At 41.0% G+C, this 144,179-nt stretch overlaps 7 protein-coding genes and 1 long non-coding RNA gene across 9 annotated transcripts in view; 5 read left to right on the top strand and 3 right to left on the bottom strand.

The window, feature by feature from the left end:
- Positions 1–11,813: 11,813 nt before the first annotated feature.
- On the bottom strand, positions 11,814–13,525 carry LOC148909871 (uncharacterized). Its single transcript, XR_016120266.1, has 3 exons — positions 13,457–13,525; positions 13,180–13,365; positions 11,814–12,036 (listed from the first exon to the last, which is right to left on the bottom strand). It is a non-coding gene; the product is annotated as an uncharacterized LOC148909871 (long non-coding RNA).
- Positions 13,526–24,893: 11,368 nt separating this feature from the next.
- Positions 24,894–64,151, top strand: LOC116304838 (unconventional myosin-IXb). Its single transcript, XM_089032218.1, has 45 exons — positions 24,894–25,061; positions 25,885–26,918; positions 29,212–29,306; positions 29,428–29,490; positions 29,993–30,092; positions 30,589–30,689; positions 30,812–30,866; positions 30,950–31,021; positions 31,634–31,723; positions 32,024–32,134; positions 32,718–32,852; positions 33,202–33,323; positions 33,529–33,667; positions 34,214–34,304; positions 34,841–34,936; positions 35,282–35,322; positions 35,717–35,736; positions 36,370–36,453; positions 36,668–36,704; positions 37,509–37,643; positions 41,105–41,185; positions 43,760–43,870; positions 48,208–48,330; positions 48,409–48,558; positions 49,210–49,376; positions 51,157–51,252; positions 51,474–51,647; positions 51,901–51,955; positions 52,026–52,599; positions 53,351–53,499; positions 53,935–54,051; positions 54,382–54,539; positions 54,663–54,708; positions 54,884–54,919; positions 55,329–55,434; positions 55,725–55,813; positions 57,520–57,619; positions 57,935–58,015; positions 58,325–58,453; positions 59,201–59,306; positions 59,701–59,832; positions 60,547–60,673; positions 61,016–61,104; positions 61,722–61,885; positions 62,405–64,151. Exons 2-45 carry the CDS (start codon positions 26,091–26,093, stop codon positions 62,491–62,493), a joined length of 5,664 nt encoding a protein of 1,887 aa, XP_088888344.1. The 5' UTR covers positions 24,894–25,061; positions 25,885–26,090; the 3' UTR covers positions 62,494–64,151.
- On the bottom strand, positions 63,891–79,273 carry LOC116304839 (TNF receptor-associated factor 2). Of its 2 annotated transcripts, none has more exons than XM_089032221.1 (8): positions 79,017–79,273; positions 77,297–77,371; positions 73,736–73,855; positions 71,541–71,842; positions 69,945–70,292; positions 68,557–68,634; positions 66,349–66,426; positions 63,891–65,967 (listed from the first exon to the last, which is right to left on the bottom strand). In XM_089032221.1, exons 3-8 carry the CDS (start codon positions 73,842–73,844, stop codon positions 65,092–65,094), a joined length of 1,791 nt encoding a protein of 596 aa, XP_088888347.1. In that variant the 5' UTR covers positions 73,845–73,855; positions 77,297–77,371; positions 79,017–79,273; the 3' UTR covers positions 63,891–65,091. The 2 variants fall into 2 exon arrangements, with proteins under 2 accessions (XP_088888347.1, XP_088888346.1); XM_089032220.1 differs by lacking the exon at positions 79,017–79,273 and adding an exon at positions 77,553–77,631.
- Positions 79,274–79,578: 305 nt separating this feature from the next.
- On the top strand, positions 79,579–82,421 carry LOC148909870 (uncharacterized). Its single transcript, XM_089032219.1, has 3 exons — positions 79,579–79,995; positions 80,386–81,366; positions 81,502–82,421. Exons 1-3 carry the CDS (start codon positions 79,861–79,863, stop codon positions 82,405–82,407), a joined length of 2,022 nt encoding a protein of 673 aa, XP_088888345.1. The 5' UTR covers positions 79,579–79,860; the 3' UTR covers positions 82,408–82,421.
- An 8,348-nt stretch (positions 82,422–90,769) lies between these two features.
- LOC148909869 (uncharacterized) lies at positions 90,770–93,768 on the top strand. The gene has a single exon (XM_089032445.1). The coding sequence runs from the start codon at positions 91,303–91,305 to the stop codon at positions 93,766–93,768; it is 2,466 nt and encodes an 821-aa protein (XP_088888571.1). The 5' UTR covers positions 90,770–91,302.
- Positions 93,769–101,584: 7,816 nt separating this feature from the next.
- On the top strand, positions 101,585–102,895 carry LOC148909868 (uncharacterized protein F54H12.2-like). Its single transcript, XM_089032444.1, has one exon. The coding sequence runs from the start codon at positions 101,585–101,587 to the stop codon at positions 102,893–102,895; it is 1,311 nt and encodes a 436-aa protein (XP_088888570.1).
- An 11,795-nt stretch (positions 102,896–114,690) lies between these two features.
- Positions 114,691–116,614, top strand: LOC116295594 (hematopoietically-expressed homeobox protein hhex). Its single transcript, XM_031707163.2, has 2 exons — positions 114,691–115,143; positions 115,895–116,614. The coding sequence occupies exons 1-2, from the start codon at positions 114,822–114,824 to the stop codon at positions 116,188–116,190; spliced, it is 618 nt and encodes a 205-aa protein (XP_031563023.1). The 5' UTR covers positions 114,691–114,821; the 3' UTR covers positions 116,191–116,614.
- A 25,874-nt stretch (positions 116,615–142,488) lies between these two features.
- LOC116292170 (homeobox protein HMX3) overlaps positions 142,489–144,179 on the bottom strand; it is a 2,073-nt gene continuing 382 nt past the window's right edge. Inside the window, exons 1-2 of the mRNA XM_031699467.2 lie at positions 144,108–144,179; positions 142,489–143,885 (exon numbers count right to left, since the gene is read on the bottom strand). The exon at positions 144,108–144,179 is cut by the window's right edge and continues 382 nt beyond it. Of these exons, the coding sequence (XP_031555327.1) occupies positions 143,434–143,885; positions 144,108–144,179 (524 nt within the window). The 3' untranslated portion in view covers positions 142,489–143,433. The remainder of the gene's footprint in view (positions 143,886–144,107) is intronic.

The following is a 144,179-nucleotide window of genomic DNA, read 5'->3' as shown; positions in this document are numbered from 1 at the left end:
CGTAGTCTGTGTTTTCGAAGTTCTTATCCGCCTGCATCTTTTCTTGGTAGTTCTTATCCAACCAATCCCTGTAAGCTTGTCTTTTTTCATTCCAAGCTGCCACGTCTCGCTGATATTTCTCCAGCGCTAAGTCGTGTCTCTTCCTTTCGGCGGCCAAATCTCCGCCGCGATCGCCTCTAACTAATCTATCCAAATATTGACCACCATAATTAGCCCCTGTAAATGCTAAAGCTGCAATGACTCCACCCGCGACTAAGCTAACCATTATACATTAGGTAGGTACTTTTCCTTCCGTAGGTAATCCTTTACCATGATAGCCCCGCCTACGGCAGCGGTCATCTTAGCAAAGTTAGCGAAGCTCTTACTTGGGTCTTCAGTAAAGTCTTCTTTGAGCACTTTCTTACCTACCCAACCAATACCCGCAACGATGGAAGTAATGATAGCTGCCTCTTCAACAGTTTTCAACAACGCGGTCGACATTATATTACAAAGCGAGAAGGAAAATCTAGGTCGCCACGGTACGTGGTGATAAATCTACTCCATTTCAGGGATCTTACTTTTTCTAACCTCCACAGGTGCGTGATACGTTGGTGGTTCTACCTTTTTCGTTGCCCGCCATTGTAAGTAAAGGCTGCCTGCTGCTATAGCAACTCCTAACGCGCCAATGACGTACCCAGGATTAATGAAGGATTCCTCTTCCCCCACCTTTTCTTCTTTCTTTGCTTTATTCTTTTTATTCATCTCCGCGAGCTTCTTTCCCGCGGCAACTCTGCCTGCAGATTTAGGCTTGGTAATCTTCTGCTCCTCCTGAGGTTGTTCTTCGGTACCACTCATCTTATACTAAGGGACTTGAAGGACTTGACAAGTAACTTGATGACGACTTGACAATGACTTGGCAATGACTTGACAACGACTTGACTAAGTACTTGAGAATGACTTAAGGACGACTTGACTAAGTACTTGAGAATGACTTAAGGACGACTTGACTAAGTACTTGAGGTGACTTGACAACGACTTGACTAAGTACTTGAGGCGACTTGACTAAGTACTTGAGAATGACTTAAGGACGACTTGACTAAGTACTTGAGGTGACTTGACAACGACTTGACTAAGTACTTGAGGCGACTTGATCAGGTACCTCAGCAAGTGCTGCCTGAAAGACCTTTTCAACTTCTCTGCCCTTTTTGAAGTCCTTCCAAGATGTTCCGAAGGAACCTAGTACCTCCTTCAAGTCGACGTGCTGAGCTACGTGAAGTGCCGCAGAGGCGACCGCCATTAACTTACCGCACTTCAAAGACAACCACCCACAGGTTATCTTGAGTTCTTGGGATATGACATAGTCATCTCTTATGTCCTTCTGTAGTTGCTCCACGTCGTCTATAGGCAGTGCAAGTCCAAGCAATTTAGTGGCAAGTCGGATAGCGGAGTCTGCTACGGCGTCCGTGGTCTTGCTTGCAAGGGCGGCCTCGTACCTCTTATGGAACTTCTTAACCTCCTCTTCTGACAACTTATTAACCTGCTCATGGGTAAGTTCCTTGCCTATCATTTCTTTGCACTTCCCAGATGACACAAGGATGTTAAGTTGTTCCTTGAGGTTACTTTCGTCTAACTGCGTGGGGACTTCATCTAAGAGCTGCTCAATCTCCATATACATTAACGTCATAAGGAAACCTCAAAGAGAAAATCATTTTGGAATGTTGGTGCGTCTTTAAATGCCGCATGTATTCGTGCAGCTGTTCCTTGCTTATCTCGCCGCCGTAGTCGCTTAAAATGGTTTCCAGGTCAGACTTACTGGGTGTATAAAATACTACGAGAGAGCCTATGTTTTCCCTAAAGGGTTTAGAGACACTGGTAAGCTGCTGGGAAAGCAACCAAACGCTGATATTGTCGTGTCTGCCGCTGAAAGCGAGCTTCACTAATTCGGAGGTGCGTCTTTTTACGTCGTCCCCGCAGGCGATGTCATCCAGTATGAGTAAAGTCTGCGTATCTTTAGGGAATTGCTTGTGCCAGAACTTCAAATGGCTGGATAACTCGTTAGGATCTAAGATATCTACGAAGAAGTCGTCATCTTTCACTCCTATACCCGTCCAGGTGCGGTTATTCACGTAGGTGGGACAAAGCAGCACTATGTAGTCAAAGCGGTATCTAAAGGGTCCTAATAGCTGCTCTACCACGAACTGTGTTTTACCGCAGCCGGTGGGTCCTACTATCAGAGCGTTACAAGGTATGTGATCTGGGTCCATATATAGATGGACCCAGTGGAAGCAGTAAGAAGGATTGTCGCCGACGCAAAAGATAAAAGAGACACCATAGAAATGCAAAGGGAAGAGATAGACCGGTTAAAAGAGCGCGTACAGGAATTGTACGATGAAATGTGTGGTCTGAAGCGTGCAGAACGGTTTGGCGCGCTTTTGACAATGGCGGGCTGGGCTAAGGAGTCCATTAAGGACTTCATTCGATATCCCCCATAGATATATGGACTGCATTACGTGCGAACTACCTGCTGACTGCATAATCCCTCCCAAAACACCGATACCCAAACCGTGTAAAAAATACACCTGCCGTCACTGTAATAAGGTATTCTCTGAAGAAGACTTCGTTGGACATTGGTGTCCCGCGGATACTAAAGCACGAAGGACTTTAGACGACGCTCGAGAAGAGTAAGAGGTCGCAAAGAAGATCTTACTAAGCCCCGGCAAGGGGAATTAGCATAGGTCTTTCTTTTTTATTGTTATTTTGTTAAATGCTGCAAAGAGGTCTCAAGTAAGGACCTATTTTTTATTGTTATTTTGTTAAATCATCGTAATCGAAGAATGGTTAACATGATTATCTTTTTGCTGGTTTCAACGATGAGAAAGAATGATACCTCATCTTTTAATGGGGGCTTAACAAAATAACAAGAAATAATAGACCTTATCCTAAAACCCTCTTACAGGGTTTAACAATTTAACAATAAAAAATAAGGTATATATAATGAAGTGCGTGCAATGTGATAGAGCTTTTAGTAGCAAGCAGCGACTGCAATACCATCTTTCCAAGAAAGTCTGTCAGAAGACCATCAGCACTGTTTGCGGTGACTGCGGTAAGGAACTGTCCACAGTACAGGCCCTACGATATCACCGCGAGCATAGAGTCTGCCTTAAAGGTCATTGCCGCCGATGCGATGAACCCCTCTTCGAAGAAAACTGGCATAAATACCGCTGCCGACGTTACCACCTCGAAGAAGTCGTCTGTGAAACCCACGGCGATTTAGCAGAGCGATGTTGCCCCCTTGAAACCAGCCGGGCTTTAGTGCTGCGTAAGAAAGAAATAGACCAAGATTTCGTATGCTTTGACGACTACGAAGGCGTAAGATGGGAGAACCGAGAACACTGGGACGGCATCTGCGATAAATGTGGTTGTCAACGTAGCGAACAACATATTTGGTGTTGCCTGTACGAAGGTCCCAAGCCTTTAGACCATTACCTTGCAATACGAAAAGAATGGTCTAATATATGATGTTACCTTACGTCGCAGCGTTCGCAGGAGGAGCCTTGATTACGATATCGATTGATTTCATGTCGGAAAAAATGAGGTCCGACGTAGCAGACCAATACCTAGAAGCCCATATGACTAATCACACAATGGATTAGCCTCCGCCTTTCTTTCAACGTCGAACTTCCATCGGCCGTTGACTTTACCATAGCTACGTATGTGAGTGTACTCTTCGCCTTGCAGTACGTACCGTACGCAGTCAGGAGCCCATAAACTGTACTCTTGGCTGCCGTCTAAGAGGACCAACCTTAAACGGTTAATGTCCTCGAAGACGACGTAATTTTTTATTTTGTATGAAATGCCTTGTATTAATTCGCGCCAGTGAGTTTGTTCAACTATCATTATATTTATGAAATATCTTTCGGTGCGTTTGTAGCGTCTCCTGTGACTTGAAAGCCTTAACGCAGCCAGGACAAGGTATGCGAATGCCGTCGACGTAACGGCCGATTTCCCTGCAGATCAGATCGTAATCGTTGCTTACCATCGTAAGATAACCATTCATTTCATATTGCGTCAATACCGCTTTTTGCTTGTCGGACAATACGCCGTTACCCTTTGGCGTCTTCAGTTCCAGACATAACCCATTGTATTTTTTATGGGAGTTAAGAATTAGGATGTCGGGTTGACCTGCCTGGTAGCCCTTTTGCCAGCACGTTATCCTTTTACTGGTGGTATCTTGCAATTCCCCGAGTCCAGGTGCTAATAACAGCGTAGGGTGAAACCGACGCATGTAATCTACGACTTTCTTGTGCAGGTCGAACTCGTTCTCGATCTTGAAGACTAACTTGTTTGGACCATCCAACGAGTACTTTCCTGTCTTCCTTAACGTTGGTAGGACATCCTCGAAGACCCAATCTTGAAATGCCTCTGCCGTTGACAGTTTGGAGCTGAATATCAATTGATACAAACCAGACTCCGTCACGTACAGGGATCGTGGGTGCGAACCAGAAGGGAGGCGATTCACCTCTATTCTAAATTCGCTAAGCCTCTTCTTATGCTTATCCCGCACGTGGACTTTAATAGCATCTTTGGTGTCTGCGTAACCTAATGCCTTTGCTACCTCCTTTGCTTTAAAGTACAGCTTATCGCCTTGCACTATGCATTGCAGTTTAGTTTCGTTGTTTTCGAATACGCGGAGCATATTATACGTAAGGGATTTTTTTTTTTTTTTTTTTTTTTTATCCTTTCGCGAGCCTAGTAGGCAACGCTTTTTAGCTGATTCATTTCTACACTCAGTTGCGCGTCAGACACGACGAAGACGTAGCAGTTTATTTTTTCGCTGTCGCCGGCACTGGTGTTCTTGGTGCGTTTGATCTCCAATGTTATGCCATCCTGCGTATTTACCAACCGTAAACCCTGGCCATGTAGATCTTCGTCGTTAATGGTGCGCATGTCAATCCACAGCGCATACTTATCATTGAAGAATTCCTCAGGGCTAATTTGGTCACCAAACTTACGCATGGCCTCTCTGTACACGTCTGCGGGCCTTATCCCCTGGGAGTAGACCTTGTTTGGAACGCCGTTAATATTCACGCCGACGTTAGTAATGTTGGGGTTGTGAAAGGCCTCGGAGTCGCGCTTACCAGCCTCATAGGGCTTAGCAAACACCAGCATTAACCCCGTGAGACTTCTTCGGGGGAGGTTAATGCTTTGATTGATAACCTCATCTGTCTTATCCAAGAAGCTAAATGTCTTATACATCACTACGTGGTCGTAAAGGAACGCCTTTCCGGAGCTGTATTCCATGCCGGCGCTACGGGCCAGCTCTTCACTGTATACCGTTTCGTATTGTAACTCTAAGTTGGTAATAGAGTATGGGTGAACGGCTCCACTAATTGCGGTGGACATCTCTCCAAGGATGTTGGTCGTATCGGCCAAGGTTACTTCGAACTGTAACTCACTTAACTGCCTCGGGTAATACGCGCCATGACTCGTAATCACTTCGAAGTCCAACGGGATGATATACTTACTACCATAGGCCGTCTTTATTCGCTTCGCATCTGCTACTGCGGTTTCTCCGCTGGAGTCCGTGGGCTGTGTCTTAACAGGCGTGCGGACTTTACGCAGGATAAGACTACCAATTCCTTGTTCTATCCTTTGCGCGCGGTCGAAGGCTGTCAACCATAGGTCCTTATAGGTGGTATACAGATCGTACCTATTTAGATCCAAAAGTGATTCCCCGGCAAACTTGATTCTCATCTTAGAGACGAGGTTACGGCCGACGTTATTGACGCAACACCTTTCATCCGTAGTGCTTGGCTGCACCGCTAGGTCAAACCTTAGCGCCAGGGTGCCAGGAACCAATACTAGGTTATCCGTTAGGCGGGGTACGCCTACGTACAGGGTTTCCCCAGGTCTAGCGCTGCTGGGGGTGAATGTAACACGGTGAAAGGTGCGTTCTGCTTTCAGTCCGCCAACCTGCTTAGGTAATACGTTGGGGTTTAACTTTGAGCTTATCATATATAATGGAAGTAGAAGGAACGGATCTTGACCCCACCACCGAAGAAGGTCAAGTCGACATTAACGACGAAGAATACGACGCATGGACTAAAGGCGCGGAAACCGACCCCCTAATCTACGATATGGCTCTAGAAAACGCGTACGGTAGTAGGTGGAAAAGCTTCAAGGCAGCCTTGAATCGCATGTGGCAATCGAAAAACCACGGCAGCCCCGTCCCTGAGTACTTGGAGCTTCAAAACATAGAGCAGCCTGAGGCAGCCGCGCGGGAAACTGTAGAGTGGGCAACGCGAGAGTTAAGGATGCGTCATCCCCACATTGACACTGACGCGATAAGACTCACAGAAAAAGGAAACAAAGTCCTCATAAGCGTCAGAGACCTGAGACAACCCGACAAAGACCGCTGGACGAAACCACAGCTCCTTTTTGACGAAAATGGCTCGATCAAGGTTAACGTGGCAAGATTAAGGGGCTTTCAAGAGGCCGCCCGAAGCATGTTAGAAGGTATGGAAGCATTGAATGAAAGGATTGCGCTAGAAAAACGCGCTATCGAACTGCAAAAAACGTTAATGGAAAGGGAAACAGAGTATGAAAAACAAATACAACAGCTAACCGATGCTCAAAAGAAAGAAATCAAGGGTAAAAACGAAGTCATGCTACAATTCAAGCGAGAAGCTGAAACGGCTTTAGACGAAAGAGACCAAGCCAGACAAGCCTTCAATCTTGCTATGAAAGACCTGGATATCAATAATGAGGAAGCTAAGGACTTACGGACCGCCATAACTAGGTCTTTAGAGGAACGGCGGCAGTTGGTTGCCGAAATTAACACTAAGGAAGAACAAATCCGGCAAAGAGATCAGGCCGTCGAAGACCTGGAGGGGCAAATAGAGCGACAGCAGGAAATAATCAACGACCAAACCCGTCCCGAAGAGGAAAGGGAAGCAGCTCAAAAGGAAGTGGAGGCCCTCGAGGTACGCCTTGCGGAATTACAGGCGCAAAAGGAAAACCTGGAAAGAGAATTGGGGCTTACCACCAAGGAAAAGGTAAAAAGAGCCCTTTTGAAGTATGGCGTTCCGCTGGCATTTGCGGTCGCTATTAGCACCGTAGTAGGAGTTATCCTATCCGCGCTTAAGGCCACAGGCGCGGGCGTAAAGAAATTAGGCAATGGGCTGACGGACTTGGGAAAAAAGATGGCAGCCGGTCTTCCTGGGCTGCTGGGTTCGGTTGTTTCCTTGGCACTTAGGGCCGGCGGAGAACTGTTGAAGTTTGTAGGGAATAACATCTGGATCTTGGTCGTCGCTATTGGGGTGGTCCTCCTGAAGAAGATGAAGGCTTAATCTTCTCATCGGACGGTGTCCTGCTTTGAGGATAATGAAAGACAGTATTAGCACCACCCTGGTAATTTGGAACCAACGGCAACACACTCATGGTAGAAATGGGCTTATGACTCCAGGCTGCATTAGCGGGCCTGCGACCTATGCGATTTATCCCAAACTTGCCGTCATCAGAAGTGACTTGCAACTTAGCATATTTACAATTGGCTAGCATATGAAAAGTCACTGGCGTTAGGTCTTCAGAGGACCTAGTGTAGGGCTCCATCGAAAAATGGGTAACTTTCCTGGTGTTCGTTGAAGTTCGATAAGGAAGCAGGGGCTTATTATTCTCATCGATAAGCCTAAACCCCACATTCGCATGCGTATTTGCATTAATGCTAATAGTGCAAATGACCAATGCAGTGCCCCCAACCTCAACCCACAGTCCAACGTCATGCCAAGCGCCGTTGTCATATCCTTCTTCATCTAAGCGGTGGGTATAACGCGTTTCCCTCACGTATGGATTCATATATTTAAAGGCTCATTACCGTCAAAGTGCTGATGGTCATGTGGTTATAGACAGTATTCCTTTGATTTTCTATGCTATTTATGCAAACGCTCCCCGTGTCGTCTACACGCATTTGCAGCTTCACTTTCCCGTGGCAATCAGCAACCATGTGGAAAGTCCAAACGGAAAGATTCTCAGCGCTATTCGTTGGCGGCTCTACTGAGAAATGCGTGGGCTCTCTGTTATTCGTCTTCGCGCGCATGGGTTGCAATACTCCATTGTCGTCGCAAAAACGAAATCCTATGTTTGCATTACTAACGGCCCCCAAAGAAAGACTGCATAATATCAACTTCTTTCCCGAGTAGTTCAAATTCACGGACATGCCCGTGACATCAACCCAAGATGCTTGGGTGTATTTTTTCTCACCTGTGTAAGTCGTATAGACACAATCTACTCCAGCTACGTAGGGGTTGTTCATCGCCATATATAATAACTCAGACCAACACCCGCGGCTGCTAAGCCGGCTTTTAGTAAGTTATGGTCGTATTCCTCGGGTATCGTAGGCATAACATGGGCCTTCTTCGATGGTTTCTTAACTACGGGTAGCTTCGCTTCGTGTGACTTTTTTGGCTTCTCTACGAAGTGAGGAATGTTCCTAAGAGTGTCAGAGTTCACGTCGTTCACCCCAAACTTCATATCCTTAGTAGCTCGCTGCAGCTTGTTGTTATAACCCACAACGGAATTGGTGTTAATAACTAAATTACTTGGCATTAACCAACAACCAGGCGACAAAGCGTAATCCAGTCGCACTTTAGACTGCTGCACCGCTAATTGATATCTCTGCACCGATTTAGATATGTCATTTTCTATTATTGCAGACTCAAATAAAGTTAGGAATTCTTGTTGCGTTTCCTGTGAAGCGCCTTGGGATCCAACAATGGGGTTGCGGGTATTTACCTGCGCTCCCAGGATGCAGTACACGAATGCTTCAATGCTACGGTTAATCCTGGCTAGGTTCCTTAAACCTTTTCCTTTCATTAACACAAATGGATCCCAAGTGCCGGGGTAGTTCGTTTGAATTCTAGTAATTAATGAATTATTACCCTTATTACCACCCATATCACTGAACTCTAACTCATTACTTGGGTATTCCTGATGTCCGTAGTCAGCCGGCTTCTCACCATTGGCACCCCAAACATAAACAATGCCAAGCCCATGCGTCTTACCCTCCTTATAACGAAAATCTTTTTGCTGTGGTTTGAACTCATTAATTAACCTTTCCAGGGCTGCGGAGTCGTAGCGGTTATTCATTGGATTAAATACCCCATCTCCCGGTAGGGGTACGTTAAGCTCCTTCAACAACCTCCTTACCGTAAAGGCAACGTGAAACCGCATAAATGAAATGTGGAACATGTCCGCGGCAACACCACAGCCTTTAGTGGCAGCCCAAATAGCAAAGTTTAACTGCTGTGGCCAATACCGCATGTTGGGTCCTGCTAACCATTCCCTGGCCTCTTTACCTGACGTATGCTTCAACATCGTCTCTTTAAAGATATTCCTTACTACTACGTTAAATGATTGCTTACCCACTAAAATCTCTAGATGCGTTACCAATTTTTCAAAGTTGTTTACACCACCTTCAGCATCGTAAAATGGGTAATCTTCCGTGGTTAACAATAAGTTTCTAGGAAAATTAGGTGCTTCATGCTCGGGTTTTGGTGGCCTTTCTTTATGAACGGGGCGTACAATCGTCAATCGCTGCACCTGATCACCTACTTGCTCCAGCTTTGAATGTTCCAAGTCTGCATTGCTGTACATCCTGGAGCCGTTAAAGTAAATCCCATCGGGTCTCCTTTCGAACTTACTAGGGTCTGCATGCGGAAACATCTTCCTAAAGACCCTCCAGTTCCAGTAATCCCGGTTGTCGTGATGTGGCTGCTCCTCAATATCATTCCCAAAAGCGTCGTACATTAGTATATATAATGGATGTCATACCATCAGCGCCTCCACTCTATCCTGATTTACCTACAAAACCCAATGAATTGAATGCCGAGAACTTCCGCTTGAATAAGGCAAATCTAATCCTCGCTTACTTAGAGGGTCAAACGAAGCACTATGAGGAGGTCAGGAAAAAGTATGCTAGAGCCCGAAGCATATTACATAAAATCGCGATAACTTCCGGGTCCATGTCCGTGGCGTTAACAGGCACTGGCGTTGCTACTTCGCTTACTGGACCGGGAATAATCGTTGGAGTTCCTTTGGCTAGCGTCGGCGCCGTCTGCGGTATTATTTCGGCTGTTACAACAGGCGTTATGAAACAGTTGTCAAGCAAAATATCCAAGCATGACACGACAATAGCTCTGTCAAGGGCTAAAGTAAATACGATCATTGACCTTGTCTCAAAGGCTTTGCGTGACAGAAAGATAGACAACGCAGAATTCTCGCTTATCTTAGCTGAAGAAGACAAATACGAGAAACTAAAGTCGGACATAAGGAATAAAAAAACCATCGTGAAAGATCTTTCCGAGGAATCTCGCAAAAAGATCTACCAAGAAGCGAAAGAAGAGCTTCAAAGAAAGCTTGCTCAGTAAACATCTGCTTCGAAAAGAGCGTGACGGGATTCTATTTACATATCGAACGTCAGTCTAGAAAATATGCAAATTAGAGTGTAAGACATAAATATAATAATTTTCACATACATAAGCGTCCAGATGTGTCTGGCGTTCGCTTGTGATCGTGGACTTTGGGGCTGGGGAGGCCTAAAGTCCCGAGTTCGAGCCTCGCTGTAGACGCATTTGGACCGGTTGCTGTGAGTGAAAAAAAGCCTCCCCCACTCACAGCAACCGTGGGGGGAGGGGTAGAAAGTGCGATTCAACCCCGCGATGGGGGGTTTCGCGATTGGAAAAGTTGGAAAAGTCAGGGGGTGTCTCGGGACGCTGTCCGGAGTTCACCCTCTGGTGGGTCGTAAGAAAGATATATGTGTATGTACTAGAGGGCCTCTGGCGCGGGATGAAATAAGCCCCGTAAGCCCAAAATGCAAAAAAACCCCACTGGGGATAGCTTGGCGTTCTGCGCGATGCATTCCCCAGTGGGGTTTCTGGCAAAATAAACGCCAGTTTTGCATTTTTATTTTCTCGGAATCCATCCTAACAGGGGGTGGTTGGGGTCAATTTTGTAAAATATTTCGTAAATTACGTCAGGGTAATAAGGAATATCCTTATCCAGCCGACAAAACATCCACTCGGCTTTTGTCATATCAGAAACCTCAGGAATAGACTTACCGGTAATTTCAGACAAAAGATAGGGAATAGCTTTGTAATATTTCCCTAGTTTTAATTTTTTCAATGTCTTCCGTAGACTTTGCGGGGTTGGCTCTTCTAAGTGGTCTATGATTTTCTTCTTTACTTGCTCGTCAAGATATACCGGTCGATAACCTTGGATATGACTCATCCAGTCCCTAAAGTATTTTATTCTCTTATAAGGTGTTTTCTTACGACCTCCATTGGCGTAATATTGCTCTCTGGTAGCATTTGGTACGGCATTACGAATATTTTTACCGCACTCGTAACACTGTGCTGACGTGTCGTCTTCTATTTGCATTTTCTTACCACAACAAATATACTCATTTGGTTTAGTAGGTACAAACTTGGGTTTCAAGCACTTTACACAGAAATCATAAACAAACTCTTTACAATCTTCGCACTCCATATATAGACTAACATATTTGCGCTGTTGCCCCCAACCACACTTGGAGTGGGGATTGTCCGTAGGTGGATTTTTGACACGGGTCTTGCCCGTGTTGAGATTGCGCTGGAACCCCCATTCCCTATACTACTCTCTAAACCAATGATTTTCTTTTGTTCTTTAACAACTATTACAAACTAAATGGTCTATTTTCTTTCACGGTCATATGAAAATCACTCTAGTGCGTGAACTCTAATGTTAGAAATAAATAGTGAGGAAAATATGAACACTTAAAATGACATTACGCCAGGCAAACAAAGAGAACAGAAAAACTTTATTGTGAACAATAACACGTCAATATATAGTGTCATCCAACTCGCTAATCAGAGATCGACAACCCTCGCCACTTTGAAACGGCTCTTTCATGTGCCTTTGCCGCCTTGGTTACAGCCTCCGTCATTGTAGGCATCATTGCCATAAGCTCATCTAGTTGATCTTTCTTCTTTTTCTTCTTTTCCTTCTTCTCTGTTCCCTTTCCAGCTGTAAGAATAGGGACAAGAATACACCACGTTTAAATGAATAACACCACGTGCGATGAATGCGGGTTGAGTCGTTGTATTGGGGCTACGAATTAAATATTGGATATGCTCGTAAAAAGCTTCAAAACTCTACTCAGGAAATCTACTCAGCATATAGAAAATGATTTCGGGAGAATGTTAACCCATAGGAAATACAAACATAAAAATTACAAAATGGCTGCTAAATTGTGCGTTTGATGATATCAGTTATAGCGGCTAAACTAATTTTAAAGTGCAAAAAAGGGATATCGATAGGAGTCTTACTTTGATACCCTAAAAGATACCAGGAAACACCGAAAAACTCCAGTTTGTACACCCGAAAAGATACCCGACGAGTGTTACGTGCCAACTAGCCATTAGAGACTTTTAGCATGACGTTTTTTGCGAGATACCGCAAACCGCTAACCTCAAGATGTCACGTGACTGTGCTCCTGCCGTCACGTTCGTGGTTCGAGGTTCAAGTTTTTACGCCAAGATACCTCTTTTGCGGTAAGTGGTTTACCTCAGGAATTTTTAACTCACATAGAGAGAGAACTGACGTTAAAAGCTATTCATAAAGTGGCTTAACACATAAGGCATTCAGGGGTGCAGTTTTATTGTTCAATTTTTTATTTTTAAAGTGATAAATCATCAATGAAAATCAAACATGGCGCCCTCCATGCTCGTTTGCAGACTCGCAAAATAGCTCGTTCTTTTCTTACCTTTATCGAAATAGTCCATAATATAGACAGCTTTTTAGACATTTGCACTCATTTTGGATATATGTCTGAATCTATTGCCTTAATGCCCTAGAAATCATGCCTTTTCGCTGGCCTTCTATCCTCCAAGATATTTCGCTTCATTAAAAACCAAAATTCTTTCTACTGCTGTAGCTACCATTCCAAACTGATCTGTGTGGTGTGTTACTTTGTTTATAAACTCCATTCACAAACTACTGAATAAGCATTTTGAGTTAATGTCGGGATTGAAGATTACAATCTTCGTTTACTTATTATACAGCTGTTTGACTGTGAAGACAGCCTAATTATTCATTGTATGAGTTCGGTACATGGAAAGTGCGACGTTTGAACCGTGACTAAGATAGTTATTTAATTGTTTAACTTACCTAAACATCTCTTCACATTGGAATTCACTGATATCTTCAAGATTTATCCTTGGGACTTCACATTTCGGTTTTAGAGGAAACATACAATCGAGGAGAATTATATCTAGTTCGTCTTCATCACTGCTATCTGAGTCTGTGCTGCTATCTTCGTATTGCATAACGGTAAGAACATCATTGAAGTCTTGCCTACATTGAAGATTACATAGCAGCCAGGTTTTTATTGAATTAAATTTGTTTACTATATTTCAGAATAAGATTCAATAGATGAAACACCAACCTTGCTGCTGCCGCCATTTTCTTGAATGATGTGTTTACGTATTGCTAAATGTCCAAAGCGCATGTACCTCTAACTTCAAACCGCTGACCGCAAACTCCAGTTAGCGGTTTGCGGTATCTCGCAAAAAACGTCATGCTAAAAGTCTCTATTACCACAGGTAGCCCAAGCTTGGTTTCTGTGGTGTCCTGTTATAAGGAAATGTATGGGGAATCATCAAAAATTTCAATAAAATCATCAAAACGTGAAATAAAGCCTCGAAATTTTACCCTATCATTGAGAAATAGCACTTCTTTCGCTCTGCGTGGTTATTTTTTGAATTTAGCCCGTTTTAAGGATTTTTTTCCCCACCAGTAAGAAATAGGGAAAAAATCCTTAAAACGGGCTAAATTCAAAAAATAACCACGCAGAGCGAAAGAAGTGCTATTTCTCAATGATAGGGTAAAATTTCGAGGCTTTATTTCACGTTTTGATGATTTTATTGAAATTTTTGATGATTCCCCATACATTTCCTTATAACAGGACACCACAGAAACCAAGCTTGGGCTACCTGTGTACGGCTAATAATAATAACAATAGCGATAACAATTAAAATAATATTATAATAAATATATAATGTTGTAAATGGCTTCGTCGGCTACAAACAAATAATATCACTCATCCCAACAATAACCTCTTCGTTATTTTTTCAAGTATAATAATAAAAAACACTAGTCATTGCAGCTCTTCTTGAATCTTCCCCTATGATCTCCTATCGCTTTTCTCCTATCCAGATTACTACCTATCGTTGTTAGCCCCGTTTTGAAATAGCTGTTACTGCGGAAAACATCTTGAAAAGTTATAAGTCCTTATACGCAGGCATTTAGCTCAATAGTTATCTTACATCTTTTGTCCTTGCCTAAATAGCCCTCTCAGCTCATGGGCATGATTCGTTCATTTATTTATTTTTAAATAAATTAAAATTTAATTAATTTAAATAATTTAAATAATTAAAATTCTTCGATTGATTGTTTACTCACAACTTAGTATCAAACCCAAGATTGTCGTACCCTTGTTCTGGTTCCGCTTGCTCACTCAAGTCAACTATTTCCTGCAAGCAAATAAAGCTGCTTTTTCTCTCTAATGATCCCTTTTGATCTCCTTCTTCTTCTTCCATAGAAACATCTTGGCAACCTTCACCATTCTCGTCTGCTTCTGTTTTTGCTTCTGCTTCTGCTTCTGCTTCTGCTTCTGCTTCTGCTTCTGCTTCTGCTTCTGCTTCTGCTTCTGCTTCTGCTTCTGCTTCTGCTTCTGCTTCTGCTTCTCTGCGGATAACTGCTTCCACGACAAGGCTGCTCTTTTTCTTGGCTTCCGATACTTTATCGACTTTCTCATCTTCTTTTTCTTTTCGTGAACCTTGGAGACAACATTTAGCATCTAATGCCATGTCCTCTTGAGATCTTTTCAACTCTTCGTGAGGTTTCTGTTCATCTATGATTGGTTCAACTGAAGCTGACTTTTCTTTGTCTTCCTTCCTTGAATCTGGAATGTCAACATCTACAATTTCGTTCCTCCTCAAGAAAGTGCCTTCGTCTTGCAGCTTTTCTTCTTCGTTCCTTTCTTGGGCTAGTTTCTTGTCTGTACATGATACACCTATCGTTTCTTGTGCATTGTTTCTTGGGTCTTCCCTTTCATTACTCTTCCCAGACACAACCCCTTCCACAATGTCCTCTTTGCGACCTTCTTCTTTTCCTCTCCTTGCAGTTGCATCATCCTGGTTCCTCGAGATATCGCCTTGATCTTCTAGCTTTTGTTCCTCCTTAGGATTTCCAAGGTTTACGTCACTGGGCACCCTTTGGACTTTAAAAGGTGAGTCATTTTTTGTTTCTGAATCTTCTTGAGTCGAACTCCCAGTCCTTTTGTCTTCCTTTATTGCACGCGGTTCATCTTCAAAAACAATCTTCTTTCTGCAATTCTGGGCTGTACTCTCCTTAGCTTCAACTCCGGCGAGACTGTACTTCCTGAAGGCTCACATCCATCGACAGCTCCAATACAGAAGCTTCTGTTGCCACAGATAAGGGACGAGAGGTCTGTGTTGTTGTTCTTGAAGATAAATCTGTTTCTTTAGTAGGTGGTTCAGCACCTGTAAAGTAGCCTCCCTTTGATCTTGGAGATGCTCTTTCGTTGCGTTTCATGACCTTTGGGTCAAGGTGAAGGCGGCCATTACGATGAGACGTCAAACCGCACTGTGCAGCATAATCTAGGTAGGCGTTCCTTGCGAGTGGATGTTTTCGGAATTGACGAAGGGCGCGTCTAAAAGCCATTGTACGCCGAAAATAAATCAATGGCATTACTGAACTAGATAGAAAGAGAAAGAAATAAGAGAAAAAGGCGAACCAACGATTGCCCTCTATACGATCATCAACAGCAACATAGCTGTAGCCTGCCGCAGGAACTTTGCATAGCGTTTGTACTACCATGATCAGTGTGAGTGTGTTCACTGCCTTGGAATTGTTTTTACTACCTTTTCCGTGGATTCCCATTCCGTGTCGTTTATTGACTAACGTTCTACTGTTCTTTATCAATCTATTGGTCAGGAGAATGGCTACCACTGAAAATGCTTGGCAACTGGGAATGACTATTTTCCAGATTACTTGGTTTGGACCAAAAAGAAGACGCTGGTATGCTTCATCAGAAACATGTTCTTCCTCAAGGGTAAAGCTGGGAATCATGAACGCGAGTAACAAGGCTAGTAGAATGACCCATTTAGAGGCAATAAATACTTTTACATTCGTTGAGGACTTCTTGGATGTGAACTGTCTTCCATATTTAATGGCCAGAAAACAATCGACGATCTGGAAAATCTGAGAGAACAAGTCGTTAAGCAGAAAATAACGATGAAACAGCATGGCATACCATCTTGTCTGTCTCTCGAGATTTTTCTTCTTAGTCAGCAAGAAGAACTTCATAAAAATTGGAATGTTCACGACGGAGTCCAATAACTCGACTATCGTCAGGTCTATCAAGAAGTAGTTAGATAGACGTCGAAGGCTTTTGAAACGGGCGAACAGTATAAGCATGACACCGTTGTCAATTATACTAGAAATTAACAGAATAGACAACAAACCAATTCGGGTTTTTATGCGAAATTCACTGGTCGGACCAACCATGTAATCGTAATCTTCAGAAGATGGAGTAGTACTGTTTCCCTCCATGAACTTGCCGCGTCTTGAACTCCGAAGAAACGAAAAGAGTAGGTTAGATGGTTTAGATTCGCGAGGGGAAAATTCTAAAGGAAAGATATATATGAATTTGAATTTATCGAAGTGAAAAAACCAGAACTTAAGAGAACGTACGTACGTATCTGTGTTGTGTCAATGATCGCAGAGGCCAATTCACGGAAAGAAAAGCAAAAAAACTTCATCAGATCAAACAATTTTATTGGTGGATCAATAGAAGTCTTGTACTTTTGTGTCATTCGATTGGTTAATGTGGAGATATCTAATTAAGTCGGTAATTGTCACAATCTAGCTGTAGTATTAAGAGGGCTCCCACATACAATCAGGTGTTATATAACCCTTAATATGTGCGGTAATAGACCTTTTATGTATAAGACATATGTCTCATGTCTGGTTTAGACCTTTTGCATATAAGACACGTGTCCGTTGTACCAAGACGTCCCACTTATCAAGCACCGTGATAAGATAATGAGGGTTCTAAAAGCATCATTATCACCCTATGAATACATGCCATTGTTGATGAGCAATCTTACTATGCAAATTAACGGTTCTTTTAATTGGGTGAGGTGGGAGGGAATATTCTTCTTTTGTTTTGTTTTAATGGACGAATGAATGGAGGAAGAATAGTGATGAGTTGGCGACTGATTGATTGGATTCGTTTTTATTCCTTGTCACAACGAAAGTTTCAATAATATTACACCTTTTGCTGTTCATTAACCGCAAAGGAATATTCATTCAAGCGAAAAAGCATTATCATTAGCGCGAAGAGGCACACAATAACGCGAACGGAGTTTCAAGAGCGCGATGGAACTTTCATTAAGGAATTTAGCATAACATTGGACAATCATGAATATGTTTGTGCAGGTTCATTAGCGTTTTCGAAGTTTCATTAGCGCCTTTGTGCAATCAATAGACAAAACCACACATTCAATAACGGTTTTTGGACATTCATTAGCGCAATACATTAATGTATTGCGCTAATGAATGTCCAAAAACATTAATGCTTGAATGAATATTCCTTTGCGGTTAATGAACAGCAAAAGGTGTAATTCATTAGAAATCTTCGTCTTCTATTTCGTATAGTAAGGCGTTGAATTCGCACTCGAGCAGCAGCATTACGACGTTGTAAGTTCAGTATCGGTATTCTTATCCTTATCACGATTTCTTCAAATGTTTCTATGTTTCCCCGGTTAGATACTAAAATTCAGTATTCGTGGCGAGTTTATAAGGACACTGTAATAATCTCTGCCACCGTTCATTTCGGTACAAAAGACACCCATACAATCCAGGACGTCAAGTGGATATTCATCACGGCCAAACCCTGAACGACTAACAATGCTATGAAACACTGAAGCCATGCTAAAAATTTCAAAGGAAAAAACTGGGTATTGTTTATAATTCAGAATTTGGTATAATGTCAGAACAATCACTGGAATTTGACCAAAGAAAAAAAGGAAACGGTGGTGGCATATCTTTGATAAATAAATAACAATGGTGACTGTGGTCACTCAAACTTTCCAGTACAAGAAGGACACCAAAAAGTCGAAGATTGATAGCGTCCTGGACATGCTTCCAGGCATGATGGACAGCGTCAAATCAGCCGCGACGCCCATAAGTAAGCTGTCGCTAAGTGGCAAAATCTTTCAGATTCTGAATAAGGTATCAGTAGACCTTACTAGTTTCTATTTCCTCTCGGTAAAATTTTGGAATATTATTCCATTTGGTAGCTTAAACTCCTGGTCATCTACATACTTAGGCTGGTTTCACGACTAGTCTGTTTATTGAAACCACTGGTCTATTGATAAAGGTCTACTGATACCTTTATACATGTTTCATTCGTTTTTTCGTTTTTCTATTTTTAAGATTTCTTTTCGAACGATATTTTATAGATACGGTTGGCGTATAAAAGACACTTAGTCGAGTATAATTTAAATGAAACTGGACCATAAAGGAAACTGAAATCGTGCATGTATTGCGTAAGAAAAATTAAAAGCAAAAGAAATTTTGATATTTTGTTACGAATACATCAATGTTTAAAACAAAGATCTAGTAGAGTATTTCCATCATATCCGTAAAACGTTTCGTAAGGATTTTTACAAATTAGCTCGAGCTAGATAAAATGTAAATAACAATTTAAATACCATAAGATTTTTTATAGTATTGGCGACCATTAGCATTCCATTCAACACAAATTAATGGTAAATGAAGAGACAAATTAACAACAATGAAGTGGAGGCACCTACAAATACACAAAACTTTCTTTATAACAGGCATCCGACATTTTTGTTTCATGCTTTGCCCCTGGACACCCCATAATGCATTGCGATTGAAGGTGATCGCCTTATCACAAAAATGCAGGTTGTAAATGGTATTTGGGTATCATTTCACATTCATCTTGCAAATTCATATCCCAAAAACGTCTCTCGCGATGAATAAACCTTTCCCCAATTCGCTTGAAATGGAGGCGGTCCTTGATTCTTTTCTTTATCAAGGCCAGCCTCGACTTGAAACCATTTTGTGTTCGGGAAAGATCTATTGAATGCTAATCGACTCCATAACTGTAAAAACAGTCTTTTATAAGTGCCCCTTAACACAATGGCCGCAGTATCGTCGAAGTAGTCCATTGCTTTTAATGATTGTTTCTGATAAATGAAACACGAAATACAAAACACATATTTTTCAGCGTGGTAGTAAAAGGAATATACTCATTTCCACGTGGTAGTAAAAGGAATATACTCATTTCCACGTGCCTGAATAACAATGCCCGGGTATATAAGTGAGACATTTCGGGACACGGGACACATGTCTTATATGCAAAAGGTCTTTTTGACCCACTTTGTGAATTTCGTGATAGAATTTAATGAGCTCAGGAAACAAAAGCCATTGTTTGGCGAGTAAATTAAATAATGGTATATCAACGTCTTTATCTCTTATCGCCTACCCGAGTGAGACAAAGGATATATTATATAGATATCGATGAAATATGAAGGTAGTCATGACAACAGTGATATCTTCACATGTGACGGATATGACATCTTCACTGTGTAAATTGTACGAATGTTTAGGACACCGGATAAGTCCTCGTATTTCGCTCATCGATATCTATATAATAAACAGAATATTACATGACCACTTGGAGATACAAATTTTATCTTCTCGTGTTGAATATCTCTCAGTCGTTCGCTGCGCTCACTCGTGAGAGATACCATCAACACTCGAAGATAAAATTCGTATCTCCGCGCGCCCATGTAATATCCTCTATGTCAAATAAAGGAGACGACTAATGGACTTTTTAACCTTTATTTCAAGAACAAGACAGCGTAAACTACAAAATATTTAGTGCGTATTAATGATGAAGGTCATTTGCAAAACAGAACTGACTTTTTTATCGTGGCAGACTCAAAAACATTGTTCCCTTTGTGAATGAGGGTTTCAGTGTGAGAGAATCAGAGAAACAAAACCAAAAATTCACCCACTACAACTTATGACTGAAAACGGTATTTCAATACATTGAAGCTGTTGTTTAATACGTATTTTGTAAGAAACGCAATCTCCGATTACTCAAAGAAGCGCAACAATGTATAACGATAGGGAGAAAAGCACGAGGGTGCCTCCAACGTTCAGAAATGCAGCGATACGTTTTAAAGAATCCTATGTCGTGTTCCACTTTAATCCGACAGCTAGTGAGCTCCCTGTTCATCTCCTGTAGTCTTGGGTTTCCATTGATTTGGGCTCTTCTTTTAGGTTTAATCAGAGCAGGATGGGGAGGATAACCGTTGTCAGAAATAATATGGCAGCCAACAGGTAGATCTAGAGCACACTGCGGACCAATCCTTGGCATCATGTTAAATCCATTAGTGTCGTTGAGATGTCCGGGGAATCTAAAAATGTAGGGAATATAAAACTCAGTAATAAATCTAAAGCAAAACCTGGACGCATAGGCTGGCTTCACACCCACCGGACGAATTTTTAATCGTTCACTTTTATGATATTTCAGCAATAAATATCATTTCCAAGTTTACCAAAATAAAACAGTAGTAAGTACTTACGCAGCCGAACAATGAACTATCATCCCATCTGGAGTAACGATGATGTGGCTTGACATGAAGTGTTTCTTTTTGTCGCCTCTATAAAACATTGCCTGTCGTTGAGATGGTCGCCATATTGGATGAGTCGTTGCATCAATTATCCCAACACAGGACGGAAATTTTTTCCAGTGCCCCAGCCAACCTCTCAACTCTGCTAAAGTTGGCCAAACGACTTGTCGTGAATATTTCTCAAGTAGAAGAGAAACTATTTCTTGTATTGTTTTGCTTACATATGTTATGTCCACTTTAAACATCATGGCCAGGGTTTGCATTCTAAGATATCTTCTCAGCCAAATAAACACTAGGAGGAGTCTGTTTGTAATATTCAATCTTTGAACTCGTATCCTGCGACGGACTCTGTTGCGACGGTATGTCCTGTCGTGCAATATTATTGACATTCGCATGTCCACAACGACCTCACCAAATGTCTGAAGTGTCTCGCCAGTTAGATACCAGAATTTAATGGGAAAGCTAGCAATGTAATGATAATAGTCACGGCCTCCATTAGGTTCTGCGATTCCTGTAAGGCCAAATCGATCAATGACATCATTTGTTTTACACATGTCCAAAACGCGAATAATACATATCAAGACGAAGAAGATTTGACTGAAAAGATGAAACGGGAAAGCTGGGAAGTCATTCCCGGCATCTCGAAGCTTCAAAAATTGGAGGAGAACAAAGTAAGCAAGAATGAAGAACGTTGGCAAAACCGGAGGCGCCATCTTGTTTAGAGCGGTTGTTGAGAATTAGCTTTTCAGAAGATACAGCGTAGTATTCACGAGATTATATGCAATTCTGCTATCGTGTGTGCCAAAAATGCATAGGTAAGAGCATTGTATCGTGCTTGATGACAATAGCGTGAATCTACAATCGAGTAATTTCTCGGCTTCGGATATTTAACCTTGGCAAAAAATAATTAGCACATTATATTGTTCAAAGGTTATAATGTAGTTTTTGAACAAGTTGTCATCTCGTGCATGAAGCTCGCTTTAATTCATGACACAAGAAGGGACGAGAAATAGTGCGAAAAAGATCTGATGCTGACGCAGGTAAGACTTTGTCAAAGGAGGTTCATATTTTGTAACGACACCATAATAGGGGGTGTAATTGTTTACACAGCTTTTAGGATATGATTGAGCAGATTTGTCTTCGCATTTCTCTGTTTTGTGCAATATATGAAAGAAACTACACATTTTTTTTCAAGTGTAAGTCTGAGAGGCTCAAAGGTATGTTCACACTTAATTCTGTATAAATACAGCCTGGAGTTCATGTGTGTGGTTGAAGTTTCTTGGCTCCATGGAGGGAAGAAACATATTTCTCGAAGCTGCTTTTGCGGGAGAGCCTGTAGTGAATCCAGAAGACCAAGGAGACAAAGAGTTGGAAAGGCTGGAAAGGATTTTCTTTACGCCAAAAACCAGGCAAAAGCGAAAAGCAGACCGCGATAAAGGCAAGTCTAGCAAATCTGAAATAAAATCCAAAAACAGAAACCTCGAGCTACAGCTGGTAAGGGAAGCAGTGAGCAAAGTTGGATGTCTTCCCAAACGAGTACTTAGTTACTTTGAGCTTATGGCCGACCAGCTCGGTCCTGTCGAAAAGGCCTACTATACATCCATTGGCAACGGAACAGGGCCAACTAAACAGACGGCACTTAGGCGAATAGAAAGAAAAATAAAAGAATGGCAAGTCTCGGGGTAATTTCTTGATATACCAATTGATCATTCTGACTATAAATTCTTATTACTTTTAGTATTAATGTAGCTAATGAACTTGGTTTTTCCTTAATTTTTTAGCAACGACAAACCATCAGCCCCGGAGGATGTATACGAGAGTAGTTGTAGTGAAGAATCTTCGCCGATGGACATCAAAAACGATGCAAAGTGTACCTTGAAAAGAAAAGCAGACTATGGAAGGAACGGCCTTTATCTTGTTGAGGAAGATGAAAAAAGTAAAGCCTCTGATGCCAGAAAGTACACGGAGACCACAACCAAAACGGAACGTTCAAGATTTCTTAGTGAATTTGAAGAGGATGAATTGATTGCAGAGGAGGAAAAAGGTGAGATGCTATCCATCAGTTTCATTGCCATCATCGATATTATGTTCTTACGTAAGGCTTCAGAATAAGTACGAGGGAGTACGGCTCTTTTGAGTAATTTTCGGGTTGGGGTTGTGGGTCAGACCTAAAGTTATTTTTTATATATTCTTGCCTACATCATCTAAGGCTGAGTGAAAAGATTTAAGGCTCAATTATAAATTTTGGATCCATACCATAGTTGACAAGTTGAAACTTCGGGGTTATAATAACTTCGGGTAATAGCACAGGTAGCCCAAGCTTGGTTTCTGTGGTGTCCTGTTATAAGGAAATGTATGGGGAATCATCAAAAATTTCAATAAGATCATCAAAACGTGAAATAAAGCCTCGAAATTTTACCCTATCATTGAGAAATAGCACTTCTTTCGCTCTGCGTGGTTATTTTTTGAATTTAGCCCGTTTTAAGGATTTTTTTCCCCACCAGTAAGAATTAGGGAAAAAATCCTTAAAACGGGCTAAATTCAAAAAATAACCACGCAGAGCGAAAGAAGTGCTATTTCTCAATGATAGGGTAAAATTTTGAGGCTTTATTTCACGTTTTGATGATTTTATTGAAATTTTTGATGATTCCCCATACATTTCCTTATAACAGGACACCACAGAAACCAAGCTTGGGCTACCTGTGGTTTGCGCTGTATATTGTTCCGATAGAAATAAAAAGATAGTATTGTTTTCATACCATGCGTTCTTTCGGGCAAGTCTAAGGAAAAGTAATTAAAAACCTATCCCGGGTTTATAACAGCCACGCTCTCCCCTTTTGATATCCATTCCGCCCCCGGCTTTAAGAATCTGGGTTTTCCGCCGAATTTAAGAACCTACATCAAACAATGGATTTGGGAGTGGTTGATTTTTAATCTGTGTTTGCTATACTCCCTATAGTCATAGTTAACTATGCTATAGTGTTGTATTTTAATCCCCATTTAACCCCCTTCTGTCCTACCCATCGTATTCATTGGGAAAGATAGATCTATTTGAAGACCTACCGAGTCCGGCTGATATAACAATGATGGCAACCCTGATGAAATGTCAGACTCTTAAACTGTCTCATTAGAGTGCCGGTATGAGTCGTTATCTACATGGATGCAATGCTGATTTCACACTTGAACCAGTCAAGACGCGTGAGTCAGCCTCTCCTTTCTCTCCAATCAAAACGCTAGTTAAAGGGCAGTCACGGTCACGGCAGTGTCGCACCGCAGACTTTTTCTCCAAGTGATTAAATGTATACATAAAATTTGGAGGATATTCAATTAAAAAAAAGTGTTTGCCAATTTTTTTGGGTTGGCTTGCTGAAGCTCGACCTTTGGATGAGATATCCTTGTCATCCTTGGCAAAACAGCTTTATCTAAAATACAGACGTCAGATCTAACGCATTGTGCGAGAAGTAATAAACATATTTCATTATAAAAACGTGGAGGTTCTCATTTGAAATTGTGAAAAAGGACTCGACATTGAACTACGAATTTTAGCGAATTTTTCAAACACCTTAAATAAGCATAATGAAGGCGAGTTATAATGGCCGTGACAGAAATTGTTGCCGTGTTGTGACTGCAAAAAAAGTGGTTTTCACCCATTTCGCTAAAACTTTTCCGTCTCCCCCAATCGTCTTGTTTCATCTCCTTATTTCCGTGACAACAATTTTTGTATTATGTCGTTATGTCTAAAACCAAACCTCGTATTAAATAAAAGCTCGATATAACAGAAAGTCCACGATATAACAATGAACTAACGTCATAGCTGAGCCATGTGATGAGGTCACCAAGTTCACAGACGCTTCAAGGTGTGACACTCTCCAAGAGTTGGCGGTTTTTGGAATGTCATAGAAAATATTTTTTTCAAAGCAATTAGAGATTACCCAGCTTTGAAATTCATACTGTCCAAAGAGGAATAAATTTTCTAAGGAATGGTATCAAAATTTTAAAATAAACTTGATAATTAAGGTAGTTTAACGTGGGTTAATTTTAGGAAATTTGATGAAAATTTTGTAAGAACGATTGTTTGCGCATGCTGTTTTTGGCGATGACCCCTTGCCGACTTAGTGGCGTAGTTTCCGGTAGATTGAAAAATCATATCAGGTTTCTTTAATTTCCTTGACTTTTTAATGCCGAAAAACTCCTTATTGCTGGCTCTTTTGAAGCTCTACAGGCTTACAGAGGGAATGGATAAAAACTAGGTTGATAAAAGAGACCGAAGTTGATAAATACTTCAGATAAAAGGTTTGTATTGTCAGTACATGCGCCTCTTTGTAGACTTCATATGTGGAAGAATTCACCAATCCCACTATAAATATGTGCTAATTCTCTCTTTAAAACCTTTAAAGACTGGATTTCTTTTCCCTATAAATGCAAACATGTTTAAATGAGCTTTTATGAACCTCCAGGGAGCTTAGAAGATACTATTTCATTCATTCGTCGGAGAAATAATCTTGTATAATGTAGCGTGATTCTCTATTGTTTTATAACTTCAGTGTACTAAAAATTTACGGAATAAGTAGAACTATGCGAAAGGTTTATTTATCCCTGAACTCAGCCTCAGCGGTTCCGAAGTACTTTTAAAAATTCGTAAGTCCATTATAACGTTTGTACGGCTCGAAATTCGCTTGTTATCTGTTGTGTTTTGGTGTTCAAATATTTGCCTTCTTTCAGCTTCACCCTTAGACCTTTCATGTTGAAAAATTACAGACTGCGGTTAATAAACCTTTCTTTCTTATCGAATAAATAGCTATATTAGTGCTTATTGGCAAAGATAACGTCTTTCTGGTCGTAAATTATTGTTTCATAAGAGTTTAAGAACCCAAGTCGTAGTTTAGTATTTATATTTATGGTAATTTTGATCAAATAATTCAAGTCTTTGTCAAGAATCGGTTATATTTTTATTTTGCTATTGCATTGTATTATTTAATGTAAGATTACGTAGTTCGGCTATTAAATTTCCAGAAATGTGTCCTGTGTTGTGTGTTATTTTGGACATTAGAGACAACATTTATTGTGTCGTTTGTACATAAGCTTAATTATTTCAACATTTCATTTTCGTTTTCAGCTGTGCAAGAACGTGAATATTCACAAAACCTGATCATTACATCATAGATCATTGACTTTTTCCACAACGGAAATACAATATATCAGAAAATCTTCGAGAACTATTAATATACTTAAAATTTAGTAAACGGTAAAAACCATGAACTGCCATCAAAAGAGGTCAGATTCTGTCTGGGAATTTTCATATCAAGACTTGTGGTTGGCAAAATGAATATTGGAAGTCAGCATGTTTTAAGGATTTTTCCAGGTCTCTTAAGTCCCACAGTACAATCTACGGCCATCTCCGTTGGAGAGTTTGTGACTTCGCAAGAAGCCATCCAAGTTTGCCTCTCCAAGCTTTCTATAAGTGAATGCTCGGAGAATTTTGAACTGGTTGAAGTCTGCTATCGAAATAGTGTATTGGAGCATGAATCAGAAAAGGTTTTACAGGATTCTGATTTTCCAATTCAGTTAATAAAAGATTGGGAGAATCTTACACCATCTGCAAGAACATCATATAGATTGTTTATCAGAGAAAAGAAGCCACCAGATTCTGTGGAAAGTAAGGTAGAACCACTACGGCAAAATTGGATGGACTGTCACGAAAGTATCAGAACGATGCCGAATTTTCAATTTGATTTAGAATCAAGGCTTGATGATGATGATTTGTGTGAACTGCCAAATCTGGATGAAGGGATGCTTCTCAAGCACTTGCAAGAAAGATTTGAGGAAGGACGAATTTACACTTACGTAGGAGAAATTCTCCTGTCAGTCAATCCATTTCGGTTTTTCCCCATATATAACCCTAAATTCATTACGGCATACAATAACAAAAATCTTGGTACATTGCCACCTCATATTTTTGCTATCGCCGATATTTCATTTCATCGTATGTTGAAAGAAAAAAAGAACCAATGTATTGTAATCAGTGGAGAAAGTGGTTCAGGGAAAACAGAGAGTACTAAACTTATTGTGCATCATCTGACTGCATTGAGTCAGAAGTCGCAAGCTACTACAATCGAGAAAACTGTCCTAGGGGTTGGTCCTGTCTTGGAGGTAAGTTCTGTTGGATTAGTTTTCCTCTTTAACTCTGCTGTAATGGGTTATAGACTCAAGCTCCAAAATATTCTTATTAATTATACATAACTGTTATTGCTTATACAGTTATATAGAGTGTTTGACAGATATTCGTCATTAATAGCTGTTATTCACTAGTTATTTTCTTACTAGTAAAGAAATAGAAATCGGGGGTGCGTGCTGTGTCCTGTTATAAAGCACGTGGGGGTTGGCAGAACACAAGAGAAGTGTTAGGAGAAGCGTGACGCGTAGCGGAGGCGAGGGGGAGTGATTTTCAACCTGAGGGGGGAAGGGTAGGTTGTTTTTCACAATGATTGCTTGCTATATCAGGGGCGCTTTTAAGATATAGTCATAATATACAAGGGACTGCATGTGCTTAAAACCAACACAATTGTGATTGTATCTTATTGAAGTCGTAATATAATCCACATATGGTGTAATTAAAGGGGTGTCATAAATCAAAACATTGTTATATCTATTACAAGGGATTTGCCAACTAACCCACAAATAATAACCCTTTTTGGCACATTCTAAGATTTAAACCATTAGAGTTGCAGTGATAAATCATATCCATTGTATCTATATTTCAATTTAGTGCATAAAAATTTTAAATAAAAAAAATGTCTTTGATTAGAAAAAACTTTTTAGATTGGAAAAAATTTAGTTCGAAAAAATTGAAAAGAATTCTTATGAAGTAAATAAGGAATATGCCAATTTACTGTAAATGATTGTAAGTTAATATTGTCATTTTTATAACGCTACATCCATGTTTGATTAAAATTTCCATCATTGTAATTTACGTATTTGTAGATCAAACTAGGCATTATGCATATATCATAATAATTGGCCAATAGGTGGGCGTAAGATGACAAACTATGTTTTGGTTGATCGTTATTTAAATTACCAACCTGATATCTATTGGACAATCTGATAAAGCAAAGTGACAAAAAGCTATTGTCAAAACGGTTGGCAGATTAACATCACAATGGCAACATTTTTAAATATTATGTCTAGTTATAGAAACCAACACCACTCTATTTTTCCATTCTATCATTCTGTTTCCTTGGAACTATACTTTTTTATTGTATTCTATTTTCCATCACATCCCATTCTTTTCCATGCCCTTCTATCCCATTCCATTCTATTCTGTTTCATTCTATTCCATTCTATTCCATTCTGTTATAATTTTTTCCTGTTCTGTTTCATTCTACTCCATTTCATACTCACCTATTATATTATTTCTTTATTCTATTTTTATAGAAATTGAATTTATGAGAAAAACTAGTGATCCAAGATGTCATCGAATCTCTGTAGTTATTTAATTTCTTTCGATTCTATTCTGTTTCATTCCATTTCCACAATATTCTATATTATATATATTTCCACATATTGCATAACTACACGTTAACTTGGGCCCATTTGGTTTATCATTACTTCTAATGTGGTTGACCATTAAAACCACATGTTTTTAATGTATTAAAAGCTAAAGCGAGATTCCTGTCTTTCAATTTGTTTGTAGCTGTATTTCACGGCACTTAAGATTCTGTCATCAAATATCTTAACTAGTTTTTTTGTTTTTATTTTTATGATTAATGTGTTAAAAAAATTCTACATGTGTCAGGTGTAGAAAATATCTATACTGTACCTCCTCTAAAGAGGGGGATTGGGATTTTCAAGGGGTGGGAGGGTCTGAGGAGGGTGTATCGTGTAGTTCCAGAAAATATCCATACCTCCCCCTCAGAGGGGTATTGGAATTTCCAAGGGGTGGGGAGGGTCTGAGGAGGGTATATTGTGTAGTTCCAGAAAATATCCATACCTCCCCCCACAGAGGAGGATTGGGATTTCCAAGGGGTGGGGAGGGTCTGAGGAGGGTATATTATGTAGTTCCAGAAAATATCCATACCTCCCCCCCACAGAGGAGGATTGGGATTTCCAAGGGGTGGGGAGGGTCTGAGGAGGGTATATTGTGTAGTTCCAGAAAATATCCATACCTCCCCCCCACAGAGGAGGATTGGAATTTCCAAGGGTTGGGGAGGGTCTGAGGAGGGTATATTGTGTAGTTCCAGAAAATATCCATACCTCCCCCCACAGAAGGGGATTGGGATTTCCAAGGGGTTGGGGGGGGGGGGGGGGGGTCTGAAGAGAGTACATGTATGTTGTGTAGTTTTACAATATGCCCATAACTCTGCCAAAGAGAGAGTATTTGGAATTGTAGTTGCTAAAATAAACAAAAGAGAAGGTTTAATAAATTTTAAACTTTGATTCCTTGCAGGCATTTGGCAATGCTAAGACTGCTTATAACAATAATTCCAGTCGTTTTGGGAAGTTTACACAAATAAAGTTCAGAGAAGATGGTGTCGTGTCAGGGTAAGTTAGAATAACTTGTTATATTATTCCCAGGAGTATTCAAGCAATCAATTACTTTAATATTTTGTAATAATAATAATAATAATAATAGTATATAATGGGTTTTCCTTCTTGTGTGTAGTGCTGAACTAAGGAAATATTTACTTGAGAAATCAAGGATTGTTTCTCAAGCTCCTGAAGAAAGGTTAGTTTCTTGTGTGATTTTTTGTTCACAACACCTTATAGTAATAACCTTCCAACACCCTACTGACACCTTACCAATAATGTAACCAACAATCTACCAACACCGTATTTGTAACCTAACAACAATCTACTGACACCCTACCAATAACCTACCATCAATCTACCAACATCCTATCTGTAACCTACCAACAATCTACTCTCACCCTACTAATAACCTACCAACACCTTACCAACAACCTACCAATAACCTACCAACACCCTACCAACAACCTACCAATAACCTACCAACACCCTACCAACAACCTACCAATAACCTACCAACAACCTACCAATAACCTACCAACACCCTACCAACAACCTACCAATAAACAGTAAACACATTACCTATAACCTACCTACAATCCATCAATAATCAATAACCTACCAATAATCAGTAACCACCAACACTCTACCAACTAATAATTTTCTTAAAATTTCCTCTACATGTGTTTTTTTTTAAATAGAAATTATCATGTGTTTTATTATCTATTGGCTGGAGCACCACCAGAGCTTAAGGAGGCACTGTACCTCGCAGATCCCCAGGATTATTACTATCTTAACCAGGTATTAACAATTATCCATACACCCCTCACCCCCTCCCCCACAGAGGAATTTGGAATTTTCGAGGGGTAGGGGGGTCAAAGAAAGAACAAAATTACAAAGTTTGTATGGAAGAAAATTGGAATTTCTGGGTGTGTGTATGAAGGGGGGGGAGGGGTCTGAAGGATAATTCCTTCTTGGGGGGGGGGGGGGGTTTGGATAATTTCTGGAACTACACATTTACATTTTGATTGGAATTTGGTGATTTGATGCTGTCAAAACACCAAAGTGTAAAAGTAAATGGAAGTTTCCCTTTCATTTGATAAATGTAGAGGGTGACTTACTGTACTATTGACAGAATTATAATCAAAATTGGAAACACATTCCACATGCCTTTCACCAAAACAATGCATTTTTTATCGGGGAATTGAACTCTATTTATGCAAAAACTGTGCAGAAAGTTTCTATTGTTTGGTACACCTTGTCACGTGAGTGAAAACTCTCTTCATTGTGTTTTTAGAGTAAATGTTATACCATAGAAGGAATAGATGAGTGTTATGAGTACCTGCGTCTCAAGCAATCAATGGACATGGTTGGGTTCAGCACTGATGTACAAGAGAGGTAAGTACACAGCGGATTGGCAGGACGGACAGACAGACAGTCAGTCAGTCAGTCTATTAGTCACTCATTTACAAGAATCTTCATTTTCTCATTCTTTCATTCATTCATTTTTCACACTGCAGGATATTCAAAGCATTGTCAGCAGTGCTTCACATTGGTAACATTCGATTTGTCCAAGTAAGTACAGTTAGTGTCCCTTACTTATGAAAAGAACCCCCAAACATTCTGTATCTAATGATCTATGCTATTGGTTGTCATAGAAACCAGGAGATGAGGAAACTGTCGAAGTCCAAAACATACATATATTGAAGATTATTTCAGATCTTCTGATGGTGAGTGAATCTCTAATTCAATGAAGAAGAAAAAAATTGAACTGTCCAATTTTTATCAGTACTCTGAAACCACGTCAGGGCTGATCTAAGTCAGGGCATGGCTAACTCACAGATCAAACCCTGAAACAACCTCTGGGTTGATCAAAGTCAGGGCATGGCTAACTCACAGATTGAACCCTGAAACAACCTCTGGGTTGATCTAAGTCAGGGCAGGGCTAACTCACAGATTGAACCCTGAAACAACCTCTGAGCTGATCTAAGTCAGGGCATGGATAACAGCCTCACAGATCAGACCCTGAAACAACCTCTGGGCTGATCTAAGTCAGGGCATGGCTAACTCACAGATCAAACCCTGAAACAACCTCTGAGCTGATCTAAGTCAGGGCATGGCTAACTCACAGATTGAACCCTGAAACAACCTCTGGGCTGATCTAAGTCAGGGTGTGGCTAACTCAATTAAAAAATTAAAATTACCATATAAATTCTAAAAAGCTGCCATTTTATTGCCATGAGGAGGTGGTAGGGGGGGGGGGGGGGGGGGTGCTCCCACATTAGATAGTTTTCCCATTCATCATTCACTAACCCTTTTCTATGTTGTGTGTTGTGGATCAGGTAACAGAAGAGAAGTTGATAGATGTCCTGACGACAAGAAAACAAGTCACAAGAGGAGAGCAGTTCATCGTACCATACAAGTATCAAGAGGTATGAAACTTTATAGTATGTATTATTATGAAAAGGCAATCTCTATGGGCATATGGGATGTATGCTCTGATTGGTTGAAATGTTTGACAAAGCATGTTTATATCAGAGGACAGAAAATGCACTCACACTCAGCTCAAATGTTTATTCTATTTTATAAAAGTAATATGCCTCATGTTTTTGTCTCTATTGCTCTCAGCATGTTTATATCACAGTATATAGACACATACAGTACTCCATTTCAAATTTATATTTGTTAAACCAGAGGCTGAGACTTGACCCTTCTATTTCGTATATTTCCAGGCCTTAGCAACAAGGGATGCTATGGCTAAAGCTCTCTACGGTGCATTATTTGACTGGATTGTACTGCAAGTCAACCATGTGTTGGTGATTAAACAGCAACGTCACAAAGAGGTAAGCAAACATGCCACATGTATGCCTGATGTAAGGAGTGGATTCTGAGGGGCCCTGAGTCTACCTGCTTCCATCCCAACAATCTGTGGTGCATCGTGGATAGGCATTTGAGTTGATAAGCTGATGGTGGGACAAATAGTTAGTCTTGTATATCCTTAGTGTCGCTACCCAAATTCTCCTCATACCCTTTCCTTCAACCACTAAAATGCCTACTCTCCCCCCAAAAAACACTGCCCAATCTCCACTCAACTAGACCTTATCTGCACCACCATTCACCACAACCACCTTGTCTCTTTCCCACCACTACCCTAATTTACCATTGTACCCCCACCATCTCCACCCAAATTTACCATTCTGCCACCTGAACACCACTACCCAAATTACCATTCTGGTACCCAATTACCTCTACCCAAATTTACCATTCTGCCACCTGACACCACTACCCAAATATTACCATTCTGGTACCCAATTACTTCTACCCAAATTTATCATTCTTCCACCCAGCCATCACTACCCAAATTTAACATACCTCACATACCTCTGTTATCAACATTTAAGATGTTGTCTTTGTCTTGTCTTGTAGTGGTGTTCCATTGGTGTTTTAGATATCTTTGGATTTGAGGATTTTCTGTACAACAGCTTTGAGCAGTTGTGCATTAATTTTGCCAATGAGAAGTTGCAGTACTACTTCAACCAACATATTTTTAGGCTGGAACAAGTAAGAAAGTTAGCCATCAATACCACAAGAACCACCACCATTACTACCATCATTCATCATCATCATCATCATCTCTTGTCGCTGTCATCATCATCATTATCAGAATCACCATCATCATCATCATTATCGTTATCATCACCATCACATTTTCATCATCATTTTTTTTACAATCCATCATCTTTTTCATCATTGGCATCATCACCTGCCAGCAGTACCATTAACATCATCATCGTTGTCATAATCATTTATGATGCATTACAGTCTAAAATTTAAAAAAATGTCCAAAGTATAAGGTGAGTCATAAGTTTCAATTTCCGGGTTTCTCTAAGTTCTTTATTGTTTTTCAAAGGATGAATACAACAGTGAAGGCATCCTTTGGAGGAATGTTGAGTTTGTTGATAACTATGGCTGTATAGAGTTGATCTCTGGTCGTCCTACAGGAATCATGCCTCTGATTGATGAGGAGAGCAGGTAAGTTTTGTCTCTGTTTGTTTGTCTGTCCTCTGTGTCTCTCATAATGTCTTTCCATGTCTATCTTTCTCTGTCTGTCTGTTTGTTTTTCTCTCTGTCCGTCTGTGTGTATCAGACTTTCTGTATGGCTTTTTCTTTCTCTGCTTGTCTCACTGTCTGTCTGTCCTGGCTCACTTCTTCCTTTCATTCAAAACTTTTCTTCCAGTTTTCCTGGTGCAACCAAGTTCTCTCTCCTCAACAAGATAAACAAGACTCATTCAGCGAACCAATACTATGAGCTCTCACTCATAAATCCTTCATTCATGGTCAAGCACTACGCAGGGAATGTTGAATATCAGATTACTGTAATTATCAATAATTATTATACTTTAGTATAGATCTGTGTTTTGATTGGTTATGAGCAAGGTGGCCAGTGTGCTATCCCCGGGGGGGAGGGGGGTACTCCCCTATATTTGCTATATAGGTATGTGCTACCAAACAGGGTATGGTTTTCAGCGATTCTACTCTGGAACAGGGTATATAAAATCACGCTCACTCTGGAATAGGGCATATGAAATCACACTCTCTCCTCTCTGGAACAGGGTATCTATTTTCACAATACCGGAACAGAGTATGGTTTTCAGCAATCTTGCTCTGGAATAGGGTATGAATTTCAGCGATTTTACTCTGGAACAGGGTCAGGGTTCAGAGGGCTCAGCGGCACATCCCTACCCTAAACGGACAAGAGTACCCCCCCAGGGCGCTATCGCACATCACACAGAAACTTTTTGCCACCCTGATTGTTGCATGTTAAGTGTTTTAAATATGAAAATAATGTTGGTGCTAGTGGAGCAAATATTGTAGATATGACATGTAAATCATGTCAACTTGTATCCTCTATTCCCCCACAGGGCTTTCTAGACAAGAACAGAGATTTAATGAGACCAGATATACTCAGCATACTAAAGAGCAGTAATCTAAAGTTCATCCGGGAACTTATTGGTAAGTCATGTGATTTAAGTGTCAATCATGTATCTCTAGCTCCATCCACAGTATTGACCAAAACTAGGGCATTGGGGTTCCTGTGGTAAAAATAGGACTGGACACATTATGGTAGTAATATTCCATTTTACAGTTCGGTTCAGTGACCATGAATAATAGTTCCATGCCAAGGCTGGAGTTGCTGCGCATGATAAACTATAGTTTTGCTATGCGCGGAAACTCCAACCTCAACTTGGAACTATTATTCATGGTCACTGAACACAACTGTAAAGTGGAATATTTTCATGTTTTACATCGGAATGCAGCTCAATTTGGAGAACATAACAATAGGTTTCCAATTCTCCGGAAATTCTTTTGTTTTGTTTTCCAAATTTAGCTCCTTTGACGTCACATGCAAGGGGGCTATGGCACTCCACTTGGACATAAATTTATAACCCATATTACCCTCCCCAGTTTCCCCTCTTTCAGTTTTCCCACAAGAAACCCATCCAAGAGAGCAATAGTAATGGTATATATTTTGTTGGCTGTGTTCGTAGGTGCTGACCCAATGGCGGTATATCGCTGGTCAGTTCTGAGGGCATTCTTCAAGGCTGTACATGCCTTCATTGTGTCTGGGAGAATGTTCAGAACAAGTGAGTATATAGGTTTTGCACCATCACGTGTTGACAGCCATGACAGGAGGCACAACAATAGAGCCGTTTTCCCCTGGGAAACTGAATTCTTTCTCATGTAATTAAAATTAGACCAGATTCAATTTTTGTTCCTGCCTCCTGTCATGGCTGCCATCATGTGATGGTGAAAAGCCTCTGTAGACTGTACTATACTCTTGAGTATTGTTTCATTCTTTATTGCGAACATTTGAGATCATGAGATTTGAGATAAATACTCATGATTTGTTCATTTCTTTTTTTCCTTCCTTCTTTCTTACAATCTAAAAAAATGTAACTGATTTTGCTTGATATCTGTCACCATTTTAGATGGAAAAGCAAGCGAGAGAACAGCAGCTCGAAGAAGGAAGGTACCATGATTTACTCTTTTCATTAGTGTTAAAGATATGTTAAAGAATGTGAAGATATCAACAAAAATCCTAATTCGTATTGGTGCAATGTTTTCCCATTTCAGACCATATGTCATCCCCTAGAGTATGATTTCTTTGTTTAACGGATGTGCATTATAAGACACATGAATATGGATACATCTCAAACAAAAAATCTCATTCTTTAGAGAATGACATGTGGCCTTCTTAAGCATGAGCTCTGCAGCAAAGGGCATGCAAGGTGGAGCTGGGGAAACTTAAGAAGACTTGAGTGCGCTTGTGCTAGGCCACAGTTGATGATTTTCAACGCTGTCCAATTATCACCCACCAACATAGTTCAGATCATTTCATTAACATACTTGTTCGTACTTTTCAGGCTTCTTCCAAATCATTCAGGTGAGGTTACATCAGCCAATGGGCAACACTCTTAACTGGTCCATGTAGTTTAAAAGTACCCTCACGTTGATGGTACTCACTCTTCATTTCTTTATGCTCCATCAATAATAATTTCTTGTGAAGAGTTTAATTTCTTCCTTTTCTTCAGGGTTCTCCTTTTACCTCCACTTTTTCATAAAATCACAGGTGTGTCTAGGGGGATCCAGTGCCTGACCCATCCCCCCTTAGGATTTTCTTGCCATAAAGATCACGAGTGGGTCCAGGGGGATCCAGTGCCTGACCCAACCCCCCTTAGGATTTCCTTGCCATAAAGATCACGGGTGTGTCCAGGGGGATCCAGTGCCTGACCCAACCCCCCTTATATTTCCTTGACATAAAGATCACGGGTGTGTCCATGGGGATCCAGTGCCTGACCCAACCCCCCTTATATTTCCTTGACATAAAGATCACGGGTGTGTCCATGGGGATCCAGTGCCTAACCCAACCCCCCTTAGGATTTCCTTGCCATAAAGATCATGGGTGTGTCCAGGGGGATCCAAGAGTGCCTGACCCCACCCCAAGATTCCATTTCTAATTTTATTTTTCTATGAAAAAGTAAGAACTATGCACTCAATGATTCCCCTTGTCTAACAGGATGAAGTTACTTAATGAAGAAGAACAGACCATTCCTTATGGCGAATCAGCGTCTCTCTTCAGGAAAGCTTCCAAAGTCATACGGTATGTACAATGTATTATGGGCTTTTCAATTAATAAAGTGACTAACGCCTTCTTAGATTCCTCCATAATCTCCCTCGGCCATTGGACGCCGAGTCTGGGATAAAAGGCTGGGAAGAGTTTGGATGTTTTTCCTTAAAGTTACCCCATAGTATCCCATGGTTCTTTGCATTGAGGAGTATTGTCTTGAGTGTTAATCACCTGGTTCTGTTTGTAGGAGAATACAAAGTAACAAGTCAGCATCTCCTTCAAAGGTAAGACCTCTAGTTGCTGACGAAATGCAGCTGGCCTTATTGCGGTTTTGCTGCTGCTACTGCTGCTGCTGTTGTTGTTGTTGCTGTTGTTACTGCTGTTGTTGTTGCTGTTGTTGTTGCTGTCGTTGCTGCTGTTGCTGCTGTTGTTCTTGCTGCTGTTGTTGCTGTTGTTTCTGCTGTTCTTTCTGTAGCCCCTTCTGTTGCTGTTGCTGTTGGTAGTGATGATATTGTTGCTGCTGCTGCTGCTGCCTTTGCTGTTGCGGCTGTTGCTGCTGCTCCTACCGTTTCTGTGTCAATAGGTTGAGGATGTTGCTGTTGATGTTATACCTACCTCTGCCATTGTCGTTGCTGTCGTCTTTGTTTCGAGTGTTGTTGCTGTAGTTGTTATCATTGCTCAAAATTGTCTTCAATGCCAGGCTAACGTGAAAAAGCAAAAGCAGTTAAAGATTTTCTCAATTGGATTTGTGCCATTTCTTTTGTATTTTCATGTTAGCATCGCATCCTAGATAACTCTAAGAGGGATCTATAGATATTGCGATCCTATTCCAAGAACTCCTAGTAATGTAGATTGTCATACACCGAATCAAATTATGACGACCAATTTGAATAACTATTTTTCTGCACTGACCAGCGACTGACTAGCCTCTCATACATATGAAAACGCTTTTATGTTTCCATATGAACACAAGGCTAGTCAGTCGCTGGTCAGTGTAGAACAATAGTTATTCAAATTGGTCGCCATATTTCGATTAGGTGTATAGTAGTAATACTATAGCTTATCGTTGCGTGTTTTGTTTTCTCTAGAACTTCGTGTCCAAGATTCGTCAAGGCCTGGAGACCAAACGTGATATGTCAATGCGCACGTATGACTATATGTACAAGACCCAGCGAGGTAAAGCAGCACCCAAGAACCCTCCTACAGTCAGCGCTCAGTTCCAGGTACGATATAATGATTGTTTGATATTATGGCTTTTATAGAGTTACACGCACGCGCGGAACTGTGCAATTTACCGTCGCGACAAAAACAGGGATTTGGGTGGATGTCAATCAAACCGTTTCCATGACATCGCTGGAAAACACAGATGGAATGTCATGGAAACGCCTTGATTGATGTTCACTAAAACCTACTTCGTCAGGGAACGGTCATCATTTATCCCCTAGGGGGTAGGATGAATTAGGGGGATCTCATGTTACTGTTTTAGACAGTTTTTATTTCCTTTTCCTAACATTAGCTCTAATCTCGCTCTCAAACTCTTTAACCTTACTCTCGCTAAAACACGCTTTGTTAGTCATATCTATTTCATTGGTCGTTGTCTTCATGCTAAAGTCATTCCTGTTGGTTTTCGTGTTAAGTTTCATGCTTCTAATTTTGGTGTCAACTCTACTCAGTATTTTTCCGATGTTTCTTCTGCTTGTTCCACTTTCTCTCGCTCTGTCATGCGTTCCACTATTCGTAGTATGTGCTGTAAACGTGATGCCCTCACTCTTGATACTGCTGCTTGCCTCAGAGACTTGTCTAATGTCTGTCCGGCAGTGTTAGTTTCCTCCATTCGTAATCACATTCTTACTCTTAACCGCCGTTTGTACCAGTCTTTGTTTGTTACTAAGCGTAATAAGTTTGTGTCTCTTGTTGGTTTTGATCCTTTTACACATGTTGAACATAGCAATCACAATGTCTTCAGTCATTCCGTTGTCACCATTCCCGAAGATTTACCTCTTTCTGATTCTGAAATTTCAGTTCTTAGCAAGGGTTTGAACTTCGTTCCTCTTGCTAAGAAATCTGATGAATTTCAGGTCAAGAAAGACTCTGAATCTTTTTTTCGCCGTACTCGCCTTAAAGCTTTTTTCTCCGACTCTTCTAACTCTAACTGTGAACGTGATGTCTTTGAGCGCCTTTGTCCTCGTAAGTCTAACTGGGTCCCTCCCGAGGGACAATTTTCTTCTCTTGATCTTTTTGTCAATAAGTGTCGCCGTGATATTTCTAATGTCAATCTTAACCGTAAACTCAGTTATTCTAATCTTTCTAAGGACGAGTGGTTGGCTTTACGTCAATTACGCAATCGTTCTGACATTGTTATTAAGCCCGCTGACAAAGGCGGTGCAGTAGTTGTCTGGCGTTCTGACCTGTATAAACAGGAGGCTTTACGTCAACTCTCTGATACTAATTTTTATTGTGAAGTGGATAAGGATCTTACCCCTGACAATCAAAAATTAGTTAAAGACACTGTTAACTCTTTCATTTCTGATGGCTCTTTACCCTCCACTGCTAAAAACCTTTTTGTTATTACTCCTCGTACTTCTCACGTCTATTTTCTTCCTAAGATTCACAAAGCTAACAACCCTGGTCGTCCTATTGTTTCTGCTTGTAGTTGTCCCACCGAACTCATCTCTAGCTATCTAGATTCTCTCATGTTGCCTATTGTTCAGTCTTTACCTACTTATATTAAGGATACTAATCACGCTCTTAGTATTTTTAATGATTTTCGCTTTCCTGATAACTCTTCTAAGCTTTTGTTTACTATGGATGTCAAATCTTTGTATACTGTTATTCCTAATGATGAGGGCCTTCGTGCTCTTCAGCATTTTTTCGATCTTCGTCCTGTCCTCGAGCCCAGCACTCCCACTTTGTTACGCTTAGCTGAACTTGTTCTTACTCTTAATTGTTTTTCTTTCGGTGATCGGTATTATCGGCAGGTAAACGGTGTTGCTATGGGTACTAAGATGGGCCCTAGTTATGCCAATTTGTTTGTTGGTTATATCGAAAACCTTGTTTTTCAACAATATAATGGACCTAAACCTGAGTTTTTTGGACGGTATATTGATGATTGTATTGGCGCTACTTCTTGTTCGCGTAATGACTTAGATTCTTTCATCTCTTTTGTTAACTCTTTTCACCCTGCCTTAGACTTTACGTGGGAGGTTAGTGAAACATCAGTCACTTTCCTTGACATCTTGCTTAGTGTTAATGACGACCGTCTTAGCACTAGTGTCCATTACAAACCTACTGACTCTCATTCTTATTTACTCTACTCGTCTTCTCATCCTAAGCACACTCTTAACGCTATTCCGTTCTCGCAATTTCTTCGTCTTCGTCGTTTGTGTAGTGATGATCTTGATTTTTCTGTTAAATGTTCTGAGATGCGTTCCTTCTTCCTTAAGCGTAATTATCCTGCTCATGTTATTGATCGCGCCATTCGTAAAGTTTCGACTATTGATCGTACCACCGCTCTCACTCCTCACACTCGTCCCTATAATGACCGCATTCCTTTCACTCTTACGTATCATCCTATTAACATTTCCATTAAACCCATTGTTAACCGCAACTTTTCTCTGCTTGACTCTGATACTCGCACTTCTGCTATTTTCAACAACCGCCCTCTCTTTTCCTATAAACGTGATCGTAATCTCCGTTCTTTCTTGGTCAAGGGAGTTCTTCCCTCTAACAAAGAACCTGGTACTTTTCGCTGTTCTCGTAAACGTTGTTATACTTGTCCTCACATAGCCTCTCACACTTCTGTTGTCGGTCCTAAATCTACCATTAAAATCACTGACCATTTTGTTTGTACCACTTCTAATGTTGTATATTGTATTAAATGTACCCGCTGTAATCTTTTGTATGTGGGCGAGACTGGCCGCCGTCTTGGTGATCGCATTTGCAATCATCTTTATGATATTCGCAATAACGATCCCACCAAACCAGTTTCCCGCCATTTTAATCTAGCTAACCATTCTCTTTCTGACTTCATTGTTTTCGGTCTTTCTTTGCTTAACGGCAACAATGATTGTCGCAAGACCAAAGAAATGCGGCTTATTCACCTATTGGGCACTCTTAGTCCCAACGGGATTAATGAACGCTTTATTTTCAACTAACCTTTTCTTTTGTCTTTTGATTGTTTGTTTTTGTTTCCTTGCCTACCTTGCTCTCATTGGTTTCTTTTGTCTTATTCTATCATATATACACTCCTTTCTACCACTTCTTTCTCTTTTACTCCGACGAAGGACTAGCGTCCGAAACGTCAGTAAGTTTTTTCATCTTTTCACGGTGTATAATTTACCTTTTCATCATTACTGTTTTAGACAACTGGAGGGGGAATCAGTCAGGTATATTGGCATGTATCTAGGGGGGGATCACACATAGATTAGAGTGTAGCAACCATTATTGAGGGGCCGGGGGGGGGGGGGGGGGGGTCATAAAAAAGGATAGTGCCTTTTCGTGGGGGAGGGGTTCAGTTAATCTTTATGATGTATGTCGTTGCTAATAGAAATACGTTGTCGGTGTATATTGCAACAAAAATCCTCCCACCCCCTCCCATTCGACAAATAATGACCTGTCACTGAATTGGGCTCCCTGTAGTATTTGTTCGTTCCATTAATGATTGACATGTGGTTTTGCTTGACAGTCGTCGTTGAACCGCTTGATGGAGATTCTCGGCGAGGCTCAGCCGTTCTTTGTGAGGTGTATCCGGTCTAACGCTGAAAAGGTAACTAACGATCATTCTAGAAAAACCTTTGTCTGACTCTTTCACGCAAACTAGCAAATATGGAAATGATTTTCTCAATCCTAAATGACTAGGCTGTCAGATTCTAGTGGGGGTAGGGAGGGGAGACCCTGGAATACAATACAAGTTTACAATACAAGATTATTTGCTCATAATTTCAAAATTTGTTACAATGCTGTAACATAATAAATACAATTAGTAAAAAGAGGAATAAAAAATAATTTTGAAAATTACAGCCTGGAATCTAAATTCATCGTGAGGTTTTCGAGTTAGACCCGGGAAGAAGAATACTCCTCACTCAGTTCTCCCTTAACGTAGACTACTTTGAGCAGTATGCATTAATGCTGATGAATCGGTTATTTTTGTATTAGAAATGTCACAAAGTAACAATACTACCTGTTTTCGTTTGTATTTGAGTCCAAAAAGCGTTGCGTTTTCCAGCACGATGTTTATGGACTTTTTTCATGTTTGTATTCAAAAATCTTCATGCAAAGTTGATTTCGAAACAAAGAACTCCACATTTTTTCCTCCATACAAAGAACAGAACGGGACACAAAACTTGTCTCTGATAATGACCCTGGTTTTCGAGTTGATCGCATCTCCTTTTAATGACGCAATAATCAGTGACGTCACCCCGGTACCCGAGAGCTTGTCGAGGTTCTCTAAAGTATTGATCGCCTGTTTTGACTGGGACCTCAGGTGGTGCTTTGGAAGTTAGATTTTGACAGCTTGAAGAATAAAGTGCTTCAAAACTTTCTCTCTTTCTCTCATTTTCCGATTAAAAAAAGCGGACACGGCACGTTATCGTCACGGCACAGCTATACTATGACTTCTATCTCATATTGGTTACAACAACACTGAACCAATCACATCGCGATATCATTCTTTAGCCAATGAAATTACGCGGCACGGCACCGTCAGGGTCACGGCACAGCCTTACGATGACTTTATCTCATATTATTAGTTATAACAACACTGAACCAATCACATCGCGCGATATCACTCTTCTTCCAATGAAAATATTCGGACACGGTGCCGTCACGGTCATGGCACGGCACGATTATACCGCGCCTCTATCTCCTATTGTTGACTACTTTGGTTTTCCTTTTCTTGCCACGTACACCAGCTCCTCTAGCTATGTATGCTTTGACATGTTATCATAACATCTACACCAGACAGCCATTATTTATCAATAGTATTGATAACCACTCAACGGTCTTATCAGTGTACCTTCCCTGTATCAGCTGCTGCGGTACCTTGAGCTGTTGTGTTTTGACTTTGTTTCTAAGTTAGTTGCTAAACTACGGGGGTAGGGTAGGGGGTCGGGTTAGTCCCTTTGTATCTAGTTTTGAGACCTACCTACCTACCTTTGTGGGGATATGTACCGGGCAGATTTAGCCTCGTTTGTCAGTAAGAATCGTTGTCATTCTCCGGTTTAGGTTACTTTAAAAAGGTCAATGAATGGAACTCTTAGCAAGACTGGTGGGGTTACATATAGTTGTGACCCATACTATACCGCTATTGTTCACATTTTTGTAAATAATTTCTTGGAGGGTAATACAAACATACAGTGACCTTATAGTTTTAGGGGTATCGATTTTGTTCTTAGTATCAAACCCAGAAAATATTGAGTAGAGTCTTTTTTTACCACACCCTAGTGTAGTTAATCCCAAAGAAGATTTAAAGGGTAAGAAAAGGCAATCCTTCTGTTCCCCCAGTAGTACGTGTACCCATCCATGACATTCCTTCACCCCTCCCTATCCTCCCCCATGCAATATCTATAACCCCTATACCCTTGCACTAGTTCAACCTCCTTTTCACATTTTGAATTTCCTGTTTAACGTTAGTGCAATCTAGTCAATACAGCATAAAACATACTTCAAGTACTTCTACGTATTTCTGTCTACCGGAAAAAATCATTCACTCTATTCTATATAAACCACCGAAGTCGAACAGTACAGTTAGACTCTACACGTAGAAGCTCGATGTATACTATGCGTTAGTCGTCAAAATCATTTTGATCGTCACTAGAGTATAACTGTTAGTTTAATCATGGTTTTGCGATACGAAGATTTGAGAAACTTAGGATTCAAATCCTTGCTTATAAGTAACTCGAAGAGAAAGTCCAATGCTAGGAGAAAATCGTCGATAAAGGTAGAGATTAGATTTGTATGGTTTAAATTCTAGAGATCTCGTGGCATGGGACACTGATTGATTTTATTTGACATTGCAGTGCATTGTTGGACACTTTGAGGTTACATATTTCCAAGATGGCATTCGCCATTTTCCATACATCGGTTCGCTGATCAAACACAAAGCATTCAGTTCAGGTTGTAAAGTTCAAATTTGAATAATCCTTTGAAAGTACCTTGGCGCCGCGCTTGAGCGCTTTGTGTTTGACCAGTGAACCAATGTATGGAAAATGGTGAATGCATTAGTCCCCTAAACAGTCCCACAATGCACCACAATGCCAACTAGACCCAGTCTCTTACTCAACCTCAGAATGGCTTACTTCTTCATTAGATTCATATTCTAAACTATGGTTTTTTTCCTCAGGCGCCTCTGAAGTTCGACTGTGACGTAGTGCAGCGCCAGCTACGCTACACCGGGATGCTGGAGACTGTGAGGATAAGAAGACTGGGATACCAATGGAGGTTCCACTTAGACGTATGTACTGGTTGCCACTAGCAACTGTCAATCATATATTAATTTAAATCGTGTCATAGGTGAAATGCTTTCAGTCACCCAAGAATCCCGGCCGCTGACAAGCCGATCTTTTTACTTCTAAAATATCTATCATCTTCGACATAATCATCATCATAATCATCACCGTCATCATTATCATCCTCACTTATTATCAATATCCACCACTCTCATCATCATCATCATCACCACCACAACCATCATCACAATCATCACCATCACAATCATCACCATCATCACAATCATCATCCTCATCACCATCACCATCATAATCATCACCATCATCACCATCATCATCATCATCACAATCATCACCATCGCCATCATCACCATCATCACAATCATCACCATCATCACAATCATCACCATCACAATCATCACCATCATCACAATCATCACCATCGCCATCATCACCATCATCATCCATAATCATCATAAAAACTTTTAGTACCAACCCTGAGTTTGAACAGTGAGTTTACGTTCCCAGCGGCTACTGCCTTATATGAAACCAAACTGTCGAATTTAGCAGTACAAGTTCGTTACTTTTTTTCTGGCTAAGTTCAATTATTTGACGTCCTCAGCTGTTGTTTATTGCCTCTCCAGTTAACTTTTCCTTTTTCTTTCGGAACAAACCTGATCTTTTCCACGCGTCAGATGTCATTGATAACCTTTTACTCATTGCTAAAGAATTTTTTGATTACTCAGAACCCTGTTTTAATCCAAAAGTCAATACACTGTTGTATTCAAACAAACGGTATCTGACAACTATTCAAAACTCGAAAGATATTTCGCAAATAAACTTCACATCAGCTTCTAGATCGAAATATATATCATTAGGAAAGCAATTGAAGGTTGAAAGTACAGCCAAAGCCAGCAAAACCGAACACTATAAAGCAATGCGGTTGTAGTTACATTATATTAGGTGAAAGATACGAACTGGAAATCGGAAGCCATTTCAGTGTTACGATTTAACAAGACAAGTTTTGATTTTTTCATAAATTTTTCATTTACCCTTTCATGTGTCAAATTTATTCTTTTATGGAATCTTCGTTTGTTTTATTTACAAAATTTTGACATATAGTCTTCAGTAGTTCATATATGCTATGTCATTGGATGTCACTGGGAAGCCAACTCATTGCTCCTACAAAGATTTTTTCGGGAAGCCATTTCAGTGTTAATAAAACGAAATTTAATTTATTTTTTTTCTTTTTCTTTTTAATTTTTGACCCTTTTCTTTAGAAAAATAGGAACTCTTCACTTTTTGCAATCAGGTGATGGTCATATGACACCGTAAATGAAAAAAATATTCCCTGCCTTCCGTGTCGAGAGAAATTTCGTCATGTGCAAAATAATTAGAAGTAGGGTCGTACTTTTAGGATGCCAGTACCTTCGTAAGGAATATATCCGAAGAAAAAAAGATGGTACTGAATTAAATGAAGAAAAAATTGTTTCCTTGCTAAAAATATTTTTTTATTTTGGACACAAGTTATGTCTCATGCTGTTCGTGGTCTGTTAAAAACAAAACAAAAAATACCAAACTACCAAAATCCCTTCCCCCTCCCCCAAGAAAAGAAAGAAAAAGCGACTAAATTTCATGATTCGAGGGAGAATTTTCCCTTCAGGAATGGACCAGCTGTTGCCACATGTGATCGAATCCACAAGCACGAGGTATCGATAACAGATGTCGTTAGGTAATCGCCTTATCTGTTAAAAATCCTGATTCCTTATTGCATTGGATCTGGACTTAAGAAAAGCCCTTTAATGGACTTATAGATTTGGTCGTCCTTAGTAACTAGAAAGCTGTTCCCTCACTGGACCGAACAACCAGCTTGTGCTTTAAAAAGCTTCAAACGTCGACAGTAATCGATTGTTTGATTAGGTTGTTCAGGAAACAACTATTACGTCACTTCCGGTATTACAGACCAGACCAAAACACTCTTCAATCTGATGCTCTAGCGCTAAACCTAGAATGCTTTTCCACGTAATAATGATAGCCTTTTTTCCGCGTTGTCTCGTTCTCTCAGCTCTGCCTCTGTCATAAGGAATATTTCTACAAGTTTTTCGGATGGAAGACATTTTATGAGGACAGGAAATAGCGCTTCACGGCTTTCGGCACCAGGAATGTCTCTTTCACAGCTAGAAATTTTTTCTCTTCTTCGACTTTATCTTCACTTTGTTGGCTTCTTTAGCTTCTGCTGACGAAAATTTCTAAACACGAAGATGGGTTTTAGAATGATCGATTCCCTTCTACGAAACACGCAGTTCAAATACCTCAAAAGATTTGTCAGCGTTTAACAATTTGTATTCCACTATCGCTGTCAAAGATGGTTCAAGTATTTGAAGCTATACTCGATGGAGTTCGATTCTTTGCGTTGGGAACTGCAGTGGTCTTTGTTATGGTGGCTAGACTAATCTCCTTTATACTGGTAAGGATATTAGAACGTTTAAAATCGGTTCGTATTGAGAAAAATAATTTAATATTACTTATCCCACAAGGGATTAATTTTATATAATACTTAAGTATATCGTACTTTATTTATTTTGTACTTTACTCAAATAATCCATTCATTAATACTAGTTTTAAAACCGAAACCTTAGCCAGAGAAAAATTCCCTACAAATACGTATTTTCTTGAAATTATATTTCGTGTTAAATTTACAAAATGTACTTTTTTTGCGTGTGTAGACATTTTTAAACCTCTCACTAGAAACGAAAATTTAGTGTTGGTGTTCGTATTCATACCCATATACAAAGGTCCTAAACTTATATCCAATTCATTCTTTATTTTGAATCATAATTTCATGAATTTTTTATTCAGCCAAAAGATATATTTATGAAGGTATGAACTAAAAATAAAATCACTAAGATCGAGTTTACAAGTATTAATTGAGGTCAGTTTTATTAAATGTCCCTTTTGAACTCATTTATACATCGTCAGGGCCAAAAATAACTCTACAAAGAAGATTCATAAATTTGTCAAGATTTATCGGAAAGCATAGAGTAATATTCATATCGTCGTTGTTTTTCTCTTTCTCGGTATTGCTTTGATCCTGAAAAAAATTCGGCGATTTTGATCGAAAAAATTTTTTTTAAATATTTGGCAATAAAAAGATGCTTGTTTTTCAAAAATTTACGAACTATACTTATGCAAAGTTACTTCGAAGTTTATAGCTTAAAACGAACAAGTTATGTATATTTACTTCTAAGCTCTATAGTTCGTTTAAAACGTTTCGTTTCCTCTATCCGAGAATTTGTCGACAAAATTTTTCAATCTGACAAAACTCCAATTTTTCCCAAATCGATTTTAAAGTTTGTTTACCCGTCTTGTGATAATTTGGCTTTCGCTTTCTGCCTCGGTTCATCAGCCGCGAACTCCTCTACGGAAATAGTTCCCTTTGTCCGTGAAGTACTCTCCCATTGGTTGTCATTTCCTGAATGGTCAAAGGAAACCCCACCTCGGGTCACCTTGACTTTGTTCATTCCTCTATCTCTGTTTATCTATTTCTTCACTTAGTTTTACTCAAAGTTCACTGGGTGTCTTTTATTCATTTTCCTTGCCCCGAGAATTTTCTTGGTTTCGTTGAGATATTTTTTGTCATTTTGTTTAAACTCCAAAGTTGACGCTACTTTCATTTCGAAGATTCATTCTCGTTTTGAAAGGTTTTGCTTTTAGTTATTTTATTTTTTCCAGTTTTGAGCTACGGAAATTATCTACGGTTACTTTAATTTTACTTTTTCTTCCTGGACGTCGTCCTCTTATCTTTGAGGTCTTTGTGCTGCGGTTTTTTTTGTTGTTGCTCTCTTGGATTTTATCCCATCTAGTTTCAATACCTTTTATCATATTTTACAAAAATGGTTGCTGTAATTCTCAAGGTAATCGCAAGGAATCGAATATTTTAAAATCTTTTTGTCAGTCGAGTTTTTCAGTGTTGTTTTCAGTCAAAACTTTATACTGACCAGGAAATACCATCCTCTACTATCGTAATCATAGCCATCTTTACCATCATCTGTAGATATAACCACCATTATCAACATCATTGTCATCATCATCATCAGCACCACCATCATCAGCACCATCATCATCATCACCATCAGCATCATTGTCATCATCATCATCGCTATCACTATCATCATCACTATCATCAACATCATCACCATTACTATCACCACCTTCAGGATCATCGTAACCACCATCATCATCACCGTTATCATCATCACTATCACCATCACCATCATCATCGCCATCATCATCATCATCATCATTTCTTTTTAAAGAACACGTTTATCTTGTTGTTTTTCAGGAGTTCGTCAAGCGCTATAGTTTATTATTCCCCCATGTTATCAACGATCCCAAGAAAGAGATTGCTTCTGTACTAAAATCCTTGAAACTGGACCCTAATGAGTACCAGATAGGAACATCTAAGGTATATATATATATATTTTTGGTAAATCTCATAACTTTTAGAAGATCTTATTTTCCATGTCATTGATATCTTGTTCAGATCTTCCTAAGGGAGAGTCAGCATAGAATCCTTCAGGACAATCTACATCAGGTGTTTATTGGTAAAGTCTGCACCATACAACGATGGACAAGAGGAGTCCTACAAAGGAAACATTTCGTCAGACAGAGAAGTGCTGCCATCACCATACAGGTAATCTAGAATGGGATTTTGTGCCTTCTACGCTTTATTCCTGTTCCACAAGTGCCCTGTACCCCTGTTCCATGTCCTGTGCCCTGTACCCCTGTTCCATGCCCTGTGCCTTGTACCCCTGTTCCATGCCCTGTGCCCTGTACCCCTGTTCCATGTCCTGTGCCCTGTACCCCTGTTCCATGCCCTTTGCCCTGTACCCCTGTTCCATGCCCTTTGCCCTGTACCACTGTTCCATGCTCTGTTCCCTGTACCCATGTTCCATGTCCTGTGCCCTGTTCCATGCCCTTTGCCCTGCTCCATGCCCTGTGCCCTGTACCGCTGTTCCATGTCCTGTGCCCTGTATACCCCTATGCCAAGTACTGTCCCCTGTATCCCTTTTATATGTCCTATCCCTTGTACCCCTGTTATATGTCCTGTCCCCTGTATACCCCTATGCCAAGTGCTTTGTCCTAACCCCCTCTTCCTTGTCCTATCCCCTGTACCTATGTTCCATGTCCTGTGCCTATGAATATGGACGTCTTGCACGAGTCAATTTGTCCCGATATCTAAATTTCAGAACATTTTTTCATGCATTGAGCTTCAATAATTTGCGTTTTCTTACATAAAATATGAAACGGTAAGCAAAAGTAATCGTTTTGAACATAATTGCAGGCCCATGTACGTGGACACCTGGTACGAGCCGATTTGTCTCACCGGGTGTACTCAGCTACCAAGGTACAGGCGGTGTGGAGAGGATACCACGCACAGGTCACCTACAGAAGGACCGTCAAGATGATTTTGATACAGACGTACGTGCGTGGATACCTCGCGCGTAAGAGGTGAGGGAGTTGTGTTATTACAGCTTTAGTTGGCGCTCTGTTATGGTACTCTTATAACTAAAATACGATGTTTACTGTGAATTTACATGTATATGATACATATATAAGGCGCAGATCAGCTCTATTAGATGTGAGTTTACAGTTCGTGAATATGATGAAGATGATGATGAAGGTGATGATGATGATGATGATGATGGTGATGATGATGATGGTGACGATGGTGATGATGGTGATGATGATGGTGATGATGATGGTGATGGTGATGATGATGATGATGGTGATGATGGTGATGATGATGATGATGATGATGATGGTGATGATGATGATGATGGTGACGATGATGGTGATGATGATGATGAAGGTGATGCTGATGATGATGGTGATGATGATGGTGAAGATGGTGATGATGGTGATGATGATGATGGTGATGATGGTGACGATGGTGATGATGGTGATGATGATGGTGATGATGAAGATGATGATGAAGGTGATGATGATGATGATGATGAAGGTGATGATGATGATGAAGGTGATGATGATGATGAAGGTGATGATGATGATGATGATGAAGGTGATGATGATGATGATGATGAAGGTGATGATGATGATGATGGTGATGATGATGGTGATAATGATGGTGATGATGAAGATGATGATGAAGGTGATGATGATGATGAAGGTGATGATGATGATGAAGGTGATGATGATGATGAAGATGATGATGATGATGATGATGAAGGTGATGATGATGATGAAGATGATGATGATGATGATGATGAAGGTGATGATGATGATGATGGTGATAATGATGTTGGTGGAAGTGGTGGTGATGATGATGATGGCGAAGATGATGGTGTTGACGGTGATGATGATGATGGTAATGGTTATGGTGATGATAATGGCAATGATGATGATATAAGGCACAGATCAGCTCTATTAGATGTGAGTTTACAGTTCATGAAGATGATGATGATGATGGTGATGATGATGATGATGAAGGTGATGATGATGATGATGATGAAGGTGATGATGATGATGAAGGTGATGATGATGATGATGATGATGATGATGAAGGTGATGATGATGATGGTGATAATGATGTTGGTGGAAGTGGTGGTGATGATGATGATGGCGAAGATGATGATGGTGTTGACGGTGATGATGATGATGGTAATGGTTATGGTGATGATAATGGCAATGATGATGATATAAGGCACAGATCAGCTCTATTAGATGTGAGTTTACAGTTCGTGAAGATGATGATGATGATGAAGGTGATGATGGATGATGATGAAGGTGATGATGATGATGAAGGTGATGATGATGATGGTGATAATAATGATGGTGATGATGATAATGGAGGTGATGATGATGACGATGGGGAAGATGATGATGGTGTTGACGATGATGATAATGATGATGGTAATGGTGATGATAATGGCAATGATGATATAAGGCGCAGATCAGCTCTATTAGATGTGTTTACAGTTCGTGATGATAATTATGATGATGACAATGTTAGTGGTGGTGATGATAACGATGATGATTATGATTATGATGATAGTGGTGGTGGTGATAACGATGATGATTATGATTACGATGATAGTGGTGGTGGTGATTATGCTGATAGTGATGAAGATGGTCGTAATATTGATGTTTAATTTTGATGTTTTTGTTGATGATAGTGATATGGTAAAACTGTTGGTGATGACGAATGTATTTTCCCACTACTATACTATATAGTAGCAATATCTAATAATGTCTAATATTATCTCATCAGGTACCAAGCTCTTTTATTACGCAAGCGGGAGGAGGAAGAAGAGGAAGAGAAGCGCAAGCAGATGGCTCTTCTAGCAGAAGTTAAGAAACGTCCCAGGTACTGACCCCCTCCCCCCGGGTTTATTAGAGTAACAATTTATCCCTCCCCCCACACCCCCTGGCCTGGTGATGTATATATTACATTACCAATTTATTCCCCCCCCCCCCTCCCACCCCCAAAGGTTTATTACAGTAAAAATTTATCCCTTCCCCCAACACCCCCAGACCTGATATATATACTAACTACATTACCAATTTATTCCCCACCCCTCCCCCCAGGATTGGTGATATCGATTCTCGTCGGCTCGTTCGTTCCATCAGTGATCCTTCTGATTACGACAAGCTGAAAAAGACAATCATGGAAGATATCAAGGTGCCTCCACCAAAAACACCCACTTTAAAGATAACAACCGAAGATGAACACCTCGAACCCAATGATTTTGTAGCTTCACGGTAAGTTCAAGAAGATGGTTCCTGGGAACCAATCACTCATTCGACGTTTTAGATACCTTGCATTACTTAGTATGTATGACGTCATTTCCGGTTTCTAGCGGAATTTTAGATTTCTTTGTTTGTTGAAAATATGAAAATATAAAGTTTTGTAATGTGATTAAAAACTCCCTCCTCCGTAATGCGTCGCACATGACCGTAGGTGCTCAACATCGTGTTACACAGGACCATAACAAAGCATTTCATTCTATTTTAGAGTTAAAGATTTGTCGAAGAGGTTTGAGCGCGAGTTGGTTCTTTTCAGTCCAGAGGTAAGTATGAAATATCTATCCCACAATCTTAATAGAAACAAATAACTAAGATAGCTTCCTTGCTTTACAGGATATACGAAGAAGAACGGCTTCAGATCCCGCAGCCCAGCGTCGTGTACGGTCGCTTCCCCGCCCTACTCCCCTAACGATCAAAACAGAACGCGCAGATGAAGAGAAGTCTGAAGTACCGGATGTCGTCAAACTGAACACGGTCTACTCTCCTACTCAGCTGATGGAATTGAACACTTCTACGGTTGATATTTCCTGTACTGCGTTCCCGCGTCGTATGACCTCGAGGATACGACGAAGCTTATCGACCAAGTCAAAAACCAAACTTGGTCAGCGGATGAGCACATCAGATATCCCGGATGAGCGACCGCTGACCCAGTATTCAATGGACGATGATATACTCGCAGACCTGAAGCAAGGATCGACGTCGACGGAGACGTTACCGAGTTTGACGTCACTGTCATCGTCTTCGGGCGATGTTCGGAAGTCGAAGGGTCGGAGTTTATTCCGGCGGAAAAATCGGAATTCTTTTCGACGGAAATCAGAGCCTGGACTGGCGAAGAATAGCGTGAAGAAACAAGAAAAACACGAAAAAAGCGAGAAAAACGAGATTAAACAATCGAGATCCACTGAAGGTAGGAAGTGTCTTTGTTGGCGAGGAATATATCATTTTTGTCGAGGGTAGGGAGAGTATATTATTTTGTTTGAGAGGCTAGGACACATTTTTTACCGAGGGGGAGGGGGAAGGGGTTGTTAGAGTGTATTAGTACATTAGGGTCATTTATCAGGGGGGAAAATAAGATAAATAAAAAATAATACCGTTTATACGAACATTTTCGCTGTTTATTTAAGGCGTTACCCATGACTACTTCATAATTTTGATTTTATTTCTTGATGGAGATCTGTAGATGGGTAGACACTTCATTGCTATAATAAAATATTAATTTTAAAGGTAAATCCATGTAAAGGACAATAGTAAACAGACTACATGAAGTACCTACCTGTGTCCATAGGCATTTTCAGAGTTCAATAAATATAAGTGCCTTGTGGTCTAGCTTGTGTACATACTGCACCATATAAGGCATGATAAACAAAGGATGTTTGTAACCAAAATAGACCCCAATAGGCCCCTTCACGGTTCCCTGCGCCATCTTGAAAGGTAGCCGTGCCTTTGCATCGAAGCGAGACGAACATGAGCTTGCAATGATACACACCTAGGACAATTATTCACAGGTCCCTATCACTGCAAGCTCACCGTTTGTCTCGCTTCGAAGCAAAGGCACGGTTACCTTTCAAGATGGCGCAGGGAACCGTGAAGGGGTCTATTCACAACTTCACTATGTCAGAAAAGGGTTTCATCTCTTCTGTTTCATGATTTTCATGTAGATTTGCTGAACGCTCTAAAGCAGACCAAGATAGTCAGTACGATCTCTAAGTCTGCCATCACATCCAATAAACAACTAAAACCAACAGACAAGAAAGTCGCTCGTGGAGCAGCTGATCTGGGCGCGCTAGAATCTTTCCTTACTCACAAGGTAAAGGCGATCAAAGGTTATATTCTCCTCAGTTACATTAGTTGGTTTGGCTTAGTTTAGTAGAGAGAAATACGATCTTTATCATGGTTCTTTTTTTGTGAAAAAAAAAATTATCCAATCACAATTTTTGGATTCAGAAGCCAATTGAAAGTCACTGCCGGTCCTTTGAACCAATCATGAGACACAAATTATCCAATCACAATTCATGGATTCAACAAGCCAATTGAAAGTCACTGCCGGTCCATTGAACCAATCATGAGTCAAACGGACACAAATTGTCCAATCACAATTCATGGACTCAACAAGCCAATTGAAAATCATTTCAGGCCTTTTCCCCACTCATACAATCTCCATTTTCTTCCTACCAAATCCAAGGAAACAACGATTATCTAGTTAGGAGAAAATCAATGTTAATCAAGTGTTTTGTTTTTGTAGATAAGTCTAATGAATCAAGAACAAAATATCCGGGATACTATCGTGGACCGGGTATTCAAGAAGGCGTTGCACGAGTTCCATACTTTTCTAATCTCGGAACGCTCTCTAATAATCAATGTAAGTACGGAAAAAAAACCCGTTGCGGAGGGAATCCCTGGAAGAGGTCTCGTAGTGTAGAGGGCTCACCTCTCGCCACTGCAAAATGAGTTTGGTTACGGTGTTACATGAGACTAAAGCACAGGGTGCCCAAGCCTAGGTTTTCTCGTAAGAGTAGATCAACTGCCATGTCCCTGCATAATGTTAACGGTAAAAAGAAAGAAATCATTCTCTAGGGAATGACTTAAGTGCTAATTGGAGTTTGAGTGGCCAAGATGATGGTCACTTTTAAGGAGTCACACATTATCTGCGTGACAACGTGTTTTAACATGTATAATCTTTATTTACCAGCATGGAAAGAATGTCAGTTTAAAATACGAAGAGATGACAAGCAAATTCGAAACAATCCTGGGGAAAATTATCAAAACGGAGCGGATTGATGTGACCTTCCCTGTCATTATGGGCGTTAATGCATTCAACGGCGTTTTAGATGAATACTTTGATACAAGGTAACTTACGTGACTGTTGTTTGTCTCTGATCGTGATTTTTGCGTGATTATTGTGTTACTTTTGCGTGACTATTTTATCGCTATTGCGTGACCATTCACTAAAGTTGTGTCTAATATTTTTAGGGCCCAGGCGCTTGTAAAAGCAGAGAAAAGTAGAGCCCCAAAACAAGTAAGAAAATGGAAAAACATGACACCCAAAAAGAATTACAACCCATTTATTCATTCCATTTCAGCATTTCCATTTATATTTTTTCATTTGATCCCCATAACAGGGGGGGGTCATACCCCCAGATCTTCCCAGCATGCACTTTTAAGATATTGATACCTCTATATTCTTCCGACAGAACTTAAAGAAAAGAAAAAGGAAATCCGATGTTGTGGTGAGTAAGGAACTTATGTTATCGTTGCACATCAAGTTACACATCTATACCCAAAGATTTTTGTAACCACAGCTATTCTTGGGGTGCATGTTACGTCAAAGCCGCCATCTTGGTTGACGATAACAAAGTATTCCTGGTGGCTGTTTCATTGTTATTCATATCTCAAGGGATTTTGAGTCATGTGGTTGCACTCCAAGAATTCTTGGGGTGCATGTTACGTCACAGCCACCATGTTGGTTGACGATAACAAAGCGTTTCTCATTACCTTCTCTTGTTAAATCAACCAACATGGCGGCTGTTATTTATACTGATTTCTAGGGATTTTGAGTCATGTGGTTGCATCCCAAGAATTGATATTTCTTTCGGCTATGGTATTGTATCGTTGCATCAAGTGTTTTTGTTTTTTTAGGTTCATAATAACCACAAATTCGCTGTGGCGCAGTTCAGTATTCCCACATTCTGTGAACATTGTAACTCACTGATATGGGTACTAGAGAAAGGCATGGTTTGCCAAGGTAAATATCTACTAACCCCTCCCTCCCTAAATCACCCGTTTTATCTAAACTGGCCATTTCCTTTTAGAGTCACATGACCAGATTTTTTCAAAATTAGCATCAGGGTCACGTGACCTGTTAGTTCAAGTCGTCCATGTTTCTCAATGTGTATCTATACATCTGTCAAATCTTTACGGACCCACCCCTCTCTAAGACTACTTTACTCACCCTCCCCTCCCTATACCATCTTTTTCGCCGGGTTCCAGTTTTCCTCCCTCCGTGAAGGAAACGTTGTCTCTTTCTTTTTCCAGATTGTCGATTTACGTGTCATAAGAAATGTCATCTCAAATCCACTCTATTCTGCGTACGAAATACCCAAAAGACCAAAATGAACTCCAAGGTAAGAAATGATATGGACGGACAGAAAAATCTTTAAAAACCACAGGGATCCTAGTATAAGGATTTTAATTATGTTTTTATCATCATTTGAACAGAATTTGAAATATTGATTATTGTCCGCTTCAAGCAGGTTTATATTTATTTGAAATAATTTTAACAAGAATGGTGCTTGGCGAATTGCGGTTGTTCCAGGGGAAGAGAGGTAGAGGACGGTTCTTTTTTGTACATCGTTACCGTACTTAGTTAACTCAACGCTCTAACCGGGAAAACTTGAAGAAGGTTTACCAATCACAACATAGAGTGAAAATGAAGGAATCAAATTTGAGTCAAATTTGAACCAATCAGGAGCAAGAAACGATGCCTAGATATCTGGAAAAAAACTTAGATGTTATCAACATCTATGGAAATGAGAGATAGTGATTGGCTAAAGCCAATATGATACTAGATTTGCTCTCTCCTGATTGGCTAAAGTTTTTGGATCTTAAATCTTGTTCAAGCTTAAGTCAAACTTGAACCAATCAGGAGAAAGCAACGAGGCCTAGATATTTGAGAAAAATCTTAGACGTTATCAACAATCGTGGGAATGAAAGATTGTGATTGGCTAAGGGCAACATGATTCTGATTAATCTCTCTCCTGATTGGCCAAAAGAAATCTTAAGACTGTGCGAAAAGTAAAATATTTTCTATAAAGATTACTGTTCGTATTTAAAGTTCAACGCCTTATAAGGTATGATATCTTATCGTGCTCTTAGCCACGCCCAGACTCAAATGCAAAAAGGGGGATCAAAGCAAGTTTCTTTCCAACGTCATCAAAAACTTATTCAAATAGAGCAAAAAAACGTTATATTTTTATCATTTTACTTTACTGGGTGTGGAACCGAGCGAGACTTAAGTACCATTAATTTGGTATTAATAGGTCATATCTTCGAGATATCATCACAATTCTAGCTCGATGCCGAAATAAAATATTAAAAATTGCATTAATTCACAAAAGGATTTGATTATAACGTCATTGAGTAGTGAACTGACTAGAATTCCTGCCAAAATTGTCTTATTATTGCGGAACGGTAGGAACGTCGTATATGGTATATTATTTTATTCCTACCAATAAATACATTTGGTGATACACGTGTTTGTATAATACATGAAGTACCATTCGACTAAAACCTGGCAATAAAGTCTGAATTTTAAGTTAGTTTTAAGCTATTGCAGTGAAAACGAAAATCCCCCCCTCCCCTCCCCCCCCCCCCACTTGGTGGTAGTGGACAGACCACCCCACCCCCCTCGGGGTGGTGAAGATAGGAGAAAACCAACCATTAACTATACCCACAAACGAAGGGGAGCCAGGTATTAACTAGACACTCCTCTCCCCCCCCCCCCCCCCCCCAATAGAAACACACTGTAGCCTTACATTTGCGCAGCGTATAGGCGTGTCCTAATTTGCCTTGTCCTTTAAGTCCAGGCGTGCCTGCGTACCACCGTTATCATGGAAACCAAAATCCCTTTTCCGTTTAACACCGTTTTTTTATGTTTTAAAAGAATGTTATTAAGTCGTCATTTTTCACTAATTTGTTCTAAAATTCATTGAGATCTTAATACTTTAGTGATAACGATTAAATTTACCGAAGTGTGTCAGTAATAACGGTTCGCGACATGGCAAAAATCAAGAGAAGAACGAGTTTCCGACTCTTGGGTTTAAAATTTCAGAGAAATTCCGTGTTTGGTGGCGAACTGAGTGAGATGACATCTGAAGAATGTCTGATACCGATAGTGGTTGAAAAGATGGTCCAGGATATTGAATTCAGAGGTAAGAACGCTTATTTTCTTTCGTCACATATTCTTATTTATACCTCGCTATTTTAACGCTCGCCAGTTTTGAATATCAGCGCGTTTTCCATTTTTGTTCATTTATTTCTAACTATTTATACGTAAGGCAAGTAAGTAGTTAATAATGTAAGTAGGAAAAAGAATAGCTCAAGAATGAGTAAGAAATTCTTGGATTACCGCGCACATTGCGAGTAAATTACGAAGAGAAATAGATCTATAGAAAAATATCACGCCATTGCTCTCTGCTTTTAAATACAATCGCGAGTAAATAAGAGACTTTTTGGTATTATTTTAGGGTTGTATGCTGAAGGTATCTACAGAAAGTCACCTAACGCTGCCACAGTGAGAGCGTTGAAAAATGCAATCGTTTCAAATGGTGAGATTTGATTTTTATTTGTTCTTTTTGTCGTTTGTTGTTGCTTGTTGCTATCTGTTTATTTGCTGTTGTTGTTGCTATTTGTGCTCAGTGTTGTTGTTGCTTCTGTTGTTGCTTCTGTTGTTGCTTCTGTTGTTGCTTCTGTTGTTGCTTCTGTTGTTGTTGTTGCTGTTGTTGTCACTGTTGTTGCTGCTGCTGTTGTTTTTACCGCTGCTGATTTGGTTGTCGCAGCTGTTATTGCTGCTGTCGTTGCTGTTGCTGCTGTTAGTATTAAGCGGTGAATGGAGCTGACCCTTTTTCTTCTTCCAGGAATAGAAGAGGTAGATCTCACAGCCTACTCAGTACACGTGGTCGCGTCTGTGCTCAAACTCTTCTTCAGACAACTCGCCAGTCCTGTCTTCACAGATAGTGTTTATTATGAGTTTATAAGATGTTCTGGTGAGTTATTTGCTTGTGAGCCATTACTATCATTACCATCATTTTCATCATCTTTATCGTTGTCATCGTCATTATGAACATTATCATCACCATTATCAACAACATCATCTTCTTATATAAATTCATAAATCATTATCATTGTCATTATCATCATTATCATCACCATTATCAACAACATCATCTTATATAAATTCATAAATCATTATCGTTGTCATTGTCATTATCATCACCATTATCAACAACATCATCTTATATAAATTCATAAATCATTATCGTTGTCATTGTCATTATCATCACCATTATCAACAACATCATTTTCTTATATAAATTCATAAATCATTATCGTTGTCATTGTCATCTTCATCATCGCCACCATATCATCACCGTCAGTCTTCATCGTCATTACTATCATCAACATCATCATCATTAACATCATCATCATTATCATCATCAACATCATCATCATTAACATCATCATTAACATCATCATCATTAACATCATCATCATCACGATCATCCTCATTTTTATCTTTATTACTATCATCAACAGCATGATTATCATCATCTTCACTCATAGTAATTACTATCACCAGTATCATCACTTTATTTTTATCATCATCATCATCATCACCAGCATCATCACCGTCGTTGTCATCATCTTCATTATCATCATCAGTATTATTTATAACGAGAGTGCGCTTTACATAGATTTTATATGATGAAACTCTTTCAAATCTTTCATTGCAGAGCTAAGCGATGAAAAAGTACAGCTTGAGACACTTTGCGCTTTAGTAGAAAAGCTTCCCCGAGTCAATAAAGAGATGTTCGAGAGACTGATCTTCCACTTAGCCAGGTAACGACTACAGCATTGACTGTATATCCATAGTAGCACTATGGGGTTGTTCGCACCTGTAGTGCCAAAAGGTGTGGTTAATTTATCTATTGTTGTTGCTGCTGTTGTTGTTGCTGCTGTTACTGTTGTTTCTCTTGTTTCTGCTGTTGCTGCTGTTGTTGATGCTGTTGTTGCTGTTGCTGCTGCCGTTGCTGTTGCTGCTGCAGTTGCTGTTGCTGCCGTTGCCGTTGCTGTTGCTGCTGCCGTTGCTGCTGTTGTTTTTGCTGCTGCTGTTGTTGCTGCTGTTGTTGTTGCTGTCGTTGTTGGGATATGACGATATATAGATTGATAATAGCGCTGTATGATAACGTCTACAAAACAAGTTAAGATTTTTGTTTCTTTCTTTACTTTTCAGGATCGCCGATAACGAAGAAAGCAATCTGATGCATCCTAACGCTTTATCGATCATCTGGGCACCTTGTATCATGAGGACCCCTTCCAGCCTAGGACCCTTAGAAAGCCTACAACACGTCCCTAAACAAACACAGTAAGTATGCCATAAGAAACAGTGGCTATTATATGTTCGCACCCTGTAGAATCAGGACCCAAACGAGCCTGGGTTCCCTCGTTTGAGTCGTATCCAGATGATGATTTTGATAGTGATAGTGATAGTAATAATAATGATGATGATGATGATGGTAGTGGTAGTGGTGATGGTGATGGTGATGGTGATGGTGATAGTGATGATAGTGATAGTGATAGTGATAGTGATAGTGGTAGTGATAGTGGTAGTGGTAGTGATGATGGTGATTGTGATAGTGATATTGATAGCGATAATGATGATGATGATGGTAGTGGTAGTGGTGATGGTGATGGTGATGGTGATAGTGATGATAGTGATAGTGATAGTGGTAGTGATAGTGGTAGTGGTAGTGGTAGTGATGATGGTGATGGTGATGGTGATGGTGATATTGATAGCGATAATGATGATGATGATAGTGATAGTGATGTGGATGATGATGAAGATGATAGTAACAGTGACAGCGACAGTGATATTGATATTGATAGCGATGATGATGATGGTGATAGTGATGGTGGTGATGATAGTGGTGGTGGTGGGTGGTGATAATGATGACGGTGATGATGATGACGGTGATGACCACGACGATACTGATAAAAATTATGATAATGATGAAGGAGATGATGATGATGATAAAGATAATGCTAAACGTCTTTCAATCATGAATCTGTTCACTTTAAGGTGTCTTGAAACGTTAATCGTGAGTCAAGTGATGAAGATTCGTTCAACTCTAAGCGACATTCGCGTGCTGGACAAAGCAGCAGACACGACCACCAAACGCCTCTCGATGCTCAACCTACACGAAGAGGTAAGGGTCTTCCCCTTCGGGTCACGTGATTATTTCCTCGCCACATTCTCGCGCCACGTTTGCGGGATCCCCTTCCCCCGATATGGCTAATAACCCATTATAGTAACTGAGCATTCCTCGTGACATTACTACTTAAAACAGATTCCGTATAACTGTAAAACTTATAACGTATAACTTACGTGACGGACGCACCGTGGCGTGACCGTGACGGTGCCATCTCTGAGGATTTTGATTGGACAAGCAGCGATTTGCGCTGTATTTGGTTCAAAGTGTGTCTGCGTTGGCGTTTTCTATTCCTGTATCGATGTTCTTTTTAAGTGATAACATTACTTGTAAACACAGGAGGAAGACCTCGTGGAACAAGATTTGACAGAAGGAAATGAAGTCAAAAGCTTACTGACTCAACAACTTGAGGCGTTGCAGCAACAAAGGTTGGTCAGAGATTGGATTATACTAGCTGATATGGAAATAAAGCTACGCAATGATGGTGGTAATGATGATGATGGTGGTGCGGTGGGTGATGATAATACTAATGGTGGTGGTGATGATGATGATGATAACAGTGATGATGATGATGATTGTGATGCTTGTGATGATGATGGTGGTAATGATGATGGCGGTGGTGCGGTGGGTGATGATAATAATAATGGTGGTGGTGATGATGATAACTGAAGATGATGGCGATGATGTTTATGGTGAATATGATGATGGTGGTGATGATGATGATGGTGATAACAGTGATGATAATGATTGTGATGGTGGCGATGATGATGGTGGTAATGATTATGATGGTAGTGATAATGATGGTGATTATGGTGAATATGATGGTGGTGATAATGATGATGATGATGATGGTTTTGATGATGATTGTGATGAAGATAATGATGATGGTGATGACGATGATGGTCGTAAATATGATGGTAATGTGATGGTAATGATAATGATGATCTACTGATGATCGTGATAATCATGTGATAACGAAATGTGACTGTCATAGCAGTTATTAATACAAAGAAATCATACTTTTTCTTCGTTGCATTCTTTCCAGGGATGTACTAACAGTAAACCTAACACAACTGAAACCCAAGCGACACAAAGAAGCCGGCGACAGTGGCGAAGATGCAGCAAGTGACGACAATATCACCGATGATGAACTCGACCTAGAACCGCTAGAAAACAACGAGGAGTGTGCCGTAACCTTCGAACTACCCGGTATGTTATCACCCTTAACATACCCTCTTTTATCGGCCACCCTTCTAAATCGACCACCTATCTAAATCGACCACCTATCTAAATCGACCACCTATCTAAATCGAACACCTCTTTAAATCCACCGCATTTCTCACGCTGCAAAACAACGAGAAGTGTGACGTTACCTTCGAATTACCCGGTATGTTATCTCCTTTAACATACCTTCTTTTATCGCCCACCTCTCTAAATCGACCACATTTCTCACGCTGCAATAGACCCTTTGCATAAGACATCAAAGCAGCTCAATTTGGAAAATAAAACAAAGGAATTTCAATCTCCTAAGAATTGGAAACCTATTATGTCCTTCAAATTGAGCTACATTCCAACGTGCCTCAAGGGGTCTACTAATGAAGGTCATATAGTTTTTATACCTCCTTATACCGACCAGTTACTTAAAATCTTCTCAAAAACGACAACAATTTTTGATTATTTTTAATTATTTAATTATTTATTATTATTTTTGCTTATTTTTAATTTCAGCTGCTCCAGCGGCCTTGAATCACCTGACGAAACGCCGAGCACAGTTACAAGCAAACAAACGATTACCAACCAGATCTAAACTACGGTAAAATCCCTGGTAACCATAGTAATGAAATCTTGATTGACAGGCTGAATTGATTATACACGTGGTCACGTGTCTGTCACCGGATTTCAATTCGTGAGAGACTATGAACAATGCTATAATTTTGCATGCGTCCCCAAATAATCGTCAAAAACTAGAAAACTAAAATAACTTTTACATCATTCTTTTTTCATCCAAAAGAGATTCTTAAATAATTTTGGATACATAAATCACAATAGCTTTCCTAGATGGGTGAGAAATCATTGCTGCCAGACCTGCACAGTCGGGCGAGAGGGCATGGAACCTACATGATTTTTTTTGTTGAGGGGGAATTGCGAGTAAAACTTCTTTTTTTTTTTGAATATCCTATGTTAAAGATTTTTTATCAAATTTACTTTGTATTATACTGAAATATTAAGATTATTATTATTATAATCCTAGAGAAAGCTCATATAACGTGATATTTCAAGATGTCTCATGAACGTTGAATGAATTCTAGGTGTTAGGGTTCTTTTACGAAAGGCGTTCCTGGGAAAGAGGGGGAATGAGTACCAATAGCGCATGTGAGCAGTTTTCAAATACAAGTTAATAGTTTTATTTTTAAATTATCAACAATAATATCATTTTAAAATTTTTGAAAAATCATGTATTTGAATTTGAATTTTGTGTAAAAAGAAATGTAATATTCAGTTTGATTTTCCTTTGGATTATCTTAAAGCCTTAAAGTGCGTAAAAAGACCACGGTACAAATTTATTAGATTTTTAATTTCGGCAAAAAGACGACATTTTTGCATATTTTTCCAAGAGGGAAAAAAATCATGGAATATTCGCTCTGAGGTGTCGCCATTTTGAAATGGGTAACCAAGCTTTCATATAGTATAGACCATATATGGGCTTGTTACTCCGGCTATTGTAGTATACGGCTTTACGGCCATAGGGACTTGTTACCCCGACTATAGACCCCTTGTGTGTGACGTTAAAGTAGGTTAATTGGAGGGGAAAAACAAAAGAATTTTCAATCTCCTGAGAATTGGAAATCTATTTGTTTATCCTCCAAATTGAGCTGCATTCCGACGTGCTGCAAGGGGTCTGTTTTACTATACGCCTATACGACCATAGTATAAGTGGCCTACTATAGTGTCTGCCTGCCATAGGGTCATATGGTCATACGCAGGGGCGGATCCAGGAATTTATTCAGGGAGGGGTGCTGCGCACAACGTTAGCCCAGGGAGGGGTGCACCCCTTAGAATCAAAGGGAAAAAACATTATTTTGTATTGGTTATCTAAGAAGTAGGGGCACAAAGTCGAACCAGGGAGGGTTGCGCACCCCCAGCACCCCTCCCCTGGATCCGCCACTGATACGCCCTGCAGTAACCCGACTATACGACATTCCAAATCCAATAGTTTTTGATAACTTTTTAATAATATATCTTATCATCCAGAAAATACTTATTTAATGATAGAGCATAATATCTTTATTAATCTAAAAACATACATTTTTATCCTTGATTATTTTGTAGAGAAAAAGTAGTTTTTCATTTTAAAAAGTGCTTCAATTTTAGCACCAAAATAATAATGGTTAAACGCAAAGCGAAAGAAAACATTTTATCATACATTGACGTTGTTGGTGCTAATGTAGTTGTAATAAAATTACCTCGATATGGATATCGCGTGTTTTAGTTGATAACTGATAAAACAACTGGTTTTCATTCATTTCCACGGCCATGTTTGATGATATAACAAAAGAATTCCTTAACAAGTCTTTTGTTAAATTTATCCAAGATGGCGGCTATGACGTCATGTGTAAACGAAGAATAGGTCACGTGATGGCTGCCATTATAAGAGGCACAACAATAGTCTTTTTCCCCTAAGAAACTGAATTACTTCTATTAATTATTTTAGGCACGATTCAATTGTTCCTGCCTCCTGCGTGACATGGCTGCCATCACGTGATGGTGTAAAGGTTTAACCCATTTCAGATCATGTCATTCCTTTGAAAATAAGATTCTTTGTCAGCTTCATCTATATTGTCTTTCTGAAGCGTTATAGTCAGATGGAGCAAAATAATTATACTAAAGGGAATGACATGTGTTAGTGTGGGGCGCGTTAGGTTTAACAAAGATGACGCGGTCTCGAACCGATCACACGAGTTCCTTTTTTTGTGCGCCCACCGTTTTCAACTGCAACGTCGCGAGAAACAATCTACAAATGACGATCGTTGAAAACGCCTTGTATTCGTAAAGTCTTATTTAATGGACAAAGGACAAAAAAAGGAGCTTAAGGGTGAACGCACTAAAAAAGAGTGTGAGTTTACTGATGAATATCGTCATTTCTTAAATCTCGCCCGAAGAGCCTGCGCAGCTACTTGTATGTGGTCAGCACTTAAAAACAACCAGGTGTGGACCACGAGGAGTGCAGGCTCTGGGTACATTTTGCGCATGCGTAGTTGAGCAGGATGCCGAGTGAGAGGTCTAGGTACGATTAACATTCAAATGAAACAAAGCCCCTGTCGACCAAAATCCGAATGTATAACGAAACCTCGACGAGGTAGTTCCCAGCTTCCAGTTTCTCCGACGAATCAAAGCCCCGACATTTCGATTGTCAGTTAGGTGTCGGTAATGTCGACCAAAATCCGAATGTATAACGAATCCTCGGCGAGGTAATTCCCAGCTTCCAGTTTCTCCAACGAAACAAAATCATCAAATCCTACAATAATCGCCCTTTCGTCTCGTTTCGGTCGATCGATACCCTTCCGCCTGACGTCATCGCGCTTGAAGTCGTGCACCTTGCGCACGCGCACAAGGTCCTTCCGTTTTTCCACATCCGGGTTCTGATCTAGAAGTATGAACGTGTAGCGCGGTTTGATTGGCCACTTCAACACCGCGTCGTACTCTCCACTCATCACGCATGCGTAGATAGACAGACTCTGTCCCAGTTCCTTGCCGCGTCCATTCAAATAAGCCCAGCAAGAGATTTTGTACCCAAACGCAGAGGTATAAAACGGCTCACTGCAAATTGGATCTTCACTTCGACCCGTCCTAATCCGAGAAATCCTTTTCCCAAAACTCGAAATCTTCCAAATCTGTTCACCATAACCGTTCAGCCCAGGGTAGCGTATGAGTTCTTCTTCATTATTATTACTAATATTATTATTGATATCCTTATTACGTTTTTCCAATTCCTCGAGTTTCGCTTTCGTCTCTTTTTCCAATTTGCTGTAATTCTTTTTATGCTCTTTCAGTTGATCATTTAGTTTGGTGATAGCGTTATCCTGCTTTTCTCTCAGTTTCACTTGCTCATCGAATAGAGCCTTGATCTTGACTACTGTGTCGTTCAGTTGAACGATGGCTTCGTCTTGCAGTCGGATTCGCTCGGCTTGTCGCTCTAGTTCGGCTTTCTGGTCGTCGATGACTTCGCACGCCAACTGGAGGTGGTCTTCGATGTTCTTTTCGAGATGATTCGATAAATTTGTTTTCGAACCCTGCAATTAAAAGGAATATTTTGTGCTGTTTTTTTCCATTTTTTCCAAAACTGAGACAAGCAATAGAACTTATTCGTCTTATTGCAATGTTTACTCATTTCAGACCACGTGTCATTCTCTTGAGAATAAGATTCAAATTTTAGTTGCATCCATATTCATGTGTCTTCTCATGTGTAACAACTAAACAAAGAAATGAAACTCAAGGGAATGACACGTGGTCTGAAATGGGAAAACATTTACGCCCAAGGTAAAAAGGTTTATTGGAAGCGAGACCAAAGCAGACTGATGGATTCCAATTGCTCAGGGAACCAATCAACAAAAAGACCTTTCTCGTTGGGCGTAAAGTCAAAAATAGATAGAAAAAAGGAGTTCGGTACTTACTTGGAATGAGCATCCTATACTTTGATAGGAACACGATTCTGTAGCCTCTGTACATTCCTCCATGATGTGGTTAGACAGCTACCAGAAGAAAAGGGAGAGAAAAAGTCAGTGAAGCTATGGTTGAGGAAAAAACTGGCTTGAGTTGGCTTTGCAGTGCATCGTGGGGCTGATAGACGCCATCTTGGACAAATGCCCCCTCAAAGTTCCCCAAATTGCACTGCAATGACCGAAATCGACGCCATCTTGAATAAATGTCCCCTTAAACAGACCCACAATACACTGCAATACCAACTCGACCCAGTTTTTTTCCATAACTTCGGAATGGCTTTTAAAAGTCTTCCCATATTGAGTGGCACAAAACAGTGCAACATCTCAAGATATTACATTCCCCTAAAGAAAAAGTATTCTATTGTTTCTTCCCTTCATTATTGTACTAATTTCATTGATATACACTATTTCAAAAAAAGGTTGAATACTGCATACTGAATAGTGCATTCCAAGACCGAAGGGCATTGTGGGTCTCGTTAATTTGAAATAAAAAGTAAATATACAGCAATTAACTCTCTACATGTAGTTATTATATTGTTTCAGATGGAATACACTAAAAATAGAATAAATAATAATTATAAATCCTACTTTAGACAAGTGTCACTATGACCCACAATGCCATTCGGTCTTGGAATGCACTATTCAGTATGCAGTATTCAGTATTCAACCTTTTTTGAATTAGCTGTCAGTAAACATCAAATTAAATTAGCCAGACCTTAGGGTCCCGAGATCTCAACATGTGGGCAGTGATAATAATAGTAAGTGTGTTTTAAGTGTGAGCACGGGTAACCTTACGACCTCCCACATTGCTAAATAGGCATTCTTGGCATAAATGATAAAGAACTCGCTTTATTACCGAAGGAAATGCAGATTTTGGAATTTAATCGATATGAGAATATAACTCGATTTAAGGAAGGAAAAACGGATTCTGGAATCGATCAAAAGAAGTCCAGTTCATTCATGACTCAATTTGTGGAATAAAAAATTATCGTCGTTTTTTTAGTCAAACGTTTTGTGCTCCAAGTATCATTTTTAAAGAATATTTTACACTTCACCAAGTTTTCACTTTCAAAGTATTTAAAAAAATATATTATTGACAAGCCAAAACATGTCGTGTCGCAGTGCTGAGACCATTAAAAACATGTTAAATTGTTTTTGTTACTTGGTGAACTCAAAAACCATCCAATTCCAATAAATATTGTCTCTTTTAAAGCTGTATTTCAAAAATTATAATCGTATCAAAGTCAGATAAGCTGTTTGCAGACAAGAAAGAGTATTGAAGCCCTGATTCCCTTCCGGGAGGAAACCTGGAATGTTGAGGCTCTTTCGCGGCTTTGTTTTTGGCTTTAATTGAATCCATACGTCACGCTTGTGAGCCGCCAAAAACATTTCAAGCCAAAAAAAGGGGGAAAATTTTTCAAACAGTTAATTTTTCAAAACGTTAAACTAAAGGAGAATGAAGACGAAAAAACACTTATATATTCCACAAATTTCGCTCTCAAAACTAAAGCGAAAATAATCGAGTTTCTAAGAATTATTTTTTGGGATTATATGATGACGAGCGAAGAAAAGCAAGAGCTAAGGTCACGAATAATCATGTACTTGAGGTTTTACAGAATATTTCGGAAAGAAACAGTTAATCTTTTGTTCTTTCCGCATGGACGATCGTTCAAGAGGCCTTTATGAATCATTATAAGTTGAATTTACGTTTAACTAAAAAGAGCGTTCAGCGTTGATAGTTAAATACACTCAAAAAACGATAGGTTTGAAAAACTCGATATGAGATTGCATAACATAAACATTTGTGCTAAAAAGAGAAAAGAAACAATTATTGTAAAAGTACAAGTACATGAACCGAATATATAGCTAAATTGGCCTTTTTGATCACTTATTTTCTCTCGCTTCTCATTCTATTGCAAGCTAATTAGATTAACTCGAGATTCCATCGTATTTTTAGCTGTTAATATACATGCGAAGCGAGTTCTGATAGACGTTGACTGCTTCTATCATTTTCTAGTCCTCAGTTTAATCTAAATAAAGATCTTCATTTCTTATATTAATTGATTATTAGACGACCGCCTAATGAACTACTAGAGATATAGAAACTAGATTGATAAAGATACAAAAAGGAAGATTTGCAATGAAAAAAATCAGCCTTACCTCATCTCGTGCAAGCTCCATCTTGCCGCACAGATTTGGACACTCGAGTGGAAACTTCGGGCAGACCTCGAAATGATGCTGCGAAAAAAACATATCAAAAATAGTTCAAAAATTCCTAATATTGCCACAACAATATGCCCAGTGACCCTTATCATAGATTTCTACTGAGCGCTTGGAATCAGTCCTTGTGAAGGGATCGTAATCCTACACCAAGTATTTGCCCTGCGGCGCTAGTGGTTGCTCGCTCTATGCGAAACAGCTTGAACGAGACCTAAATATAGTGAGTGAACTCTAGGGAATGCTGGGTACAGTGACAGCGATAGGGATTCCTGGTTTATCTATTTCGAAGATGGCAATGGTTTGTGACACGAAATGATGGTTACTTTTTCAGAAAAGACCTTTTTTGGGAGTATAATTTTCCAACTTTAGACGTACCGTTTTCTTTAATATAATTTCTTTATTTAATATGGGAGCAATATTTTTCATTTCAAATCACGTGTCATTCCCTTAAGTATTATTTTTATCATTGGGCACAATGTTTTCTCATTTTAGACCACGTGTCATTCCCTTGAGTATTATTTCTTTCATTACCGTAAAAAAAACTACTTCAAAAGCTAATGTTTAAGCTGTATTTTGCATAAATTTGTTCTTTTTTAAAAAGCTGAAATCGTTGCATTGTACAGAATTTATAGCAAAATGTCAATTATTTACATGATTTTAATCCTCAAAGAACGAGTACGTTTTAGAAAAATTCACAATATATCTCTTTCCTAACAATTTCTTTTTCCTAGTTTTCAATTATATCTTGCGAGGAGGCTGGGTCATAACTGGTGGCGTCACTCTAATGCTCGCTTCCAGGCCCTGCGCTTTTACGTCTAAAAATAAGTAATCATTTGTTAGTGGTATGGATGTAAAGACGGATGTAAAACCAGCGAAGTAAAAACCACGAATAAATTGAACATCGTGAGATAAGAAAGACAGCTTCAGCAACCGTTCGTTTCACATCCGGTGGCATGGTGAACACGTGGCAGACACATGGCCAAGCAAAGTGATTGCAGTATGATACACGTTCGTGTGCATTTTACAATCAATTTGTTCTTTCTGCGGCATTTGTCGGCCTGAGCTCAGCAGCTCATTGACATAGTATGCGGCTTCCCTTTGGAAATTCGTATAGGAAGGTCGAGTTCATTTTTCCGGCTCTACGACGCGGACGGCGGCAAGCCTACTAGTTTCACTGAAACTAGTGGTTTAAAACTGGGGTGCTTTTCGAGAAAAATAGCAGTCAAACATGAAATGCATCGCTGTCGTTGTCGCCTACAGCTTAAGGTCCCACCTGAGGGAGCAGGTATTTTGGACCCATGGTGAATATGGATTGTTTTGTAGCTTACATTCATTCCACGCGTGCCTGTCCTCATCTCTCGGTGACAGTAGCGACAGGTACGACCTGTTGGTCTGGGTCCCTTCAAGCTGAACGTGATGGGCTGGTTTGGGGTACTGTGCTGGTTTGGGGTACTGTGCTGGTTTGGGGTACTGTGCTGGTTTGGGGTACTGTGCTGGTTTGGGGTACTGTGCTGGTTTGGGGTACTGTGCTGGTTTGGGGTACTGTGCTGGTTTGGGGTACTGTGCTGGTTTGGGGTACTGTGTTGGTTTGGGGTACTGGCCGGCTGGTTTGGGGTACTGTGCTGGTTTGGGGTACTGTGGTGATTATTGGTGTTATTGAAGCTGACCCAGTTTTCCTTAAACAACAACAACAATAATAATGATACTGATAAGACAATAAACAATGATGGCAAGTATGAGATATGACGTAAGCAGAGAAACCATAATATGACGTCATCTTGGTACGTAACAGCAAAAAGATGTAAACTAATGGTATATCAGTTTTAAAGTACTCAAAGTATATTTGACATGAAGTCACTAAGTATATGTGATATGACGTCACTAAGTATGTCGTAAAATGACGTCACTAAGTATATGTGATATGACGTCACTAAGTATGTCGTGAAATGACGGCACTAAGTATGTTGTGAAATGACGTCACTAAGTATGTTGCAAAATGACGTCACTAAGTATGTTGTGAAATGACGTCATCAAGTATGTTGCGAAATGACGTCACTAAGTATGCTGCGAAATGACGGCAATAAGTATGTTGCGAAATGATGGTACTAGTATGCTAATTATGCTAATTATGAAGTAACTAAGCATGGTATGACGTCAGCTGAGGAAGTATCTTTGTTAATAATGATGTTGGTGACGTTATTTCGCATACACTTGGTATAACACGAAATCAAAGCATGCTTGGCCTCTGTGGATCATAATAATCCTCTTTGATAGATTCCTATTATACATATTTTTCACTGCATAATCCATTCCTTTCATTTCTACGCAAATCTGTCAAGCTTTCTTCTCCATATTCAAATACTTTCATCAAGAAGTTTACCAGTATCTATCCTGTTATCTCCCCACGCACGCATTATCCATCATCTCCTCACCCACTGTCAATCAATCCATCAAACTACTCAAATCAACAAATCTAATTAAACGAAGAAGAAAAGAAAAAGTAAAGAAAAGCAGTTAGAAATATCACCGGAAGAAAAACATCGAAAAAACCTCGAAACGACAAAACAAAAATACAGTTCGAAAACAATGATAAAAAGATTAATATGCGCGCCTATTCTTAATTGAAAATCTGCCACATCCGTGACAAAGAGATTGTTTTATCTGTGTTTTTATAGCCATAGCTTCAATATCTTATCACCACATCAGCCCTGCCCAGAACACGTACATCAACAAAGTAAATCACAAGTTATCAGTGCACTTTATTATGAAGAAAATACAGTTAAAAATTCCTTAATTGAAGTTGTCTATCAGATAACATAAAATCTCTTGAAGATACTATTAACTTTGAAAGCATAAAAATACTTGGCAATAATAGTTTAACATAGGAATAAACGCACGAGAAATAACATGCTACACTAGCTTACCTTTAAATTATCAATCTTGACGTTCTGAGTTCCATCCCCATTTCGTGCAGTTCTAGAATGGCATGTTTCAAACTGCTGCAAGCAGAGCGATAGAAACTTCTCAATGGAATCAGTGTTGATGCTTTCACCGGCTTGTCCCAGAATAGTTTCTGAGTCTGATGATGAGAAGCGTCTATGCCGCGCTCTCCTACAACCGTTTTCTTGTATCGAAGCGTGCAGCTGTCGTTGTTGATCCATGCGGCACGAGCGAGAGAAGTTGTTCTGGAATTCAATCTCTGGTCCTAGAATGAACGCCGATGAATCTTGTTGGAAGTAAAAATAAAAATAAAAATCACCGAAGAAAAACAACCTTCAACTTTCACAAAAATTAAGTAGTTGTTCCGGGCTCTCGTGTAGTGGTATTTCTGATTTGACCTGCTTGGGGAAAAAGTGAATAATGACTCCAACATGCGGTAGCATTGCTTGTCGAACTCCGAGAAGGACAAAATTAGCCTCAATTAACTTGGACAATTCAATCGCTTCGAGCTCACTGACAAATGCGAAGGTTAATGGACCGCGCGATTGGCCAAGGGATTTACTCGCTTTTCCTTTTACTGCCATTTCAAGACTGATAGCGCAGATAATTTACAATTTCTTCTCAATTCAAGCACGGAAGACTAACAAAGAAACGGCTAAGCCATATTTAACGTCAACTCAAAGAAACTAAGACCTCGTCATTATGAAGTTTATTTAGTTTAAGTGCGTTTTTTCGCGCATTTTTTCCGCCGCTTTAACAGATAGAGGCAAATCCTTCGACGAGAATGACTTCTCTTATCTAAGAAAATTAAATTCTTTTATAGCAGTTGACACGGGTGGTATTTAGAAGATATAGAATACTGAGCGATTACAGTTTAATGGAATTATTACTGAACTGATAAAGATAAAAAACTGAGCGATATCTCGATGCAAAGGGCATCAGAAAATCTGTGGCAAGGAAAAAAACCACTATGAGATATGAAATCTAGAAGGATTTTGAATATGTTTTTTTTTTTTTTTTTGCCTCAGAGATCAAAGATTACTAAATTAATTTTTTTGTTCTTTCATTCTTTTTGCATTTATTCCCTTGATTGAAAATATCTTTGCGGTCAGTTTGTGCTAGCAGCTGCAGAGATAAACTCGATGCAATTTTCAGTTTTGCTTTGCAGTTGTATTCAATACCGTTGCGCGCATGAATTGCATTACCTTGCATGCATGCACTAATGCAGTCAGAATGCATACACGGTGCTCGACGGTGAGAAAATTCTGCATACTTTACACCCATGCAGTTTGATAGTGTGTGACAAGAGTGTGTGACAAAACAGAATGCACTCACATGGACAAGTGTATCAGAGTCGTACTACGAATCGATTGAACGTTTATTTCGCTCCGAATTTCTTGATAATGCGGACAAGTGATAGACAGACTAATTCACGACGAACACCAAGAGGTTAGTAAGCTTGTTTGGACCTTAGAAAAAAGTGCTCAAGCTTGATTCTGACGCTGACTTTGAATAAGAGTGAAGAGTGTTCAACCGCTTTGGAGCAAGCGGTAGCTTTGTCACTGTTCGTAAATGTGGTGGTATGTCAGAGTAAAATATAGAAATAATCGAGGCAAATTAAGCACCGAGAACATAAAAGAAAAAAACTTGTAATATTGAAGGTGCTGGTATTAATATTGATCTTTTCTTCACAAAAAGAGCAGTTCCAGTCACTTCTTTCTGGTACGTTTTGTTTGTCGTTCGGTTTTAATTTATTCAATATGCGATATGTGTTTTTGATGTTAATTAGCGTATCCTGTTAACCAAATTTTCATCTGCTAAGAAAATGAGTTATTATTTTTCTTTTTTCTTTAAAAAAAATAGGATCATAGCTCCAGACGCAGTACTGAAGCGCAGTATGGCAGCGCGAAGCATTTACGTCTATCCCGGAGATTTCCGGCCCCGACATAGATACCGACGATATACAGACTGATCAGGAAGCTCGGCCAAAGACTAAGGGAGAGGTTAGTCGGCCCCTAGACCGTAGATGATTAACGCGTTTTGAAAGACTATCCGAAAATAAGTTTAACGAGCTATTTATCTCTCTCCCCAGTCTCCTGAACCGCTGAGCAGGCAATGAAACGCGCGTCGCGATTACCATCTCTATATTATATCTTATCTTACTGTCTGTTTGACTTACCCGCAGAACTGAGATCATTTTGTTGATGTTCTTCAAAAGTGTGGATGGTATTTGGGTTGCATAGCAACACGTCACATCGAGGGCAATGGGTCTGGAGTGGGATGTTCATCACTTTGGATCCTGATGAAGGCAAGTAAAAAAATCGATAATCTAATAAATAATTGATAAATAATAAATCATGACCCGGACATATGACGTCGGAGTGGACGAACTTTTCTAACAAAGAAATGTAGACAGTCTTCCACTATTTTGCCCTACCCTACCACCCGTTGGGCAGTTAATGCGATCTAGAATAAACAACCAAATATTACCAGGAATCGATACCAGGAATGTGTTAGCTGTATTATCACCAACAACATTCAATTGTACCAAACAAAGGCAAACGGAACGTGAGAAGATTATCTGTGAAATACCTAAGGCACCTTGTGACTGGATTGCGCCGAAAGCTTCTCAATCACAGAAGATTTGTATCGCTTCTTTTATAACTCTCAAGTTTGAAGAAGTTTAGCTAGAATCGCGATGAAATGTCAGAGAGTACATGCTAGTCGAGAGAAGGCAGAGAATTTACAAAATGAAAATCCTATGATCTGTCAGAGCGCGCGAAAACGTACAAAAGATATCGATACATATCTGGCTTTAGTCATCCGATACAAAGTGCCTACTTATAGCCTAAAATAGGAATTGAAATAATACGGCGAAAATACTGTACCTGTTTCGGGACGATACTCGATCGTTTGCTTCTTATCAGTAAGCTACTTTAAAATATTTTCAAATATAGTTTAGATTTGATCGTTGGATGAAAATAAATTGTAGAGAAATTCTTCATCAGAAGTCTTTCTCTTCTTCTTGCTCTAAAGATTTAGTGTTGAATAGCAAAAATATATATAATAATTACAATCGTTAACACAACTTACTCGTAACCGATGACCAAACTTGATAAACTTTAACCAAAGACTGCAAAACTCTGAGAGTCGATTCTGATGTAATTCAGACTTTACGAGCCAGATACAGCCAGGCAGAAAATCGAACGAGATTTAAGTACTGAGGAATTCTCTACACGTAGATTTAGCTCCAGGCTGATCGTCTTTTACAGTCCAGTAGGCGCTCTAACCGGCGAGGTACTGGCTCCGCGTGGCCCGCAGGAATCTTGTTTACTTCGAGAATATTAGGTTTTAGTATTGACAGCCGAAAAGCATGAAAGTGTTTGTAAACGGAAACCGTATGTAGATGAAACAATGAAGAGATAGGCGAGGTGTTAATTGTAACATTAGCATGTTAATGCAATTTTCACAAAGTTTGCAGACTTCATTCAACACTGAATTGATATAAACTGACAGAATAACACGCTGAAAGGGAGGACAAAGACGAAGATGAAGACTGAAGAGGAAGATAATGATAAAGAAGAAGACTAAAATGCAGGAGGAGAAGAAGAAGAAGAAGAAGAAGAAGAAAGATGAAGAAGAAGGAAAGCGGAAGAAGATGATGTAGAAGAACAAAGATAACAAGAACAAGAAAAAAGAAGACGATGATGAATTAAGATAAAGAAAGAGAAGGAGAAAAAGCCCTCTGTATGTGGAACCTAGAATTATAGTAAACCAAAATCAGTCGTAAAGTCGTTCAAACATTTAACATAGCCCGTAATGTTTATCCCAGCTTTACATTCAATAATCTAGCTTATCTACAGAATAATAACATTATCACATTAATACGATTCTAGAATTGTACCGGCTTCCGACTATTGTTTTCTATCTCCTGCTCGTAAGATGACCGAAACCGGCACTTGCTAAAAACCACGATATGGATTTCCCAAGTTTTGTTTTTACAAGGGCGGATCCAGGGGATCGTAGTTAACCTTTGTAACCTTTAATTCTATGCTGATAAAATATTGCTTGAAGGAATCCAGAGATTTTAGCTTTGTTTGACTATCCTTCGTTTTTGCTCTTTTCTTTTCGCTCATATACAGTTCCCTTCGCTATCCATCCCGCACGGCCACAACTTCATTCCACGCCATTAATATGAACTGCACAAAGCTATCATCAGTTTCGGTCCCAGATCCTCACTGACCCTGTGCGGAGTAGACTATGTCAAATATACCAGAAGACTGCAGAATTTTTCGAATTTTTCTCACTTCATTAATAAGTTTATGCGGGTTTCTAAACATCTGGCATGATTTGCACAGCTGAACTAGCGACAACATTGAGCCAAGCTGAATGTCCCGAATGGGCTTGTCTCACTACGCAACTGCTATTCAAGGGAATGGTCATGTGGTCTGAGTGAAAAAGGACAACAAGGTGACAAACAGATGGGGCGGGCTTCCTGTGGTAAACATATACGTCATAGGCACTCCAGATACGCCTTTGAGCGGCATAACAAGCCACTTATTAATGAGTTGATCGTGTGCAAGCTGCATGGGGTCTGTTTTGTTAAAAAGTATGACCTGCAAATGGCTTCCACAGTTCTAGCGATGTGATTGGTTGACGTGTGTTTTTCTTGCATTGCTTCGAGCGGAAACCATTTAAGAGTCAATTAATGTTCTTTTGTCGTACGAATTTAATATACAATAACTTTATAAATAACTGAAAATTTTATTATACATATACACGGCATATATATTTATTTATTTATTGTGTACGCGTTTAGTGAGACCGGATATAAATTCTTGTAAAAACGTTGCAAATGGGAAAAAAAAAAACCACCAATATCGGCTAACAAGTAATTCCTTCACCAAAAATCAATAATAAGAGGGACCAAAGCCGGAATGTCTTGACACAAAGCAAGGAAGTAATGTTGATAAGCTATCGGTTGGATCAGCCGCCATGACATGTGATGGATCAAAGTCGGGGATTACAATCTTGGCCTGATGAGATTCTGAAACAGGGATGTCTTTTATCAAGAAACGGTTTGAGTAAACGACCAGCGAGGTTTTTGGATTGGACGAATTCGTAGAAATTCTGAAAATTTGGATGAAGCGATATAAAAGTGAGGTGTTTCGGGAAAACACCGACAACATCAGTGTAACTAACAACTTGTACGAGATTGGACTTAAAAATTAATTTTAGTTAGCGAAAAAGGTTTTCTATCTATAGATATTTTCAATAGTATTCCACTGGATAAGAATTTATCCGCCGGATAGCGCTATCCAGGCTTCGTACGACCGGGCTCAGCTCTCTGACATTTTATTTTCAACTTTTAAAATGAAAAACGAATGCTAAATTCTAAAGAAAAACTCTGCTTTCAACTTCCTATGTCTTCTAAAAAGCATAATTGATTGCAGCGCCCCAGTTTGATAGTTCTAATGTTATCAAAAACGGAGTAACACTTAATGAATTCCCTTCTTCATTGATAATATTTATCGAGAGACACTTAAATGGAGATAAAGCTAACAAGAACTTGAAGAAAACAAAGGAAATTATTCTGTAAATGATATATGCTTTTACGAGTTGAAAGCAAAAGTCATGTCAACTCTCACTGTTGGTATGAACAATGTTTGTTTTTCTTCGTGAGTAAAAATGGCGAATTCTGTTATAAAACGCTCTTTATATTATTCTGAAAATGTCTTACCTGTATTTTATTCTTTCTTTTTGCTTCAAACTGTAAAAATTGCTGCTCACAAGAGATTAAAGAGCTCAAGTGATTCTTGAAAAGAAAAGGAGAAAAATCACTACAAAACTAGCTAACTCTTAGGCAACTTGTGCTAAAAAAGCAACATCACTTCCAAATAAAGTGTATTCGTGCTATTATTTCGACCACAAAGGAAATGTTGTCATGTACTTGGGTGCACTTTGAACATCCGCTATGTAAACTTCTAACAACTTACATCATTCGCTCCTCATCAACTCCAACAAGACGTACTTTATACTAAAACACTCTCAACACTAACTCAAAACTTTTATGAGGTCAAAAGTCTATATCGCGGACACAAATATACATAACCTCTTTAACTCTCTTTGTTTTAGTTTATGTAAAAGCTATGTTTACAATGTAGGAAACATTTAGGTTGTTTTATCTTGGTTTGACAGGCAGGCGGTGATAGCAGGGTGACTTCCGGTTTAGATGTCATTTAGTTCATGTAAACAGGTTTTTTTTCTGATCTCGAAATAATCTGGATTTAAGGTAATGTTCTCATCTACGTTATCAAGGTCAAAAATACGTACTAGTATCAATTTGCACACTCATTTTCTTAGAAATTAATTCCACCTGACGAGCGAAAGTAATCAACTGCAACTCGTCCATCGAAAGCGCACGTAAAGCTATGCTAGAGTCGGCGTTATTCTGTCAAGTACGTCATAAATAGGCACAGCTCTGGGCACACAGCATGAAGCAAAATATTTGCACGTGTTAAAAGATAATCCTGGATGAAGGAAAAAAGAAAAACGGGTTTTCGTCCCGTTAAACGGATAAACGAAAAGAAGCTTTAGTTTAAAAAATGTATGCGTTGTCAACATAACTGAAGAAAAACAATTCCGTGCCCAGAAAAATTTTAAGAGAGGATGTCAGCAAAAATCGAACATTTCGTGGCAACGGTCGAAAAATCGATTTCGCTCATATTCTAACCTTAGGTAGGCCTTATTCTAACTAGAACCACTATGTAGTTTGTTTTTAAAAATATCGCTTATTTTACGAGAAAAACGAGAAAATTGATTTTTGCGGATTTCAGCCTTTTGACGGCGGAAAGAAATCGACTACTTCAGAGCCTTCGCGTCGCAAAGAAAAGTAATTCAGACATATAAAACCATTATAATCTTATCAATTGGTATCTAAACTTGTATTAGGAAAATGTTCAGCTATCTCAGTTTCCTTTTTCAAGACGAAAAAAAATTTTTTGGACCCATACATTTTACAATACCAAGAGTATAGAAAGTTTAAAAAAATATTTTGGTATGTGCTATATAAAATAATTGGCTAAAATTTGGGCTAGTTAAAGTTAAGATGCTATATTATCTTATTCCACTGAAATTTGGTTGGGTAAATTATTTATCGCGTAAATAAAAAGCTTGAAATTCTTATAAAATTCAGCGATTTCTCTGTCGGCAAAGATCAGTCGATTTCAATGGTTCTGCACAAACAACGCAATAAATCCGAGTTTGTTCGTTTTTCGAGCAATAATCTAAAGCAAAAATACTTTAAAAGGCCTAAGTTATTATTTTTAAGATAACAAAGAATCTTTTGAGGCTCAGATTCAAGCACGCTTTGCTATTCGCGACTGAGAAGTGGACTGAGTATTGTAAGCAAACTTGAATAACTAACAAAGTGTTGAACGATTACAGTAGGGATTGCTCACCATATTTTCGGATTACTTCAGACTATTCTGCTTTAACCGTTGAATAATATTTATAGTTAGGTGAAGGATAAGTAGTCGTTCTATTTTTCTTGCTCCTAGCATGATAAATTGGGAAAGGACGGTAATCTGAGATGTAAACATGTAATCCACAATGCATGCCGCTTAAAACAATACACGTCACCAGTGACACCAAACTGACAGTGACATCTGATTCTAGTTATGCATGTTGTTTTCCACTGCTAGATAAAATAGAAATACAATAAGAAAAATTCAGATGCGAGTTGGTGTTGTTGCTTAAGGTGCTTGTAAACATAAAATGGAAGCTAGTTGCTCTTTTAAATCTTTGGTTGGAGGAAGCTGTGGGTTCGATCCAAAAGACAGGAAACGAGATACTACCATAATCCCTTTATTGGCCTGCAGAAAGGAGATTTTCGACCACAAGACCGCCTTTGGGTTCTCTGGCCCCGAAAATGAAGTTGACTTGATCTTAAGTCGGACAGCCATATTTGTTTGTCCAAATGATGTTGATACGTGGTCAATATGTCCATTACATCGTTCAAAATTAGGATTGGGATGGACAAGAGGTTGCAATACAAGGTGCAGAGTACCTGTTGAAATATCTAAGCATCAAAGGACCAAAGGAAAATGGCCGAGATTTGAAAGAGGAATAGGAAAATCCGATTCGTCTATGATAATAAATAAGACTGGCGTATTCCTACAAGTAGGTTCAGGTCAGTAACAAGTTTGCATTCTTAATGATCCTCGAGGTTTGATTTGCGCATTTTTTTCTTTCTATGAAATACTTTTATAGTAATAAAAATGTTTCTTTCATTTACTTGTAGGAATGTGCATAAATTGCAGAAAAACTCTTAAACAACTCAAAGACTCCGATCCACAGACTCCGGTCACCACCAGCGCCTCCCAAAAACAAGAACTGGATGAACAGAGGATTGTTGAGCGAATAAGTAATTTGTCGCTGGTAAATATCTTTTCTCCTTGAAAACTGAAGGAATGCTTTTATTACTAAAATAAATGATTTTTGTGCGTTAGTGCTGCTTTCAAAACCCTTGGTTATTTTATATTTGTTTATTTGTTAGTCGGTTTGCTAATCAGATTAAATTAGTAAAGGCGGCGCGAGTGGCGGCGGATTGGTATAATATGAAAAAGTGTGGAGTGGGAAATGGGAAGGGGAGTGGGAAGGGAAGGGAGAGGAAGTGGGAAACTCTGAAAATCAACGAAACGTTAATGCGTATTTTAGGTTTTTGTGGGTCGGGAATTTACGTATTCTACCGATAAATGAAATCAGAATTAGAAGTGCGTTCATTTTCTTATATTTTTTATAATTATTTTTTCTGTTAAATAATTTTAGGACGAAAAGGAGGAGGTGACGTTTAATCCAAAGTTCTCCACGCCTACAAGTCTGTATCAACCAAGCGAATCTTCTTACTTATCCGTCACTGTGGAAGAAACGGAGGTTGTTCCTTCCCCAAAAGAAAAATTGAATGCCTTCCTTTGTTCACGGGACATTAGCCCTATTCGTCATTCTCTTTCGTTGCCATGGGAACAAACATCAGAGCGCACAAAGCGTTTTCATATCCGGAAAACGCAACAGGTTGTAGATGCATGCCTGAAGGAGATTGCTCCTGAAGATTCTGAAATGCTATTTTCTGCATTGAAAGAAACGAAGTCTAATAAATGTAGTGTTGATAACTCCCTTATGGAGGCTTTATCTGAATGCTACAATAACAGCAGTTCTTGGAGCACCCGCAGACAGATATTATCCATCATGGCGGACAAATTGAGTTTTAAAGAGCTTCGCAGGTGGATACCTAGTTTGACAAGATATCGCTTCAATCTTGCAAGACACCACCTTTTACTCCACGGCAGAAGGGCAGTTTTACCTTCCACTAAGAACACGCGAATGTACGTTCAACCAGAAAAGCTTGAGCACTTCATTATATTCATTACCAGCTCACATATTGTACAAGATTTGCCATTTGGCGAGAAAACGCTAAAGTTATCGTCACAAACAGAAATCAGGATCCCAAATGTTATACGATCTTTGATACCTGAGCAAATTATTTGTCAGTACCAAAGCTATTGTCAAGAGACAGGTTTCAAACCAATGAGTCGTAGTTCGTTATGCAGAGTTCTCAGCGTATGTTCAGCTTCAATACGCAAATCTTTACAGGGCTTAGACAACTTTTCAGCACTTGGAGCAAAAGCCTTTGATGATCTTGAAGAGTTGGTTGAAAAGCTTGGAGACACTTACGGGAATGGGCTTACTTGGGCGAAGGAAATAAAGCAGAATCTCAAACTAGCAAAGCGTTACTTCAAAGGCGACTATAAGGTAAACTAAATGTTCACTTTCAGTTATTCTGCAACAATTCATTATTGAAAGCGCACGCTGCAGTAAAGTCTCAAGCTCCAAACCAATGAGCATCATGAAATACATGCATAATATCGTTATGATGTTTTGTTGAAGGTTCACGTTACCAAAAGCTCAAAGGTTGCAGATCATTGCAGAACGCACGCCCTAAGTTATCCAAGTGAAGATGACCACATGGTTGACTGTGACCACGAGCATGACCTGAAATGCGATAGATGTAACTTATTTCCTGTAACTCTGAAAGAAATAAAATGCGTAGTAGAAAGCACTAGATGCACCTTGGAAGATAAAGAAGAAATGGAGTTCTTGATCTCCCAGTCCGCGCAGAACATCGAGGCCTGGAAGTCCCATCTTTTACGATCAATTAATCAAGATCAAGCAAGGCAAGAAATTATTAAAGATTTAAGAAAGGAGGCAGTGATTTTAGTTTCCGACTGGGCAATGAAGTTTTTGCCAAGAAAGTTCCGAGAAAGCCAGCAAGACTGGTTTGGTAAGCGCGGGATCCCCTGGCACATAACTGTTGCCATGACCAAAACAGATGAAGGAGAAATGAAAATGTTGACGTTTGTACATATATTTGAAAGCTGCATTCAGGACAGTCCTGCTGTTCTGGCTATTTTTGACGACGTTCTACAGCAACTTAAGAGCATCACTTCTGACATTACCTCTCTTTACCTCAGACAAGATAATGCCGGATGTTATCATTCTGCATCGACAATCCTTGGCATTTATCAGGTTGCATCACAAAATGACTTTAATCTAGTGCGCATTGATTTCTCAGACCCGCAGGGCGGCAAAGGCGCATGCGATAGAAAGGCTGCAACTATCAAGAATCACATGAAGAAGTATTTAAATTCAGGACATGATGTAGATACTGCTCAACAATTAAATGAAGTGTGCTATGGAGTCATTTGGAGGAATCCCTGGGGTAAGAGTAACACTGTGCGGCGCTCAAGCTTCTCCAGACTTATCAGAAAAATGGGAAGGTGTGAGCTTTATTAACAACATTGCTTACAGCAATGAAGGAATTACAGTTTGGAGGGCTTATGAAATTGGTGCTGGCAAATTTATGCCTTGGAGTAGCTTTAATCTGCCCAACAAATTGCCAAAGCTCAACAAGATTCCAGATTATGAAGTATCAAAGGTTACCTTTGTTTCCATCAAAGCAAGAAAAATGCCGACAAAAAAACCCGCTCTTAAAGCTGAGTCACTGCAGAAGGTAAAAAAAGTTAAGGATAATGATGATGATGACGATGATGACGATGATGATAATGATGATGATGTCAACTTAACAGAAGATAACCAAGACGAAGATAGTGAGGGCGCGAAAATTGGTCGAGATGACGAAAATGCGTTATTCTTTTGCCCCGAAGAAGGCTGTATTATGTCTTTTCAGAGATATTCTTCTCTCGAAAAGCATATTGATTATGGAAGCCACAAATATGTTCTTGAGCATGAAACTCTGTATGACAGAGCTATGATTATGTACGCTACAAAGCTAGAGCATGGTGCTACTGACGTTCCTCAGATAGATGGGGACACTACCGTCAATCTAGATCATGATCAAGTGTTTCCTAAAGGATGGGCACTAAAATCAGCAGCAAAACGAAAAAGATTTAATGAAGCACAGAAAAACTATCTAACCGATATTTTTGAAAACGGAGAATCAACTGGAAGGAAGGCCAATCCTGCAGCTGTGGCCCAGACCACGAGAAGGGTCAAAAACAAAGGTGGCTCATGATCAAGTATGTTCAATAAGAATGAATATCTTACGTCAGTAGTAATCAATGTCCATGGATAGGGTCAGGTTAATTTATTCATGTATTATATATTCATATATTCCTGTTACCATGGCAAATCACCGGAAACGGAAATGAATGGGGTGATGGATCGCCCAATGAGAAGCGGGGAGGGGTGACGTAAGGGTGACGTAAGTGGGGATGGGTCGCCCAATGAGAACGAGGGAAAGTGGGCGGGACCGCCTGTAAGTACGAGGAAACGTATTGGACTTAATTTTTTCTTTTTTATTTTCTTTGAAAAAGTATAAGGTCCCGCGAGCTGGATTCGAACCAGAAACCTTCGGAACTACAGTCCGACTCTCTGCCAATTGAGCTACCTCGGGCACTTACTTTAGGGAGGTGTTTAAAAAAGGTAGTGTATCGGGAGGAGAGGGAGTGATGAGGTCAAGAAGCAAGACAAGACTTTTTTTCAGTTTAACGTTTTTTTAATAGGTGGGATATTCGTGACATTTACAAGTACAGGTGTCGCAGGAACAAACACAAGTATGACCATTGGATCTCATCCATCGGTCACGACTTTCCTTGATGTACTCTTTGCGTTTTTGTTTGCGCTCGTCTTCTTTGCGTTTTTCTTCTCTTTGCTCGTACGTGCGGAGGGCATCTTTGGAAACCTTGATTTTCCATTGAGCGTAAGCTTCGGTGAGGCTGGGGTCGGTGGAGTGGATGTGGGGCCCATTGTGGGGGTTGACCATGCCAAAGGTATAGGTATTCCAAGCATGGAGATAGCTCATGCGTCGTAGGATGCCGTGGTTGGTGATGATGACTTTGCCAATGCCTCGACTGATGTCGTCTTCTACTTCCTTGGGAGTATCAGGGCTGTGGGTGAGGTAGCGCTTGTGGGTCTTGGGATGGGTGAACCATTTAGCGTCTTCTTCTTCTTGAAGAGTGGGTTTGGCTTTTTGGAAGAGACTGGTTGATTTTTTTGCCTAAGGAAAAAGATTTCTTAGAAGAAGTAAAAAAAGAAAAGCTCCCCTGCGAGGAGTCGAACCTCGATCTCCAGCCAGCTAGGCCAGTATCATACCATTAGACCACTGTGGCTGCTATGAAATAGAGAAGTTAAATTAAGGTAGTCTAGGGTAAGGATCCGGAAGTGATTAGCATATCTTTTTTCAAAAAAGAAGAAAAAGATGAAAAAAGTTATGGCGTTCCGGAGGCTTGAACCGCAGTCATCTTGTGTCTTCAGCTTTCTTAGTGCGCGTTACTTACCCGACTAGTACCACAATCGCATAGTACTACCAAATCGCGATCGACTGGTTGAGCTACCCAGAACGCTCATGCAAGTTAGGTATAATAAACTCAAGTCATAGGTGTGTTCAAAGGTATTTATTGACCAATAAGAAAGCGTTACATAAATTATCGAAACAAATGTTTTTAATTAGATAAGTCGTGTCGTCGGACGCGTTTGCCATTACGAAGAGATTGGAAAGGTGTGGTACAGTTTCTGCATTGAGGGAACCATTCAGGGAGGTAAGCAAGACATGCATTACAGCGTTTGTAGCGGAGGACGTAACGAGCTAGGCCAGGGAGAGGACTGAGGTCAAGCGAGGTAAGGTAACGACGCATGTGAGACTGGTAATCGAGAGAGAACTTGACGTGGTTGAGAGGAGTGTTGGGAGGATGAATTCGTTGATGAAGTCGGACGAGGTGGAGCCGTTGTTTGTGGAGGAGGATGACGTGGAAGGTGTTGGTTTGGAATTCTTGGATGCACAAGCGACTGGCCCATTGGACGGCAGCGGCGTCTTTGGTATGACGAATGAACGTTTTAAATAAGGTATATAAGCGAGTGACGCAGATTTAGTGTGGAGGTCCAGGGAGAGAGGAACAAGGACACGGCATGGAATAGTGATGACGGTGTTGGTCCATGTAGCGAACGAGACAGAGGGAATGACAGGCTTGGGCAGGAACGTGATCAGGCGGTGGAGGCATGTACCCTCGAAGAGCAAATTGGCGGCAGTTGAAGACGTGGTATTGACCAGTGTAATTGATGGTGCCTTCTTGGCCTGAATAGGGGATGGGCTTGTGACAGAGCAAGCACGGCGGAGGTTTGATCGTGTTGTGGTGGTTGACGCGGGCGATGGGACGGATGTGGATGAGGTCGTGGACGTGACGCAAGAAGAGGAGCATGATGCGGGCCATGGTGGGTTGAGCCATTTCCCATACGGGGTCGCCGCTGTACACTTGAGAAAAGTGACCTTAGAGGTAGTTGACGAATAAGGAGCCGGGCCAGTGAGGCATTGAGTAGGGAGCACGGCAGTAAGGACAGGTGTAGTTGAAGCCCGTGCTGAGGATCCACTGCATGAGGCACTCGGTGTGTATGGGTTGGGTACAGCAGGAGGTCATGTTGGCGTCGGAGTAAAGTGTTTCGGTCGGGAGGTGTCGTTGAAGCGGATGATTGGGAAGAGGCGAGTAACAAACGCAGCACTGTTAGGAGCAAGAGTAGTTTCAAACATCAACAAGAGGGAGCAGTATTGACAAATGTTTTCGTCAGGGTGAACGCGTTGACCGCAGGCGCCACAGGTATAGGAGGAAAAGCAGTCAGGGCAGTAAGGAGGCAGTTCCCAAACGCGGTGTCGTAGTTTGCGTCGTTTGCGTGTCATGGTAGTAACGTGGCCACAAAGAGGAACGTAGGTCTGCAAGGAGGAAAAGTGAGCATGGGGTCAGGACGTGCACAAGCCACAAGGACAGTTGGTATCGGTATGGTCGTTTCTGTTTCTGAGTCGGTCCCTGAGAGCGATGAATAATTTGAAGGTGGGGCATTGGTCCAAGGCGTTGGCAACGAGTCGCACTGTAGTGGTCTGTAAAAGAGAGAATGTCAAAAATCAACCCAACCACTTTGTTTGAGGTCGATCTCGTGGAGCTTTTCAAAGTCGTCATTGTCCAGTTTGTTGAGTCGGTCTTTGAGGGTGAGGTACAATTTGGAAGCAGTGTGACATTGTTCCAAGGCTTTGGCGGCAATGTGCAAGAGGGTGCGATCGTCAGGAGGTGGTACGTGCATGTTACGAGGGACGAAGACTTGAGCTTTCTTGGGATGGGAGCAGCAGGCACTTCGGATTGTTTGGCCAGTTCGCTGCATTGGAGACAGTCAGGGTCTTGAGCTACTTGGCAGGTACATATTAGAAGGCGGGGGTCGTCTTTGTTGTCGTCGATAGGCTGGCTCTGATGAAGTGAATGGACAACGTGGAAATGCTTTTAGGAATAAGGCTTTGGCATATTCAACGGAATAATGTCTACTAACGCCCATGATGTATAAATTGGGATCTGGATCGCGTGTGGTGTGATAGTGAGGGGAAACGAAGACGTAGGCGGACGTTTCGTCGCTGAAGGAAAAATGGGGGATGTAAGTGAAGATGATGTTGCTGATTTCGTCGTAGCTTCTCCATCGAGCCGAAGCAAATAAGTGGTGGTTGATGTTGGAGGCGGTGGAGACTTGGACGCAGATGTAACTGGACGGAGGAGGCTCGTGCTTTGCTTCGTGGGCGACGAGTAGGTATCGTATGGGTCGGCGTGGAACTTGCGTAAATTGGAAGTTGCGGATGCGGGTGTAGGTGGAGGTGATTGAGATGGGTCCGAAGGCATTGAGCGTACTGCAACGGTAATCCTGGGCGTCCTCGGGGGCTATGGTGGTTGAGGGTATGATGGTAAAGGGATGGGCACGGTGGTCAATGTCATCTTCAGGCGGGGTGTCGTTAGCTTGGTAGTCTTCGTCCTCGTCGGAATCGAGAGGCAGGAGCTCGAGGCTGGTGAGGAAGGGCGGCTGAGTGGTGATGGGTTGGGCTCTGCACATGGGACATTGAGTATTTTGGTGAGTACGCCATTGGTCGAGGCAGTCGTAGTGAAATTGGTTTTTGCAGCATAGGGTAAGGACGGTGTTGGGGCAATCGTTGGTTATGTTGGCTAGACAAATGGAGCAGACGACAGCCTGAAGAAACATAAAGTGAAGTTACAAGGTAAAGGCAAGGCTATCTAGCCAGTACATTCCTGTCACGAAGTCACCACCATCGAGTTGGATAAATCTTTTAATGTCGAGGTTGGACACTCTAAGCTTATCGTGGAGGCATCGCTGGTAGCATCCGAGTTGGTAGAGAAGGGGATGGGTGTCGCCGTCGAGGTTGACATGCATCAACCAAAGTTTTTTGCGGTAAATGAAGTCGTCAAAATTGTCAAGTAATTGGGTGAGTACTAATGTTCTTCCAATGTGTTTGCGTAAGACTCTTTGAGCGGCGGTGGCAATGGCGGTCTGGAATGGCAATAGGGTTGTTTTAGGATCGGGTGTGTGGAGGACGCAAGCCTTGTTTGAAAATGCTGCACGAGTGAAGTTGTTTTTGAACGAGTTGGTGGATGTCTTTGAAATCGCCGTGAAGGTCCCAAGTGTTTTCGAAATCGAGGACTAGTTGTTCTTGTTTACGGAAGAAAAGGAGCATGTCGTGGATGTCTTGTTTGTTTTTTTTGTACCCGTCTGAGATGAAGTCGATGATGCGAGGAAGCGCTTCCTAGGGGTGGGGAAGAGCATGTGAAACATTGAGGCATAGGTGTGGTACGGTTTTCTGTAGGTCACGTCGTAAAACTGTTGGTAGCACGAGCGAGGCAAGCGAAACATGATGTGGTTGTGGAGGCTTATGGTGTAGTCGGCCGAGTTAGCCACCCCCTCGGGAAATTGGTCACGTGTGATGTAGTCAGGACCCTACGCATAAGTATTGGGTACAATGCGGACAATCTATGTGGTACGAGGTACGCTTCATCCCCAGGTAGTGCAGGACGCAAACGCCGTGAAGGGGATGACGACAGCAAGGCGTAAGAATGAGGGGTTCTGAAGTACGTGAGATACAAATGGTACATACCAGGGTTTCGTCTTGACTATCCGCAATGGTAATGGCTTCAGGATCTTCCTGACCTACTTCACGTTCTTCCTGTTCGACGTCAGATCGTTTGCGTTTGGGTGCAGGAGATTCGGGCTCCTGAGTACCTGAAGTAGAAGCAATCATGACCTCACGGGCGGCAGCCACCACCTGGTCGTCAGAGTCATAAGATTCGTTGGCCGGTGGTGAGTTGGGAGGAGTAGGCAATTCCCGATCTGCTTGAGATTCGTTTTCTGGTGGTGGACTAAAGACGACCACGCGACGGTTAGACTTCTTGGGAGGCATGATGATGATGAAGATGAAGGTAAGTGCTGGCATAGGCTAAGCGAATACTAGGTATCTAGGTATACGAGTGGTGATTTGGTACGAAAGTGAACTTAGATATATAGGGGTAGGGAGGGGTGTATGGGGGGTCCCCCCACCCCCCTGGGTGGGGTCTATATAGGAGGACCAGGTTCTGCGAGTTTCATATATTTTGCCTAGTGAATCACCAGTTAAGCCACAGTAGTATACGAAGATACCAGTGTGGTAAGTAGGATTAAGCGTTTGCGCGAGGCTTTAGGCTTAGACTCATTTTTTTGCTTTTTGAACACTGCAGTACTCATCAGTATGAAAATGACAAAGAGATGCGATCGAAAGCAAAGGATGAGTAAGAGGATAAAGAATACCATTTATCAAGCCATGGATGCCGTGCGACAAGATGATTATAGCAATCAAGACATGTTATCAAGCACGCTATACATTCTAGTTAGAAGGACGTTTTTTAATGTAGTGGAGTTGTTAAAGACTAGAGGCATTGAAGAGTTAGATAAATTCGATGTACTATTGCTTGAACAATATGTAAACGAATATGTGAATAAATACGGTTATACCGTTGAATCTTAACGTTGTGTCTTTTGTCTTTCTAAAAGGCGACCTTTGCGGAGACATTGACCAAGCATCATAGGGAAGGCACGTTTCCTAGTGTCGAGTTTTTGCAAGTGGTGAGGGAATACGTAAAGACGTTGCGAGGCATAGCCGATAAGTTAACGTGGCTAACCGATCGCATCGAGAAGCAGAAGGAACGAAAGAGGAGGTTGGCGTTCGTGTTGACGCGTCGCGCCGAGGAACGGAAGCAGGCATTGACGAATCAAAAGCGAGGGCGTACGAAAGTATACGTAATAGAGGAGTACGGCATTGGCAATCGTTTAGTGTTTTCGCACCATGGCATCCGGCAGGAACACGAGGAGCTCGTCTTTGATTAGGAGTTGTACCCGTTCGGTGTTTGGAGTGAACGTGCCTATGAGGACTCGTGTCATTTCTTATCGGATCGAGACGAGGTCCAGCTTGGAACTGGCCGACCGTCAACGCAGACCGTACGTGGGCCACGACGACGATGATGACGAGGACTTGAAAGAGGGAGGAGAAGAAGGAGAAGACGAATGGGGTGTTCGGTGGGTGGAACGTTTATTTGATCAAGTTATGGAACGTATTGCTGGTGAGGAAGGATTGACGCCTCGGGATCAAGTAGGCATGACCCTTTACGGTGGGGACTTGGAATACCCGGTGTCGTTGGCCATACGTCCGTACCACACGCCTGAATTTCAGAGGCTGATGTTGACCAACGCCATTGAAATGATTCAACAGTCCAAAAGGGAATGGATGTTGGGTCGATCGTTAGACATTACGGTGACTGTGATTAAAGACGTGAAAGGACGAGGACGGGTGTGTACGTCGACTATCATGACTCCTGAACTTTTGCAAGATCGGTTGGAAAGGGGAGTTCTACGCAAGCCGCCGGCGGCGGTGGGATCAAAGGTAGCAGAACACGTGATTCAGATCTTAGTATGGCGAAGCGTGAGAACGAGGGACGAGGTGAGGCAAGAGTTGGAGGTACAGCACGAATGGACCTGGGAAGAAGTATTGACGCGTTGGTGTGTCGTGCACCCATCCACGAACATTTTAGTACTTTGCCAAAAGGGGGGACCGGGAGCTTATCACGAAGTGATCTGGAAAAGTGCCTACAGCAGTGAAACTGAGGGATGGGTGATGTGGTTAAGCGAAGGAGACCCCGCGATGCTGGACGTCGTGTCGCCCAATGTGTTGTATGGGGAGGCCGAGGTCTTGCACCATCGATTGTGCTTGAAGTGCGGCATGATCTATCGCCATCAGAGAACGCATGCTTGCAGCGAAGAAAAGGCCTTGACCAAGTACGAATTGGGCAAGAAGAGGCCGCATTACAAGGTCACGGAAGAAGTGAAGCGCCGTAAGGTCTCGCGAGTCTTTGACGACGAGCATGAAAATTGCTTGGGAAGAGCCTTGTACCGGGCACTGAAGGGTTTGGGGTTCGAGATGGTAGCCGAAGGAGGGTACGAAAAACCCTTGCAGGATTGGTATGGAGAGATGGGGATGGAAGACACCTGGGATCAAGCGTGTGGGTTGGACGACGTCAAGCGGTGGTGTGCTAGCATTAACGAGGGATATGCGACGAATGAAGAACATGGATTCGAATTGTGCGTGTACGACGAAAAGAATCGGCACGTGGTAGCCTCGTTTGGAAGCAGCATAGGAAACCACAATGGTACGTTGACCCCCATTTACCTAAATTGGATGGACGAACACTTTACCTGGATCGAGTCCATGGCGGGGTGGTTGGGACGGGTTTACTTTTGCACTCGCTGCAATAGAGGGTACAGCAATAAGGAAACTCACAAGTGTGTCCGTCCTTGTTTACGGTGTGGGGAAGAACGGAACGACCACTACATCAAGTATTCCAATCAGCGTATTACGTGTGGTGAATGTCACGTGGGTTTTTGGTCTAACGTGTGTTACCGCTCGCACCTGATGCGACGTCGCAAGGGGTCGTTGGCCTATACCACCTGTGAACGACGGTACGTGTGTCTTCAGTGCAGAACTACCGTGGATCGGATGCGATACGATCGAAAAATTAAGGCGTGGTACATGGTCGACGATCACGTCTGCTATCAATACGATTGCTTGGTGTGCCGAGAGAAGAAGGTAACGCGAGGAGAACACATGTGCTACATCAAGGGAGTAAGCAGCGACCCTACGGAAGGCAACGCACGGGCCAAGAAGAACGAAAAACGTAAATTTTTTTAGCGTTCTTTGACTTTGAAGCTCGATGCTTGGAGGAACGTCACGTGGTTAACAAAGTGGTAGTGCTGCTGACGTGCCACGAATGCGTATCTCACGTAGAAGAGTACCGTACACGAGGATGTACGGGAACTTGTGGTCGACAACGGATGTTCACGTTTGACGATGCCTCCGCCTTTATGGATTGGTTGTTGTTGGGACCCAAGCGCGACGTGCATGCCTTGTATACGTTTATGGCCCATAACCTTAAGGGGTACGACTCGTACCCTATCTTGGAAGAGTGCGTCAAGCGAGGCATCAAGCCCAAGTGTGTGTATCAAGGGAGTAAGGTCATTACCATGACGTTGGAAGGGATCGTGTTCAAGGATTCGGTGTGCTTCATTCCCATGGCTCTACGCAAGTTCCCTGCCACCTTTGGAACATCGGGAGGCGACAAGGGTCATTTTCCTCATTTTTTCAATACTTTGGAAAATACGCAGTACGAAGGACCTTACCCCGACCCCGAGTATTACGGAGTGGATGACATGGACGCACGCGAGAAGGAAAAGTTTATGGAGTGGTGGCGAGAACAGGGAGGCAAGACGCTCATCATGAAGAAAGAAATTGAAAAGTATTGTATTCAAGACGTGATGGTCATGGCCCGGGGATGCTTGAAGTTTCGGGAGCTTTACGTCGACAAGTTTGACGTGGACCCCTTTGCCGAGTGTGTCACTATTACCTCGACCTGCCTGACGGTGTTCAAGAAGAACTTCTTGGAATCTGAAGTCATGGGTGTCGTGCCGCCCTTGGGCTATCGTCAACGGGACATTCAATCGGTTCAAGCCCTGGAGTGGTTGCACTCGTTGGGCCTGCCTGAACTGCGTTGGGCCGGAAGCACGCTGCGCGAAATTACCTTGCAAGGCAGTAAAGTCGACGGGTACGATCGTCAGACCAACACCGTGTATCAATTTCACGGCTGTTTCTGTCACGGGTGTGAAGTGTGTTTCAAGCGAGGTCAAGTTCATGCTCATCTGGGAGTGACCATGGGCGACTTGTGCGACAAGACGAGGGAGAGAACCTTAGAACTGCGTACCGCGGGGCATCACGTCGTGGAAATGTGGAGTCACGTGTGGGATGCGGAACGTGAATATCACGTGTTCCCCGAGTGGATCAAGAACTTGGACCCCATACAGCTTCGTGAAGTGTTGATGGGAGGACGCACCAACGCCGTGGGTCTCTACGCGTACTGTGAGGGGGAGGTCCAAGTAGACGAGTCAGACGACGAGGCCATGGCCTTGATGTTGTGCTCGGACCCCGTGCATCGCATACTGTACGTGGACGTGGTGTCGCTCTACCCTACGGTGATGTGGGAAGAAGAGTACCCTATAGGCCATCCCATGGTGTACGTGGGGGAAGACTTGGATCTGGACCCCGAGGAAATAGCCGATTGCATCCTGGACGAGGAGTGGTTTGGTTTGATGAAGTGCGACGTCGAACCTCCCCGCGGATTGTTCTTCCCCGTGCTTTCGCGCATTGCCGACCACAAGTTGATGTTTACTCTGTGTGCGGCCTGCTGCGACGAAAAGGACGTGGAGGAGAATGAGGACGGAGAGTGCACGCACACGATAGAAGAGCGGCGTTTGAGGCATGGAGTGTGGACGACCCCCGAATTGAAAGAAGCTCTGAACCAGGGGTACGAAGTGGCTCGAGTTCACGAAGTATGGCATTACCCTGACCGTAGCAGCGACTTGTTTCAATCTTACATTCGCGAAAACCTCAAGATGAAGATGGAGGCGTCGGGGTGGCCGTCCGATTGCGATACCGAAGAAAAGAAGCGGGAGTTCATGCGGTCCGTGAAGACCAGCCAAGGTGTCGATCTCCAGTACGAGAATTTCGTGAAGAATCCGGGACTGCGCTCGGTGGCCAAGTTGAACTTGAATTCGCTGTGGGGCAAGTTTGGGCAGAATCCGTTTCGTGGCAAAGTGGAGTACATTACGGAACCCTGCCGCTTCTTTGAACTGCTGCACGACGATACGGTCAACGTCAAGACGGTGCTGCTGTTGACGGGCGACATGGTGCAAGTCAACTACGACGTGCACCGCGAGTCCACGGTGTGCAACCCCAACGGCAACGTCGTCATTCCAGCGTTCGTGACGGCCTGGGCCCGTTTACGGTTGTACGACAAGTTGAGTGCTTTGGGGGATCGCGTGCTGTACCACGACACGGATTCCATCATTTACAAGACGGAGCAGGAAGGGGACGAAGAACTGGAAACGGGGGATCAACTGGGCCAATGGTCGGACGAATGCGGAGATTCCGAGGCCATCTGGATCGTGGAATACGTGTCCTTTGGACCCAAGACGTACGCGTACCGTACGAAGAAGGGGGAGTGTGTGGTTAAGTGCACGGGCATTAGTTTGACTCTCTGTGCCAAGGAACTCGTTCACATGAACAGCATGAAACGCCTGCTGGTGCAAGAGAACGAGAAAGTGACGGTCAGCTACCCGCGCAAAATCATTAGGGATAGCGCCCATAAAGTATTGAGGACGGTGCCCATGGACAAAGACGTTCGTCTGGTGTATACCAAGCGACAACGTGTCGATCAAGGCCTGACAACGTTGCCTTATGGATATTAAAGGGACATAAAAAGGGGGACATAAAAAGAAACGTGTTAATCGGTATGACTCAAATCGCTGCGGGACGAATTGGACGTTGGTTGGCCAAGAAAGCCGCCGCCATCGTGTCGGGAAGCAACGAAGATCAGCCTGATGGCAACATCAGCAACAACCGCATTGGGTGCGGACGTCAAGCGCGCGTCCGATGCTGCCTCTCGTCGTGCTGCGGGGGATCCATTGTCATCCACGCGCAAAGGTCGATCCGCCGCTGGAAAGACGAAAGGGAAGAAAGGAAAGAGCATCGCCGCCGCCACTGTGGCCAGCAAGAAGCAAGCTTCCAAATGGTACAGCCGGTATTTCGAAGTGGGAGCGCAACACCCCCAAGCTCTAGCAGGAACCTCCGCGTTCTTGTCCGACCCCGGCAACGTCTCCAAGGGGTCTCCAGCGAAAGCCACGAAGAAAAGATGGCTGGAAGCTCAGACGACGCATCAAATTTATCGCCCAGCACGGCGTAATTATCCTCGTCGTCCCTTTGTCGTGTTTTCCATGGACGAGCAATGGCAGATGGATTTGTCGGACATGACTTGGGACAAGCCTGCCAACGATGGCATGGGATGTATCTTGTTCGTGGTCGACGTGCTGTCTCGATACTGTTGGGTACGACCGCTGAAGCGAAAGACGGGAGAAGAAACGGCACGGGGCATTCGTGAGATCTTTGAGGAAGTGGCCAAGGACCCTGACAAGAAGCATACGTTGCCTCGTACCGTGTACGTAGACAAGGGAAGCGAATTTTACAACAAAGACGTCAAAGACTTGTTTGCCAGTTGTCCCCTTCCGCCCAAGCTCGTGTCGGGAGAGTCCACCACCAAGGCCGCCATCGTGGAACGGTTGCAGCGGACGTTGAAAGGAAGACTGTGGAAGTACTTTTACGAAAATGGGACTCGACGATGGGTGGACGTGATTGGTCCGTTGACGGATTCGTACAACCATCAACGACACGGCACGTTGAAGCAATCGCCGGCCTCGGTCCATCGCGGCAACGAAGGGGAGGTGTGGAAACGATTGTATGGCGAGTACGGTCCAGAACGAGGAGCACGACAAAAGCTCAAGGGACCTTACAAGTTTAACCTGGGCGACGTGGTCCGGATCAGCCGTCAAACCACGATCTTCGACAAGGGCTACTTGCCTCAATGGTCGGAAGAATGGTTCAAGATTCGAGCTCGTGACCCAGGCCCTCCTGCGTACTACCGCTTGATGGACTACGACGGCGAGGACATACTTAAGGGCACTTTTTACGAAGAGGAGCTGCTCAAGGTCGAAGAAGAAGAAATAAAGCACATGCGTTATCGTATCGAGAAGATACTTCAACGCAGGAAGGAACCCGCTACAGGTCGTCCCCAAGTGCTGGTCAAATATCAAGGGTGGCCTGAAAAGTACGCCAATTGGATTGACGAACGACAAGTGGAAGATTTGGGTCCGAAAAAGAAACAATGAGGTTGGAACGTAAGCCGTTTATCTACTGGTTCAACAGCAAGCCAGACCCCGAGTACCCACAAACCGACGACAACACCGCCTCGGAATTCGTGGTACAGTTGCCCATAGGATGGCATTTGCCGGGCGTGTGGTCGGTGGAAATACAAGCCATCATGACCCCTGAAACCACAGAGACCAAAGGAGACTTGCTGCTGTACACGAATCTCATTCGCTACGAAATCGTGGGTCACGATTATTTTCCGCTGATCGAGCGTATTACCACGTCCTCCGCTCAAGCCATCCGCTACCAAGAATCCAAGCATCCCTTTCGCCGACGCGTGAACCGAAGTTACATAGAGAGCGTAGGGTTTAAATTGGCCGACACCAAGGGCCGGCCACCAGTCTGGCTGAAAGACAGACCCACTAAAGACACGACCCTTTGTCTTCTCTTCACACCTCAAGCCGACGAGTACGATTCTTCCTTTATGAGCTTGACGCTTCTGTCCAACCAATCCAAACCTCGATTTCCTTCCAACAGACCAGGGAACTTTACAGGCGAACTACCCGCGTCCCAAAGGATGAGTGACCAATGGAGAGTAGGAATGACCAAGGTGACGCTGCCGCCCGTGGCCAGCACTTCCAAGTCCACGCAATGGACCTTTAGACTGGACGCAGGCGGGTACCTGAAAAGCAAGTTGCCCGCTAATGCTCAGCACACGTTTACCCTAAGCGACGTCAACAGCGTACAAGACTTGTGTGCCCAATTCAGGAAACAAGTAGATGCCATATTCGATAGCTGGTTCCCACAAACGTCAAATAAGCCGGCCAGTGGAGGCGTTGGAGGAGAGAGTGCAGGATCCGGCATTGGAGGAATGAGTTTGTACCATACGGCCACGTGGGTGGACGACTCCTCAGGCAAGGATGTGTTGATTGCAATGGATCTTAGAGGTAGGAAGAGCTTGGACGACCTTCACAAACGATTTCTTGCCAATGGAATCATCATAGGTCCCGACAAGACCAAAACCATGTGGGACTTCACGTCGCACCATGACGTGCTAGTAGGACCCAGCGCTCCAACTGATAACGAGGTGATGCAACGGTTGATGGGTTTTGGTCCCGACGATTTTGACACTCCTATATCTGGAACGATTCAACAAGACAACACGAGCCAGTGGCATTCCATTGGTCCGCCCTTTATCAAAGATTTCAAGCGAGATCATTCTCCCGTGTATCTCATCCAGACCAGCCTTGAAGTCAGTACGTTCAACCGCTTTTACTTGAAGATGGGATTTTATGAACGTCTGGGAGACCTACGACTATTTAACCCCATTGATCCCATTACTACCATCACCCCCAGTGAGTTGTACCTAACCATGCCCAAGGGGTTCTACGATTTGCTGAACTTTAACAATGGATCTAGTGCCGGACTGGAGTACGAAAGCGTGGACGCCGCCGTCATGGGTCCAGGTGAATTCGTGAGGATCACGTGCAAGGAAGGATGGAGACCCTCAGGTCACGTAGAGTCTGATCAAAAGACCAATACGGAGCCCCAATCCAATCGCGTGGCTCGTATCAAGGGGTATCAATATACTCAGCTTCGAGGGAACAAGGACGTCCTTGGTCTCCAAAGTGGTCCCTACGCTATTAACGTGGTCACCAACACCAAAGCCATTCCCAAGAATGCTTATGTGACCTGCAGTCTGGTCCACAACCAACATGTAGGCGATCAGAACATTCCTCTCATGGACGTGGTTCCCCTCTCGTCCGTGTCCATGGGGGCTGCAGCCGAACCCAAGGAATACGTGTTCGAACCTCAACACGTTAAATACTACCCCCTCTCCAAGAATAGTTACCAGACCGTGGCCTTTGCCGTACAAGACGAAGCAGGACAAGAGCTTCCCTTCCTTAATTCAGGAGTGACCACCGTATCGTTGGATTTCAAAAAAGGAGTATGAACATCCCCATCTACGTTCCCCAAGAAGGAGGCGGTAACATTCCCGTCTATACCCCTCGACAAGCCGGAGGAGGACTAAGCATTGGACGGTTGGGGCGTGGAGCCATGCAATACGTCATACCTAAAATTAATGCTGTAAAAGAAGCCGCCGTGGACCGTGGAGGCAAAGCCTTGGCTAACGTGGCCACGGACGTACTGGAAGGTAAAGACTTGAAAGAAGCCCTCAAAGACGAAGCGACCGAAGCCCGAGTCGACTTGAAGCGAAAGATAGCCGCCGAAGCCAGCAAAGTGGGAAGCGTCAAGAAAAGCATCAAGAGTTCTGGATCCAAGTACGCCAAATCTACCCTAAACGCTTTGTTTGACTAGGAAATGAATCACCCCCGACTGATTACCGAGAATGGCGTATTCAAGCGCATCAGCGAAGAGCGGTATACCAAGTACATTACTTACCGTATGGCCCATGGACCTCAACAAGGCATACGGACTAAAGAAAGAGACATTGTTAAAGCTTACGACATTTTTGTCAAGTTGTACGATGGACGCATCGCTATGAACGTAGATTAAAAGAAATGAAGAAGACTCGGTGTGTTCGTTTCATTGATTTTTTTATTAAGGGAGTATAACTTGAGGGAAGGGCTTGTTTGAATCGTTCAAATCTTCAGGGAAGGGGTCCAACGACAGTCGGTACTCGTCAGGCGTGGATTGATCAAAGTCCATGATCAGCGGGCGAAACGGTCGCTTGTTGGCTTCCTCCAAAGCACGGTTCAACCACTTGGCTTGACCCGGAAAAGCTTGACGTGCCAAGACTTGCAGCTGAGACTTGTCTCGAGGATTGCGAAACAGCACGATGCGGTGGGCGTTGAGGGAGGCGGTTCGCATGTGAACGGGAAACACGTTTTGCATGAGCACGACCAAACTCACGTCCATGTGGTGGGTTCCCTTGGTAAACCACTTCGAGATTTGACGATGATCCGATTCCATTTCCCCCATCAGGTCGTCCGCGATCAGCAGACCTGGGGTTCGCTTGAACAAGGCATAGGGATCGTCCGGCAGTCCTTTGACCCACTTAACCTCGTCTCCAAATTCTTTTTTCATGTTGTCGTACTCGTCTTGCCATATGCTGTACAAGTACACCACGTACTTGATGGGGGATCGAACTTCCAAGCCCGATGACGAATCATCTTGCGAATGAACCGCGTCTTGTCACTCTTGGAGGGTCCGGCCACGACGATGTTGCAAGGATGCTGCCATCGTGAGTTAAACGGTTTGATTGCTTCTACGTTCATGATAGTTTCTTTCTCTTGGCGTCGCGAAGAAATTGAATGTACTGATCCACTACCTCGTGAGGGCTCTTGTTATACCCTCCATACGGATTCATGTCGGCCACGATGCCTCCCTGTTGGCTGTGTTTCTTGCGACGAGGTTTGGATTTGGACACTCGAGATTTTCGCTTGCGCCGCAATACGCCTCCCTCAATAGTCGCGTCATCGCCATCCTCGTCGTTGTCGCTGCCTGGGCCGGGGAAGGTTTGACTGTTATGCTCGCGTTCCACCACAGGCCGCTTGCCTCGACGAACCGTGGTCACGGTGGTGGTATTGGCGATGGTTTGATGATCTCCTTTGCCTAATTTTTTGCGCAAGGCTTTAGACACGGTGTCTTGATCCGCGTTCTTGAATCGTTCCCCATGATCGTCATTATTGTCGTCGTCGTCGCCATCCCTCCTCTCTCGTTCGGCTTCCTTGCGAAGCTGCAGTCGCCGTGCCAGGGCTTTTTCCAGGGCATAGCGAATCCGCATTTGAGACGTTTCGTCAAACTTGCTTTGATCGGTGGCTTCCAATTCCTTGACGTATTCTTCCACTTCAGCCAAGTCCATCCTTTTCTCGCTTCGATTGCCTCGCCATCGACCGTCCACCCGCGTCATCACGTTCTTGATGGTAGGTGTCAAGGTCTCTTTCACCTGGGGATACTTCTCTGCCAACGATTTCAATGCCTCGGCGTACTCGCGCAATTCCTCCTTGTTCATCTGATCCAAAGTGGCGTCGGGTAAAGACGTCAATCTCCCCCCACTGCTTGGCGTCCATGACGCCAAATTCGCCACTTCCGAAGGGGGCGATGCCGCAGGCGATGCTGAGGGTGAAAAGGTTGGCGATACACCGGGTGTTCTATCGGGGGATGGACCTGGTGATGGTTCGGGTGATGGTGGGTCCATGGCCCGGACCAAGTTGCTCCCCGTCGACAAGGGCGTGTCGCTAGACAGAACGCTCGTCACGTCGTCCGGCAAGTTGAAAGGCGAGCCTAACAACTGCAGCATGTCCTCATCGTAATTTTGCGTCGGCGAAGGAGGCAACGGTGACATGGGCGGTAGGACGGGCGCATTCATCAGGAAACGATCGGCGGCCCGTTCGGCCGTAGACGTTGTACGGGGCGTTCGAGGAGCAACACCAGGAGCTTGGAAAAAAGGCTCGCGCTCGGTATGCTGTCCTAAACCGTAACGTAGGTATAAATCTTGAGCACCCACACGTTCATAGGACATAACGTCGACGCACCGAATGTTTCACAGCATGGATGGAAAGTCCTATATACGCTCCTTGGCACAATGCCACCCTACGCAAGTGGTTCCTCTTCTACGTAGCGGTAGCGACGACCAATGGAAGTACATCAAAGACATGTGCAAAAAACTAGCCAATGGGGAACTCCCCATGAAAGGAGGAAGCAAGAAAATGCCCAAGGCCGCTCGACGTTGGTTCGGGTCGGTGGTCAACGATCGACATCCTTCCATTCAGAGCCTACGACGCTCTAGCCTTCAGCGAGGAGGATCCAAGGCCGAATTGGTAGGCACGACCATCAAAGCCCTGGCCAAGATCGCGGCTCCCAGTCTCAAAACAGCCGGCGTGAGTCTGGCCAAGCATGCGGCGGCGGGAGCTCTGGCCGAAGGCATTAACGTGGCCACGACCAAGATCAAAAAGGTAGGAGCACCAAAAGAAGATAAAAAGGAGGAACCCTCGGCCACCGCTTCGCTTCAAGACTTTGATTACGACGGTAACGACGAATTGAAGGACTTGCTCTCTGAAACATAAAGCATTATGGTTAATTACAAGAAAGGACGTCAACGAGGGGGCAAGAAACGTGCAAAGCATACTCAGTTGGGCGGGGCCAAACGAAAACGTTCGTCCACCAAGAGGCATGCTACGCCCAAGATCAAGGCTGCCATGCGCGGAACCTTGGCTCCTGGCATTCCTGACTACGGACCCGTGACCAACCCCTTTCACATTCGATTTTCACGACCTCACCCCACCATGCCCTCCAACAAGATTCAGACTCTTCGCCGCATGGCTCCGGCCAGTCTCAGGCATCTTCCGTCCAACAACGACTCCTTGGACGTCGTCATAAAAGGACGACCCGTTACGCTTTATCCTAAAGGTCGTCAGGTCGTCACCACTACGAAATGAACAGCAGCACAGGCACCAACTCTTACGTGGTTCCCGTCATTCTCTGGAATCGTCTGCAAGAAGAACTGAAACAACTTAGGGAAAATGTAGCTGCCGCCGCCAAGTCCCAAGCCGGAGGAGCCATCGCAGGAGTGGATCGAAATGGGAACGTTCGCATGAACGAATTGATGCACACCATGGCCGTTCAACAATCGTTGCAGCAATCCCCCAAGGTGGAATTCGTCAAGTACGCGGATAAAATGGTCAAGCAAGTCATGTCCGATCCCAGTCTCACACCCGACGAGCGTGTTCGCTTCATGACCAACTATGCTGCCAGCTTTCAAGACCAAAAAACCATGGCTCAAAAAGGACTCACTCCTGCAACGGCTCCTGCCCCAGGTCCTGCTCCTGCGCCTGCACCTGGTCCTGCCCCTGGTCCTGCACCTCCTCCTGCTCCTGCTCCTGCTCCTGCTCCTGCTCCTGCTCCTGCTCCTGCTCCTGCTCCTGCTCCTGCTCCTGGACCCGTCGCCGGCCCCACCCCTGCTTGGTTCGTTCCTGCAGGACCCTCGGGAGTCACGCCTGTGCCTGGAAGCGCTACTCCTAAAGGTACGGGTACGGGTTCAGGTCCAGGCCGTGGTCGTGGTCGTGGTTATACAGGCAAAGGCAAAACCCCACTCAAACGTCAAATCAATTTTGGGAACGTGCCCAGCACGTCCACTCCACTGAACAACCTCAGGCCTCAACAAGCCAAGCAGTTGAAAAAACTAGACAACATCATCAATGCCATTGATCAGAAGTCCAAGAAAATTGCTCAGGACACCAACTTGACCCCTGCCCAAAAACGCGACAAGCAAGGTGTGCTCACGCGCGGGCGTACCAAGTACAAGGTGATGCGAAACGACATCCTTAACAGTTAGACCATATAAAAAGGACCGTCGACCCGCCCAATTCAACCTACCCTGATTCGTCACTCGACCTCGTAATGAAACGACAACACGGAGGACGTACCGCTCCCGCCTCTAAAGCCTCGCGCGAAGATGCCGCCCCCTTGAAAGTACACAAAGGGACCGTGGTCGATTTGTTCAAACGACTGCCCATCGACGTCACGTGCGAAAAATCCAAATGGGAAGTCTACTCGCAAGCCACGGCTGCCGTGGACCCTTTGGAAATCACTGTGGACCGAACCCGTACCTGGATCGACATGACCAAGATCCTACTGGAATTTGACGTGGAATTTCATAATGGCGGTGCCGGTGCCGCACGTGCACTCCTGACCGACACTTCGGCAGCTGTCCCCATCAACAACGTGGCTCACTCTCTCATCAAACAAATTCAACTGACTATCAACAAAGGAGCCGTGACCGTCAATGCCGACCACTATCACCTAGAAGCTTATTTCGACCGACTGCTGAACTACTCTGAAGAAGAAAAGAAATCCTTGCTGTCTCTGGAAGGATGGGCCACTGACACTCCCGACAAGTTTGATCAGCTCAATCCCAACGATTTGGCCATCGCGAATCCAGGTATGGCATGCGCAGCGCTCACAGTTGCAGAAGTAGGAGACGCCATTCGTGCTCCAATCAATCGCGAAACTCCTAACCAAGGAGCTAAGGAACGTGTCGGATTGTGCTGCCAAAATCGTGCCGTCAAGTTCTCTCTCAGACCCGTCATTCCCCTCTTCTCCAGTCAGCGCTACTTGACTCCTGGCTGCGAATTGAAATTTCGAATCCAATGGAACCCTCGAGAATTGGTCATGATGAATGGTATCACCGTGGGTGCTACAGCCATTACCCAGCCCAACGCCTCCTACACCATAGTCAACTATTCTCCCAAGTTGCACATTCGTCACGTGGACGTCAACAGCGAATTGCACATCAAGATGGAAGCTGCCATGCTGGAAAACCAAGACATTGCCCTATACCCTTACTTCACCAACAGAACTGTTACCCACACCGTTCCCGATGGTCGACGACGTGCTCAGATGCATAACGTGTTCCAGGGGTACCGACCCAACTACATGATCATTGGATTTCAACGAGGTGCTGCCTTTGATGGAGCCCTGGCTCATTCTCCTTACAACTTTCAAGACATGAATCAATCGTCCCTTCGTGTGACCGTCGACGGCGAAGAAATTCCTCATCAGCGATTGGACCTGACCTCGCATCATAAGGAAGAAGGTTTCAATACCCTTCTTCAGTTCTCAGGACGAGGCATCGACTCTGCACCCACCGGCATCGATCGAAAAGGGTATAAGGACTGGCAATTATCTCATCCTCTACAACTTCAACCCTGACGGTGAACAAAACTTCGGCTACAGCTACGCTCGAAACGTAGGCAACGTCAACATCGACGTCGACTTCTCAGCCAACACAGCCAATAACACCACTATGATCGTCAGCGGATACTTTGAACAAGAAATGTGGTTGGATGGTAACAAGAACGCTTCCCAGAGATACAGCTATTAGATCATGAACAGAAAAAGTCAACTCCTCACCGATCATATCAACACAGGTCGCTTCGTACCCTCCCAATTATCACAAGCACCCCACGTACTCCTACGTCGGCACTCAAGGAGCCGACCAAGCTCTAGCCCTTCTCAAGAAGTATCGCGATGGGCAAGACCCGCCCCGACCTTGGGGCATGGTATTCAATACCGACCCCATCGACAAGCCTGGTCAACATTGGATTGCCTTGTACGCTCCAGACGTCGATACCAAAGCGCATCGAAATCATGGACTCGTATGGATCCCTGAATCTCAAGAACTATCAAGATCCACTCCTCCTAGAGCTCATCGAAATGACGGACGTAGTCAAGATGCCTCAGCTGCAAGCCTGCAACACGTACGTCTGCGGGACATTACTGTCTGGCCTATCTCTACATCCCGTGCACGTGGCGGATCCTTTTCCAAGTTCGTCAAACCCTTCACCGCTCGTAACAAAAGAGACAACGACAAGAAAGTCTGTCAGTTTGTTTGTCAAGTCATGATTCCCAAGTCCCTCCGTCCCAAGTTCAACAGCAAGATAGGACCCTTGGGTCAACCCTGTCAAGGCAATTGTTGCCGCAAAGATGTAAATGTAGAAGCAATAAAAACAACGTTTGAGTAACACAAAAGTCTGGTCTCTTTATTTTTTACATAAAACAAAATCTCACTACAATGTTTTCTTCACAATCAAATCAAATGTCTAGACTGACGTCTGCTGTGGATTGGTAATGGAGTCTAGGAGCATCCTCAGGTTGTCTTCCTCGAGAGGAGAAATGCTTTGCTCGCCTGGGGGGCCTGCAGGGACTTCCACTTGTACGATCTCTCCTTCCTTCATCAACGTCGGTACCTTCCTTTTAGCTTCATCCTTGGTTCCTGTCCTGACTTTTCTCTTTCTTTTCACGGGCTTCACGGGTTGCAATGGCTTAATCACTTCAGTCACGATTTCGATAGGCCCTTCGTCTTCAGTCGTTGCAGTTTCTTCGATCACGCTTTCCTCCTTAGGTCCTTTGACGTACTTGTCCCCGCCCAAGGCTTCCAGGGATTCGCTCAACAGCTGATGAAGATCCACTCGTGCCTTTCGTTGTTCCTTCTGAGTTTCAGCACAAATGACATCGTACTCCATGCTTTGCAGCAAGCCGTACACCACGCGGTCATACGCTCCCAAGTGCACGCCCTCTTGTGCCAACATCATCCTCAACGATCCTATGTGCCCCATTACCGCCTTATACATCTTTTCTTCGTCTTCGCTTCTCTTGGGTCTTCGACGCCTCCTTCGCATTAACACAGACCTTCTTCCCACGACGGTGTTCGAGCAATGAGTGCACGGTACACGGCGTGTGCGAATTTTGAGACTTTTATGCCCCTCCTCCTCCTTCGACTCCACTCCTCCCACATCATCAACGTCACGGTCATCACTGTCAAAATCATCGTCGTCGTCTTAGCTTTACTCTTTCAAATCGTTTCATCGCACGCATGGCCTGTTGCATGTCCTTGCTCGCTCCACTTCCTGACTGTATGCTCGACGCGACTTGTTTCTTAATAAACGGTACGGCGGCTTTCAATTGGTTGTGAAGAAAAGCACGTGCTTTCTTGGACTTTACTTTAGAATCAATCAACTTGCCAGCTATTCCTTGCGCCTTATTGGCTATAATACTACTAATGCCACTTTGAGCACGGTTCTTTAGGCTCTTGAAGACGTTGCCTCCCGCCTGATGCTTTCTGCGTCGTCTGCGTCTCCCCATGCTGCTTCCACAAATTGGTACTTGTGCCCCCTTTCCGTCCCCTTTATATCCTTTCCGTCCGTTTCGTCTCTTCCTCGGGGATCGGAAACCACTTCGTTCATTCTCCTTCTCCTTCTCTGTTCCTTCTTCTTTTGATTCCTTTTCCTGCGGGCGGCAGCATCCCCCTCGTCCTCCTCGCCTTCGTTCTCCTCATTCTCCTCCTCCTCTTCGCTTGACTTGTTACCACAACAACGAGTCAACGTCATAATGAAGTCCAAGGTCTCCTTCCTAGCCTTGGCAATGGCGGCTACCATTTCTCTGTATTCGTAATGAAGCTCCCCCATGCTCGACCTCGCAGGCTCTTCTTCTCTTTCCCAGTCATCGTCTCGTCTGTTGGTTTTAAAAAATTTCAGTCTCATCATGACTCCCCCCAACAAGGTCTTTTCAAGGTTGAGCAAATCGTTGTACTTGGAATCCAACAACAGCAACGCGTTACTCTGTTCCCTTCGGGCGGGGTTCTTTATTTTATCCATTCCCAACACCCAATTTTCATGACTCGAACACACGCGGGAAGACAACGGTCTTAAATAAATGGGAGCTCCCTGCTTCACGTCTAACGGCATGGCGGCCATCACTTCGTCCGTCACCTCAAACGTTGCCCCGGGTTCGTCCACCCTCACGGTAGGTGCCGTAGGTATGAGTAACGATGCAGGTCTTGGCTTCATTTCGAACGTCCCGGTAGTCATGATGAAAATGAATAAAAGCCCGCTCGCCTACAGCTCCTTTATTAGATTTTGCACCGCATCATCAACCAATACGAACATGCCACGTAAACAAGGAGGCGGAGGCATCCGATCACGCCAGGCCAAACGAACCTATGGGCAAGTAGGAGGAAACATCCGTTCCAGACCACGAAAACAAAACTATGGCCAAGTAGGGGGCAAACGAAGACGAAAGAGACGCTCTCAGCAAGGCGGGCTCTTCCCCTTGTTGGCGCTTATTCCTGCAGCCATTGCTACCGCCAAAGCTGCCAGCCTTGGCGCCGTTGGAGCAGGGGTGGGGTTCGGCGTCAAGAAAGGTCTAGAAAAACTCTAACACGCTACGGACGTTCATCAGTCTCCTCATGGAAACCACCGAAAGTTATCACACCCGTCTCATCACCTCCACACTCGATCGTCTCAACTTCCATCAAATCCAAGAATGTGCCTGCTTTCCACAAGACCTCCGTCACCGCGTGCCTCAGCTCCTGCTCATTCTTTACCTCCTGGATTGCTTGGACGTCATTCATCCCCTCGCCAAGGTCAAGGAAGAGCACCAATGGTTGTCCAACGACTACAAGTCTCATAACTATAACGTCATGCAACGCTACGCCCACGTTCAAGAATACAAAGGTCATCTCAAACGAATCATCTCCCACGGAAGTACCGAACTCAGCAAACTCATGACCGTTGGACAACACATGTCCATTCCCGCCTTCGACCTCCTGGCCAATCGCTACGGCATGGACGTGGCGCTACAAATGTGCTTGGAAAAAAAGAAAAACCACTAACCCGCCCAACTACCATGCAAGCAACACGACCCCGTACCCGCGCTCTTGCCTTCCTCGAACAGCGTCTCCGTTCCTGGTGCCTGCCGACCCTCTACGAGAACGACGCCTCTCCTCACGACGAACAAGAGCGTCTCAAGCTCCTGGAGTTCTACATCGACTGCTTGGATCTCGTGCATGCCCCACACCCCTGCCCCTACAAAGAACACAAATACGTCAAACCCAAGTACCAGTGGATCAAAGACCTCTACGAGGCGCGCCGCGTTTCCGATGCCCGCCGTTGGCTGCACTTCAGCAAGTACCGCATCTTGGCTCATAACGTGGTCAACGCAGACTTCGACCTCAGTCGTCTCGATCCTTCCACCCCTGAAGCTTACAGAAAAGACGTTCCCCTCCTAGAACTCATTGGTGAGCTTAACCACGAATCCCGCCTCGATTCGCATCGCAACTAAACATGGCTCTAACTCGTACAACTCAGCACGTAGACGATCGCATGAGGAACAATCACTTCGACTACCTCTACGACGTACCCGACCGCTGGTGGAACATCAAGCAAGCTCACCTCACTCCGCGCATGCGCCTCATCATCCTCACCTTCCTTTTGGATTGCATGGACACCATCAAAGACCTCCCTGAAGATACCCATGCCGCCCCCTGGGTGGACTGGTCCAGTCGGAAAAACCAACGCTTGCACATACGCAGCTTCTACCGTCATTGGCGCCTTCATCCTCAATATCATTCCGCGCCCCTTCAAGGTCAAGAAAGCAATCAACTCTGGGTCGTCAGCCAGCTCGTCAGCAAAATCCTTCGCTCTGACGTCCACCCACGTGACCTGACCAACGACTCCTGCAACCTCCCCGTCTATTGCATGACCTCGTGTTGGGAACGCCTCATGTACGAAGCCCTACGTCTGACCCCCACCGAAATAATACGTCGCCTGTATCACAGCCTACGTCACAACTTCACCACCTCATCATAAGTCAACATCGTCAACCCAACCTGCTCTTCACCTTCCCGAAAAAAAACTGGTCCCTCGTCCTCCTGCGACCCGACAGGCGGTCCTGCCTCTTCGCCTTCACGGACGACCTGGTGCCTATTACTTTACGGACTCAAGTCATGCTCAGCCCTCGTCAGAGTCTCACATCCCACTTCCACTTCAACATGAGCGGACGTAGCAATCCTCGACTGCCTCACTGCCTTTGCCGTAAACCCTGCACCTATTACTTCACTGACCGTGATAGCGAACACTGTACCGTAGAAACCTCTACCGTTCACGCACGGTACGTTACCTTCATTTGCAACCAACAGCATCCGTGGTGTACCTTTACCTGTACCGTTCCCAAAGACAATTATAACGACACCACGTGGGACGTTCTTCGCAAAGCCCGCAAGCACGTCGACTCTGAAATCAACATCCGACAAAAACTCTCGCAAAGCCAAGCCAATGCCCAGATCATCACCGCACCACGTGAATGGTCTGATGACGAAGTCCACGGACCGCCCATCTACACCAGAGAAGAACAACTCAAAATCCTCAGTCACCTGTTCGGCGTGACTCCTCCCCCTCCTAATTCACCCCCACGTGAAAGCAGTTCCATTGGTTCTCCTAAGTCCCTCCCCCAAACTGAGGAGCTATATCAAGACCCCTCTTCCGACGAACCTCACACCGATCCAGAGTCAGACCAAGAAAGCCAAGACCACGATTACGATGTCTGAAGAACAGTATCAACCGCCGTCCACTTTGCCGCCATCCACTTTGCCGCCCTCTCCACAAACGCTCCCGCCTCAAGACGAATTTAATCACGTCAACCATCCCTGCTTTTGTGGCTCGCCATGTGCTGTCATCAAGACCAAGAATGCCACCTTCTTCAAGTGTGGCGTCAAGGTGGATTACAAGGCCATCACTGAACGTCTCAAGGGTGCGAAAACCAGGGACGATAAAGCGCGCGTTTATGCCACTTCCAGGCTGGGATGTAAAATGTACATAAAGAAAGACCTCTACAATGCCGTAGACAACCGTCTCTTTGGGCTCGATCCCAACTACCTTCCCAAGTGTCGCGAGCACAACCTGTTTGCCAAAGTCAACGTCAGCAGTTCTGAGAAGAACAAGAACCGCACCTTCCTGGCGTGCTCGGTCAACTACCCGGATGTGGCTTGCGATTACTTTGCCTGGTGTGACGAAGTCATTCCTTCCCGCGAACAGCTTCAGCAACAACTGGCGCCACAACCTCTGGGGCACCCGCCAAAACGAGGACGCTATGATCAAGAAGATTACCGCTACATCCAATCTCTTCAGCATCCCCCTCAGCATCGACGTCCCTCCTCCTTTTCCCACACAAGCACAAGTCAAGATCCCAGAAACCTAGTCAACCCTGGCTACCGTGATCCCTGGCAGCAACCTCAAGCCTCAACCGCCTTTGCTACTAACTTTGGCAGCACCTCTCGTCCTCTTCCACATCACCCCACGTACAACACTTCAGGACTTTTTTAAAACCATGTAAACACTTAAAATAATTGCTGAGTTCATTAAACCTTTTTAAACTTAACACCACGTGTATTTTTTCTCGTTTCCGGACGATCCCTCCCCACTTGCGTCACCCGTTACGTCACCCGTTCCCGGCTCCCCTTGGGCGATCCATCACCCCATTCGTTTCCGTTTCCGGTGATTTGCTATGACAACAGGAATATATGAATATCTAATTCATGAATAAATTAACCTGACCCTATACATAGACATATGTTACTACTTTAACCATGTTTCAAAGCAGGATGGAAATCAAACTTCCAATAACCAACCGAATCTTCGAACCTTGATAGGAACTGAGCTGGTTTGACTGTAAGATCTATTAGCACAGCATCTACAGACATATCCTTTACAAACTAGTTTAAACTTGAGATAGTATAAGGGTTTCGTAGCCGGTTTTCCGCTATGAATAGAGTAGAACATTTTTAATAAACTGGTCGAAGGGTATCGGATCATAAAGGATCATCTCAGACTGAGTATGCTTGATCATTTGATCATTTCTTGCTGTTTGTTGAGGTTGTGAAGCCGGCTGTATGGAACAGTCAGTCAAATAATCTGTAATTGTTCCCAGTAAAATTTACTGAACTCTGTGGTTGTGTGCTGCAAACTGCGCCACCTTCCTCGCCTCCGTGACTCTATGTGGTCTTGGGTGGATTCAATATTTCCAAATTTCAATGCGAATATGGAAAGAGGGTCACAGGAGTGTTTGCTGCAGTGCAAATAAACCTTACCCTCACAAACCAAACACAAAATACACTTCCACCACAGGAACAAACAACTGCTCGGCTATGAAATGGTCGAATAGAGCCCGTGGTCGCCGGAATCACGATAATGCAACCCCGATCATATATAGGCATGTACAGTGGAAATTTGCTTTACACATACCCATACATACCCATGCATGCACATAATACGAACACTTATTTTCGTCCCGGCTGTATGGCGCACTAGTAAGCTAACTTGACTAATATAGACACCCTTTTATTGCAGTCACTTGTTTTTTCCCGTCCAAGACTCGGGATTTTTTCTGAGTCTTTCAATTTGCAGCTGCATAAGTTGCTTCATATACTGCGAGGATCAGCTCAATTTGATACATTACAACCGCAGTACAAATACATATTTCATATATATACACATATTCATACACATATTCACTTGTTTTATCAGGGGGTAAGGCACTTTATTAGTAAGTGACCTGCTTAACATCGACACCCTTTATTACAGACACCGTTTCTCTGCGGATTTTTGTTGATTCTATAAAAAGGGTTTCCAGACTTTATAAACTCAACGGTATTTGCATGAGCTTTGAACATCTAGTAAATTGAGTCCTAATGGCATAAACAAGTGGTCGGTTTATTCCCTGGTCGAGTTACAACGAGTCAAGGTTATGCAACCTAGGACATCTGAACAAAGTCAATGAAGTCTGAGCAGTAATCACCAACTGGTAAAATTCGAATGTCGCCATATAATCCCCACACCGATGTAAGCTGAAGGATTTGAATAAAAAACTGTCGAAAGTCAAGCATTTTAAAGACTGTAATTATTGGCTATCGTCTTTCCTCACGGACAATAATGAACAAATGTAGCAGATAACCGAGATTGCGAAGATGGAAAACTCTTCTCTCGATGACGGACAACGCAAGATATTTTAGTGTGTGCAAAAACGCATCGTAATTATGAGTAAGCGATCCTGCTCGATTTCAGTTTTAATGGAATTTTTTACATTCCAGAGGTCAGTAAATAAGCTATTGGAGCAGCCCGAATGGCTCGACCGAATTACCAATGAGGAACCATAGCGGAAATACATCATTAATGTACTTTATATTACAAGTTATATCTTCTGGAATAAAGTAAATCACAGCGGAAACCAACTCAAATCGGAAAGAGATAAAAATATAAAAAATACACCAGATATTTTGCAATCACCCACTAAAAGGTTGCCGGCTTTTGGTGTTAAATGTAGAAGTCCATATTGAAAGGATTAAGAGTGTGGAGCGAGCCTGGACCTGATAGGCGCCACGCGTCAGTTTTCACGCCAAAAAAGGCAGGTCCTTTTGACATGGATGGCCGTTATTACAAACGTGAAGAAATGAAAAAAATAAAAAACCCTTGACGGTACGAGAAAAAATATTTTAAAAGGCCTCTAAAATATGAAGATCAGTGTTCTTTTTATTGTAACTTCGTATTTATTTGGCTTCAATGATTTAAAAAAATACTTAGATAACCTTAAAGTTTGTTGCGAAGTTTGACGCGAAGCTTAAATATGACGGGTTCTCTTTTTGTTTTAAAAGTTGTGTTAACATAGTTTAGCGAGGGAGTTTTCAGCTGCGATAAGACGAGATTCTTTGAAGTGGTTTCTCGTTAGCCTCTTGAAGAGGGTCACAGTATAGCTCCAGCTCTACCGCACTTATCTGACACAATAACTACGAGAAATTCCTCATTGCGACGAACTATCACGACAAAAGATTTCTCTGGAGACATCAGCCACATTTCAAATGAACCGTTCTCAAAGACTATGGACCTGAGGTATACAAAAGGCAGTTCAAAATAATCTCTTAGACGGGTTAACAAGAGACAGATGTTGTTTCGATGAACTAAAGAAGCGCAGGATATGCTTTAATTTCGTGTTATATTGCTTTGAATTGGCAATCTTCGAAGTTGTCAAAGGATAATAACATTTTGGGTCAGTGTACGCTTGGTCATCTAGTCGCACAATCGTATTCATAGCAAATGCTCTCGCTAATAGCCCCAATTCTCGTGTAATTAAAATAAAAGTCAATGTGATACGGCACGTTTAACCATGACCTTCGCCAGACAAGCCTGCTTTCTTTTTCATCCTCTCATGTAGTCTTTACCCAGCACAGTCAATGCGCTGCATCCGCTACTCCTGCGATCGATCGAAACCAAGCTATTAACTATAGTTTATCAGTCTATAAACAACAGCAAAAAGCAACATGCCACACGCGCAAGACCACATATCCTGCGGTTAAAGCAATTATGTTCGTCTCGGGAGCAGCATGTGTCTTTATTTCCTCGATAAAGTGCACGATAAGACATAATTGCTAGGTACATTTTTGGGATAATTCTTCTATCGGTGCATCTTGATTAAACGTCATCTCTCAGGTCCAAATGTCAGATCATTTGTCATCTACAGAGGGTGTATATACACTATATAGGCAATTACTCCGTGCAATTAGGCAGGAGGTGTTGTTTACTCGTGCCTCATTCTTCAACGCCTAGTAATAACTTCCAAACTCTACGAAGAAAAGCGATCCATTTTGTTTAGCTGTCAGAAAAATAAACATAAGTCAACATTGATCTTTTATCTTTTTTTACGGACAAATTATGATAAAATATCTTTGTTGCGTATGGATTATCTTTACGAGAGAACCGTCCCGTTTTGGGTTGGCCTTTCCGTTTCAAATAAATCACAAGTTAAGAGCGTTTATTTAAGGGAAATCAGATTTTTGGCGACTACATGATGGAAGTTTATGGATGATCAGTGGCGCTGGTGTTTGAAGACTTTGAGAGCATCATGCCAAAGATAGTCTTTGACTCAGTGTTCTCCGGTCAGGTCCTGTCTCATCGAGTTTCGATTGTACTAACTAGTTATCTATCTACTCACTTGAATCAGTGATATGTGAGTCTTATTAAACAGTCCCGCTTCAAGAGCCTTTGCGCTGCACGTACTTCCAAATCACGTCTTTGGAGAGGATTTCTCTCAAAAATTTGATCAATTGAACGAATCTCGATCGTAAATAGATAGATGATTTGTAGTTAAGACTCTTTTAAAAGAAAAAAAGGACTAAGGTATTAAGCTTCTTAAGCTAAGCAGAGATTTTGAAAATCTCAATACCACACATCTGACGATGTGATTCAGCGTGTCTGTAAGGGATTCCCGCCAATGCGGCGCCCAGTGCCACCCGCGCTGTCATGTGACGTCACCTCTGATAGCCGTTGCTATGAAACCGGAGGAAAATTGAAAAGAAGAGCAGAGGAGCACTTACGCAACTGTTTACCTTATTACTGAAACTAGATACTCAGAGGCTTGCTTACAGCCTAAATTACCATGGAAGTCTTGGAATTATCGATATATCTATCAAGGCATGAATTACTGAAAATTGATAGAAATTACTGACCACTTAGAAAACTCCTTAATGCCATAAATTTCCCTGTAATTCTGGAACAAGCAGCACTTAAGAAGCATTTTCGTAGCTTATTGATACGTCTTTTAGGCGCGGCTCTACGGTGTATTTATGAGCTGTTAGAAGGAGCATCTGAAGTGTGATGATTTCATAGAGGGGAGGAGAAAGCCATCGTGATTTCAGCACTTTCCATTTGTGCCCTTTTTGCGCGCTACTTATCGACACGAGATCCAATAGTACCTCTTATTACTTCTCACTGAGTGAAACGCTTCAAATCTGTTGAAATCAAAGCTGCATACACATTTTGATAAGGGCGCTAATAATACCCTCGTTCGCAGAAGACCAACACCACTGCCTTATGGCAGCGCGACAAAGTGTTGCTTTCCTTGGAAGTTTCCTCTCTAACGAAGTTTGTTTTGTTTTAATTTTATGATATTAGAATAAGTCGATTAATTTTACTCTTTTAAAATTGACTCATTTCAGTAATGTGGGTGGCGCTCAAATCATACTATTGTAATTGAACAAAAAGACACTTATCGGGTAATCCCGGAAACCGCTTGGATTGCTAGTTTCACCACGCGAAACAAGTTCAATGGCTCGAATTCTGCACTGTGATAAGAAAAAATCCAAAATTATTTTAATGTATCAAAAAATCAAAGCTCTTTCAAGAGTGCAGATTTGAATAACAGTACCCGCACGTCTCTTTGTTTAGCCCTAAGTGACTTTTAATTGCATCTTTTTGTTTACGATATACACACAAGCCAGGAAAATTACGGGAGAAGCTTTTCTAAACTTCCGACCCTTTGCGCAGAAATAGGAATCGTTCCATAGTTGTTGTTGTCAAATCAATTCTGTATAAGATCTGCATGGCATCTTTAATATCGGTTCCACGATTGCCGGAGAAGATTACTAGGCAAGTTTTGGTAGAAAGGTTAGAAGGTGGGTCATAAGAATCTACATAGGTCATTCTCTGACACCAGTCATTTAAACTGACAAAAACTAGGATCGTATCAGCCATTTGGACGTGTTGCAACAGTTTTCCAGTATTTGGCGTTGTATTAGGTTATAATGAATAACACCTGTGTGCTTGTGTATTGACTTGCCACTTTTCACAGGAACAAAGCAATTTTTGTGTTGGGTGATTAAAAACATAAAGAGCAAAGAATGCTGTAAAATGCCTGCTAATTAATTATCGATAATTGATAACATTCTTTAATGTCAACCTTGCTGGATAGGAAGTGGCGCCAAAGCGTACTAAAATACTATCATTAAGCATCAAAATCTTACTCTATACGACGGTAATCGAACCTAATGCCAAAAATAAATCTTTGGCCTAACTTGGATTTTACATCGATTCTATTTAAGAAGCGTTTAGATTTGCTTCAGAATCGATTTTCACAGCTTAAATGCTATAAATATGCAATTGACGGTGCCTCATTAAGAAATTACACAGTAACTGAACTGTATATGTTTTTTGTTACCACCTTGGAGTACCTTCACGGAAACAGTGATGACGTCTGGATTGACAATGACCAATGTGGTCCCGGTCCCTTGTCTTTCTCACTTCAGTAGTTATCATTGAACATCTATTAATTTGACAAATAGCCAATCAGGGCTTCGTATCTAAATTGTGATCATTAGTTGCTAATTTCAACATAACAAAGTTGTTGCAGTTGAGTTCACAGTATCGAGCATCGTGAGACGGGGGAAGAGATTGCACTGCAGAGCAGAGTAGAGAAGAGAAGATACCATATTTCAAGACTGAAAGGATCTTAACGACAGGCAATACAAGGCAATATAATGCAGCATTGTAACTGGGACCGCAGCGTGCCCAACGTCTACACACCATCTCCCTACAACTCATCCTCGTTCTACATCGACGATATCCTCAGTAATGGATCCCAGAAGCCTCAACCTACTCTCTGTTCCTCGACGATTTGCGAACCAACAAAACCACACTGTATCTCACAACCATTCCATCTTCCAACACCGTCAAGATCGTACCCAAATCTGAATCTAAGCAGCCCATTCGTCCCGTACAATCCGCGTCCATTTGGCTTCCAACCTCAAGCATTTCAACCGCCGAGCATCCCGAGCGTTTACGAGGCATACAGCGATCATAGTAAGTGTATTTTAATAGAGAGCGATCTACGATGAGATTATTCGAGATTCATAAAAGGTTTTGGCCCACTCAGTTCATTTTGTTTTATGAGATTAAGCTTTCGGTGTGAAGTAGGCGAGATGTAAAGGTATTGGAATTAAGGTTTTAAGGGATCGCTTAGCGCTGTTTGGATAAGAGAACTCAGTTAATTCAAAACACTATCATCTTTTAGATTACTTAATACAATAACTTTTTCTTTAAACCACAATCCCTCCTCTGCCTTGTGAAGTAAGTGATAAGAACATTTCAGTGGTTGAGAATTCTTGGCCTCGATTTACGACGTGTGGAAAGCCGATAACAAAATAAACGCAGTGCTCTATCACTCAGTGCAGGAATGAAGTAATCTTATTCTCAACTAAGTCTATCTTAAAGCTGTGATTTCTAAATTTCCTACACATTTACTGTCAGTACTAGAGAATCAGCGACGTGACTATACGATAAAACAGTGAGAATCCCAGCTTAGGAATCTCAGGAACTGGTTTTTACGCTTTTACACAGTTCCGAAAAGCTTGAAGTGTAAAACTTTACACTTCGTGAAAACTGGATTAGTTCTTTACGTTATCCCGTCTTACATTTGCCGCGGAAATGGCACTACACCAAGTCTCCTTTGTGGAAGTTTATCAACAAATGTTTGTTTATATTGATAGCTATCTTATTCTTTAGGTTTAATTTCTTTGTGTTTTATTTTTTTTCTTTTCCTTTGGATTTACAGGCGCTTGGAACCTCTTCCTTCCCAAACCACAAAAGAAAAAAGGTGGCCAGGTCCGATTCTCGAACGAACAAACGATGGAATTGGAAAAAATATTCGAAAATCAAAAGTACCTCTCTCCACCAGAGCGAAAACAGTTATCAAAAGTGTTAGGACTGACAGAGAGACAGGTTAAGACGTGGTTTCAAAACCGTCGGGCGAAATGGCGAAGATTCAAGCAAGAATCTCAAGGAGAGAAGTCTGACAAACAAGAGAACGAAGAAGCAACGAGGGGTACAGCAAAAGACTCTCAAACTTAACTAACAAGCCGATTTAAATGGGATTCAATTGATGCTTTCACTTTCGAGAAAGCAGTATATATTTTCTCGGTGTACATTATTTAATACAGAAAATATCTATACTGAAAACAGCCCTGCTGCTCTCTAGTCAATGAGTAGAAGATATAGAGAGTCGCAATGTAGGACACTTATTGAACATTAAAACGTTTGGTTGCACAGTAAAGTTTGCAGCCTATCATATGCCTATATAAGACGAACGAACTAGTTGTCCATTCTAAAAATCAATGCTGATAATCTAAACAAACACTCAGTCATCTTCCTTTCTCTCTCTGTCGCGGTGAGGTTAAGGCAGTTCAACACAGGTTGCTGTCTCGTATACTATCGTTTAAACACTGATAGTCGTATCTAAACCTTTGGGTTAAGCTATAAAGAGAAATAATCCTGACATATGGAGCACTTTACTTGTGGTTCATTGGCTAGCTTTGAAGAAATAACTGTTTAAACCAGTCCAATTTATGACGATAAGTTAGGTTATCCATGTAATTACCAGCAAATCGTGAATTAACGTAATTTTAATTACATCCATGTCAAATGTATGAGCATGAAAATTAAAGGCAAGCACTAAAAAAAATCTCGCTGTGGTTTAATGAAGACTTGAACTTGACTAAAGTCAAGGTTCGTTGTGTTTCGGTAGAACACTCTCTAAATGTAAGAGCTCATTAACAACAAAATAGAAACGAAGTATTACAATCCTTTCTTTTCTATTGAGGGCCTTTGTATGAAAAAACAAACTCGGATGGTCAACAAAGTTGGCTTTTGCGCACACAGAAATTCTTTTGTTTAGTTTGCATTGGGTATCGGTTTCAAGTAGCAAAACCCTTCCAAGAGAGACGGTTTGGAGCCATTGCCTTTGAGCGTTGAGTGTTTTTACATGTGTGTGGATGTGTAACAGTTCTTTGTCTATAGTTGGGATTTCTGGATAGTTTTTGAAGCGATTTAAAGGGTCTTGACAAGCTAGATAATTGCCTAAAGTTGATCTATGACACTAAACTGGACGGTTTTGATTGACATCCCCTTCTATCAAATAGCCAAGTGGGATCGGGAGTTATTGGGCGTTTAATTGCTCTGCTGGCAAGTAGTGTAGTTGCAATCATAAAGGCTAGCTGTCAGAGAATGAATGCGAGGAGACAATGCGGTACCAGAACACAATTGCCAAAGGAAACGAGAAATTATTTGTGTACTTTACATTGGTTGTATATATAATCAAGCGTGAGATTTGGATCATCGCGCAGCTCTGACTAGTATGATTTTCATGCTCAACCCATTATTCCGCAAGCTAATTGCGAGATTTAAGCCCAGGGTTGAATCAGAGGAAACGAACTAGCCGGGTAAGGCTGTGACTGAACCGGGATGGGAATCTTTAGATCTCGTCAAGAGTAGCAGTAAAGCTAAACCTGCGTCTTAATTGAACATGACAATAGACTTTATTAGTGTTTTTCTTTACAATCTAGGTGTGAACCAAATGCCTATCAAAATCAATCTATAAAACACTGGCATTCACTTAAAGGCAGTCAGCTATTTTAGATAGTAGTTGTGAAATACCAAATGGCTTTGTAGAAATTTCCCAAACAATCCTGCAAGCCACCCCCCACAAATCCAGCTCACTTGCATGGCCATTGTAGTGGCGTTTCATCTTTATCAATTAACTAATTTTCTCTTTGTTCTGTCAAGCGTGCACCAATGTTTTCCCAAAACCCAAGACAATAAATCGATTCTCTTCAATTTAAGAACAATTAATTTAACATTACTGTAACTTGAGTTTGTTCACCTTCACTAAGCAATGAAATAATTACCACGTAACTGGGAGCAATGAAAAATGAAGCGACTGTAAAGTTGGTCACTTAACAGCGCGGGATCCAAAAACTATCATGCACAAATGTTTTAAATCTAGATTAGTATTTACTTTTCCAAGTTTTTTTTCTTTGGAATCAGTGATGTCGTATACTTTTTAATCCATGAAACTGGTATACAATTTCAGAAGCAAACCTTATCAATGCGACACACTTTTCCTAGTTTTTTTCTTGGGAATAATGGAAGGAATAATTAATGATGTTGTATGCTTTCTAATCCATGAAATTGGTACGCATTTTTAGGAGAACAACCCTTATCAATGCAACACAATTCAAACGAGAGCGCTTCTTTTAGGACCCTTTTAAAGTTTTTTAAAGGATATTAAAATATCTTTTTAGTGCCTACTTAGGGAGACTATAAAGGATCCCAATCAACCTTTTCGTTGTTTAAACGCTTTATAAAATCTTAAGAGAGCGAACTAAAAGCCTATTACTGATCTTGAGTTTACGTAGCTTTTAGGGCTTGTGATAGGTATTGATTACAGAACGAGTTTTAGAGGTTTTATTACGATCATTTCTGGTTGCCAATGAATACTAAAGCATCAGTGGCCTGTTTTCATTCTTTTTTTAAAAAGAACTGCGGTCCCTGGCCCCCACTATAGTCCGCAGAGCCATTTGTCACTTCTTCCGGTTGTGTAGATAGTGAACAAGTGCCTGACCAGCTGTTACACATGGATCAACAATGAGTCCATCAGACACTTTCCTTATTAAGCACTTCTTTCGTAATTGTGAGGCTCTTTTTAAAAGGGAATTAAGAATAGGCAAATAGTTTTTCTTTTGACCATTGAGGGCTCTGTTTTCTGGTCTTAATCCGATCAGTTTGAACCACTGGCAGATGCATTTTAATTCTCGCAATCAAGAATCGATTTATTAAATAAACGGTGTTACATTTGCGTCGATTTTTTTTATATTTTCCAACCTTTTCCTCATCAGTCTTCGCAAAATAAAAAAAGTAAAAAAATAAATCGTTCAGAATTTTCTCCTTAGTTCTTTTTCGTGTTGTCCAATTTATATATGAACTGGGAAATGGATCGTTTTTAAAAGGCGTACAAATAATGGGTTATTACGACCGCTATGAAACCAAACAGTCACTCCTTTGCATGGATTCTATTTCAAATTATTTTTGACGAGCAAGTCTAATTAAAAATCATTTCCGATTCAAGGGATTTACTATGTACACTAAAAAAGGGACTCAGTATTTTAGTTTTCGATTCTTTAAAATCCGAGTCAAGATATTCAAAGATTTATCTTTCGTTTATATTGTAACCAAATTTCTCTCCTAAAAATCAATTTATCAATACGGTTGTCATTTCTGGATTTATCTGAGATTTGTGCATGTGTTTTAGTCTGTGTTCACTGATACAAACACACGCATGTATTCACGACATTTTATTGGATTGAAAATAATGTTTATTTTTCATTTATTTTGTAAGTTATAATAGAGTTTAGTCCTCTATCTAAAGGGCACTCGCCGAAGGACCTTGAAGCAGTGACTCGAAGCAGTCGTTCTATTGAGATCTTTTATTGTCACATACAAAACACTTTGCCTGGGCTAGTGTTAATTAAATGAAAACCTACTGGTAAATGATTGTGCTATAGACAACGGCACAACTGTTTTTCAAACGTCTATTTAAAATTAGAAGATCGGTTTTTGATTGGTATGGCTATGACATTGTGAATGACTTGTAAAGACAAACTGTGTTGATGAAATAAAGACTGAAATAAGCCCTTAGAACAGATTTGTGTATATGTATCATTGTTAAGAGTAGTCCATGATATATCCATCTGCCTGCCATATGGACTCTCCATCTGTCGTAAGAGGCGAGTTTTATGAACGCCCATTTCTGGCCAACAAAATTCAAATCACCAACACACTGAGTACGTCAATCTAAGTACATTTTAATTGCTTTAATCAAGTTAATTATTCCTAATATTCATTTCTAAAGAAATTGTAACACATTTGTTTAATATTTTCAACATAAGATTTATTTCAAAGTGAGATAAAAATTATTTTTTATTTCAGAGAGAAGTTTGTTTAAACCGATATTTTATGCTTTTCTAATGTTTATATTTCAATTCACTCTGTCCTTAGCTTTATCTTGCTTCAATTAGTAGAAAAAGTTGAACAAGGAGAAGTACAAATATACTCTTATGAAGGATAGCTTGTAAGTCCAGTAAGTGCCATCGATTTTGATTCAATAACTTTTAATAAAGACAAGAATCATTTAGCATTAAAACTCAAAGTATATTTTGCCGTATACTTGAAGTTTTTATTGTTGTACATATGGTATTTCCTTTTCTAAATCTAGAATTTAACAACTATAAATAACTACAAGCTTCTGTTTCCCAAAATTCCTAAATTGTTAAATATCTTGTCTCTAAGAATCCAATCAAGTACCGTGCACTGGAAGAAGACTGGAATGCTCTCAGAATTCTTTATCAATACTAAAATCAGTTTTACTTTTTAAGCTATTAGAAGTACGTATTATTATTTCATTTTTGTCTACAAAGTGGTTTTCATATTTTTACTATTGAACTTTTAAAAGTAACTTGATAACCATCAAAAGTAATTTTCATCGCTTATAGAATTAAAACTCCTAAGTTGTTATTGTAAATAGATGTTTGGGGTCTAATACAGCTGACAGTGGGAGAGAAATCAGTCAATAAATCGTTCCAAGTTATTTAGAGTTAATAGGAAAATGGATTTCTATCGATTTTTGATATGTTGATCAGTCATAACAAGTGATGAAACTTTTATTAGAAAGAACTGCGAATTAGGAATAAAATAAACTCAAAGAGAGAGAGAGAGAGAGAGAGAGAGAGAGAGAGAGATGAAAAAAGAAAGAAAGAAAGAAAAGAAAAAGAATCAATTCCTACATTTTATATCTACAATATCCAAAAAATATATTCTCTCAGGTTTTGTACGCAAATTAAAAACAAAAAATAAAATGAAATAAAATGATTTTTTCCCTCTCGATCAGACAAAGGGTCAGACCGACCATTACAGGCTTTCGAGGAATTACCAACTGAAATACCAATACCCATTCTACTTAAATATCGCACTATGAGAGAATAAATAAATTTAAGCAGCTCTAGATATGGCAAGATTACGACTATTTTTTAAAAACATGCTGTTTTTTACAATTAATTTCCCATTATATTACACAATGTTTTTAGTTTAAAGAATTTGAAAACTCCCTTTTTGGCGTCTTGTGCCGAGTGATAAGACCATTTTAAGTAATTTTCGTACTCTTCTTTTACGAATAGAAGTACGTTTTGAGTACGACGTGCTTCTAAAGAACATTTTTCCTAAAGATATGTACTAAATGAATAGCTCAAAATTAAATTTGTTTCGATATCCAATAGTCTAGATTAGGTAGTCACACTGTTTCAACATCTTCGAAATGTTTTTTCGTCCTTCCAAGTCACTTTATAAGTTTGGTTTGCTATAAATTCTGTATATCCTCAAAAGTACTCTAAATTGCTCTAAAATGATATCAATTTGAAGAATGTATAAATAAAAATATGGATTTTTCTGAACTTCATACACATATAGTATACTTTATATATATTTGGCTGCCATGATCAATTTTAAGCTTTCACGATAAAGAATGTTTTGAAATGAGACTTAAAATTCCCTCGTGTATCCTACAGTTTCTTTTGCTTTCTCGCTCATTTGTATAGAACGCCGCCCGAGTGTGATGTAGCTATTAAGACCAGAAACATCTTTACAATCGATAAAAGAAAATTCATTATCTAATTAATTTGGAATGACCTCTTTAGTCTTTTTCAACAAAATGCTCACACTTTTTTGTCCTTGATACATATACATCTAATTCAATGACCATGCTTCATATGTATGGTTTTCTATCTAGCCATTAACAAGTATTTTTGAAAACTGGACAGTGTGGCAGCCTGAGTTAGTCTAAATAATTTGCCAAGATGGTTAATAGACGCAAAAAGAATATCATGGCTGGTGCTTTTAAGCAGTTCTACGAGAATCTAAAGAGGCTCAGTTATAACCGCAGTAATTCTACTCTCTTTGAATCTCCATCAATTATAAGTATCATTTTCACAGGTTTTTCAAGTTAAGAATGTGTCGATTAAGAAAGGCACGGAAAACAGAAAGCACGTGAAAAAAGCTCACGAAATCTCCAAGACATGCTTTCCCTACGTCTATCTTCTTACTGATCTCGGCCTTATACATTAGCGCGGTCCATTATCTTGGAAGACGGAAAATATACCTTGTTGAGTGGCAATACAGATCGTGAATAAGGCAGGACACCTTTTATCACGCTCGCCAAGATATCTTTTCGGTGCCGTTTCGTGTTTGAATGACTGTTGAAGAATTTATAGTTGTCAAGTGTAAGTTATGGTGAAACTAACTGATAAAATGGACCGTTTTTTAGAAGATTCTTGGCAGACTGGTCTTGTATCTGTCAAGAGGGCGTACCGACCTAGTCAAATCAATGTCGAATGATTTCAAAGATAAATTTGTGAAAATCTTTCAAATTGATATTCTCTTGATAAAACTAATGCGCCCATGTTTCTAAAATTTTACATTTATGTCACTTGTGGAAGCTGATAAAATTGTTCATATATCTATAAATCTATACATTAACTTATACACTACATAACTATGACATAACTATACTTACTATGCATAAAGTAGCTAAAAACCATGCTTATATACAACTAATCAAATACTAATTCCAGTTCAAAGATATCAACAACCTGTAGAATCTTGTATGGGTCCATCACAAAGATCCAGCCTCTACAAGAATATCTTCCCAGTTATTGTCGTCACGCTTTCTAGGATATTTGGGGAACCTTCCCAATCGAACTTCGTAAGAAGCTGTTTACATAAAGGTGCCTCGTTGTCCAACGAGATTGTGATCCTACGAGAACAGGAAGTGCAGCTATTTCATTTGTTAAGCGTTACTCGTTCTTTCTCGTCCTTGAGACTTATTATCCTCAATAAACAGTGTTTTTGCTCAGGCTTTAGATTGCTTTTCTTGTCAGGAACTTTGGCAGGATGGAGTGGTTTTTGTCAAGATTAATGTCTCGCCTACACATCGCAGCGGACCATTAATACTGGATCTTAAATTCTAAAGCGCAAAACACAACACAAACCCTAATTTTTCAAATCTTTACTTGTTTTAGCCGAGTGACTTATACGGATTTCATCCGGTACAGATGATATACGCGAAGAGGTCACATAGCTACTAGTGAACTTTGCTTTATTCTATTCTTTGAACTAGCTCACTACATGAGCGCAAGGTGGATCAGTGGGTCAGGAAACAATGTTTTATTTTTTTATTTTTATTTTCCGTTTCTTCAGATGGGAAAAAATTGAATGCCATTAAAGGCTTTGATTTCCTATCAAAAGTTAACCATTTTGTCCGGGGTTTCCCACTCATTTCATTTCTTCGCTGTGTGTAAAAACGACCAACAATTGAATCCCCTTAGCTAAAGTTTCCGTGAACTGAAAAAATTGTTCAGAGACAATTTAACTATCTAAGCTCTTCATACTAGATATTATCAGGTGTGCGAGCTCATAGCTATCTAGCTCAACATTCTCAAGCCCGACAGAGGAATCGCTGTTTTTTTCTTTGTACTCGCGAAGATAAAAAGATATCGTATTGACGTAACGACAGGCTTAAGTACTGGCCAAAAACACTGAAATAAGAACTTTATTAAAACACTTGAAATCCTGATAGATAAACTGAAAATGCGTTAAACAAAAATTAAAGATATGTTTCACAAGGGGAATTTAAGTTATTGGAGGCAGTAGACTGGTTGTTTTTAAAGAACCGTATAAAAACAGTAAAACGATCAATGCAATAATATGATATGAAGACAAGTTAAGAGGAACGAATTAGTAAGCAGCGATCGGATATCGGGGCCAAAAGTATAACTAATAGAAAGTAGGATAACAGAAGATTTGAAGGCGGGGAGTCGATAAAACACCCAAGCAGATGAATATGTATCTTTTATGAGAGCTGTTTTAGGGGCGTATCAGTTGGTGTGTGTAAATTAAAAGACTTTATTTCAGAGCCGACCGAGCACCGTCTGTAAACAAGGTTCTTTGATACTTAAATGCCTAACCTCTTCAGAAGGCCAATTAGTAGTAATTAGCGTTGGCACAGGTTGGAATGTAATGGCAATGATACTTAGATGTCACCATCCTGATTACCATCGACCGGACGCGACCACAAGTTCCCCAAACTCGAGCGAGACAAATATTCAACGATACGATTGCGGAAATAAAGTACTCGTGCACGGAATTCTAAACTCAATTTCTAGGCAATTTCAAGATTTACTACCTTCTGTCTGAGCTCTTAGATACGGCTTGGAGGTAATTTAAAGTGGTTTGGAGACCCCTAGTTGGGATAAAAGTAAGCTTTAGTATATGCATAAGGTATATGATGGATTGGCATTGCATAATTGGATTGATAATATTGAGTTCATAGACACGCCTCGAGCAAACAGATGCATAATATTACAAATGGTTTCTTTTACATAGTGCGGTTACGAAACGTGGATTGAATAGTTGGTGTTTAAAAAAGGGATTATCTGGTCAATGAGTTAATGGGAGTAATGGAAAATATGCCTAATCCCTCATGGTGGGCACAAAAACTACCATTATCACAGGAAAAGCTATCAATGTATTTATATTTCTCATGATAATACAATGTTTTTAAGGAAAACATTAATAAAAGTTATCACAATTTGGTTGGCAAACGAGGAGAACCAGCACAATCAAGGACGAGGGAAAAAATCCCAAACTCTATTGGTCGTAAAGGAAAAACAGATTGCCAGAAAATAGACTGAAATGGTGTTGTTTTTTTTAAATGCTAAACGTATTTTGTTTTGTTTAGCGGTTGTCATTGAGCTTTGTGGTAGCTTATACACTACAATACAGTTTTGAAATATTACTGAGATAATGTATTTGAATCAAAAGCATGTCTAGGGTAAAGGTAAAACCACGACGTTGTCAGATACAAACAAAAGTCAGGGCACATATGGGCTATGATCCAACGACCCGTGGCCGAGCCAAAGCCAAAATCAATAAACTTATTCCACATGCAGGAAAGAGAGAAATTGAGAGACAACCATTGTGTGTAAAAATAACCCTAGAAAGAAGACTCTAGAAGGCAGGTTCTGTGCACATGTGGATTGAGTTGCTCTCTCTGATATCGATTATGTTTGGATAAGTTAGTAAAAGCACTTGAAAGTCTTAGCAAGAAACCACGTACCAAAACACGAAACAAACTTAACATGATAGGAGTCATAATTTTCTACATTTGGGCTAAAACAAAAAAGGATGTTTACTATGGCGTGCATTTAACCTTCTACTACGCCGAACCGTGCATAACTTCTTCTCGCATCCCCAGAATTTCCTTAAGGAGTTATTATTTCCTGGGGTACATTTGGGCTAAAATAAAAAATGCAAAAAGGTATGTCGGTTTACTATGGCTGGCATTTGTAACAATATATCACGCCAAACGCCAAATGCTTCCTAGCATCCTATCCCTAGAATTTCCTTGAGGAATTATAGTTTCCTGGCAGTGCATTAGGACTAAAATTAAAATTAAAGAAATAAGAGAAATTTTTTAGGTTTACTATGGATTGCATTTACAATATATCAAGCTAAACCGTGCATTGCTTTCCTAGCTTTGCACCCCTATAATTTCCTGAAAATCAACGCTGAAGACTCAGGAAACTAAATCAGTTTCTCTTCCGGTATTTTGTATACCTCTTGTTTACATGCCAGTGCATTCTTCTATTTTTAAAACTCTTGCCTACGCTTTCAAATGTAAACAAATCCGGTTTGGGCAAGTATTGACGTCATTTGTGACGCAATTACCACCTCGCCCTGGTCAAAAATAGAACAGAACTAACTTAAGATGACATATGAAATATTGAACAAAGATTAATGAAGTGGTAGCCAATTTGCACCTTGAATTTCATGACGAAAATCGTGAAGGGAAATGACAAATGGAGTGTGGAAGTGTAAGCAATAATCGCTAGAGTTGTTGATTTAGATTTTGGTTTGATTTATTATTTGATCGGTTGTGGGTTTCTTATGTATCTTTACTAACTTCCATGACATGTCGATTTATAATGGCAAAGCGGGTGTGTCCTTAAGCTTCTAGACAAGACCTTATTTTTCAAGTGAAAGCATTAAGATTTAGAATGTAACACTGATAACCGACATTTTCAAGTTTTATTTGCTAAATCGAAGTAGCATGGCTTTGAATGCTCGATCGCTGGCGTATGTAAGGCGTCTGTGTCCATTATTTTCCAGGCAGATTGATACTGAAGCGTGCAGACTAGAGCTTAACGAGCAGGCAGCCGACCGGAGTGGGCATATATTGGTAAAGCAATCATGCACAAGGCGTGGAGCGAGGGAGAGAGAGAGAGAGTTAGCAAATCAAGCAAGCAAGAAATAACAGTATGAAAGTGATTTAAGCAAGAAATGCAAGCAAGGAGAATGGAACAAGCAACCCGTACTTTGCAAACAAACATAATAAAAACGATATCCTGCAAGCAAACTAGCGAACAGCTAAATGCAACGTTTCATCAGTTCTACCTAGCCAGCTAGTCCGAATGAAAATTATTTTCTCATTCCCCGCTTATAGACAACAACAACTTATCAACAAATTGGGTTAGGTTGCATCGTATGATATACAACCTGACAACTTATCTACTCCAAACAAATAGTAATATTCTTTTAAATCCTTAGTTTAAAAAAATTAAAAATATCACACTCATAAAAATCTATTTTGGAACTACATTACATACTCGAGGAAGTAATTTATTGCAACGATTCGAAATATTTCCTGTGATTAGGTGTACAAGCTAATGGGCGCGTGGCAAACTCCATAGGTAAAATATGATTCAGATGTTTTTCATATTTCTTTAGGCGTTGCTCAGAAGAAAGTGTTAATTAAATTTCCTGGACAAATTTGCTGCGGGTCATCTGGGCACCATTTCCTGAAAATACAATAATCGCTTTTCTGGAAAATAAGACTGAGACGTTTGCCGGCTGTAGGATTTCCAAAAACGAATAGAACGAAGGATTGACTAGGTAGAGATTGTCGCTGATTTTACTGCAAGATGAAGCCTGGTTCAGTCTACTTTGGCTTAAATCCGTATGACCTTGTCGCTCGCTTGAGACCATTGCGTTAAAACTCACGGTTTAATACATGTGATTCAGCTCCTCGACAACTTAAGAACATTAGTCTGACATTCAATTGTCTTATTCTCCGGGTAAAAGCAAAATACACCTATCGAAGACTATTGTGTTTGAAATAAAGAAGACAAAAGATTTCTTACATGAACCCAGTTTCTACTCGTGTGCAGTGTAGTTTGACCTGAGATGGCTCAGTGGATATTCAATACATTTTTACGTATGTCAGTATTATTAGTGCATGTGAAGGATTTACTGCTAGAATTCCAAGAAGGCATTTTGTTAAAGTACGAAAAGAGCACCAGAAACATTAAACTATTAAATGATTAAAACCAGAAAGTTTCACAATCCATCTATCGGATGAAGTTCTTATCGAATTAGCACTGCAAGCGGCGTTGGGTGGGGTAACGAAAACTGAAAGACACTTATCACGACACCTGCCAATCATTCTCTCCTATCTAATCCCAGGCCAAACCCATCCAATTATACTTTATTAGTTGTTAATTAATACTAATTAGCGGACTTCTTTGAATTGTAATTTAGTGCCATAAATCTTGGCTAGACAAGGACTTTTCACACTGTAAAGTGTTGGCGTATCGAGAATTGAGCTATTTGAGTTCTTCCTAAGATAGACGTCCTACAACAATCAAATGCGAGTAACATTTTTGGATCAAGCTGAATGCGAGTGTAATGCTCACCATGAACAAATTATGGAAATATGAGGCTTCCTCATTTAGTAAAAGCCACACTAATAACAAAAAAAGACTTCAAGTTTCAGTTTATCCGTGACGAAGTTGACGGCTCTGAAACAGCCTCTGGGCTGGCCCTCAAAGCCAAAGCACGCCTAACTCAGATTGAAATTTAGATTAAAATTTATCGTGTTACATTTAGGTTTTGCGGAGGAAGGAAAACAGAGTGGAAAACCAAATAAAAACCCTCGAATCAAGAGATAGACCCGACGAACTCTATACTCACACGAGATTGGACGAATAGGTTACGGATAAGAGTAAATGCGACAAAGTCTTCTGCAGTGCAAAGAAAGGTTACTGGATATCATCAAGTTGACAACCTCCGTAATTGTTCCGAATAAAATAGATTAAAAGATCAGTTCCCGCCTGCAGCTTTGGTCTGAGAAATTACAATCAAACACTCTCAGAGTCGCCGCTTTTACTATCATTAAGTCCATGATCTCTTTATGATATTAGTAGGTGGAAACTGAAGGGACTTTTTGTTGAATGGGTTGGGGGCATGGTATTGGTGCTAATGATGATGAAGAAAGGAAGGTGGTGGAAAGCTATGATGTTGCGTACGCATATAATAGATAGACAGCGACCGCTTAATGGTCTTTACTTATAAGTAGAAAGGATATCTTTGATATGGGGCTGCATAGAGACGGGAAGAGAGAGGAAGGATGGTGACGACAGGACCAATGGGAGTCCAGAATTAAAGGAAGGAAGCCAAGAAGGAAGGGAGGAAGGGATACTATGGATGAATGGGATTGGTAGGTAAAAAAAGGTGGAAGGAAGAATGGATGGAGGGATGGATGGATGGATGGATGGATGGATGGATGGATGGATGGATGGATGGAAGAAGGAAGGAAGGAAGGAAAGAAGGAAGGAAGGAAGGAAGGAAGGAAGGATGGATGGATGGAAGGAAGGAAGGAAGGAAGGAAGGAAGGAAGGGATTGATAAATGGGTGGTTGGATCAATAGTTAAATAAGGGATTGGAGAGAGAGAGAAAGGCACAACAGAGATATCTGTCGTAGCAACGGGGATAAATCGCAAATTATAAATAAGTATTAAATCAGATTAGATTATAAGCTTTATCTGAGAATGCAGAAAAAGTGGCAGAAATATACAAGGATGTGATAAGTAAAAGCGAAAAACAAAATTTGAAAGAGAAAAAGAGTACACCTTGTCAAAGTATACAATTCCAAGTACAGCATGAAAACGCAACGAAAAGTAACCGGTGATAACAGGTGATGCAATTAATGAAGTGGGCTACAACAGCCACGTGAAACGCCGCGGAGCCCCTTAGTAGAATTTTCATTTTGTTGCGGCAATGAACAATTATCGATTTTCTTCTGGTGGTATTACGAGCCACCATGAGCTGACCTGTCAAGTCAAACAAACCAGCGGGGATTCAAAGCAAAATGACGTCATAACCCAGTCAGTTACCTACAAGGCGAAGGGTGGGATAGCACGTGTTTATGCAAGGCAACAAAACACATTCAATTTTCTTTATGTTTCTGTGTTAATAAAGAGTAATGTGTTCATTTATCTACCAAATGGAATCTACAGGTTGTGTCTAGGATTGAGGAACTGTAGTGACGAAATAAATAGGCCATCGTCCCGGAAGACTGCAATCAGACAAACCCGTTAATTATAGTATCTTAGTTATAGTATCTTATCCAGTTAGATCACTGTAGGAGTGAAAATTTTGTTCTTAGAGACTCAAGAAAAAATAGATGAAAAAAATGTACCATGAGGGTTTTGACTTGGAGTGAACCATCGCGAACAAAATTGGTCGTTCATTACCCGCATAATACAAGGTTAAAGTTAAAAGCATTTCATCATTTATTTATCTTTGGCAACAAATAGTTCGACTTGCTTAGACTTTCTTGGGGTTAAGATTTGGTGAATGAATGTCGCCCTAAATTTTATCATTAAAAATCTTCAAAAAATTCATTTCACACAATGTCATACACCAACTCGGTGTGGAATGGGACTCCAATGGTATACCAAAGGAGATGCATTAAGTTCTGAATTGGCCTGAACTAAAATTTCTCAGATGAGGTTGAAACATCGGTAACAATTTAGAGAATTAATGCACCTCCAGCTGTTTCAACTAATATATATTTATATAATCTATATATTTCCTTCTATAATTTTCCGTTTGACCCCGCCATTTAGCTCGACTAGCTCTGCTATTTCTAAATGGCTGGCGCCCATCTATTTATACATTATTATTTTATAAATTTTATTGTATATCAATCCAAGGAGTGCCAAAAAAAGATGTTTGTTTGTTTGTTTGTCTAACGTTCTAGCTAAAAATTGCTCAGTGTGCTCCCATTTCATGAGTTCCATGCACGTTTGAATTGCAGCTCAACCTACGTGGGTCTTTATTGTAGAAAAGAAAGCTCGATTTCTTAAAAAAGAATGTGTTACCGTAAGGTCTTGTACTGGTAGCTGTATTAAACAAGTACCGACTTGTTCTGAGAGGTTCAGTCCGTCATCCAAGTTAAAAAAAACACACAATTTTTTCTTGAATTACACGAACCTACACAAAACAATAATTCAAAAAGTCCTTAAATAAAATGGAAACCTATAGCTAGTCGTATGCTTTCCCCCTAGAACTATTTCCTGGTTTGGACTACGACCCACATAGGCTTAAGGCCTTACATAGTACCTACTAGTTGAGCAACCATAGGTAAATATTTCATACAAAAAGTCCTTAAGTTTAATGAATCATTGTGCATAAATATTCTATTGGTTCTGATCAAAACGGATCACTTTGACGACCGTTCGAAAGCGTTAACATGTTGTTCCTGCTTCCTATAATTGCAGCTGGAAATAAACAATGATTATCGGTGTTTTTTCTTTATAAGTGTTAGAAATCGCTTGTTAGGAGACATTTCGGTAATAATAATTTATTTGTTGTAATTATTTGTTATAATTTTGCAGAAAGCGTAGGTTTATAGCTTTAACTCTGCTATTGCCTAAACGTTCGACCTTCAGAGACATTTCTAAATCATAACGAATCATGAATCCTGACTGCAATTTCGGAATATTTTTTGGCTAAAAAATAGAGATAATAGTAGATGCATCCTTTGATAGTCTAATCGCTATTGTTTTCAACTGCAACATCAGGGAGAGCACTATTCTACGGCCAAGTGGGTTTAGTATAATATTATAGTTTAACTTAGTGGGTGTCAAGACCTTGCGATAGCTGGCAGGTGGTTAGTGGGTGTCTTATTATTGACTTGTCTACACTGATTAGAAGTGTGTGTCTCTGTCACTCAAAGCTCAAGGGAGAAAAGAAAATATATTTAAAGGTGGTAAAAATATGATCTGATGTCTGTCAAGACCAAGAAGAACTGAGATGCTAACTGCGCAAGATGATGCGTGTTGTTAATTGGAAATCACATAACTCACCAAGGCAACATGTAGATAATCACACACAAACAAACACATTAGCGAACATTCATTGATAAAACATCTAGGAGTTTTTTACAGTCATTTTCTGCAACCAGTAGCACCCGCAGGACTATTGTTTAATTGGAATTTATTTGCTGATTAAAACATTAAGTCCTAACATATTAAGAACTAATGAATTTATAATGTTATTTGTCTAGTTACGCGAAAGGAAACCTAGAATTCACAGACACTCCGTTCCTAGATTTGATGAATTTGAATAACCCCCCATAAAAAGACTTGTCGTAGCAATGGTACGTGAATGCAAGTCAAGGAATGGTAAAACGTTATAAAATAAATACTGAAAATATCCTATTTTTTTAGCTAGACAGGAGTTCTATCATGTTATGAGAGCAAAACAAAACATAACAATTGTGTTATATTAAGATATGCACTCATTAAAACGTTTGGAAAGAACCAATTGACATCAAATCGTTTTTTCATTTAATCACGAAAAGCATTATGTAAACACTGAGCCACTCCAAACTTAAACACTGGTCAACAATGCCATAAAGTTACAATTTATGAGTATTTTTTGACGTTTAATTGTTTTGTTGTGTGAAAGACGTAATTTTTATTTCAATTCGTGCGGAGGAAATGACCTTGGTGCTCAGCTCATTAGTAAATCTTCAAAACTCGTTAAAACCTTTTGACATATCTCTTAAAGGAATAATTGCATCTCGTGTCGAGGAAGAAAGGCTAGTAAATACACACTTAAAAAAATCAACCTCATTAAAAATGAAAACCCCGTTCATGGTAACAAGAGAAATGGTCTGCAACAACATCAGCTGTTAAATACAATTATAACAAGTCTAAAAGCAAAACCAAAATGAAATATGAGATTAGTAAAGTTTCAATTCTCTTTCGTAAATTACCATTTTGAAATAATTTATTTTGGGGTTATTCTTAAAAGTGCGCAAATGAATTCTTTTTAATGTGATAACAGCCGGTGGTTAACTGAGTTTGGAAGATTTTGACAGGCAGTCAGACGGAAAGATGGTTTCCAAGCTGTGCCAACAGCTAACCGAAAAATCTGCAAAAAATCGCGTGATGCGAAAAATAAGGGATATACTACTGGCAACACCTTCTTGAGTGGAAAGACGCTTTTAAGTGCGAAGCTTCGGTTCTGATTGCCATTTTTGTTTTAGTACATAAAAAGGTGACCTCAAACTGTTTCTATAGGTCTTCCTTGTTTGGTGTCAAATTCAGGACCAAACTAGTCGCGACAGGACGCGTGAAATAATGCCAACATTTAACAACATTTAACTCTATTTTGAAAAAACTCTCTTATGTGCAAACAGACACGCGTTTTATTTAAAATAAAACGCGTAATATGTCCCATGACTTGATATGCTTCAAATCAACATCCAAATGGCTTCCTGTACCATCCCATCAATTCTTGCTTTTATTATTTTACTTTATTTTAATCGTTTCCACTTCAAGATTAGTCTATGTAAGTTTCTTTTTAAAAACAAACACAACCTGACAGTCAACATCACGAACTGATAACAGCACAAAATTTTGAAGTTTTTGCTGGAGAAAACTTGAAAATCATTTTCAGATGTCAATTTACGATTTCTATAAAATTCCTTCCCCATTTTTTAAAATTTGAATCGAACCAAAAAGAATGGACATTTAACAATGGCATTTATGCCCGAGAGAAACAGGTATTTAAAAAACCTTTAAAATGTTAATTTTTTTGATTGGCCAACACGATTTCTAATTGGGAGGTTCTCTTTAATCTATGCTATTTATCACCAGTTTAATGGTTATCAAAACAATTGGAATTTTTCCTCAGACTCAACAAATTCACCTGTCGTTTTCTAGTTTCAAAAAGGTGTGAAACAAGCTCATGTTTTGAAAAATAAAACACGGAACAAAATTTTCTCATAAAAACCAAATAATCTCCGGAACACTTACGCTCTCTACACGCGTGATCATCGGGGCTTTTGACACTACAACTTATTGTCGTTTCAAAGCTCTCTTGAAAACGATCTCTTATGTAAACAAGATTGGATTGTTGATTTTACATTTATTACAAATCAGTTAAGATGTTCTGGGTAATGGTCAGCTATATATCTTTACTTGCGGCGGAACGACGGCGGTTTTTAGTTTCAAATGACTCATATTTCATAGTGTCAACAATAATTAGTTTGGATTTGTGTTAAACTGTGAACGAGAACACCTGTTAAACATTCCTTAGGAATAATGAATAAGGCAATCTTGTGTTTCATTCATAATCCATAGTTCAAAATATCTGAAGATTTATCAATAAGCAATGAAAATTTGTCTTTATAATGGCGAAACGTAAAAAGCAACTTTTATGAAACACTTTAGATTAATTGATGTAATAACGAAAGCGATTGGAACACTTGCTCTAGGGTAAAAAGGAAACGTTTTCTAAGGATCTAGAGTAATAAAAACGACTGCTTCTTTCATTGAGAAATCTCCACACATGGTAAAGAGTACGTACGTGTCATAGTAAGAGGTTGCCTCGTAGCAAGGGAGATTAATGATAGCTTTGTTTTCATTCATGCCGCGTTAATAACTGGTTGAAAGAAGCCTTTCTTTGAAGGGCTTAGCCCTTGCAGCCTGAGGGAAAGTTGAAAACAGGTATGGGAAGAGCGTGATAAATTAAAGCTGTTTGCTTCTCCATGGGCTCCTCCAGGCATCAAGTAGGTTGGAAGTCACAGTAGTTTGAATGGCTTCAAGTTTAAAAACACAGAAGAAAGAAATGGTATGATTGCTTTGACGGTTTTGGAATGATGTTATAAGATTGCCATAGCGGCTGAAGAAAAAAAAACACGATTTGATTCGGAAAATCTCACGCAATATAACATTCGCTTTTTATTTTATTTTTTATGCTAATTTTTTTTTAAATTGCTGTTACTACCACCAGAACTGACCTGCATGTGTGACATAAGTTTATCATGGCTGTCAAAAAAATGTTCATGAGGCAGATGATGAACTTAGGTTTTACTTGTTGAACTTAAAGATATCTAAAATCGCACGTACCAGGTCTTTGATGTATTTGCTTGAACGCCACTCTGCTTGTCATAGGGTAATCGGGGCCACGATAGAGATAGGACCAGAAACCGACCCTTGTGGTATACCACATTATAGGAATCAGTATGACCAAAGAGTGGGTAATCCATGTTTCAAACCCTCGAAATCAGTAAGGGAAAAGAAGAGGTTAAAAAATACACGAAACAAAATCGATACTTGATTCCAAGCCTGAACGAGATTGGGTCGGTTACTAACACTGTACCATCCGTCTCGCCTCAATTCAGAAATACGTGTTTATATATTTTTCGGTTCTAAATACTAATATTGAGGTGATTGGGATATCGAGAAAGTATTTTACTGAACCTTAATGAAGCTCTGCTACGTAGCAGACAGTGGTCGTATGAAATAATACAGAATAGCGGAAAGGCAACTTAGCCGGTAGCCCTTGAATAGGCCTCCTCGGCTTGGGTGTAATGTTGTCCCATTTCAGACCACCTGTCATTCCCTAGAGTATCCTTTCTTTGTTTAACGGTTGCGCTCGCTTGCACATGAGAAGACACATGAATATGGATACGGTTCAAACAAAGAATCCTATTCTCAAGGGACTGACACGTGGTCTGAAATGGAAAAACATTACCCCAAGCCGAGGAGGTCAATCGATGTTCGTCTACTGTCCCAAAAATCTAAGACAAGCCAAAGGTGTAATAGATAAGTAGATAATGAATAAAGGGTAATCTTTGATCCGGTCGATGATTCAATTTGGTCCAAACATAACAAAAGTGTACATTTAACGAGTACTAAACTGTGAAGCACAAGCCCCATTGATTCACAAGCCCAAGCCAATCAAGACACTTTCGACCAATTCGACCATGCATTCATCTCATAAAACAATTATCGCTAATATGGGTCTGGCGTCAAAAGTCTCAGTAATTATCGCGATTGTTAAGAATAGGGGGCGATATTGGAGCTTTGTGTAACACTCCTCGCATTTTATGACCATTTATATCTCTTGTTCTTAACGTAATCTCGGATCGAAATCTTAAAACATTTCCTGGATCTTTTTTACCGGGAGTTCGAGAGATACTGAGCGGTTTTAGGATCCCTTGACGAAATCAGTCGTCGCGAGAGGTGTTTTTTTCTTTGAAGCGTAACGTACTAAGAATAAAGTATAAAGTGTTTCAAGGCGTCAGAATGTCGTGTCTATGAAAGAAGCTTAAGTGGAGGCATTTGATTATGAGATACCCACTTGAAAACAGTTAGCGATACATTCAATTTAAGATTGTAAAACCAACTTAGATTTGCAAATCTTGGCTTTGGATATTAGGCACTTGGTGATACTACAACACGTCGCGACATTCAGTTATTACTCTAGTCAGTTAGTACTGTTTTATAATTTGGCCTGTTTTTATTCAGCTATCTAATTCTCATTTTAAATTTCTCATTCCTTCATTTGTTTTTCAATTACACCACTATTCTGTACTTTGTCCCTTCTTCTTTTATTCTTAAACTGTCTGCTTTATCCAATTTTAATCACAATAACGACTACAAATGACCCTCATCTTAATTGTGTTAGCCTTGGCAAAAAACCACTGGACAAACACATAATTTTGGTAACCAAGAGTTTCACAACAACATGAGCTATCATGTTAAAAGCGTAAATTGTTTTGCAATCTAATTTAAGATCAAATGATCAAAAGTACTTGGCTCTGTCGTCACAAGACTGTAAAATCTCATCAATTTAGCAGAACGTATGGTTCTAACAACACTTAAAAATATTGAAAACAAATACCACTTTGCCCTAACGAAGACATAAATCCCATAAATTGTTCAAACGATGGTAGAGCTCCTATCGAGTCACGCGAGGCGACTGACCAATTCAATTATTATAAGAAATATATATACTAGTTCTAGTATGCGTATTGAGCTGGATGTATATCATGTTTAGCATTGCAACACGTTTTATTATGTTTATGTAAAGTACGCACGACTTCTTAATGGGCTGCACTCAACTACCTTTTGTTATATTGCATTCAAGTACTGCAAAGTAGGCTTTTTACTTGAACTATTCATACTCCAAATACTCGACTCAAAACTGACATAAAATTACCCATCCATACAGTTATCAAGTATATTGGCTCGATTATGTCATCACGAAACGCGTGGATACCTATTGTCGTTATCAATGATACCACTAGGTCTATTTGTTCGACACGCCGCATGGGTGCCTCATTCAACCAAAATTTAGTAAACTTGGGTTTTATATCTCATAATGGAAGGGGCTTTTTAACCAAACGAAAGCTCTAGAGACGATTCATTACGAAGAGTAGTTTTAGTAAAACAGTTTAGTGTATTGGACCAATATGTATTGTCCCTAGTAAAATGGTACAAATCTCATATCCAAAGACCGCGGTCAATGGCCTAAGAGTTATGTTAACAAATACTACAGCGTTAGGCCCATGTTTTACGAGGTTCGATATCAAGGGGACGGAAGCATGATTGGGATTGAAGCAGAGGTTGAAATTGAAGGACAGAAATTATGGAACTCCAAAATTTTGGAGGGCCAAGGTAAATAGGCCATATTAGAACTGTACTGGTATAGAAAGAAATGAGATTGCCACTATTAATAAACGTCTTGTTTTCTCGTGAAGTACAGTAAACTGAGGAACGAAATATATAATTTTGCCTTGGGTCAGAGTATGGATTTGTCTGATATTTTCTTTGGTAATGCTTTTCATAGGCACATGTTCAAATGAAGCCTCAATATAGTAAGTAGCATATAGATCATTCTGCTTGCCTAATGGCAAAAACAAGCAATTATTATCCCTAGGGCCATGGTTTGTCTGAGAGGCAGCAATTAAAGCAAGACCTTCTATATTTTCAAATAAAAACACAACTAAAAACAAAGTGATGTTGGACAACTGGCTGGTGTTAATAGTGATATTGAAGCTACAACATGATATTAACTCGTAAAACTTATAGTACATGTTAATGTTTTTATTCATTTTGGGAAAATATCATCTCCTGGGGCTCGATGTATTTTTCGTCACCCGTCCAGACAAGAAAAATATGTCTTCAGCGTAAGCTGTTTGTCCTCTTGAATCTTAAAAACGTTTTTTTACGATTAGGCATCACAGCCAAGGACGCAACCTGCAAAATTGTGCTCAATTTTTTTTCGATAAAAGTGAATTAATTCAATCTATGGTTTTGAAATAAAGAGACAAAGAAATTAGACTAATAACGCCTTAACATAATGGATAAACTTGCTATGAAATTTGTACAGGAAGAAACGATGAAAAAGATAGATAAGAATATATCTATAGGTAGTGAGTATCAATGGCAGCATACATTGATTTGATAAGCGAGAATTGCCAGTAAATAAGGCAAAAGAGAAGGAAGAATTTCACTCATAAAAGAATGGATCTATAGAATCATTGATAGTCGTGGTATCGAGATAAGGTGATAGATAAATGGTTAGATAGATTGGCAAAATGGTCCAAGCTCATCAGTAAATGAAGTTCGTGAGTAGTACATGAATCCTTTCACGAAATACATGGAAGGTTGGGCTGCCATAATACACAACGAGAAGATGAGTGAGAAAAATGAAAGGGAAGAAAAATAATACCTGCGATATCTTCCTTCACTTTATGAGAGGATCTCGAAATACGAGAGAATGGGAATTGTGAAGACGGGTGAATGGATTTGCTTAGAAGGAAACAAAAAGCGTCTCATTCGCTGAATATTTTAATCCAGTTTCAGTTAAATTTTCAAGGGAAGCACGGGTGGCGTGGTGAGAGCGCTCACGCCTCTTATCAATGCGAGCCGGAGCCTCCGGCTAGTTGTTCTCTCCCTCTCCAGTGCTTCGCAAGGTTTTTCTCCTGCTTTTCTCCCTCCACAAAATCAACTCATAAATTATAATTCAATCCAATGAAGGAGGGCCACAATTTTTTTCAGCCATTGGCTATTAATTTTTACGGTTTTATGCGAATAGAAATTCGAACCAAAATAGTTGTTGGACCCGGAAAAAGACCCCGATGGTTGTGACAGAAAGAACAACATTTTATCCTAGTTCCGTAAACGTTTATCTATGACCGAATCAACTCTAGCATTGATTTATTATTTGCTTTTAGAAGTTGACAAAATCTTTTTATCAAAGATTAGGAAATTTCTAGTATATGTGATATTGAGGTTGTTGAGTAAGAGTGGTTTTATATACACGGATCTTTTAAGTCTTGTGTGACAAATCGAAATACTTTTAAATTACTTACAAATTGAATTGAATGATTTTGTCGGAAAAGGGGGAAGAAGAAAGATCTTATCGAACATAAAAATTACCGATGATTTATCATGAACTGTCAAGCCCCATAACAAACATCTTCACGAACTTGAACACCTTGCTCGATTGACAAAAACTAAAATCAAAGCCAGAAACTATCAGCCGGTCTAATCTTATAGAGTCTTTAAAATGGATTTCTGTGTTTGGGGAGAATTACTCTCCTAATACAAATCTCCCAAAAGTCTAATTAAATAGTCGAAAAGTAATCAGGGACTTCTTCGTATGTTTGCTTGTAGCCTCAAAACGTTCATCAATCTTTCTTTTTGCACGCTATGTAATAATCATTGCGTCAATGCCACCTTTCTTAGTACAAAACAAAAAACATATTACGGAGAAGGGGAACGGGTAAAAATATAAATCAACTTGGCAACGAATATAAATGTACTGTGTTTTGGGGCGTAGGTTTGTCGTGACAGTATTTTGGGCATCGATTGATTTTGTTTTCCTTTGCTTTATTCATGACTTTCTTTGTTAAGTTAAATACAGTTGCGTATACCGAAATGGCAATGACTCCAGACAGACTGTCGAGCCGGCACTAGCTATGATTCTAACTACGAAGCGTGGTTCTATTACAATCACTTTATTCTCTAATATGTTTCTGACGGAGAATTTGTGAACTGAGTACCCCCAACTGCTTTCCACAAGAAATCCCCCGACGCCGACAAAATCTGTGCAAAAAACTTCCTATAATTTTAACAACTATCTCTTAGTTTTTCATATTTCTCATATTTCCGTAAACGAGAAGTATCTTCCCAGGGTAAGGTGATCAGTTTAGGAGCAATAAAATTAATAAAGAGCTGTAAATTGTCAGTATTTTAGACGGCTTTTAGGCCTCAGTATACCAATCAAAATTGGACATCAATTTGGATAACAATATCTGTTTAGTTTTTCTAGTCATAGGTATACATATGTACTTGAATTACCACAAAATATGCCAATGTTACTGTGTACGTAAAGGACATTAAACAAGTCCTGTCGCACAGCCCATCAAGCCTTATTAATCTTCATAAGTGCTCGCTTTGAGGAACCGCCGACAAATTAACGGTAAGTTTACATTTTGCCGAATTCACTGCACGCAGTCTTTCACAAACAAAATCTGGCGAAATTCCCCGTCCAGTTCATGGAAGATCCATGCAATGGCTTGGGTGTAATTCATACGGTATATTACTGCGTTAAGAAGCGTTCATATGTAAAAAATATCGGGTGGTAAAAGTTTTAGCTTGCCTCGAGATCTGAAACCCCAACAACAACAAAAAAAACACAAACTTTTTTTTAACAGGGAATTCAGTTTCACAGCGTTCATCAGCAGGTGCGGGGAAAAAACCTAAAACAACGCTTTTAAAAGATGTCATTAATCTACATTGTAAGACGGTAGAGATAGTTCAAAACTTGTCATTCACATCCTCATTGTTTTTTAAATAAGAAAAATCCTGACTATCCTAGAGAATTGCCAAAAACTCTCTTGAAGGCAATCAGATAGGCAAACAAGACTCACATTGACTTGTCAAGCCTCGAAGACCTCAAGAATCACTCAGTACGAATTTCTAAATTCCCTTACATCAGGAAGGAATTATTTGGATTTAGTTACATTGATAAGACGGTACTAATAATAAAGGATTTCAATGCCTTGAAGCATCTAGGCAACCCCAAAGGCTTACAATATCACTTCCCTTTAGACACAATTACTCCCTCTGTGATCACAAATAATAATTGATGCTTTTTGAGTTGAAGTTATATGTTTTTGTCGTCATTATCCTTCACCCGTCTGTTTGTTTTTCGTTTCTCACGCGAATCGACATTAACGAACTGGAGCCAGGATTTGTGAAGGGTGGCTGTTCTTCATATTCTGACGAAAAGACGCTTCAAAACGTTAAGCAAATACACCCTTATACTGTAAAAAGATATCAAATAAAGAAACCAGAAACACATTGACGACGTTTGAGTGCTTACTTCAGTGTAGTGTTAGTTGTTGTTAACAAAATTAGTTGAACTCCAGCCAAATGGGTCTCAGTATGTGGATTTTTTTTTCTCTCGACAAGAAATATTATACTTTCTATTGCATGGAAATAAAAGATGAAATATGATACAATAAAAATGATTGAATTTGAGCGTGAAGCAAGTGGTTCGGGTTTTAAACTGTGAGGCGAAAACTGAGAACTAAAAACCAATTCTGTAAAGTGATTACCAGCAGAAAACGTCAATTGATTCAGACATGTTTGAAAGAAAAGCAAGACGAGCGATCGTTTCTCGAGGAGTTCTGATGGATGTAGGCCATCAGGGTCATTAGAGAAAGTTTTAGTAGCTAAATACATTTTAGCAAAGTGAAATGACCGACTGGTAAAGTGGATGGACAAGCTGTTGGCCGAGGGATGAAAATGAATATTCTAGGATTACAGTGGATTCTGATTGGATTTGACAAAGTACTTAGTATTTGTAACATTTCGCATTTAACCGATGCTAGCAGCAATATCAGGCCTAGTCAACAAATCATTCAAAAATAGCCCCTATTAAAATGCCCGTGTCTAACGAGTTCCTAAGCAGTAATTGCAAGTAAAGCACTTGGCTGTTAACTTGTCTCTTCCTCTCCACCAGACTGTGAATAAAGTTTTATATTGCGAAAAAAAACCACTTAGAAATCCCTAAACCTCATAAATATTTCAGGTCGTAGAAGCAGCGCTAATGGTAGCTATTTGGTGAATTTGATAAATACCATAATGTGAGAATTATCAGTTGATTCAATGAAATAATGACATTCCTTTGCCTTGTTTGCTTTCTAAATTAATCAAGAAAAACTTTCTTTTTCTTACCAGCGTTAACTAAGGACTCAACAAACACCTTTGAATCAATTGAATTGTCTCAGTGTTGTTTTTTAACCACGTTTGTCGGTTCCACGTTTAACCAGGTTAAAGAATGGGTTGATTTCATGGGAGGGACTTTATAATCGTACAAACGAACAAAAGATAGTATTCTACAAAGTAAAAACTTCATGTCTAGAAATCTTTACTTTTTTTGAAAACCCTAAAGGAATTACTTTTGAACACCACCCATGTTATCCAAACACTTCAAATTTAAAACCAATTTGTTAAAAAAATGTGGTTACCAACGGATATTCTCTCGCTGTAAACAAACTAGAAGATACTGATGGAAAATGAATAAAACTCAAAGGAATTGCCTCTAACGATCAAAGACAACTTAACTGAGAGGTTTTGGTACCGAGGTTTAGTCTTGTGTATTAAGAGGTGTATTGTTGAACAAGTCTTTAAGAACGAAGAGGTTTGATTTAAGAAATATTGACCACAGAGAATCAACAAGGACAATGAACTCTAAATGCTTTGACGAAGCTTTCTGAAGAAGTTTCTTTAGCTTTAGAAAACGTAATTGAATTTTCATTTCCTAACTATTACATTAACACCTTGGAAATTTCTAAATGCGACGAAAGACGCATTTGGTGTTTTCTAATGAGCAGAATAAAGTAAAATTGTTTGTTTCGTTTTGAACTCGAGTTTTTAGCTATGGATAGCATTAAACATTTCAGACAAGCGAAAAGTGTTTCAATTCAATGGCATTCTAACGTTGAACGGTTGAAAGGCGAACTCTTCAATGTGGAAAACGCAGTTTCATTGTTTGAGTTAAAAGCACTGAAACGCTTCAACGAGGTCTAATATCCAGCAAAGCAATCCATCCAAGTTCAAAGTCTTTTATTCGTCAAAAGCACGACTTATTTGAATCATTTATATGTACACTTTCTCTCCTAAAAATCAATCCTAGTGATAGCTAAATCCTTCAGAGTGTCAACTGCATAGACTTTCAAATTGATTTTCTTTAGAGTTCACTTCAAGTATTGATTCTTCAGTGCCGCTTGTCCAGAAATATTCTTTATTGTCTTTGTATATAAACATTACTACTTGGTTTGATAAAAGGAAAATAGAGGACAAAACGAGCAAGGATACCATGTGGGGTAGTAATAATTATAAGTATTTCTTGGTGAGACAGAAATCGGCATGACATTTTCGTAATCAAACTCCAAACAAAACTATTAGCTCTCTAGAATTAACGATAAACTTGGAGTGCAGAGAGAAGAGATCAAGATAATTCGAGCAAGCATGAACAGAACAACCCCTTTTGACCCAATCAATTTTGTACTAAATAAATAGGTGTAAATATGGTCAGTAAACACACCAAGAGTTCTACGACATTCTTAACATTATCAAATATCTTAAACCCACAGATTTGTACAGTTGGACTGAGTCCGTGAACGACTTAGTGAAGTGATGTATTTCCTGTAATCAGCAGCAAATAAAATCGGTCCCAAATATTTCTATGTACAATAGTACTCATTTTCAAAGATGATTTGTCTTATCTACACTAATAAAGCTTGTTTTGCAAGCTTGATTTCCTCTCATTTGGAAAGAGTTTCAATTTAGTTTTTTTCACAGGTTTTTGGTCTTACTTCTTTGAGAGTACGACTTTGCGGTCATGGGTCCATAGTGATTCAAAGCACCACCAGTAATATCTCTGATTCAACTGTCGTGATGCAGTCCATGCCACCACCTGGCTGGCTTTCGTGCAACAAGCTTACCAAACAAGCTATATCTTTAGAGTTTTTGAAGAATTCCATAGTTCTTCCTATACGAGCGAACTCATAGACGGCCGTAATGGGTGTGCAAATAGATGCGGAAAACTTGGAGCATATTGCATGCTAGCGTATGGGTGATGATAGAATGGATAAGGTGTATGTGGATGCTCTGAACGGCTTTGGTCGTGGTACAGTATAGGTACTCGAACCATTCGATGCTGGTTTGCTTGCGCTAACGTCGCAGCTTCCATTTCTGCAGCAATTTGTCTTTTCCACTTATTTCTTCTGTTTTGAAACCATATCTTTACCTGTGTTTCCGTGAGATGTAATTGTGCCGCTAGACCAGCTCGCTCTGAAGACGACAGATATCTCTTCATGTCAAATGTTGACTCGAGCTGATAGACTTGACTTCGCGAGAACACTGTTCTTGTTTTCTTTTTCCTTCTTTTTTTACTATCGTCCTTTTTATCGTCGTGAAGCTGAAGATCCTTCTCTGAGTTTCCTGAATAATAACCCAGTAATTGTTTTGTGAGAAATCATAAGTTATATTATCTTGACCCCTTGTTATGTACAAGAAGCGTGCCCTTCCACAAAGCTTCCGTAGTTTTACCCAACCAGGGTTGATCGTAGTGGTAAAAAGAACAAATATAAGTACAGTTTTAAACAACCACAGTGTCAACTTCACAAAAGGTATCAAGCCTATGTGTAGAAACTATGTACTTACGATCAAAGTCTGTGAGAGATTTATCGGGGCTTCGTCCAGTAGATTCTGTTTCCCAGTCGTAAATGTCTACAT

This window comes from Actinia tenebrosa, unplaced genomic scaffold (assembly GCF_029948245.1).
Source record: "Actinia tenebrosa isolate PJP-AT-01 unplaced genomic scaffold, QUT_ActTen_1.0 PGA_scaffold1__47_contigs__length_23844297, whole genome shotgun sequence".
NCBI lineage: Eukaryota > Metazoa > Cnidaria > Anthozoa > Actiniaria > Actiniidae > Actinia > Actinia tenebrosa.
This window is presented reverse-complemented; position numbering and strand designations above follow the sequence as displayed.

Excerpts from the sequence above, each read along its gene's own strand:
- LOC116304838 (XM_089032218.1), top strand. The coding sequence starts at position 26,091 with ATGAATATTGGAAGTCAGCATGTTTTAAGGATTTTTCCAGGTCTCTTA. Across the intron at positions 29,307-29,427 it reads GAAGATGGTGTCGTGTCAGG|TGCTGAACTAAGGAAATATT; the intron begins GTAAGTTAGAAT and ends TCTTGTGTGTAG. Across the intron at positions 54,540-54,662 it reads GATGAATACTTTGATACAAG|GGCCCAGGCGCTTGTAAAAG; the intron begins GTAACTTACGTG and ends TAATATTTTTAG.
- LOC116304839 (XM_089032221.1), bottom strand. The coding sequence starts at position 73,844 with ATGAACATCCCACTCCAGACCCATTGCCCTCGATGTGACGTGTTGCTA. Across the intron at positions 70,293-71,540 it reads TCAAGATTGATAATTTAAAG|GAAAACTGGGTCAGCTTCAA; the intron begins GTAAGCTAGTGT and ends TTGTTGTTTAAG. Across the intron at positions 65,968-66,348 it reads GTATAGGATGCTCATTCCAA|GGTTCGAAAACAAATTTATC; the intron begins GTAAGTACCGAA and ends TTTTAATTGCAG.
- LOC148909870 (XM_089032219.1), top strand. The coding sequence starts at position 79,861 with ATGTGCATAAATTGCAGAAAAACTCTTAAACAACTCAAAGACTCCGAT. Across the intron at positions 79,996-80,385 it reads GAATAAGTAATTTGTCGCTG|GACGAAAAGGAGGAGGTGAC; the intron begins GTAAATATCTTT and ends AAATAATTTTAG. Across the intron at positions 81,367-81,501 it reads ACTTCAAAGGCGACTATAAG|GTTCACGTTACCAAAAGCTC; the intron begins GTAAACTAAATG and ends GTTTTGTTGAAG.
- LOC148909869 (XM_089032445.1), top strand. The coding sequence starts at position 91,303 with ATGTTCACGTTTGACGATGCCTCCGCCTTTATGGATTGGTTGTTGTTG.
- LOC148909868 (XM_089032444.1), top strand. The coding sequence starts at position 101,585 with ATGAAACGACAACACGGAGGACGTACCGCTCCCGCCTCTAAAGCCTCG.
- LOC116295594 (XM_031707163.2), top strand. The coding sequence starts at position 114,822 with ATGCAGCATTGTAACTGGGACCGCAGCGTGCCCAACGTCTACACACCA. Across the intron at positions 115,144-115,894 it reads CGAGGCATACAGCGATCATA|GCGCTTGGAACCTCTTCCTT; the intron begins GTAAGTGTATTT and ends TTGGATTTACAG.